Below are 141,389 nucleotides of genomic sequence, written 5' to 3'. Positions count from 1 at the left end.
TCCCTGATTCTCCCACTAGAGAAATCAGTCCTTCTTGCAACTCTAATGGTCACAGACTCTTCCCTGATTCCCCCACTAGAGAAATCAGTCTTCCCTGTAGCTCACCGGCTTACAGACTGCCTATTTCAAACAGCTGCCGCGTGAAGTGACAGTTGGCTCCGCCCCCGTTGCTATGGCAACTCAGCTCAAGCCAAACCAGCCACCATCTCTAACAAAATATAATCCTACATACTTACCATTTATTAACTACTGTTTAAACAGCACATAACCATAAGAATAAAAGTTACACATCGTCACACCCTCCCTTTTGTGCACCAGGCAGAGGAGTTCCACAGACTGGTGCACTCCTTCCTGGGCCGCCTCTCGGAGCTTGAGAACTCCATCAAGTACGGGGCCCTTCCGGAGGACGTGGCAGCCATCCAGCAGAGCCAGGAGCACATGAAGGTGAGGCGCCCACCCCAGGGCTGCGCCATCGCCCCCCCCTTTCCGTGCCTGGACTTTCCCTGCCCTGACTGACCGCCCACTAACTGACCTTCCTCCCCACGCCCCCCCCCTCTGTCTCCAGGAGCTGCGCCAGGGACTGCAGTGCCAGCAGCTGGAGCTGGAGTGCATCGCTTCCCTGGGAGAGGAGATCCTGAGTGCCTGCCACCCGGATGCCGCCATCGCCATCAAGTCCTGGCTCACCATCACCAAGACCCGCTTCCAGGAGGTGGGTCCACAGAGCAGCGGCCACCCTCCCTTGCTGCCCCTTCCAGACATCTCCCTGCCCCTCAACTCACCCTGGTGCCCTGCCTTCCTGACAGGTGCTCAGCTGGTCCCAGCAGCAGGAGGAGCGCCTCCAGGCCCATGGGGCCTCCTTGGTGGCAGAGCAGGAGGAGGTGGCACGCCTCACGGACTGGATCAGAGCTGCGGAGGAAGCCCTGGGCCTGAGGGATGAGGAGCCCCTCCCGGAGGACACTCTGCAGCTGGAGGAGCTCAGCCGGCAGCATGCAGTGGGTGGCTCTTGCGGCAGAACAGAACCCCCCCCCCCCAAGAAGGCAGCCATGTTACCCGTGGCCTCGGCATGGACACCCATGGGGGCTAAGAGGAGCAGGGCAAGGGTTGCTCATGCCCAGCCCTTCTGCTCACCATCCCTACACAGGAGCCAGAAGGGTCCTTCTAAGGCTCCCTTTGCTCTTCTGGGCTGGAGATGGAGGAAGAGGATGGGGGCGGCCAGTTTTCCTGATGCGGAGCTGCCTTTCCTTCCAGGTCTTCATGGAGGAGCTGAACCGCAAGCAGCCAGAGGTGGAGAAGGTCACCAAGAGCTGCAAGCCCCCAGCGCCCTCCGAATTGGGAGCACTACCCGCCCCCCGCAGGCTGGCTTCCCGTGAGTGCCACAGATGGGGTATCCAGCTTGGCCTCCCACAGACCCGTCTTCTTGGGGTGGGAAGCCCTTCACTGGCCACAGCTTTGCTGCTTCTTGGACAAACACAGGGCTGAGCAGAGAAGGGGTTCACTGCTAAGTCTCCCCTTTTCCAAATGGACACCACACAGGGCTGCTTCACATCTTGCTCTGACCCCTTTCAGATGTCTTGAGGGAGCTGGGGGGCTTCCTGGGTGCACAGAGTGCATCTGAGGCTGCTAGGGTTCCTAAAGGCCCCATATCAGGTTCTTCCTCTGCCTTTCCAGAGGGCCACAAGCAGGATGGGGAGGGCACCCGGGATCCATCCCTCCTATTTTTGAGGCTGAGCTCTGCCTCCTTTTTCTCAGGGCGACGCAGCATCGGGAGACTTTGCCCCAGAGGTCCTGTTGCCCGGCTCCAGGAGGAGGAGCACCCGGGGCCCCAGAAGCCCCTCCTGACCCTCCTGGCCCACCGCTGGCAGCAGCTCTGGCTCCTGGCCCTCGACCGGCAATACCGCCTCCAGAATGCCCAGCAGCGCCAGAGAGAGGTACTGGGGGGGGGGGGCAAGGTGGATGCGGGGTCCCCATCTTTGTGGGGTTTAGGAGGTTGGTGGTTGCATTCCAAGGCTGGGAACACACACTCCAGTCCAAGGTAAAATAGCAAAGCGGTTTATTGAGGAATATATATGAGTCGCCTTCGGGCTGAGAAACGCGGTATATAAATATGGTAAATAAATAAATAAATAAATATGAAAAGCAATTCAGCAAAAGTATAAAAAACCAAAGTCCAAATATGAGGAATAATCCATAGAAATCATAGTATAGGAGTAGCATCAAAAACCAGGAATACAAAAGAAGAATAAATCCAAAACAGGAGATTCAGGAACAATCCTCAAAAACTTGGAAGCATGAGACACAAACAAAAGGAAACATGAAGCATGGAACTAGAAATCCTTTGACTTGACAGAAGTTTTATATGGACTGGTAAACCCATTTGCTGGTCTAGCAAATATATAGAGAAAAACATGCCTTCTCCCCTAGAAAACTGATAAGAACTTCTTGGCTAATAGGTGTCTTGGCCTTTGTAAACTCTCCCGAGAAGCTCTATGTTGACGGAATGTTAATCTCCTATCTAACCGCTCATTAGTCTCTTCACTTGGACTTTCCTTTTCATCCTCTGAGCTCAGATCTGTTTCTGACCTGGCTTCCCTAGTAAAATGCCTTTCTGGAATGTGGCCTACAGACACAGACCACTCCTTTCCAAGTCTCTTGGTGGCTTCTGCTCCTGGTGACTTGCAGACCCAGAATCCCCAGTGTCATCAGAATGACTAACAAGCCCAGAATCTCCAGAGAGATCAGGTGCAGGCACAATCAAAGGCTGAACTACAAAAGTGGCTCTGTGTGCACCTGCACTCTCTTTAGGACAAAACTCTGGGAAAGAGGTCACATCCTGGTCAGTCATCCTCACCACCAGGGCAGGACCTACTGTGTCACCCCCTTTGTCCACCTGCAGACGACCCTAGGTCCAGGCAGGGGCCGGACTGACCAACCCCTCTTTCTCCCCTGGTGAGGAGAAAGGGTGGCACCCCTTCTGCTCTCCATTTGCCAGAGAAAGAGAGGGAGGGAGGTTTGGATTGGGGTCCCCCTCTTCTTCTAAGGGCCACCCAAAAAGTCTGGTGGAAGGAGGGCCCACGAAGGTAAGGTAAGGCAGCTGGCTCCACTCGCATGACCGAGTGCCCAGCATCCTGGGCTGAGGAGGGACTGGCACAAGGACTCTCCCCAATGCCCTCCTGATTGGCCAAGGGGCTGGGCTTTGTTTTGCCCCTCCTCACCCTAAGCCCACCCTGTTGCCCTCTCCCCTCCTCTCTTACCCCTCCCCCCCCCCAAGCTGGAGGCATTCTCCCATTTTGACTTTGCCGTCTGGCGGAAGCGCTACCTGCAGTGGATCAGCCGCCTGAAGTCACGGGTCCTGGACGTCTTCCGGGGCATCGACCGGGACCAGGACGGGCGCGTCTCCCTGCAGGAGTTCATCCAGAGCGTCCTTTCCTCCAGTGAGTCTGCGCGGTGGCAGGGATGGGGACATCTGTGTTGGGGAGGAGGGGGACACATGTATCCTGGGCCCCTTCACAGCCTGCCCCAGTGCCCATCCTTTGTGGCTGCGAGAAGGAAGCGTGGAGCACCTGCTTACCCTCGTGTGTCCCCTTCCCCAGAGTTCCCCACCAATGCGCTGGAGATGAACGCTGTGGCCAACATCTTCGACATGAACAGGGACGGCTTCATTGACTACTACGAGTTCGTCAGCACGCTGCACCCCACCCGGGATCCAATGCACAGGGCGGCTGACGCGGACCAGATCCAGGATGAGGTACAATCGTAATAGTGCTTTATTCTTATCCCACCTTGAGTCCCTGGTGCAGGAGGGGCTCAAGGCGGCAGGCAGGAAGGGCACTACCCAGAGGAGGCCGGGAAAATGGGGGCACCAGATCCCCTCTCCATGGAACAAGGCTATAGTTTTGCTCCTAAAGCCACAAAAGTGCATTCAGATCCAAAGAAACCGGCTCTGAAGAGGGTGGCTGAGGGTCAGTCAATCTCTGGAAATCAGCCCTCCCCAGAGTAGTGCCCCCCCCCACCCCGCAGAAGGATAAGCACTCCAGTTAGCCACCTGAAGTCAGCTTGGCACCATTTGCACTGACCCTGGCAGCCCTGGGAGTTGTAGTTTTGACAAAGGTCTCTCACCAAACTACAACTCTCAATATTCCATAGTAGAAAGAGGAGCTCTTCTCGGTTTGGTTTTTTTTTTTTTCAGTGATTGGTTTGGGGGTGCGGGGGCAAAATACTGTTTGTTTACATTTGAAAATTACCTAGGGCCGGCCCTGGTGGGGGGGGGGGAGGAATCCCTCAGCCTAATCCTATCTCTAGTCTCGCTGCTCATTGAGGTCTGGAAACTTGATGACACAAGAGACTTGCGCATTCCAGGGATGAAGCCCAACATCTCCCATTCAGGCAAAGCGAAAGACACTCCAGATTTTACAGGAAACATGTTACCGTAAATGCCGTGAGAAATGCCAAGTGCAAAGGAAGGGGCCCTAAAGATCTTGTTGCAAACACATGTGGGCTAATGGAACACACTGAAGAATGGGATTCATCGATCACCCCGCCCCTTCCTATGTCGCCAAGTGCAGTTCCAGAGCGGGCCTCCCCCCAAGTGAGCCCTCCTCCACCCCGGTCTTCCTGTGTTGCAGGTGAACCGGCAGGTGGCCCAATGCAGCTGCGCCAAGCGCTTCCAGGTGGAGCAGATCAGTGCCAACCGGTACAGAGTGAGTGCCTTTCGGCATCCCTCCATCCCCTCTTCCTGCCTCAGGCCCCTGCTCCAGGGTGAAGGAGATTTCCCTTTCCGTGGGGCATCCATGGCTGTTTGTCCTCTGGTATTGCCCTCTGTAAACAGGATTAAGGAACGAGGGGTCCCTTAACGCATGTGTGACGGGGGGAAACCTTTCTATCCCACCGCTGCCACCAATGTAAGGGAGAACACGAGGCGAGGAGTCTCTAATCACACCTGTGTGACAGGAATTTGCGTGAGGGAATAACAAATGATGCGAGAGACCGATGATACTGGTAGATTTTTGCCGCCACCACCTCAATTTTATTGTTTGAGGAAACAAAGGTGTGAATGTATTTGAGGTAAAATCCACTTAAGCTTCCGGTTCTTCTTTCTGGGCTCCTTTGCTTGCTGACTGGACTATAAAGGGATTTAGATTGATTTGGTTTCACTAAGTATGACAGACCGAGGCAGACACCAGTTAACGATGAACTAATAACAGGTTTATTGGACTTTAAGAAGATGACAACTCATAAAATGAGAGGTACACACGCGTATTTCTGTTACTGAGGCTTAGGCTTACTCGACATAAAGTTTCTACAAAAGGTGTAGCTTTTACTTGAAGTGAGTTCCCTTCTTCACACTATTCAACTCTTTGAAACAGTGTGTTTCTAAGATCAGTCCCCCTGACTGTCTTACAGAGTAACCAGACTTTCTCCAGTCTACTCTCCACTATAGGGCAATAAGCCTTCTTGTATTATCTCCTAAATACAAGCTGACAAGTCTTCTCACTGACTATCCTGGTCCAGCTTGGCTGAAGCCCTTGTCCCCTTCTTATTCCCTAACAGCTTGACTCACTCTAAAGCTTCCTTCTCCCTGTCTAAATCCTCCTTCTCTCTTAGAATCCTTCTCTCTCTCTGTTCGTTAGAACCCTTCTCCTCTGTCTCTGTTAGAACCCTTCTCTCCCTCCTGTCAGAAGTGACAGCCTTTTCCCCTCTCACCCAACTCCTCCCCTTGGTGCTTAAACCAATCAGGAGTTGGCTGACCCCTCCCCTGCCTCCTTGCCTCTCCCAAGATGTCAGCTATTTCTAAGCTTCCCCACCAAGATGGAGACCCAGCCCACTGACTCTCAGGCTTCAGCCTAGCCGGCAAAGGTTAGAATCTATTACACCCTCCAATACCAGAGGACAAGCCCTGCCTTGCCCAAAGCCCTTCCTATCCTTTGGGGATCCACCTGGGGTTTTGGGGGGCGACCGGTCACTCAGTCCCTGCCCCCACCGACTGTCCTCTCCCTTCCCCCCATTCTAGTTTGGGGAATCCCAGCAGCTGCGCATGGTCCGCATCTTGCGCAGCACCCTGATGGTGCGGGTGGGAGGAGGCTGGATCGCGCTGGACGAGTTCCTGGTGAAGAACGACCCCTGCAGAGGTGAGTGCCCAGGAAGCGGGTGTGGGTCTGCAAGGCTGCTGGACGGTCAACAGAGAGGCCCTCAAAGAAGGCTCAAGGGACTCGGGTCCAAGCACGACATTGATACGGCAAACATTCAATGCCGGGACATGAAATATACACAAACATTAAAATCACTTATATCCACTTTAAGATCATCTCAGACCGCTGTGACCTTCAAGACCACCTGCTCCCTCCCTTGAGGAGCCCCTCTCCTCCTCACCTCACAGGTGGGGGCCACCAGACCACCCCCACCCCCAGAATCCTGAGGGAAATGCCTGCACTCAGGTCTCCTTTGTTGCCCACTCTCCCAGTCTTCTGGGTGCCTGCACAGTCCTTGCCTCAGATCAGACAATAGCACCCAGAGGTCAGCAGACAAGGGTCATCACTTGGATTTTCCTCCCTTACCCTTGGCCCTTGCCCGCTGGAGAGCTCCCATGGAGGGAGTTAGTCTCCTATCTGGACACCCAGGGCCCTGCCTCCTGAGCCCTTGCCTCAGAGCAGACAGTAATGCCTGGAGGTCAGCAGGCAAGGGTCATCACTTGGACTTTCCTCCCTGACCCTTGGCCCTTGACCCCTGGAGAGCTCCCGTGGAGGGAGTTATTCTCCTATCTGGACACACAAGGCCCTGCCTCCTGAGCCCTTGCCTCAGAGCAGACAGTAATGCCTGGAGGTCAGCAAGCAAGGGGCATCACTTGGACTTTCCTCCCTGACCCTTGGCCCCTGACCGCTGGAGAGCTCCCGTGGAGGGAGTTATTCTCCTATCTGGACACACAAGGCCCTGCCTCCTGAGCCCTTGCCTCAGAGCAGACAGTAATGCCTGGAGGTCAGCAGGCAAGGGTCATCACTTGGACTTTCCTCCCTGACCCTTGGCCCTTGACCCCTGGAGAGCTCCCATCGAGGGAGTTAGTCTCCTATCTGGACACACAGGGCCCTACCTCCTGAGCCCCTGCCTCAGAGCAGACAATAACACTCAGAGGTCAGCAGGCAAGGGTCATCACTTGGACTTTCCTCCCTGACCCTTGGCCCCTGACCACTGGAGAGCTCCCGTGTTAGGACATGCATGGCCCGGCCTCCTGAGCCCTTTCCACCAATGAAGCCCCAGGCTCAGGATGCTCTGGCTTTGGACCCAATGCTTCTCATCCGAGATTGACGTCCACTGCCCCCTTTCCCCCCTTTCCCCCCAAATGTGTGCACAGTGAAGGGGAGGACGAATGTCAAGATCAACGAGAAATACCTCTCCGCGGACCCTCCGGGGGCCAAAGGGGGCAGCAGCCAGTCGGCCCCCGCCTCCAAGGCGCTCTCGCCCAGCAGCTCCAGCCTCAGCCTCTACAGCAGCGCCTCCGCCCCCAGCAGCCCCCTCGGCAAGAAGGTCAGGAAAGGGCTCTCTGGGCAAAGCGGGGTGGGGAAGTCCGGTCCCAATGAGCCCCCCAGCCAGATGCAGCCCCTCTCTGCTTTTCTTTCAGGCAGTCCTGCGCAGGACGCGCTCCGGGGACCGGTGCCCCCGCTCTTCCTGTGCTCCTCGCGAGGAAGACGGGGCCGAGGCAGCCTTTGCTGGCCTGGCGCCGGACGGAGAGGACCCTCAGGCTGAGGCCGGGCCCCCAGGTGAGGGGCCCTTAGGGGAGGGCGGCCGGGCTGGGGAACTTAAAAGTATGCAACCAGGAAATTATGAGACTGCCTCATTGATGAGATGAGAGGAAGGAATAGAGCAGGCATGGGGCAACTTCAACCTTTCCTCCAGGTGTTTTGGACTCCAACTTCCACCATTCCTAATGTCTGTTTCCAGTCAGCACTCTCTTCACTCTCCGAGGTGAAAGTGGCAGTTAAAACCGTTTGTCTCAGCAGCAAGCAAGAGACAGTAAACAATCAGGAAGGGGCCTGAGGCTATCAAGAATGGTGGGACTTGGAATCCAAAACACCTGGCCTGGATTAGAGAGTGATGAAGGACAGGCAGGTATTTGGGGAGGAATGAGGAAAAGGATTCCCTAACTGTTTCCTCTTTGAGGACCGTAGCCTTGAGCGGGGTGTTGTTGAGCTGCAATAGCCGTGACCGCTGCAAAGCTGCACAGACCGGGAAACAGAGGCAGTGCGGGGTCACCCCCAGCTTCCCCTTATACATAAGTGTGGGTGCGCTTTCCCGTCCAACCATTGTGTTCTTCCCTTTCAGACCCGCCTGGAGAGCCCCCGCCCTGAAGGAGGATGGAGCCACAAAGCTGCCTGCCTGTGGGGCTCCTGTGGGGTGGCCCTTCCTCCCGTGGGGCCCCTGGAAGGAGGGAGAGGGGCGGGAGAGCAGGCGGGCCACTTCTCGGAGAGCTCAGAGGGGGCCGGGACCCGTGCCTGTGGGCCTGCCCCACACAGTCCCTTGCACACGCTTGCCTTTGGCCTCCCTCGCCCTCCTCCTTGCCATCTGGGGAGATGACTCCATGGGGTGCTCTCCTGCTGGTTTGGGGTCACTGGCCCTCTCCAACCTCTGCTTCTCTCTGTGGAGGAAAGGCACCCTTCACCCGGGAGGTCCATGGGAGGGAAGGAAGGAAGGAGGGGGCCTGGTGAGCCCAGGGGTCACACTTGCCTGGCCCCTGCCCCCTCTGCTCCTGGGGGACACCCCTCTCCTCTAAGGGTCAAGCAGGGCCAGGATGTCTCTCTGGTTGGGGCAGTGCTACCTCCCCGGGAACAATAAAGACTTGGAGATTTCTGTATCCTGCCTTTCTCCCTCTCTCTTTCTGCAAGGGTGGGGGGGGGGCTTCAAAGGGGGTCTCAATGTCAGGTGGGAGGGGGTGGCGGGATGGCATGGCTTTGCTCCTGGGCATCTGCACCTGTTGGGCCAGAGGTCTCCTCGAGAACCTTGGCCGGAGCTCCTTGATGCCAGGCCAGGTGGACAGCCAGTTCTGCCTTGGCACCCCTCTCTTTCCTCACACAAACCCTGGACAGAATGGCCTGCGCTGAGTAAGGTCCAGGGCGGGTGGGGTGGGTGGTCTTTGTCTTGTAGGGGAGAATCAACATGATTGAAATCCAACCTCCCATGAGAGAACCCAAGCCACTGCACCCCACACTCCACAGACCTTCTCTGAATCAGTAAAGCTGAACAGCTATTATTATTACTACTACTACTACTCAGAAGCAGCCCTAGGTAATTTTCAATGGTAAGCAAACAGTATTTTGCCCCCCCCCCCAACCAATCATTGATATATATTTTCTGTTTGTCGTGGGAGTTCTGTGTGCCATATTTGGTTCAATTCCATCATTAGTGGAGTTCAGAATGCTCTTTGATTGTAGGTGAACTATACATCCCAGTAACTACACTTACCGCACTTGCTCCCTTGCCTGGCCCGCTTTGGGTCCAGAGGCGTGCCTGAAGACCCCGGCGTGTGCACCAAAGTCACCTCTTCTCCTGACTTTCTCCTCAGCCATTGGGACCAAGAGAGAGAGAGAGAGAGAGAGAGAGAGAGAGAGAGAGAGGTGGAGATGCCCACCTTTCCTGAAGGTAGGTGCAAAAACAAAGGAGGGAGCGGAGGTGGGAGATAACTCCAGCTGGAGGGGCTCTCTCTCTCTCTCTCTCTCTCTCTCTCTCTCTCTTGGTCCCAATGGCTGAAGAGAAAGTCAGGAGAAGAGGCGACTTTTGGTGCGCACGCTGGGGTCTTCAGACACGCCTCCAGACCCGAAGCGGGCCAGGCGTGGTGGCTCCGTTCCTTGGCCCACCCGCGGATTGGGGAGAGGAGGCAGGTGGAGCGCCGGGGGATTGGGAAAGGGAGCCGGTCATGGGGAAGGGATCGAACGCAGAGAATGATTAAGCGCCGGCTCTGCTCGCGAACCCGGTGGCCGGTGGAGCAGGAACGAGAGGGGCTAGGCGAGGCTCAAGGGCCCGGCCCCTTTGGGAAGAGGATCGCCCAACAGCGAGGCAACAAAGCCGAGGCTCCCCCCGGACTGCCAGGGCTGTTGTGAGGTGAGGGGGCGCTCCTCAAGTGGCGGTCGAGGGGCATTTACAGAGGCGCCTCTGCACCCCCGGCAAAAAGAAGTGTTCTGCAACCGCTTACTTCGCGTAATAGACGAGCCGCCCCTGCTGCTACTACTACTACTACTACTACTTTATTTATATATATATACCGCTTTATCTCTCCTGCAGGAGACGCAAAGCATCTTAACATAAGAGCATCAGCACACAATTTCCAATTCACAAATTCGCAAACATTATTTGTTTGTTTGTTTGTTTATACCCCACTCTTCTCACCCTGGAGGGGTCTCGGAGCAGCTTTACAGAATACACATACAGCAAACATTCAGTGCCGCTCAATTATACAATAAAGGCAGTTTTTCCCATCTTATTTCCGGCATCTTGGAGGCTGTGTTCAACTCTGGCCACAGGGGGTGCTCTCGCGCCATCTTCCATGACAAGGAGCTTTCCTCCTATTGATATCATAGAATCAAAGAGTTGGAAGAGACCTCCTGGGCCATCCAGTCCAACCCCATTCTGCCAAGAAGCAGGAATATTGCATTCAAATCACCCCTGACAGATGGCCACCCAGCCTCTGTTTAAAAGCTTCCAAAGAAGGAGCCTCCACCACACTCCCTCCGGGGCAGAGAGTTCCACTGCTGAACGGCTCTCACAGTCAGAAGGAAGCGGATACTAATTTGGTGCCTACGATACCTTTGTATGTACTATTCAGATAGAAAACTGTGATCCTTTAAAGAAAATATATTATCTGAGAAATGTTGATGGAACACAAATAGCTGGAAAATACTGCACTTTATGCAACAAGCACAAATTGATGCGCCCACTTGCTCAGCTGGTTCGAGGTTTTGGGCTTGTGACTGGATGGCTGTGTGCCAGCAGGTTGAGGGTGAATCCAGCAAATACGGAGATCCTATGGGTGGGTCGACCGGGCAGTGGGGACATCCAGCTGCCTACCCTGGATGGCGAGGCGCTACGCCCGTCATCGTTGGTCAAGAGTCTGGGAGTCCTTTTGGATCCTCTGCTGAGGATGGAGGCCCAGGTCTCCGCCGTGAGCAGAACCGCCTTCTTTCACCTGCGGCAGGCTAGACGGCTGGCCCCCTCCCTGTCCAGGGACGACCTCGCTACGGTGATCCAGGCCATGGTCATCTCAGGACTGGACTACTGTAACGCCTTTTATCAAACAGTTTAATTAAAACAGCACTTACTTGCTGGCTGTATTTATAGTCCAAAATATAAAACATAAAGATAGCACTCAGCCACAGAATAAACAAAAACGATAGCAAAAGCTACACCGTAGTCAAAGGGTCCAGTCCAGTGGTCAAGCGCCGAGAGTTCGATAAACAAAGTCCAGGGATCAAGAGTCTATACCGTAGTCAAAAGCCAGTCCAAAGGTTCAAGGTCCCAGGGTTCCAAGATTACAGGAGACAGGTCAAGATACCGAAAATCCAACAGACCTGGGGGGGGGGGGGGAACCAGTAGCATCCACCACCAAAATATGACAATACTTTTCTCCCGAAGATCAGTGCCAAGGCTCGCTCCTTATACTTTTTGAGAGAAATCGGGGCTTCAAGGGTTGCCGCTGTTGTTTATTTGTTCAGCTGCTTCTGACCCTTGGTGACCTCATGGACCGGCCCAGGCCAGAGCTCTCCGTAGCCACCCCAGGGGCTCCTTCAAGGTCAGTCCAGTCCCTTCAAGGATGCCATCCACCCACCTTGCCCTTGGTCGGCCCCTCTTCCTTTTGCCTTCCACCTTCCCCAGCATCGTTGTCTTCTCTAAACTTTCCTGTCTTCTCATGATGTGGCCAAAGTGCTTCATCTTTGTCTCTAGTCTCCTTCCCTCCAGTGAGCTTTAGTCGGGCTTTCTTTCCTGGAGGATGGACTGGTTGGATCTTCTCGCAGTCCAAGGCACTCTCAGAACTTTCCTCCAGCACCACAGCTCAAAAGCATCTCTCTTCCTTCGCTCAGTCTTTCTTTCTGGTCCAGCTCTCACATCCATAGGTGACTACGGGGAATACATTGCTTTGGCTATGCGGATCTTCCTTGCCAGTGTGATATCTCTACTCTTCACCCTTTTGTTGAGATTGATCCTTGCTCTCCTCCCAAGAAGGAAACGTCTTCTGATTTCCTGGCTGCTCCACTGCCTTGGACCTTGATTTAGAATGAATGCCAATGTGCTGGGGCCATTTTAGTTTGTCTTGTGCGTGAATTGGTTATAAGTGTGGAGATCAGTGCACAGAAACCAACAGACAATATTCCCAGAGAGTGTTGTGGAGTGCTCTTTTGATTCTGAAGGAGAAGGAGAACAGGAGGTTTAAGAAGCCATCTTCATTGCGCCTAGAAATACAAACCCTGTCTGTGCAGGTCCAGCTGTACCAGGAGCTCCAATTTTGTTTGCTTTGCATTGAATGTTTGTTGTAGTCCTAAGTTTCAGGGACTCTGCAGATAGGTGGCCTCTTTTGGCTGCAATCATAGGGCAAGCCACCTGTCAATTATAGTTAGGTTCCCTGGTCCCGCCCCCTTTTTGGGTTTTGGAGGGAATAGGAGCCAGTTTGGATTCAGTCCACACAGAGAAGCCTTTCACGCAGGACATAATACCAAGAGCTCCTGTAGAAAGCTTTGTCTTCTACGGCTTGGCCGGGGAGATATACAGCCCACAGCTTGGCCAGGGTTATAGAGCCCTACAGTTCCTTTGCTGAAGGACTTCAGTCAGCCATTACAGAAACCTGAATTCTTTTCCCCCTGGAAGCCTACAAAGTTCTGCTTGGTAAGGGTCACTCGCGGAAGCCAGACGCAGTTGGTACCGGGTGCAGGGGCTCCACGCCATCAGAGGCAAAGACAGACTGCCCAGATTAGAAGTTAAGGATTTCCCTATTAGTTACAGTTATGAAGATAGTGCCTGTTCCCTGTGGACAAGACTGAGAGAGAGCCAATCGACTGTTAAGAAAGCCTTAAAGTACCTGTTTGTTTTCATTAATAAAGAACTTTGCGGAACCTTTAAGCAATCTAGAGACTCTGTTTTAAGGAAATCCAAGGGCCTTTAATCTGAGGCAGCCCCAGCGTCCCGTTGGGCACACGGAATTTATGTCCTGTCTACAGTCTGATGCACAGGCCCAGCATGCGACAGCACACTGTCCCTGCCTCTAGGCAAATCCAAAGTGGTGACAGTGGACTCAGATGCCTCTTGCCTGCCTGAGTGGTATGCCGGATTTCAGGGCATGTGCTGAATATCCTGTGGAAAGAAGGGGCTGAAGGAGAGCCTCTCGGCTGCCTGCGGCGTGGTTGGCAGGGCTCAGGCTGCTTAGATTCGGGACCGAAAAGGGCTGAGCCTGTTGCAGAGTCGAGCAAAGTTTCCTCCCCTTAGAAAGGCCCCCAGGATCCCTCTGGCTTGGCCCCTTCTAGGGCTGGGAAGTGTCAGGCCCAAAGGAAGAGATGCAAATGGAGAAGAGAAGCCCCATGCCCATCACATTTTACTACGCAAAGGCGTATGGGCAGATGCAAAGTGAGGAACCGCCATGATGATTGCAAGGGCAACGGGGCAGAGTCCAGCTTGCCATGCGCTAGGGAGCTCAGCCTGGTCCTGGCCCGATCCCCAGCTCCGGTTGAGTGACCAAACCCACAGGGTGCTTCTCTCCCAGGGCTCCTCTTCCTTCTCAGGGTGTGCAAATGCATTCTGCTTTCAGGAACATTCGGGGAGATTTGGGGGGGGGGGGCATTCAGATTCGTAATTTGGAATCCTGAGTTTCTTTCCATTTCAGGAAGAAAATGGGTGGGCGACCATTTGAGAATCAAAACAAAAACTGAACAAAAACGGAACAGATTCCGTGCTGTTTCGGACACCCCTACGTTCTTCCTCCTGGAAAGAAGTGACTACTTGGGGTGCCACAAAGAGGGCGGTGTCCTGAGTCTTTCAGAGCTCACCAATATTTTTTTTATCCAGATTGCCCAAAACTTAACTATTTTTATATCATTCCAGCCTGGTGTTCTTGGCAAAACTATGAATTCCCTGATTAAGAACTATCTTTTATCTGGGGGTGGGTTCTCTGCTGGTTATGAAGTGTACTTCTGATACTCTGCTAAATTTGTGGTGGAATCACCCCAACGGAGGGTTCTTTTGAGCCTAACAGCATCACTTATTGATCTAGAGCTAAAATTTAGGGGTCTTTGCCAAGAGGCAGAGACCAATTAGACTCATCAAAGAGTTCTTTTTCCCTGGCGAGACAGAGAAGCATCCCATTTATTCCCTGATTTCCCAATGAAAAGTCTCACCAGTTGAAGAAAAGCCATCGAGGTTTAATGCGATTCAGCTGAAACGAATGCAAAGCTGCAATAATTCGCCAAGCTAAGCATGAGGGGAGTACACCAGTACAGTCATATTTATAGCAAATTCAAAGTTGCAGAGTTCAAACTCCCCGTCCCGGCTTCCCTGTTGTTCCCTGCCATGATTGGACGATGGGCTCCAGTGGTCCGTAGGAACCAATGGGGAGACCTCTGCCGCCTGGTGGCGACAGCCAATCAGGAGAGATGGAGGTGGGATGAGGGAGCACAAAGGAATCTGGGAAAAGAGTAAACAAAGGAAATGCCATGCCATGCGGCCGGCGAGACAAAGGGGAAATCTCAAGCCAGCCTGATCTATTGTGCTTTGAGTGGAATGAATAATCAGAGCGAAGGCAAAAGACTTTTTCGAGGACCTTTTGTCCTTCAGGAGGAAACATGCTTAAGATTTTGGCCAAAGGGTCAAGCTGAGGGCTGGGCAATTCCTCCGAGGGCCACCCGCTACCCAGGCTATTGTTCATGCAAAGGGAAGTGGCGGATAAAAAAAATCCTGGAATGCTTGGGGCTTTGTAGTCCCTTTGGTGGAGTTTCTTCATGTATATAGGGGAAACAAAGGTCAGAAGAAAAAGGGAAAGGCTTCTGCCACAGAAAGAAATCAGAAAACACATTTCATATATCTAAAGTTCATAAAAGGCAAGATTTCATAAGGTTTGTCCATGTGGGGGGAAAGAGTGTCCATAGGGGATGGCTAAAACGCAAGGGTCCTGGCAGGAGTTCTTGAGTGGCCCAAATGGACCTAGTCTCTGGAAACTAGCTTTGCTCCCCGTCCTTGGAGAACTACAGCTCCCGAGAGAGGCAGAGACCCCAAGGTCTAGCTATTCCTAAAGTTTCATGGGGTCCTCGTTGTTAAGGCCTTGGCAAATTGACCAAGACTTAACCCCTATTGTGCAGTCTGGTACCTTTGTCCTTTGCAGAACTATAAGTCACCATCCCTTGTTTGGGGGGGGGGGGGCATGTTCGACGTAACCTGGCACTGCTGCACAGGCCTCTGCCTGGCTTCCCTTCCGAAACCTGAAGAGCCACTCCGCCTCATGTCTCCCATCATGGCACTGACTTGCCCGTCTTGTTTGGCAGCCTTTGAGGGGGGAGAGGAGAGGGATTTGGTGTGCCCCCCCCATACAATTAACCCCCAGAGAGGTGAGAAGAAGAGCAGTAAGAGCCAAGCTGAGCGGGGGGAACGGGATATCTGGGCTCACTCCTGCTGCCATCTGATTGAGGAGAATTTGGGCCAAAGCAGAGTGGCAGCTTTGGAAGCAGTGGATCGGAAACGGCTGCAGGCGGGTGTCTTTCTGTGGGAATCAGATCGACAGGAAATGGCAGGAAGAGGAGGCGCCCCAACATGTCTCTCAACCTGGTCCATGACAAAATCCCTGATTTGGGTGTGTGCGTGTGGGGCGGGGGAGGTGGTATATTAGGAAGATCTTCCTGGCTGTGTGAGCTGTTCAGCAGTGGAACTCTCTGCCTTGAACTGTGGTGGAGGCTCTTTCTTAGAATCATAGAATCATATAATCAAAGAGTTGGAAGAGATCTCCTGGGTCATGCAGTCCAGCCCCATTCTGCCAAGAAGCAGGAATATTGCATTCAAATCACCCCTGACAGATGGCCATCCAGCCTCTGTTTCAAAGCTTACAAAGAAGGAGCCTCCACCACACTCCGGGGCAGAGAGTTCCACTGCTGAACGACTCTCAGTCAGGAAGTTCATCTTAAGAGTTGGAAGAGACCTCCTGGGCCATCATCCTCCAGTCCAACCCCATTCTGCCAAGAAGCAGGAATATTGCATTCAAATCACCCCTGACAGATGGCCATCCAGCCTCTGCTTCAAAGCTTCCAAAGAAGGAGCCTCCACCACACTCCGGAGCAGAGAGTTCCACTGCTGAACATAGAATCATAGAATCAAAGGAGTTGGAAGAGACCTCCTGGGCCATCATCCAGTCCAACCCCATTCTGCCAAGAAGCAGGAATATTGCATTCAAAGCACCCCTGACAGATGGCCATCCTGCCTCTGTTTAAAAGCCTCCGGCGCAGAGAGTTCCACTGCTGAACATAGAATCATAGAATCAAAAGAGTTGGAAGAGACCTCCTGGGCCATCCAGTCCAACCCCATTGTGCCAAGAAGCAGGAATATTGCATTCAAAGCACCCCTGACAGATGGCCATCCTGCCTCTGTTTAAAAGCCTCCGGCGCAGAGAGTTCCACTGCTGAACATAGAATCATAGAATCAAAAGAGTTGGAAGAGACCTCCTGGGGCATCATCCAGTCCAACCCCATTCTGCCAAGAAGCAGGAATATTGCATTCAAAGCACCCCTGACAGATGGCCATCCAGTTTCTGGTTCCAAATCTGCAGAGGACTCCATTGGACTCCCAGGCAGCAGCATGTTCCACTGCTGAACAGCTCTGTGTGCGGAAAGGCACATCTCCCTTTGCATAGCTTTGCAACCATTTGCATGGGAAAACATGTGGCTATCGGTGCGCCCCATTTGAGGAAGTGGGTCCGTTACTCGGGCAAATGAGCTGACCACAGAGTCCTGGCCTTGACCTCTCTGGCCGAATGCCCAGATGCCTTTGAGACCCACAGGTCTGTGGATCCTGCCTTCCTGGTGTTGTGTTGCTAAACAGGGGCGTTGTTGCTCTTTTGCGCACGGCCCAACCACGCACATGGTGGCACCACACCTGCCTCCCCACTTCCACACCCAGGAACCAACTGGAGGCAGAGCTTCCACCCAGAGTGGAGTTTCCAGCTCCTTCTGTGGGGAATGCGGGTGTGTATGTGCACCAGGCGTTGACAGGCATGTGGGTCTGTGCGGGGTGTGCATAACACACCTGTCCCTCCAGCCCTAGAGCGCAGCTTGCACAACCGCTGCGGCGACACACCGGAAAGGAAGGAGGCGTTGCGGATTCTTCTCTCCTGGCTTCTGTCTCAGAATCCCATTCTGCCCCGTCCCTTTGTGCCAGGCAGGAAGGCACCATCCCGGCTCTGATTGGGAGTTGTAGTTGCTGGGATTTATAGTTCACCTACAATCAAAGAACATTCTGAAGTCCACCAATGATGGAATTGAACCAAACTTGGCACAAATATTCAACATGCCCAAATGTGAACACTGGTGGAGCTTGGGGAAAATAGATCTTGACAGTTGGGAGTTGTAGTTGCTGGGATTTATAGTTCAGCTACAATCAAGAGCATTCTGAACTTCACCAACTATTGAATTGAACCGCACTTGGCACACAGAACTCCCATGACAAACAGAAAATACTAGAAGGGTTTGATGGGCATTGACCTTGAGTGTGGGAGTTGTAGTTCACCTACATCCAGAGAGCACTGTGGACTCAAACAATGGTGTATCCGGAAAAACTTAGCACAAATATTCAACATGCCCAAATGTGAACACTGGTGGAGCTTGGGGAAAATAGATCCTGACATTTGGGAGTTGTAGTTGCTGGGATTTATAGTTCAGCTACAATCAAGAGCATTCTGAACTTCACCAACTATTGAATTGAACCGCACTTGGCACACAGAACTCCCATTACCAACAGAAAATACCGGAAGGGTTTGATGGGCATTGACCTTGAGTTTGGGAGTTGTAGTTCACCTACATCCAGAAATCACTGTGGACTCCAACAATGATGGATCCGGACCAAACTTGGCACGGATATTCAATCTGCCCAAATGTGAACACTGTTGGAGTTTGGGGAAAATACAATCTTGACATTTGGGAGTTGTACTTGCTGGGATTTATAGTTCACCTATAATCAAAGTGCATTCTGAACCCCACCAACGATAGAATTGGGGCAAACTTCCCACACAGAACCCGCATGACCAACAGAAAATACTAGGAGGGTTTGGTGGCCATTGACCTTGAGTTTCGGAGTTGTAGTTCACCTGCATCAAGAGAGCACTGTGGACTCAAGGAATGGTGTATCTGGACCAAACTTGGCACAAATATTCAATATGCCCAAATGTGAATATTGGTGGAGCTTGAGGAAAATAGACTTTGACATTTGGGAGTTGTAGTTGCTGGAATTTATAGTTCATCTACAGTCCAAGTGCATTCTGAACCCAACCGACAAGAGAATTGGGCCAAACTTCCCACACAGAATCCCCATGAATAACATTTTTCTGATGGTCTTTGTCAACCCCTCTGACCAGGGCAACACTGGTGATGATTGTTTTTATATGGTTTTTAATAATATTAGTGAGGTCAAACACGGAAGGCCTTGCCTTCAAGTTGATCTGACCCACAGCAGGGAGTTCCTCAGTTCTCCATTGCCCCGCTTGGGCCAACCGCATGAACGTGGGCACAGCAGTAGCTGCAACTCAGAATCCTTCTCATTTCTTTGCCTTTTCCCCTTCCTAACATTGTAATGAATCCCCCAATTAAAAAGTATCAATTAATTGTAACCTTTCCCCTCTCCATAGTGTTACTTTGTGTCTCTTTACTGCCTCAAACTTCTCTTTCAATAAACCTTTCTTCTCCCGGGCTGCAGATGGCAATTTTCGCGTCCCAGGGAGGCTGAAACTGCGTTCCCTTAAACCGCGGATACGGAAACCTCTCGGGCTCCCGTATCCGCGAGTCAATGGATCGCTTCAAAAATGGTGTCAATCTTCTCCTGGGAGAATTCTAATGTCTATCTCGGTTTCGCTCCGCTGTCCCTTCTGCCCTGGGAATAACCTTTTTTGCCTCTGAAACCCCAACCTGGAGTCAAGCTGTTTTTCCAAAGACGTTGCCTCACTGCCACCATTTGTGGATGTCCAAGGAGTCTGCTGATCCTGGGAAACTGTCACGGTCAACTCATGGGATCCCTAAGATGTCGCTGGGCCACCTTGGTCCTTGGTGTGGAGGGATCTGTAGTTCTCTCCACGGATCTCAGTCTTCAGCGTTGGTGGACGACCATAAGGACTCTGTCGATACTGGGACACCTTTTCTCACGTGCCTTTTCTGGATTTTTGCAAGTTTGAGCGACTTTCCCAAACTTTCAAGAACTTATGAGAACTTTATGGAACTTTTCCCCAAGCCCTATGAACTCCCTTTTCCATGATTAAGGGATGATATGGTTTCGTGCTTATGAACATATTCTTCTGGACTCTGGTGGGTGGGATGCTTTGGTTAGACCACATCTGGAATATTGTGTCCAATTCTGGGCACCACAATTCAAGAGAGAGATTGACAAGCTGGAATGTGTCCAGAGGAGGGCGACTCAAATGATCAAGGGTCTGGAGAACAAGCCCTATGAGGAGCGGCTTAGGGAACTGGGCATGTTTAGCCTGAAGAAGAGAAGGCTGAGAGGAGATATGATAGCCATGGATAAATATGTGAGAGGAAGCCACAGGGAGGAGGAGGGAGCAAGCTTGTTATCTGCCTCCCTGGAGACTAGGACACAATGGAACAATGGCTTCAAACTACAAGAGAGGAGATTCCATCTGAACATTAGGAAGAACCTCCTGACTGTGAGAGCCGTTCAGCAGTGGAACTCTCTGCCCCGGAGTGTGGTGGAGGCTCCTTCTTTGGAAGCTTTTAAGCAGAGGCTGGATGGCCATCTGTCAGGGGTGATTTGAATGCAATATTCCTGCTTCTTGGCAGAATGGGGTTGGACTGGATGGCCCATGAGGTCTCTTCCAACTCTTTGATTCTATGATTCTATGATTCTATGGATGGGTGTATATGAAATTCCCTTACGCTTCATTATTCCTTATGTCTCTCCCCTGACCCCTGTGTGTATGTCTGTATATGAAATATGGAAAGCCACCTTTTCGTGACCTCAGCCTTGGGTAGCCCATTTCCCAAGGCATATCCCTATTGATTCAAGATTTTAACCAAAGACTGATTGCATGACAATAATCCGGCCCCCTTGAGTCTCGGAGCAGGACCACTTGGGGGGAGCCCCCTGGTGAACTAGTCATCTATCAACAAAGAGACATCCTGCTTTCAAGGGAAGCCAGGATGTCCCAGCTTTCCTCCCTTTTGTCATTTCCCCATGGACTGAGAAAAACATAAGATAACACAATGAACCCATATCTGTGACAAGGAAATACCGGGGCTGGGCGATCGTGCCAGCCATATCTGCATATCTCAGCCTTTCAGGAGACCCGACCAGCTTGAGGAATCTATTCTTTGATTTATCGGCGGCCATCAGGACACATCAAGTCATTTTATTTATTTATTATTTATTTACAGCATTTATATTCCGCCCTTGTCACCCCGCAGGGGACTCAGGGCGGATTACAGTGTACACATATATGGCAAACATTCCATGCCAATTTTGACATACAACATATACAGACATAGACAGAGGCTATTTCGCTTTTTCTGGCCGCCAGGGGAGCTGTCGCTTTCATCGTCCATCTGCAATGCTGATGAAGCACTTCCGCATTCCCCGCATGTTTCCCCGCTGAATGCTTTGCTGGAGTCTTCTTTATGGCCTCATAAATCAGTTAATTTAGCCTCCCCACACTTTAAGGTGGTACCTTATTTTCCTACTTGACAGATGCAACTGTCTTTCGGGTTGCAAAGTTCGACAACGGGCTATACAATTGGTTGGAAACCCACTCCAACCCGGGCTGGCTTCGAACTCATTACCTTTTTGGTCACAGTGATCTTAATGCAGCTGACACTCAGCCAGCTGCGCCACAATCCCAGTTTTAATTATTTTAATTCAATCATCTGGACATTCACTTCATTGTTCTTCCCAAGGACCACCTCCTTCGCTCCCATTGGTTGAGAGCCCGAAGCGGCGCTGGTTTTCTGATTGGCTGAGGCGCAGCTAAGCCGGCCGCGCCTCCCCTCCAGCTGATGACAACAGCCAATCAGAGAGATGCCGGCTAAGGGGCGGAGGTGGGAAATTTGAACTTTGACAGTTCTGTTTTTCTATAAAAATGTACTAAAATGCATTGCACGTATGTCTCCCTTGACGAACTATCGCGGTTTGACATCGGTACCAGCTGGACGAAATAAATTACAACTCGGTGGCTTTTCTTCAACTTTGGTGAGATTTATTTGGGGAAAATGAGGGAAGATTCTTTGGCTCTCTCACTCGTCGCTCACCAGAGTACCGGATCCTCCTTGGTGGATTGAAGGGCTCCTCTCTCCTGGGTGGGAGCCTCTCAATTCTAGCTCAATATAATTAGGTTTAACTGTATTTTTATGAATGTATGACATCAAATTCTGGCAATTCTGTAAGCCACCTTGAGTTGCCGTAAGGCTGAGAAAGGCGGGCTACCAATGCTGTAAATAAATAAACAAACAAATCAATGAGTGCCTCCCATCCTGTGGGGTGATGATGCTGCTGCTGCTGCTGCTCTGGGTGCGCCACCCTGCCTTCTCTCAGGGGAGAAACATGGGAGCAGGTGATGAGACTGGAAGGACCTGCCAGGAGAGATTCAGCAGCGAAACGAGATGCCAGAGATTAAAACACAGCAATCATTGTCAAGCCAGGAATTTTAACTCGACATTGGATCAGTGTGGGGGCGGATTAATTGTGGTTGTTTTTTGTTAATATATGCGTTGTGTGGTGCTTTGTTTCATCTACGTGTTTCAGCTGTGTTGTGCTCTGCCTCAAATCCTATGAAGAGGCAGGTAGCAAATCAAATGTATTATTATTGTTGTTGTTATTATTATTATTAGTAGTAGTAGCAGTAGTAGAAGAGGCAGGCAGCAAATAAAATGTATTATTATTGTTGTTATTATTATTAGTAGTAGTACTAGTAGTAGCAGTAGTAGTAATAGAAGAGTCAGGCAGAAAATAAAATGTATGATTATTGTTGTTATTAGTAGTAGCAGTAGTAGTAGCAGAAGAGGCAGGCAGCAAATAAAATGTATTATGATTGTTGTTGTTATTAGTAGTAGTAGCAGTAGCAGTAGTAGTAGAAGAAGCAGGCATCAAATAAAATGTATTATTGTTGTTGTTGTTACTATTATTATTAGTAGTAGTAGTAGTAGCAGTAGTAGTAGAAGAGGCAGGCAGCAAATAAAATGTATTATTGTTGTTGTTGTTATTATTAGTAGTAGAAGAGGCAGGCAGCAAACAAAATGTATTGTTATTATTGTTGTTGTTATTACTATTATTATTATTATTATTATTATTATTAGTAGTAGTAGTAGTAGAAGAGGCAGGCAGCAAATAAAATGTATTATTACTGTTGTTATTATTATTATTAGTAGTAGTAGTAGTAGTAGAAGAGACAGGAAGCAAATAAAATGTATTATTGTTGTTGTTGTTATTAATATTTTTATTAGTAGTAGTAGTAGTAGAAGAGGCAGGCAGCAAACAAAATGTATTATTATTGTTGTTATTATTATTATTAGTAGTAGTAGTAGTAGTAGCAGCAGCAGCAGTAGTAGAAGAGGCAGGCAGCAAATAAAATGTATTATTATTATTGTTGTTGTTGTTGTTGTTAGTAGTAGTACTAGTAGCAGTAGTAGTAGTAGAAGAGGCATGCAGCAAATAAAATGCATTATTGTTGTTGTTATTATTATTAGTAGTAGTAGTAGCTGTAGTAGCAGAATCATAGAATCATGGAATCCTAGAGTGGGAAGAGACCTCCTGGGCCATCATCCAGTCCAACCCCATTCTGCCAAGAAGCAGGAAAATTACATTCAAAGCACCCCCGACAGATGGCCATCCAGCCCCTGTTTAAAAGCTTCCAAAGAAGGAGCCTCCACCACACTCTGGGGCAGAGAGTTCCACTGCTGAACGGTTCTCACAGTCAGAAAGTTCTTCCTCATGTTCAGGTGGAATCTTGTAGTTTGAAGCCATTGTTCTGTGTCCTAGTCTCCAGGGCAGTAGTAAACTATGACTTCCTTTCACATAGTGACAGTAGTAGTAGTAATTAAGTAAGCAAGTAAAGGGTTGTCCAGGAGGAAGGCCACCTTGTGCTCTGTGCCTGTCCACTCCAAGCACTCCAAGCTCTCTCCTTTTTCCTTTCCTCTCCCCTTTCCAGAATCTGGCTGTGTCCCCTCATTATGAGCAGACCACCCACCCCTAAAGGCTAGGGGACCCCCCTCCCCCCCCCCTGGCATTCCCTCAACGGAGCCAGGGTCTGCTCCTCAGGCCATGGCCACTCCTTGGTTGGGATCCCTGGAGGCTGCGGCATTGTCCTCGCTTTCAGAGTCCCACAGCCCGAGCCCCACAGCCTGCCCTCCGGCCCCTGCTCGCCTTCCTTTCACTTTCGAGGTTCCTGCTATGTCAGGGCATCTTTCCCCTCTCCTTCCGTTTCCTCATTCCAAAACAGGGAACCTTGCCAAGGTGAGTTTAGGACTCCAAGGCCAAAGAGACACCTGGACTCCTCCTCCTCCTCCTCCTCCAATGAGATGGTGCCTTTGAGAGGAGGGCAGGGCACTGGTCCTCCCCGAGGTCCTGAAACCATGGTCTGCCTCGGTTGTGGCCTCCTTGCAAGGCCTCCATTGGGACAGCGCACCCATCTCCTCCTGGATAAGAAGGATTATTGACTATTCAAAACGATCTTGACAGATTAGAGAGATGATGGGCCAAAACGAACAAAATGAAGTTCAACAGTGACAGATGCAAGATACTCCACTTAGGCAGAAAAAACGAAATGCAAAGAGACAGAATGGGGGACGATGAGGCCTGGCTCGAGAGAAGGACGTGTGAAAAAGATCTTGGAGTGCTCATAGAATCATAGAATCAAAGAGTTGGAAGAGATCTCATGGGCCATCCAGTCCAACCCCCTGCCAAGAAGCAGGAATATCGCATTCAAATCACCCCTGACAGATGGCCACCCAGCCTCTGCTTAAAAGCTTCCAAAGAAGGAGCCTCCAAGAAGTTAAACATGAGCCAACAATGTGATGTGGTGGCAAAAAAAGCCAATGGGATTTTGGCCTGCATCAATAGGAGCATAGTGTCTAGATCTAGGGAAGTAATGTTACCCCTCTATTCTGCTTTGGTTAGACCACTTTACCTGGAATATTGTGTCCAATTCTGGGCACCACAATTCAAGAGAGATATTGACAAGCTGGAATGTGTCCAGAGGAGAGCAACTAAATTGATAAAAGGTCTGGAGAACAAGCCCTATGAGGAGCGGCTTAGGGAACTGGGCATGTTTAGCCTGAAGAAGAGAAGGCTGAGAGGAGATATGAGAGCCATGTATAAATATGTGAGAGGAAGCCACAGGGAGGAGGGAGCAAGCTTGTTTTCTGCTTCCCTGGAGAGATACTAGGATGCAATGGAACAATGGCTTCAAACTACAAGAAAGGAGATTCCATGTGAACATGAGGAGGAACTTCCTGACTGTGAGAGCCGTTCAGCAGTGGAACTCTCTGCCCCGGAGGGAGTGTGGTGGAGGCTCCTTCTTTGGAAGCTTTTAAACAGAGGCTGGATGGCCATCTCTCAAGGGTGATTTGAATGCAATATTCCTGCTTCTTGGCAGAATGGGGTTGGACTGGATGGCCCATGAGGTCTCTTCCAACTCTAGGATTCTATGATTCTCAAACCTTTGACTGTGTGGATCATCATAAATTGTGGCAAGTTCTTGGTGGTCTGTATGGAGAGACCAAGCCCCCTTCCCTCTCTCCTGAGGAATCTGTCCAAGGACCAAGGAGCAACAGTCAGAACTGACCTTGGAACAACAAGCTGGTTCAAGATTGGGAAAGGCGTACGGCTGGGTTGTCTACTCTCACCCCAACCTATTCAACTTGTATGCAGAAGACGTCATGCAACATGTGCAGGGTTTGACAAACCGAAGACTGGAGTTAAAATGGCTGGAATTTTATTTATTTATTTATTTATTTATTTATTTGTCGTGTCAGGAGCTACCTGAGAAACTGCAGGTCACTTCTGGTGTGAGAGAATTGGCCGTCTGCAAGGACGTTGCCCAGGGGACATTGCCCAGATGAATGGATGTTTTCATCATCCTTGTGGGAGGCTTCTCTCATGTCCCCGTATAAGGAGCTGGAGCTGATAGAGGGAGCTCATCCGCCTCTCCCCAGATTCGAACCTGTGACCTGTCAGTCTTCAGTCCTGCCTGCACAAGGGTTTAACCCACTGCGCCACTGGTTGGCTGGAAGGAACATTAACAACCTTAGATATGCAGATGATCCCACTTTGATGGCCGAAAGCGAAGAGAAGCTGAGGAGCCTTCTAACTAAGGGGAAAGAAGAAAGCGCAAAAGCTGGGTTGCAGTGAAATATCAGATGATGGCAACCAGACTGATTGACAACAGGGAAATAGAGGGAGAAAATGTGGAGGTTGTGACAGGGTTTGTATTTCTAGGCGCAAAGATTACTGCAGACGCAGACGGTGGCCAGGAAATCAGGAAACGCTTCCTTCTTGGGAGGAGAGCAATGTCCAGTCTCGACAAAATAGTGAAGAGTAGAGACATCAGACTGGCAACCAAGATCCATTGCCTAGTCCAAGCCATGGTCTTCCCTGAAGTCACCTACGGATGTGAGAGCTGGACCTTCGGGAAGGCTGAGCGAAGGAAGAGAGATGCTTTTGAGCTGTGGTGTTGGAGGAAAGTGCTGAGAGTGCCTTGGACTGCGAGAAGATCCAACCAGTCCATCCTCCAGGAAAGAAAGCCTGACTAAAGCTCACTGGAGGGAAGGAGACTAGAGACAAAGCGGAAGTCCTTTGAATGCCACATCATGAGGAGACAGCAAAGCCTAGAGAAGGGAATGATGCTGGGGAAAGTGGAAGGAAAAAGGAAGAGGGGCCGACCAAGGGCAAGATGGATGGATGGTAACCTTGAAGGGACTGGATTGACTTTGAAGGACCTGGGGGTCTTTCAAAGAAGAGGCAGAGGAGAGGCTGGGCCAGGTACCTGGGCCCTAGGAGCGGGCTCCCTTTACAGGTAAGCCCCGCCAGGTGTCAGAGCGCAGTCAGGTGCCGGGCCTCACCTGTCAGCCCCCCCCCCCTGCTCTGCTCTGCCCCTTAACCTGAGAGTTTGGAGCTGGGTGGCCTCCCTCATCACTCTTCTTGCCCAGCTCTAGGAGGGTGAGGAGAAGGTGGACCACTTGAGAGGGGGGCAGGAAAGCCCCTGAGAATGCAACCCAAGGCATTCCTGACTCCTCGTCCGAATGGAGGAGGAGGGCACAGGGGGGCTCCCTGGTTGGCCAAGGGGTGCTGCCCTCCCCCTCCTTTGGGGAGCATGGGGAGGGGGGGTTCGTGGTGGGGCGGGGCTGGGGCCAGTAGGGAGCTCTGCTCTGGGATGGTCCAGGAGGGCAACAAGAGCTGTAAGTGATAAAAGGTCTGGAGAACAAGCCCTATGAGGAGCGGCTTAAGGAGCTGGGCATGTTTAGCCTGAAGAAGAGAAGGCTGAGAGGAGATATGATAGCCATGTATAAATATGTGAGAGGAAGCCACAGGGAGGAGGGTGCAGATCAAGGGTCTGGAGAACAAGCCCTATGAGGAGCGGCTTAAGGAGCTGGGCATGCTTAGCCTGAAGAAGAGAAGGCTGAGAGGAGATATGACAGCCATGTATAAATGTGTGAGAGGAAGCCACAGGGAGGAGGAGGGAGCAAGCTTGTTTTCTGCTTCCTTGGAGACTAGGACGCAATGGAGCAATGGCTTCAAACTACAAGAGAGGAGATTCCATCTGAACATGAGGAAGAACTTCCTGACTGTGAGAGCCGTTCAGCAGTGGAACTCTCTGCCCCAGAGTGTGGTGGAGGCTCCTTCTTTGGAGGCTTTGAAACAGAGGCTGGATGGCCATCTGTCAGGGGTGATTTGAATGCAATATTCCTGCTTCTTGGCAGAATGGGGTTGGACTGGATGGCCCATGAGGTCTCTTCCAACTCTTTGATTCTATGATATATGATTATATGATTATATGATTATATATATAAGTGACTGAATGAATAAACAACCAAAGCAGCCAAGGACCTTCTTCTGCACTGGCAAGGCACGTCTGGCATTGTGGCCAAAGCAAGGGTCTCCAACTGCCCCTCCCTCCCTCCCTCCCCACCAGAACTCCCACGACCAAGAGAAAATACTGGAAGAGTTTGGTGGGCATTGAGCTTGAGTTTGGGAGTTGTAGTTCACCTACATCCAGAGAGCACTTTGGACTCAAACAATGATGGATCTGGACCAAACTCTACATGGATACTCAATCTGCCCAAATGTGAACACTGGTGGAGTTTGGGGAAAATAGAATCTTGACATTTGGGAGTTGTAGTTGCTGGGATTTATAGTTCACCTACAATCAGAGAGCATTCTGAATCCCACCAACGATAGAAATGGGCCAAACCTCCCACACAGAACCTCCCATGTGGGACACAGCAATGTGTGGCAGGGGACGAATAGTAAATAAATAGGTACTGCTCCAGCGGGAAGGTATGCAGTCATGCTGCCTACATGACCTTGGAGGTGTCTATGGACAACGCCGGCTCTTTGGCTTAGAAATGGAGATGGGCACCACAGTCCCAGAGTCAGACACGACTGGACTTGATGCCAGGAGAACACCTTGACCTTACCTATCCTGTAGGCCTGGGCAATCCATGGTTCTAAATGGTTCTAAAGTACTTACAAAACTAAAGTTCTGGTGATGAAAATTTCAGAACTCTAACAAAACTTTCAAAATTTAATTTTTATTTCATTATTGGTGATTTTAATGACAGAACCAATTAGGAACTGCCATGTATAATGAAATTTTGAGAGTTTTGTTAGAGTTCTGAAATTTTCACCACCAGAACTTTAGTTTTGTAAGTACTTTAGAACCATTTAGAACCATGCATTGAACAGGCCTAATAGTATTATGAAGACAGAACCAATTAGGAACAGCCATGTATAATGAAATTTTGAGAGTTTTGTTAGAGTTCTGAAATTTTCACCACCAGAACTTTAGTTTTGTAAGTACTTTAGAACCATTTAGAACCATGGATTGCCCAGGCCTACTATCCTGTGATGAACAGTGTGGGGTCAGTTGTGGTGCAAGCGTCAGGTGATGAGATGGATGAAAAAGGTAAATAGGGCCAAAATTAGGAGAGAGGGGGAATGGGAGAAGAAGGGTTCTGAAGGAGGAGAGGGTCTGCCAGCCAATGGAAGGGTGCCCCCCCCCCCGGTCTCTCTCAGCAAGGAGTGGCGGCCATCCCTTCCCAGGAAAAGGCAGCACCTGCTTGTTGACAGGTGAATGCATGGGTGGCATGTCGCCAAGTGCCACAGCCATGTGTGCGCATGCCCTGCTTCCCCTGGGTCCTTGGGGGGGGGGGGCTGTGAGGGGTGGGCAGGAGGGAAGTGGGGGGTGGGGGGGGAGAAGGGGAGTGCCCTCGGAAGTGCCCTTTGGCCCTTTCAGCAGAAGAGATGACTCAGGAGGAGAGGCAGAGGAGAGGCTGGGCCAGGCACCTGGGCCCTTGACAGGTGAGTCCTGCCAGGTGTCAGAGCGTAGCTGGGTGACAGGCCTCACCTGTCAGGGCCCCCCCCCCCCCCGGCTCTGCTCTCTGCCCCTTGACCTGTGAGTTTGGAGATGGGTGGCCTCCCTCATCACTCTCCTTGCCCACCTCTAGGAGGGTGGGGAGAAGGTGGACCACTCAAGATGGGGACAGGAAAGCCCCCCAGAATCCAACCCAAGGCATTTCCAACTCAACCCAGGCCTCCTTATCCGAAATGAGGAGGAGGGCACAGGGGGTGCTGCCCTCCCCCTCTTTTGGGGAGCATGGGGAGAGGGGGGGTGTTCGTGGGGGGCGGGGCTGGGGCCAGCCTCCCTCCCTCTCTCTCTCCTCCTCCTCCTCCTCTTGAGTCTTGAAAGTCGCCCTGCCCTGCCTCCCGCCCGCATTCGCGCCTCCAGCGCCCCAGCCAAGCAGACAAGGAAGGAAGGAAGGAGCCAGGCAGGTAAGAACACCTGCCCGGACAGGTAGGGCGCCCAGGGAACAGCAGGAGGAGGAGGAGGGGGCGCCGGGAGGGGGCGGGTGGGGAGCAGGGGTCTCCCTCCCTTCCTCCCTCCCTCCTTTCCTTCTGTCTTTCCCTTTCTTTCTTTCCCTTTCTTTTTCTTCCTTCCTTCCTTCCTTCCTTCTTTCCTTCCTTCTTTCTCTTCCTCCCTCCCTCCTTTCTTTCTGTCTTTCCCTTTCTTTCTTTCCCTTTCTTTTTCTTCCTTCCTTCCCTTCTTCCTTCCTTCCTTTCTTCTTTTCTATTCCTTTCTTTTATTTTTTCTCTTTATTTTTTTATTTCTTTCCTTCCTTGCTTCCTTCCTTCTTTCTTCTTTTCTTTTCCTTTCTTTTATTCTTTCTCTTTCTTTCCTTCCTTCCTTCTTTCTCTTCCTCCCTCCCTCCTTTCCTTCTGTCTTTCCCTTTCTTTTTCTTCCTTTCTTGTTTTCTTTTCCTTTCTTTTATTCTTTTTCTTTCCTTCCTTCCTTCCTTTTTCTCTTCCTCCCTCCCTCCTTTCCTTCTGCCTTTCCCTTTTTTCCTTTCCCTTTCTTTTTTTTCCTTCCCTTATTTCTTCCTTCTTTTCTTTTCCTCTTTTATTCTTTTTCTTTCTTTCTTTCTTTCCTTCCTTCCTTCCTTTTTCTCTTCCTCCCTCCCTCCTTTCCTTCTGCCTTTCCCTTTCTTTCTTTCCCTTTCTTTTTCTTCCTTCCTTCCCTTCTTCCTTCCTTTCTTCTTTTCTTTTCCTTTCTTTTATTCTTTCTCTTTCTTTCTTTCTTTCTTTCTTTCCTTCTTTCTCTTCCTCCCTCCCTCCTTCCCTCCTCAAAGTCCCTCAAGAGGGGTTTTCTTCGGGGCTGCCTTCCGACTCGCGTGGGCTCACCTCCATGCCCCACGTTGGCGCCCCTTCCTTATTTTCTTTTCCTTTCTTTTATTCTTTCTCTTTCTTTCTTTCTTTCCTTCTTTCTTTCTCTTCCTCCTTCCTTCCTTCCCTCCTCAAAGTCCCTCGAAGAGGGGTCTTCTTCAGGGCTGCCTTCCGACTCGCGTGGGCTCTCCTCCACGCTCCGCGTTGGCGCCCCTTCCTTCCTTCCTTCCTTCCCTTCTTTCTTATTTTCTTTTCCTTTCTTTTACTCTTTCTCTTTCTTTCCTTCCTTCCTTCTTTCTCTTCCTCCTTCCTTCCTTCCCTCCTCAAAGTCCCTCGAAGAGGGGTCTTCTTCAGGGCTGCCTTCCGACTCGCGTGGGCTCACCTCCACACCCCGTGTTGGCGCCCCTCCCTCCCTCCCTCCCTCCCTCCCTCCTTCCTTCCTTCCTTCCTTCCTTCCTTCCTTCCTTCCTTCCTTCCTTCCTTCCTTCCTTCCTTCCTTCCTTCCTTCCTTCCTTCCCTTCTTTCTTTCTTTCTTTCTTTCTTTCTTTCTTTCTTTCTTTCTTCCTTCCTTCCTTCCTTCCTTCCTTCCTTCCTTCCTTCCTTCTTTCTCTTCCTTCCTATCTCCTTCCCTCCTCAAAGTACCTTAAGAGGGGTTTACTTCGGGGTTGCCTTCCGACTCGCGTGGGCTCACCTCCACGCCCCACGTTGGCTTCCTTCCTTCCTTCCTTCCTTCCTTCCTTCCTTCCTTCCTTCCTTCCTTCCTTCCTTCCTTCCTTCCTTCCTTCCTTCCTTCCTTCCTTCTTTCTCTTCCTTCCTCTCTCCTTCCCTCCTCAAAGTACCTTAAGAGGGGTCTTCTTCATGGCTGCCTTCTGACTCGCGTGGGCTCACCTCCACGCCCCACGTTGGCTTCCTTCCTTCCTTCCTTCCTTCCTTCCTTCCTTCCTTCCTTCCTTCCTTCCTTCCTTCCTTCCTTCCTTCCTTCCTTCCTTCCTTCCTTCCTTCCTTCCTTCCTTCTCAGGCTCTGGCCTCGGGTGACTTGCTCCCCACTGGCTGGGATGACCCTCCACGGCCAGATCCTCTGGGATCAAGAGATCCCCTGGGATCTAAGGCGGCGTGGAAGGGGCCGGAGGTTCCTAAGCGGAGGCTGCCTGGCTGGCTGGCCCTCTGCCGGGAGGGTTTGGAGGGTTTGGCCTCCTTCCCGGCAAACAAGCAAGCAAGGGGGGCTTTGAAGGCGACTTCCCTGCTTTTTGGCAGAAGGGGGTTGGACTGGAGGGGGGGGGGGGCACAGGGTCTCTCACACTCTAGGGTCAAGGGAGGGAGGGAGGGAGGGGGCGCGTCAGTCAGTCTGTCTGTCTCCCTGTGTGTGTGTGTGTGTGTGCCTGTCTGTCTGTCTGTCTGCCCGGCCTTTGGGTGCCTTCCAGCCGGGGGATTAGAGGATTCCTCTGCAAGACGAGACGCACCTGCTGGAACGCCCAGGGAAGGAGGGAGGGAGGGGGGAGGAAGAGGAGGAGGAGGAGGGAGAGGGACAGCCCCCCCCCGCCTCCCCACCCCTTCCCTGTTAGGGCTCCCCCCCCTCTTCATCTGTCAGGGGTCCTCAAACTTTGTATAAATTTATATAACAAATATCAACAAGCCCTATGAGGAGCGGCTTAAGGAGGTGGGCATGTTTCCATGTTGAGCCTGAAGAAGAGAAGGCTGAGAGGAGACATGATGAGGGCCATGTGTAAATATGTGAGAGGAAGCCACAGGGAGGAGGAGGGAGCAGATCAAGGGTCTGTAGAACAAGCCCCATGAGGAGCGGCTTAAGGAGCTGGGCATGTTTAGCCTGCAGAAGAGAAGGCTGAGAGGACACATGATAACAGCCATGTGTAAATATGTGAGAGGAAGCCACAGGGAGGAGGGAGCAGATCAAGGTTCTGGAGAACAAGCCCTATGAGGAGCGGCTTAAGGAGCTGGGCAGGTTTAGCCTGAAGAAGAAAAGGCTGAGAGGAGACATGATGAGGGCCATGTGTAAATATGTGATAGGAAGCCACAGGGAGGAGGGAGCAGATCAAGGGTCTGGAGAACAAGCCCTATGAGGAGTGGCTTAAGCAGCTGGGCATGTTTAGCCTGAAGAAGAAAAGGCTGAGAGGAGACATGATAGCCATGTGTAAATATATGAGTGGAAGTCCATTGGAGGAGGGAGCAAGCTTGTTTTCTGCTTCCTTGGAGACTAGGACGCAATGGAACAATGGCTTCAAACTACAAGAGAAGAGATTCCATCTGAACATGAGGAAGGACTTCCTGACTGTGAGAGCTGTTCAGCAGTGGAACTCTCTGCCCCGGAGTGTGGTGGAGGCTCCCACTTTGGAAGCTTTGAAACAGGGGCTAGATGACCATCTGTCAGGGGTGATTTGGATGCAATATTCCTGCTTCTTGGCAGAATAGGGTTGGACTGGATGATGGCCCAGGAGGTCTCTTCCAACTCAAGGATTCTATGATGCTATTAGTATTTCAATGGGAAGTGTGGGCCAGCTTTTGGATGATGAGATAGGGTTGTTGTTGTTGTTGTTGTTGTTGTTGTTGTGTGCTTTCAAGTCGTTTCAGACTTAGGTTGACCCTGAGTGAGAGCTGGGTAAATGACCTCGGAGGGCCGTATCTGGCCCTCAGACCTTAGTTTGAGGACACCTGGTCAGGAGGGCTAAGGCCAGTCTTGGGCAAACGTGGGCCTTCCCTCCCTCCCTCCTTCCAGGTGTTTGGGACTTCAACTCCCACCATTCCTCACAGCATCAGGACCCTTCCTTGGCTTTGGCCTTGTCCTCGTGAGAGGAAGGGGAACATGAGCCAGGAAAGCCATGCAGCAGCTACAAAGCCAATGAGATGTTGACCTGCATCAAGAGGAGCCTACTATCCAAGGTCCAGGGAAGTCCTCCTCCCCTTGCTCTCTTCTCTTCTGCCTTGGTTACCTGGAACCGCCCTGTGTCCCATCCTGGGCTCCACCACTGAAGGGAGAGCTTGACTCCAACTCAGCTGGAACCCTGGGTCCAGAGGAAGAGGGCCATTCCAAGGATCCAGGGCGGTCTGGGGAACAAGCCCTATGAGGAGCGGCTTAAGGAGCTGGGCATGTTTAGCCTGAAGAAGAGAAGGCTGAGAGGAGGCATGATAGCCACGAATAAATATGAGAAGGGAATATGTCATAGGGAGGGCGACTAAAATGATCAAGGGTCTGGAGAACAAGCCCTATGAGGAGTGGCTTAAGGAGCTGGGCGTGTTTAGCCTGCAGAAGAGAAGGCTGAGAGGAGGCATGATAGCCACGAATAAATATGAGAAGGGAATATGTCATAGGGAGGGCGACTAAAATGATCAAGGGTCTGGAGAACAAGCCCTATGAGGAGTGGCTTAAGGAGCTGGGCATGTTTAACCTGAAGAAGAGAAGGCTGAGAGGATGCATGATAGCCATGAATAAATATGAGAAGGAAATGTCATAGGGAGGGCGACTAAAATAATCAAGGGTCTGGGGAACAAGCCCTATGAGGAGTGGCTTAAGGAGCTGGGCGTGTTTAGCCTGCAGAAGAGAAGGCTGAGAGGAGACATGATGAGGGCCATGTGTAAATATGTGAGAGGAAGCCACAGGGAGGAGGAGGGAGCAAGCTTGTTTTCTGCTTCCTTGGAGACTAGGACGCAATGGAACAATGGCTTCGAACTCAAGAGAGGAGATTCCATCTGAACATGAGGAAGAACTTCCTGACTGTGAGAGCCGTTCAGCAGTGGAACTCTCTGCCCCGGAGGGAGTGTGGTGGAGGCTCCTTCTTTGGAAGCTTTTAAACAGAGGCTGGATGGCCATCTGTCAGGGGTGATTTGAATGCAATATTCCTGCTTCTTGGTAGAATGGGGTTGGACTGGATGATGGCCCAGGAGGTCTCTTCCAACTCTTAAGATGAACTTCCTGACTGTGAGAGCCGTTCAGCAGTGGAACTCTCTGCCCCGGAGGGAGTGTGGTGGAGGCTCCTTCTTTGGAAGCTCTTAAACAGAGGCTGGATGGCCATCTGTCAGGGGTGATTTGAATGCAATATTCCTGCTTCTTGGCAGAATGAGGTTGGACTGGATGATGGCCCAGGAGGTGCTGTTCAACTCTTTGATTCTATAAGCCCAATGAGGAGTGGCTTCAAGAGCTGCTGGGCCTGTTATAGCCTGCCAAAGAGAAGGCGGAGAGGAGACAAGAGGAGGGCCAGGGATCAAGAAGTTAGGCTGGGGAAGTCCTAGGGAAGAGGAGGAGATGGAGGGGACTTCCTGTCTGCTGCCCTAGAGACCTCATCACACTAGAGAATGAATGAATCCATTTGAAATCCAGTTTCTGCCTCCTGCAGAATTCTGGGGTTTGTAGTTTAGGAAGAAGCCTTTACCAATGCCTTATCAAAGGCTTTCGTAGCTGGAATCACTGGGTTGTTGTAGGTTTTTTCGGGCTATATGGCCATGTTCTAGAAGCATTCTCTCCTGATGTTTCTCACGTATCTATGGCCTCACAACCTCTGAGGATGCTTACCAGAGATACAGGCAAAACGTTAGGAGAGAATGCCTCTAGAACATGGCCATACAGCCTGAGAAAACCTACAACAACCCAGTGATTCCAGCCATGGAAGCCTTCGACAATACATTGTCCGCTAAACTACAAATCCCAGAATTCAGCAGGAGGCAGAAACCAGATTGAAAGTGGATTCATTCTCTAGTGTGGTAGAACACAATAGATCCATGGCTTCAAACGACAGGAAAGGAAGGAGATTCCACCTGAACATGAGGAAGAACTTCCTGACTGGGAGAAAGAGAGAGCTGTTCAGCAGTGGAACTCTCTGCGCAGAGTCTGGTGGAGGCTCTTTCTATGGAGGTTTTGAAATTGAGGCTGGGTGGCCATCTGTCTGGGGTGCTTTGAAGGAGATTGTCCTGCTTCTTGGAAGAATGGGGTTGTGGTGGAGGCTCCTTCTTAGGAGGCTTTGGAACCAAGGCTGGATGGCCATCTGTTGGGGTTGCTTTGAATGTGATTGTCTTGCTTTTTGGTAGGATGGGGTTGGACTGGATGGTGGCCCACCAGGTGTCTTCCAATTCTAGGATTCTATCTTGTGGTGAAGGCTCCTTCTTTGGAGGCTTTGAAACCAAGGCTGGGTGGCCATCTCTCGGGGGTGCTTTGAATGTGATTGTCCTGCTTCTTGGCAGAATAGGGTTAGACTGGGTGATGGCCCACCAGGTCTCTTCCAACTCTAGGATTCTAGGATTCTATCATGTGGTGGAGGCTCCTTCTTTGGAGGCTTTGAAACCAAGGCTGGCTGGCCATCTGCCAGGAGTGCTTTGAAGGTGATTGTCCAGCTACTTGGCAGAATGGGGTTGGATTGGGTGATGGCCCACCAGGTGTCTTCCAACGCTAGGATTCTAGGATTCTATCATGTGGTGGAGGCTCCTTCTTTGGAGGCTTTGAGACCAAGGCTGGGTGGCCATCTCTTGGGGGTGCTTTGAATGTGATTGTCCTGTTTCTTGGCAGGATGGGGTCGGACTGGATGGTGGCCCACCAGGTCTCTTCCATCTCTAGGATTCTAGGATTCTATCATGTGGTGGAGGCTCCTACTTTGGAGGCTTTGGAACCAAGGCTGGATGGCCATCTGTTGGGGTTGCTTTGAATGTGATGGTCTTGCTTCTTGGCAGGATGGGGTTGGACTGGATGGTGGCCCACCAGGTGTCTTCCAATTCTAGGATTCTATCTTGTGGTGAAGGCTCCTTCTTTGGAGGTTTTGAAACTGAGGCTGGGTGGCCATCTGTCTGGGGTGCTTTGAAGGAGATTGTCCTGCTTCTTAGCAGAATGGGGTGGACTGGATGGTGGCCCACCAGGTCTCTTTCATCTCTATTATTCTAGGGTTCTATCATGTGGTAGAGGCTCCTTCTTTGGAGGCTTTGGAACCAAGGCTGGATGGCCATCTGTTGGGGTTGCTTTGGATGTCATTGTCTTGCTTCTTGGCAGGATGGGGTTGGACTGGGTGATGGCCCACCAGGTCTCTTCCAACTCTAGGATTCTAGGGTTCTATCATGTGGTGGAGGCTCCTTCTTTGGAGGTTTTGAAACTGAGGCTGGGTGGCCATCTGCCGGGAGTGCTTTGAAGGAGATTGTCCTGCTTCTTGGCAGAATGGGGTGGACTGGATGGTGGCTGACCAGGTCTCTTCCATCTCTAGGATTCTAGGGTTCTATCATGTGGTGGAGGCTCCTTCTTTGGAGACTTTGAGACCAAGGCTGGGTGGCCATCTGTCGAGGACGCTTTGAAGGTGATTGTCCTGCTTCTTGGCAGGATGGGGTTGGGCTGGGTGATGGCCCACCAGGTCTCTTCCATCTCTAGGATTCTAGGATTCTATCATGTGGTGGAGGCTCCTTCTTTGAAGGCTTTGAGACCAAGGCTGTGTGACCATCTGCCGGGAGTGCTTTGAAGGAAAATCACCTCAAAGCATTCCCAACAGATGGCCATCCAGCTTCTGTTTAGAAGCCTCCAAAGAAGGAGCCTCCACCACATGCAGAATATTAATTGCAAGGTAGATATTTGTCTAACAGACCATGCCATGTTTTGACATAAATTGAATGCAAAAGTCCCTTCGGTGCTGAAACTGCCTTGTATGCAATGGTTTGCACCAGCCTCCCCCCACTTTTGGGAGCCATGATGGGGGGGGGGTCTTCTGAGGGGCTGTGCTTGTGATGTCAGACACGAATTTAGGGGGCCCTGCCAAGGCAGAGGCTGGCCAGAGCCGTAAAAGAGGATCCGAACACCTGGTGAGACGGAAAGCACCCAGAAAGGTTTTCCCTAAATTTCCCAATAAATCTCCCCAAGTTGAAGAAGAAGCCACCGAGTTGCGTTATTTCATTCCATCTGGAACCGATGATGACCGCAATCATTTGCTCAGGAGCCGACAAAACTCCCAAGGGGAAATATTACAGTTTTTATAGGAAATACAGAGCTGTCAAATTCAAATTTCCCGCTCCCGCCCCCCTTGCCGGCTTCACGCTAATTGGTTGTGACGTCAGCAAGCCAGCAGGAGAGCCAATGGCAGCCCGAGCCCTGCTTCGGCCGCTCAGCCAATGAGGGGGAAGGGAGGGGGGCAACAGGGAAACAATGAAATGACAAATGCAAGATACTCCACTTTGGCAGAAAAAATGAAATGCAAAGATACAGAATGGGGGAAGATGCCTGGCTCGAGAGCAGTACGTGTGAAAAAGATCTTGGAGTCTCGTGGACAACAAGTTAAACATGAGCCAACAATGTGATGTGGAGGCAAAAAAAGCCAATGGGATTTTGGCCTGCATCAATAGGAGCAGAGTGTCTGGATCTAAGGAAGTCCTGCTCCCCATGCTCTATTCCGCCTTGGTTAGACCACTTTACCTGGAATATTGTGTCCAATTCTGGGCACCACAATTCAAGAGAGATATTGACAAGCTGGAATGTGTCCATAGGAGGGCAACTAAAATGATCAAGGGTCTGGAGAACAAGCCCTATGAGGAGCGGCTTAGGGAACTGGACATGTTTAGCCTGAAGAAGAGAAGGCTGAGAGGAGATATGATGAGAGCCATGTATAAATATGTGAGAGGAAGCCACAGGGAGGAGGAGGGAGCAAGCTTGTTTTCTGCTTCCTTGGAGACTAGGACGCATTGGAGCAATGGCTTCAAACTACAAGAGAGGAGATTCCATCTGAACATGAGGAGGAACTTCCTGACTGTGAGAGCCGTTCAGCAGTGGAACTCTCTGCCCCGGAGTGTGGTGGAGGCTCCTTCTTTGGAAGCTTTTAAGCAGAGGCTGGATGGCCATCTGTCAGGGGTGCTTTGAATGCAATATTCCTGATTCTTGGCAGAATGGGGTTGGACTGGATGGCCCAGGAGGTCTCTTCCAACTCTTGGATTCTATGATTCTATGATTATATGAATGGCAAGGGATCGGATTAAAGTGACTAATGTTTGTCCAATCGGTCAGCGATAGCTTAAGCCCTCAAGCTGGGCCAGAGTTATTGTTGTAACCTTTTGAAAATAACTTTTCAGTCTAGCTCAGGGGCTAGACTCCTTGTTTCTTTACGTCCTGAGTATGGGATCCATTTATTTATTTATCACGTCAGGGGCAAATGTTCTGTTACATTCCTAACAGAACAAAACAAACAAACAGATTAAAAAAACACAAAGTTTGCAAGCTTGGTAGTTGATTAAATGTCCTTTGACCAGTATCTGGCCCCTTGGAGTTCCTCTGATGTTCCTGCAAGGAGGTCCTCCCTTGAGCATGTGGCAGGGCTCAGGGTGCATTGATGCAGGTGGTCAGTGGTTGGCTCTTCTCCCCACTCGCATGTCATGGACTTCACTTTGTGGCCCCATTTCTGAAGGTTGGCTCTGCATCTTGTGGGGCCAGAGCGCAGTCTGTTCAGCGCCTTCCAAGTCGCCCAGTCCTCTGTGTGCCCAGGGGGGAAGTCTCTCATTGGATATCAGCCATGGATTGAGGTGCTGGGTTTGAGCCTGCCACTTTTGTACTCTCGCTTGCTGAGGTGTTCCAGCGAGTGTCTCTGTAGATCTTAGAAAACTATTTCTTGATTTAAGTCGTTGACGTGCTGGCTGATACCCAAACAAGGGATGAGCTGGAGATGTCTCCACCTTGGTCCTTTCACTATTGGCTGCTCCTTCCAGCGGATGTCAGGTGATGGGATCCATTGATGAAGATGGAGGCTGGTTTCAGCCAGTTGGGTTGGCACAATGAAAAAGGCTGTGGTGAAATCCTAATTCCTCGCAGACAGGAAGACACCCTTTGTGTTGAGTGATCCAGATGTGTATAGGTATTATTTTTCCAGATGGACTAGTCTTTGCTCTCCGAGATCTAGTCAGACAAGAACTATTCATTTATTGTCCATGCAATGAGCTGGTTGAGTCCTTTGTTTAGGATTAGGGTTAGGGCGAGGGCAGCGGCAGCGCAGCAGCAGCAAGGCCGGTCTTTTGACCATCAGCTGTTTCCTTGAAAAGCTATTGTCCTCCCAACCCTGCTATATGCATGTGAGACGTGGACTGTCTACAGACATCACATGCAACTCCTGGAACGATTCATCAGCGCTGCCTCCGGAAAATCCTGCAAGTCTCCTGGGAAGACAAGCGGACAAACGTCAGCGTGCTGGAAGAAGCAAAGACCACCAGCATTGAAGCAATGGTCCTCTGCCATCAACTCTGCTGGACCGGCCACGTTGTCTGGATGCCTGACCACCGTCTCCCAAAGCAGTTGCTCTACTCTGAACTTAAGTACGGAAAATGGAATGTTGGTGGACAGGAAAAGAGAAGAGATTTTTCCTTGAAAATATATTCTTAAAACTTAAAAGGTTATTCCCCAAGTGTAAAAGCCTGAAATGCAAAAAGCGAGATAGCAGATAGTATTAGAATTTAGCCAAGAAAAATATGCCATCAAAATGGAGTCGATCCGCCATCTCGCGGATACGGGGGCTCCAGGGGGTTTCCGTATCCGCGGTTTGGGGGAGCGCAGATTCGGCCTCCCCGGAACACCAGGAAGGCATTCCAGGCAGGCCAGCAGTCTCCCGCGGCCTGGGAAAGGTTAGTTTCATGCATTTGGATAGTTTCAGGCAAGAAAGAGACACAAAGTATCAGGCCAGAGAGTTTAAAAGTTGCAATTTGATTCATCTTTATTTGGGGATTTGTTACATAGTTGGGGCTAGCAAGGAAGTGAAAGGAGAGAGCACACATCTGGGAAGAGTCCCTGGTTGAGGCTGCTGCTGGGGCACATTCATAACAAAATGAAGTTCAACGGTGACAAATGCAAGATACTCCACTTTGGCAGGAAAAATGAAATGCAAAGATACAGAATGGGGGACAATGCCTGGCTCGAGAGCAGTACGTGTGAAAAAGATCTTGGAGTCCTCGTGGACAACAAGTTAAACATGAGCCAACAATGTGATGTGGCGGCAAAAAAAGCCAATGGGGTTTTGGTCTGCATCAATAGGAGCCTAGTGTCCAGATCTAAGGAAGTCAGGCTCCCCATGCTCTATTCCACCTTGGTTAGACCAAATCTGGAATCACATTGTGTCCAATTCTGGGCACCACAATTCAAGAGAGATATTGACAAGCTGGAATGGGTCCAGAGGAGGGCGACTCAAATGATCAAGGGTCTGGAGAACAAGCCCTATGAGGAGCGGCTTAAGGAACTGGGCGTGTTTAGCCTGAAGAACAGAAGGCTGAGAGGAGACATGATGAGGGCCATGTATACATATGTGAGAGGAAGCCACAGGGAGGAGGAGGGAGCAAGCTTCCTTTCTGCTTCCCTGGAGACTAGGATGCAATGGAACAATGGCTTCAAACTACAAGAAGAGATGGAGATTCCATCTGAACATGAGGAAGAACTTCCTGTGTGAGCCGTTCAGCAGTGGAACTCTCTGCCCCGGAGTGTGGTGGAGGCTCCTTCTTTGGAGGCTTTTAAACATAGGCTGGATGGCCATCTGTCAGGGGTGCTTTGAATGCAATATTCCTGCTTCTTGGCAGAATGGGGTTGGACTAGATGGCCCAGGAGGTCTCTTCCAACATTATTATTATTATTATTATTATTATTATTATTATTATTAAGTAGAGGCTGGATGGCCATCTGTGGGGGGTGATTTGAATGCAATATTCCTGCTTCTTGGCAGAAATGGGTTGGACTGGATGATGGCCCAGGAGGTCTCTTCCAACTCTAGGATTCTATGATTCTATGATTTCATCAGTTTGGCCCAACTTGGCAATCAGGAACTGTGGAACTCCCTGCTGCTGGTCAAACCAGCTTGAAGGCAGGGGTCTGGGATGCCCTCGATGACACCATGAGGCTCTGGATTCGTGAAGAAAGCGGCTTTGCCTTCGTTTTTTCAAAACATAGACACACTCACATATAACGATATGGGGAAGGGGAACATACAAGGGATTCATAAGGGATCGATCATGCAACGTGAAAGGGGAACAGAGTCAGCCTTCCCTTCCCATAAAGACTGGTGAAAATCATAAAAATCCTAAGTAGGTTCCCAAGAGTTTCAAAGTCCTTAAAAAGTTGATTAAAGTTCCATAAAGTTTATGAAAGTGGGGGAAAGTTCATAAGAGTTGGGCACACGACCATGGATTTGGTCTTCACCCAGGGATGGGATGAGGGTGACGGAATGGAGGAGCCGACCATCGCCCCTTTGCCATGGTCCGATCACCACCTGATCAGTTTTAGACTAACTGTGCCTTCTAACCTTCGCAGGGGTGGCGGACCCATTAGAATGGTCCGCCCCAGGAGACTGATGGATCCAAATGGTCTCCTGATGGCTCTTGGGGATTTTTCCACCTCCTTGGCTAGCGATACTGTCGATGCTCTGGTCTCTGGCTGGAATAGTGAGTTGACCAGGGCAATTGACACTATCGCTCCGGAACGCCCCCTCTCGAGTAACCGAGCTAAACCAGCTTCTTGGTTTACTGAGGAGCTGGCAGCGATGAAGCGAAAGAAGAGGAGGTTAGAGTGCGTGTGGCGCCAGAATCCCACCAATCCAGCCCAAACACACCTGAATGCCTTTTTAAGGTCCTACGGTGTGGCAATAGAGGCAGCTCAGAAAACATTCATCACAGCCAATATTGCATCAGCGAAGAATCGTCCAGCTGAGCTTTTTCGAGTTGTCAGGGGCCTGTTAAATCCGCCAAAAAGCGAGGCCCCGGATAACTCGGTGGCTCGCTGTGAAGCATTTGCTCGATCCTTCGCGGATAAAATTGAGCGGATTCGGTCTGGCTTCGACGTCATGTTAACGGCAGTCTCTGGGGATGTAACGAGAGCATCTGCTTGTCCAGTTTTATTGGATTCGTTTCAATTGGTTCAGCTTGAGGATGTGGACAGGATCCTTGGAGAGGTGCGACCCACCACATGCATCCTAGACCCCTGCCCTTCCTGGCTGATCAAGGAAGCCAGAGGGGGTTTGGCAGGGTGGGTGAAGGTGATGGTTAATACCTCCTTACAGAAAGGAGAGTTTCCAGCGAGCTTAAAGCAAGCTATTATAAAACCGCTGTTGAAGAAACCATCACTGGATCCCACCCAATTCGACAACTATCGGCCAGTTTCCAATCTCCCCTATTTGGGCAAAGTCATGGAACGTGTGGTGGCAACACAACTCCAGGGGTTTCTGGTAGACACTGATTATCTTGATCCGGCACAGTCTGGCTTTAGGCCGGGACATGGAACTGAGACAGCCTTGGTCGCCTTGGTAGATGATCTTCGCAGGGAGCTGGACAGGGGGAGTGTGTCCCTGTTAGTTCTGCTGGACCTCTCAGCGGCCTTCGATACCGTCAATCACGGTATCCTTCTGGGGCGCCTCATGGAGATGGGGCTCGGAGGCACTGCCTTGCGGTGGCTCCGATCCTTCCTTGAGGGACGGACCCAGAAGGTGTTATTGGGTGACACCTGTTCGGCCCCACAACCGTTGTTGTGTGGAGTCCCACAGGGTTCAATCTTGTCCCCGATGTTATTTAACATCTACATGAAGCCGCTGGGAGAGATCATTCGGAGTTTCGGACTAAGATGCTATCTCTATGCAGATGACGTCCAAATCTGTCACTCCTTCTCACCTGTCACCAAGGAGGCTGTCCAGACCTTGAACCGGTGTTTAGCCGCTGTGTCGGACTGGATGAGAGCTAACAAATTGAAACTGAATCCAGACAAGACAGAGGTCCTACTGGTCAGTCGGAAGGCCGAACAGGGTATAGGGTTACAGCCTGTGTTAGACGGGGTTACACTCCCCCTGAAGACGCAGGTTCGCAGCTTGGGAGTGATCCTGGACTCATCGCTGAGCCTGGAACCTCAGGTCTCAGCGGTGGCCGGGAGAGCTTTCGCGCAATTAAAACTTGTGCGCCAGCTGCGCCCGTACCTTGGGAAGTCGGATCTGGCCACGGTGGTCCACGCTCTTGTCACATCCCGGCTGGATTACTGCAACGCACTCTACGTGGGGTTGCCTTTAAAGACTGCTCGGAAACTACAACTAGTTCAGCGAGAAGCAGCCAGATTGCTCACCGGAGCGATGTACAGGGAGCACACCACCCCCCTGTTGCGTCAGCTCCACTGGCTGCCGATCCAATTCCGAGCACAATTTAAAGTGCTGGTTTTGACCTATAAAACCCTATACGGTTCCGGCCCAGTGTATTTGTCCGAACGGATCTCCCTCTACGTCCCACCTCGAAGTTTAAGATCTTCTGGGGAGGCCCTGCTCTCGACCCCGCCACTCTCACAAGTGAGGCTGGTGGGGACAAGGAGCAGGGCCTTCTCAGTGGCGGCCCCCCGCCTGTGGAACTCACTCCCCGGGGAGATTAGATCGACCACTTCCCTCCTAGCATTTAGGAAAAAACTAAAGACCTGGATGTGGGACCAAGCTTTTGGTCACTCTGACAACTAACTCAAGGACCTGGCGATAGACAAGGACAAACGGAGTAGAACGGATGTATGGACTCTGATATATGGACTCTGACATGAGATTGTTTTAGGTTTTATGATTTTATTATGTATTGATGTTTTAATCTAACTGCTGAATTGTTATACTTTTTGGATTACTTGTTGTGTTTTGGGCATCTAATTGTGCCCTCCCTGTAAGCCGCCCTGAGTCCCCCTCGGGGTGAGAAGGGCGGGGTATAAGTGAATGAAATAAATAAATAATAAAATGGAAAAAGCCTTAGGTTCCCACATGGGGAGAGATAGGGGATTATGGGATCGTTCCAGCCTGGTGTCCTTGGTAAAACTATGAATTTCCTGATTTTGAACCGTCCGGGGGGGGGGGGGGAGGTCACCTCCGATCTCACCTGTGTAGACTCTCCCTTAACCAGCGCGCATGGGTTGCTTCAAGTGAGCATGACAAACAGGCCTACTAACCACCAACTCTCTCTCGATTGGCTATGGACATATGCTCAGGCAATTAAAGTGATATGAATATTGATCTATAGCAATTAAGAGCAAATCAAGGCCAATAAAGACCAACTTAAAATGTAAAACAGCTTCGTAACTGCCGTGTGTCGGTTGCTTTGGAGTTCTGGTTGATCAAGTTCAGGTGAGCTGAGAGTTTACTCTATACAGATCTCTGTATGCGTGTGCATCTGTGTGTATATATTTTACATCAGGCATGGGCCAACTTGGGCCCTCCCTCCAGGTGTTTTGGACTCCAACTCCCACAATTCCTAACAATTCCTTCTCTACCTCTTTCCTTCCTTCCTTTGCTCTTCAGTTCCATCCTTCCTTCTCTCTTTCCTTCCCTCCGTCTTTCTCTCCTTATTTCCTTCTCTTCTTCCTTCCCTCTCTCTTTCTCTCCTTCTCTTTTTTCTTCCTTCTCTCCATCCTTCTCTACTTTTCTTTCCTTCCTTCTCTGTTCCCTTTCTTCCTTCCCTCTTTCCTTCCTTCCCTCCCTCTTTCTCTCCTTCTTTCCATTTCTCCTTCCTTCTTTCCCCCTCTCTTTCTCTCCTTTTCTTTTTTCTTTCCTTCTCTCTTTCCTTCTCTACCTTTCTTTCCTTCCTTCTCTGTTCCCTTTCTTCCTTCGCTCTATCCTTCCCTCTTTCCCTCCCTTTCTCTCCTTTCCTTCTCTCCTTCCTACCCTCTCTCTTTCCTTCTCTTTTTCCCTTCTCTCCTTCCTTCTCTACCTTTCTTTCCTTCCTTCTCTGTTCCCTTTCTTCCTTCGCTCTTTCCTTCCTTCCCTCCCTCTTTCTCTCCTTCTTTCCTTTTCTCCTTCCTTCTTTCCCCCTCTCTTTCTCTCCTTCTCTTTTCTTTCCTTCTCTCCTTCCTTCTCTACTTTTCTTTCCTTCCTTCTCTGTTCCCTTTCTTCCTTCCCTCTTTCCTTCCTTCCCTCCCTCTTTCTCTCCTTCTTTCCTTTTCTCCTTCCTTCTTTCCCTCTCTCTTTCTCTCCTTCTCTTTTTTCTTTCCTTCTCTCCTTCCTTCTCTACCTTTCTTTCCTTCCTTCTCTGTTCCCTTTCTTCCCTCTTTCCTTCCTTCCCTCCCTCTTTCTCTCCTTCTTTCCTTTTCTCCTTCCTTCCCTCTCTCTTTCTCTCCTTCTCTTTTTTCTTTCCTTGTCTCCTTCCTTCTCTACTTTTCTTTCCTTCCTTCTCTGTTCCCTTTCTTCCTTCCCTCTTTCCTTCCCTCCCTCTTTCTCTCCTTCTTTCCTTCTCTCCTTCCTTCTTTCCCCCTCTATTTCTCTCCTTCTCTTTTTCTTTCCTTCTCTACCTTTCTTTCCTTCCTTCTCTGTTCCCTTTCTTCCTTCCCTCTTTCCTTCCTTCCTTCCCTCCCTTTCTCTCCTTTCCTTTTCTCCTTCCTTACCTCTCTCTTTCTCTTCTTTTCTTACCTTCTCTCCTTCCTTCTCTACTTTTCCTTCCTTCCTGAGGGCTGGCCTGGATGTTGGTTTTCTTTTCCCTTGCGTGGGGTGGTGGTGGTCATTTTCGCACATGCACTGTATTGTCATTTACTTTTTAGGGGTTTTAAGTCATTTCCACTGTTTTTTATGAGTGGTGGTCACTCGTTGGCCTGAGAGGTGTCTTGTGTCCAAATTTGGTGTCAATTCATCCAGTTGTTTTTGAGTTATGTTAATCCCACAAACGAGCACTACATTTTTAGTTATATAGACTAGCCGTCCCCTGCCAGGCGTTGCTGTGGCCCAATCTGGTGATCAGGAAAGTAAAGTAATGAGAAAGTGTTGGTTTGTAATATATGTAATGTCTTTCTGCTTGTGGGTAAACAATATTTCTTTGTCAGTGTTGATGTGGAGAGTGTCTGGTTTGCCTATTCTGGAACATGCAACATATCATTGTCCTTCTTTAGGGGTCCCTTCCAAATCTATGATACTATATCTCTCTCTGTATGAATCATATCTATCTCTCTATATCTATGTCTGGATGGCTCTCTGTCAGGAGGGCTTTGATTACGTTTCCTTGCCCCGGTGAAGGGAGATGGACTGGATGGCCTTAAGTATTTTCTGTTGGTCATAATGGTTCGGTGTGCCAAGTTTGGCCCAATTCTGTCGTTTGTGGGGTTCAGAATGCTCTTTGATTGTAGGTGAACTGTGAATCCCAGTGACTACAACTCCCAAATGAGTGATGGTCACTTTTTGAGTGATGGTCACTCCTTGGGTTAGTAGGTGTCCAAATTTGGTGTCCATTCGTCCAGTGGTTTTTGAGTTATGTTAATCCCACAAACAAACATGACACTTTTATTTATATAGATAAACTAGCTGTACCCAGCATGCATTTCTGTGGCCAACCTTCCCTCCTTCTTTCTTTCTCTCCTTTCTTCCCTTTTTTCCTTTCCTTCTCTCCTTCCTTCCTTCTCTACCTCTTTCCTTCCTTCCCTTCCCTTTTTCTTTCTCTCCTTTCTCCCTTCACTACCTATTCTTGGACTGCAACTCCTGAGATGCCTGCCATAGATGCAGGCGAAACGTCAGGAGAGAATGCTTCTAGAACATGGCCATATAGCCCACAAAACCTACAACAATGGCAAGATGTCTCCTCACTCTAGAAAAGACAGAAGAGGGGCCAATATGGTGAACTCTGGCCACATGGCTTTGCCAGGGCAATAAACATACCCTTAAAGAGGAATGTATGTTTTCCCTGAAGAGATCACACTGCTAAGAATGCAAAAGGGAGGAGACAGTGGCATGCAAAGATGAGTAAGACAACCCCCCTCCTAAGCCCCTTCTTAAGATAAGCTTGCAAGAGGAAATTGGGGAGGAATCCCTCACTCTAATCTATCTAGGCTAACTACTCATTGAGAGCTGGAGACTTGTGCAGTTGGGGATGAAACCCAACAAAAAGGCCTGACGTGGGTGTCTCTCCCTGGAACATGGGGTGGGCAAATGGGGCCACGCTGGGGCAGGCCCGTAGCCAGGATTTTGATTCGGGGGGGGGGGGAGGGGGGGCTGAGTTTGATTCCAGGGGGCTGAGTTTGATTCGGGGGGGGGGCGAGTTTGATTGGGGGGGGGCTGAGTTTGATTTGGGGAGGCTGAGTTTGATTCGGGGGGGGGGCGAATTTGCTTCAGGGAGATGAGTTTGATTGGGGGGGGGCTGAGTTTGATTTGGGGAGGCTGAGTTTGATTCGGGGGGGGGGGCGAATTTGCTTCAGGGAGATGAGTTTGATTTGGGGGGGGGCTGAGTTTGATTGGGGGTTCTGAGTTTGATTCCAGGGGGCTGAGTTTGATTCGGGGGGGCTGAGTTTGATTTGGGGAGGCTGAGTTTGATTCGGGGGGGGGGGCGAATTTGCTTCAGGGAGATGAGTTTGATTTGGGGGGGCTGAGTTTGATTGTGGGGGCTGAGTTTGATTCAGGGGGGATTGACTTTGATTCGGAGGGGCTGAGTTTGATCCAGGGATCTGAGTTTGATTCAGGGGGGCTGAGTTTGATTTGGGAGGGGGTTGAGTTTGATTGGGGGGTCTGAGTTTGACTCAGGGGTGAATTTGATTTGGGGGGCTGAGTTTGATTCGGGGGGCTGAGTTTGATTTGAGGAGGCTGAGTTTGATTCGGGGGGGGCTGAGTTTGATTCGGGGGGCTGAGTTTTGGGGGGGTTGAGTTTGATTTGTGGGGGGCTGTTTGATTCGGGGGGGCTGAGTTTGATTCGGAGGGTTGAGTTTGATTCGGGGGGGCTCAGTTTGCTTCGGGGGGGCTCAGGATCTACCCTAGCAAACCTTTTGTATCGTTACCCCAATACCCCCATACATATGGGATATATTGAGCATGGTGATCAGATGATGATATGAATAAACATAACAGTTTAAATAATGCACCAGTAAGTGCTTCTTGCAGACCACCATGAGAATTTGGGGGGGAGTTAAGCCCCTCAAGCCCCCCCCCCCCCCAGGTACGGGCCTGCGCTGGGGCATCTCCCACTCCTGTTGGTGCCTGTGGACCAGGAAGTGCGTACTAGTGCATTGCTCTTTGCAGGACCCCTCCCTCCCTCCTCCTCCTCCTCCTCCTGGGCCCCTCCTGCATTCCAGGTGTAGCGAAAGATCTTTCTGTGGATTACCTGTCACCAAGGGGAACAGGGTGAGGCAGGGAGGGGAGGGGGGAGGGCGCAGGGTGGCAGGTAGGCAAGGAAGGGATGCCTGGGCTTGCCTCCTGTCCTTTGTTGCTCCTCTGCTTAAGCAAATGCCCAGGAGGAAAACACGCTGTGTGTGCTTTGGCGGCGTCCAAACACTTTCTCCTTCTTCTTCTGGTGCAAGGACTCCACTTGCTTGGCTGATGGCCAGTGCATAGAGCAGAAGGAAGCACCTTACCTGGTCCCAGGTGCTCTTACTGTTTACCCAACAGAATTAATAGGCCTCTGGGGCCTTCTGCCCCCGTCACCTTGCTCCGTAGCACGAACACAGAGGTCAGCCTAGGGACCATGTTTGGGGTGTGTCCTCCATGGCATCCTCACCTGAGTTTCCTTTGACGCTTCCCACAAATGTTCACCAAGCCGTGTATTGCAACACCTCTCGTTGACACTCCTTTTTATTCTCTTTGCAGAAAGACGCCTCCGGTCCCTGAACCAAAGACCCACCTTTTCAGGTGGAAGAAGGAAGCGCTTGCACCCCAAAATGACGTCAAGGCAGGCGTTGCCTAAGGGGCAAGTGGGGCTGGCAACCATGCCAGGGGCAGGAATGTGCTCCCGGAGCATCGCTGGGGCATTCCTGGAGGTCTCCGGCAAGGCGGTGAGCCTCTCAGATGCCGTCCGGGAGCACCTGCTTCATCCTGACCTTGCGCTCTCCCTCTTGGAAGCCCAAGCAGCCACGGGTGGGATTGTTGACCTCGAGAGGAAGGAGCTGCTTCCTGTGGCGGAGGCCGTGGCACGGGGACTCGTGGGGCTGGAGCAGAAGGAGAAGCTGCTGTGTGCAGAGCGTGCCGTGACAGGCTTCCCAGACCCTTACACGGAGGAGAAGATCTCCCTCTACCAAGCCATCCAGAAAGAGCTGTTGGGGAAGGAGCACGGCCTTCGCCTTCTGGAAGCCCAAATAGCCACAGGAGGCATCATTGACCCCGTCACGCACCAACGCGTCTCTCTTCAGGAGGCCTACGCCCATGGCTACCTCGAGGAGGATCTGCACACCTTCCTCTCCGATCCGGGGAATGAGGAGGCCAAGGCCTACCTGGACCCCAACAGTAACCAGAACGTCACCTATGCAGAGCTGATGCAGAGGTGCGTTGCGGATCCAGGCACAGGCCTGCTCCTGCTGCCCCTGAAGATCTCCTTCCCTGGACTGCGAGGGGCTGTCTGCAGCCATGAGCTCCTGGACTCTGGGGTCATTGACTCGGCTACATTCAGAGCCCTCCATCACGGAGAGCTCACCGCCCAGGAAGTGGCAGAGATGGATGCGGTGCAGCAGTACCTCTCGGGGACAAACAGCATCGCTGGCGTTGCCGTCCTGCAAACGGGCGAGTGCAAGAGCCTGTACCAGGCTTTGTCAGAGCACCTCCTCATGCCAGGGACAGCCGAGATCCTCCTTCAGGCTCAGGCCGCGACAGGAGGCCTGATCGACCCGGCGAGGAACAAGAGGCTTGACCTTGACGAAGCCGTCCGATCAGAAGTGGTGGGGCCAGAACTCTACGAGAAGCTGTCTTCAGCCGAGAGAGCCGTGACTGGGTACCGAGATCCCTGCACTGGGGAGACGCTCTCGCTGTTTCAAGCCCTGAAGAAGGGACTGGTGCCCAAGGATCCGGGGCTGTTCCTGCTGGAGGCCCAGCTTGCCACCGGTGGCATTGTTGACCCACACACGCACCACCGTCTCCCTGTGGAGGTGGCCTGCCAGAGAGGTCATCTGGACAAGGACACCCTCAGCCGCCTCTCCCAGCCCAACGACGACCTCCGTGGCTTCTTTGACCCCAACCTGAAGAAGAACTTGTCCTATGCAGAACTGCTCTTGAGATGCGTCACGGATCCAGACACAGGGCTCTGCCTCTTCCCCCTTTATGGTGACCCCAGGAGGGAGCACCCCTTCATTGAGCACAGGACACAGAGCCTGTTGAGGAACACCATTGTACCTGTGCCCTCGGGCAAGTTCAGGGGCCAGCCTACTTCTCTCTGGAAGCTCCTGTTCTCCGACTACTTTACAAAGGAGCAGAGGAGAGCTCTCCTCCAACAGTTCCACTCTGGAGGGCTTTCCACCCACAGATTCGCTGACATGGTCTGTGACACGGTCCGACAGGTTTCGGCCAACCCCAGGATCACTTTTGAAGGCCTGAGGAGCAAGGTGACGCCCGCTCAGCTCTTGAGCTCCGAAATCATCAACAAGGATCTGTTTGAGAAATTAACCCAAGGAGAGACGTTGGCCAAAGACGTGGGGAACATGAGCACCGTGAAGAAGTACTTGGAAGGGACGGGAAGCATCAGCGGGTTGCTCCTGCCGGACTCCCAGGAGCGGATTGGCATCTACCAGGCCAAGAGGAAAGGCCTTCTGCGGCCAGGGACATCCCTCGTCCTCCTGGAAGCCCAGGCTGCCACGGGACACATCATTGATCCAGCCGCCAACAAGAAATACTCCGTGAATGAGGCTCTGCAGGCCAACGTCATTGGGCCAGACGTTTACGACAAGCTCCTGGCAGCCGAGAAAGCCGTTACTGGCTACCGGGACCCTTACACCGGGTCCAAGATCTCTCTCTTCCAAGCCATGGGGAAGGATCTGATTGTCAAGGAACACGCGATCCGCCTGCTTGAGGCCCAGATTGCCACTGGAGGCATCATTGACCCCGTCAACAGCCACCGCCTGCCTGTGGAGGCCGCCTACAAGCGGGGATACTTTGACAAGAAGATGAACCTGATCCTCTCCGACCCCAGTGACGACACAAAGGGCTTCTTTGACCCAAACACTCACGAGAACCTGACCTACTTGCAGCTGAAGGAGAAGTGCATTATGGAACCCACCACCGGCCTCTGCCTCCTGCCGCTAAACAGCAAGAAGCGCCAGTTCATTGATGAGGCCACCAAGCAAGGGTTTAGGACCTCCTGGCTCATTGTCAAGCACGGCCGCTTCCAGGGACAAAGAGTCTCGCTGTGGGATCTGCTCAACTCAGAGTACTTCTCTGAGGGAAAGAGGAGGGAGATATTCAACCACTACCGCCTGCAGAAGCTCAGCCTCAAGCAAATCCACCGCCTCCTCGAGGAGGAGATGAAGAAATGGGCCCGCATCAAGTTCCCAGCCATAAGGGGCCAGGTCACGGCCTACCATCTGGTGGAAACGGGCATCATTGACAAGGCGCTCTTCGAACGACTGCTGGACGGGGCCGTGAGCCCTGAGGAGGTGCTGCGCATGGAGTCCGTCAAGAAGTACCTCTACGGCACCGGCAGCATCGGAGGAATTGTGCTGCAGCCTTCCAACGAAAGGTTGAGCCTCTATGAAGCTATCCAGAGGAACATTGTCTTGCCGGGGGTGGCGCTGCCCTTGCTCGAGGCGCAGGCGGCCACTGGCTTCATCATTGACCCCGTGAGCAATCAGAAACTCCGTCTGGACGACGCCGTGAAGGCAGGTCTTGTTGGCCCTGAGCTTTATGAGAAGCTGCAGCGCGCAGAAGAAGCGGTCACCGGCTACAAGGACCCTTTCACCGGCCAAAGGATTTCCCTCTTCCAAGCCATGCAGAAGGGTCTTGTAGCCGACAAACAGGCCATTCAACTGATGGACGCCCAGATGTCTACAGGCGGTGTCATTGACCCCCACAGTGGCCACTATGTCCCAGTAGAGTTTGCCCAGAAGAAAGGTTACGTGGATGAGGGCCTCTGCAAAGCACTGTCTGACCCAGGCAGTGACACCAAATTGTTCAGCTCTCTTGACAAGAAAGAAAGTGTCTCCTACGGCCAACTGATGGACCAGTGCCAGAAGGATGACGTCTCGGGCATTCACCTGTTGCCTCTGTCGCAGGAAGCTTCTCGCGTCTACTCCGAGGAGCAGATCGAGCGGCTCTTCAGGGCCACCCTCGTGGAAGGCAGGGGCCTCTCCCTCTGGGAGCTCCTTCACTCCGGCTATTTCACCGAGGAGCAGAGAAGAGAACTATTTGAGAAGTACACATCTGAGGAGGTTTCTCTCCAGCAGCTCGTCTCTCTCGTCCGGGAACACATCCGGGAAATGGAAATGAAGGCTCGCACGCAGGTCACTTTCCAAGGTCTGAGGGGTGCCGTGCCTGCGGTCTGGCTGCTCGACACTGGCATCATTTCAGAGAAGACCTTTGCCGAGCTGGCTCAAGGGAGGACCACGGCCAGAGAGGTCTCCGAGATGGAGAGCGTGAGGAAGTACCTGCGAGGGACGGGGGCCATCGCTGGGGTTCTTCTTCAGTCCTCCGGAGAGAAGATGGGCATCTACCAAGCCATGCAGAAGAGCCTCCTCCTGCCAGGCACGGGGACCAGGCTCCTGGAGGCGCAGGCAGCCTCAGGCTCCATCACAGACCCAGCCGGGAACCGGAGGCTGGACGTTGCGGAGGCCGTCCGGGCTGGCCTTGTGGGCCAAGAACTGGTGGAGCGGCTGTCGCAGGCTGAGAGAGCGCTGGTGGGCTACCCCGACCCCTACTCGAGAAAGCCAATCTCCGTGTGCCAAGCCATCAGGAAGGAGCTGATTGCTGCCACCGCTGGCATCCCCTTGCTTGAGGCTCAGCTGGCGGCCGGAGGAGTGATCGATCCCATTCACGGCCTTCACCTTCCCCTCCCCGCTGCCTACAAACATGGCTTCTATGACGAAGACATGCACAAGGTCCTTTCTCAGCACGGCGACGACACGTGTGTCTTCTTTGACCCAAACACGCAGGAGAGCCTGACCTATCAGCAGCTGAAGGACCGGTGCACCCGGGATGCTGAGACGGGGCTCTTGCTGCTCCCCCTCTCTGACGAGGCCGCTTTCTATGGGGACAGGCATGCCATGGAGGTCCTGAAATCTCTCAGGGTCGGGGTCAACATTGGGCGGTACAAAGGTCAAGAGGTTTCTCTGTGGGACTTGCTCAACTCTGAGTACATCGACGACGCCAAGCGGAGAGAGCTGGTGCTGACCTTCAAGGAGGAGAACGCTGAGGCGCTTCAGGAGATAGCAACGGCCATTACCAAGATCATTGCAGAGACGGAGCATCAGGGCAAGCGGTTCGCCTTCCAGGGTTTGCGCAAGAAGGTCTCCGCCAGCGACCTCTTCCAGTCGCAGCTCATAGACAAGGGGACTCTGGACGAACTGAGCCAGGGGAAGAAAACGATCCAGGAAGTCACCGAGATGGACTCTGTCCGGCAGTACCTGGAGGGGGGGAACTTCATCGCCGGAGTCCTTCTTCAGCCCAGCCAGGAAAGGATGAGCATCTGCCGTGCCATGAGGCAGGGTCTGCTCCGGCCAGGAGCCGCTCTGGTGTTACTGGAAGCCCAGGCGGCTACGGGGTTCCTCCTTGACCCTGTGAAGAACAAGAAGCTGTCGGTCGACGAGGCTCTGTCTTCAGGGCTGATTGGAAGAGAGGTCTATGAAAAGCTGTTGAGTGCAGAGAAGGCGGTGACGGGGTACACAGACCCCTACACCAAGGACAGGATTTCCCTCTTTGAAGCCATGAACCAGGAGCTGATTGTGAGAAGCCACGGTATCCGCCTGCTCGAGGCCCAGATTGCCACTGGGGGCATCATTGACCCCGTCCACAGCCACCGCATCCCCGTGGAAGTGGCCTACAGGCGAGGCTACTTTGACGAAGAACTCAACCGAATCCTCTTAGATCCCACAGACGACACAAAGGGCTTTTTTGACCCCAACACACACGAGAACCTCACTTACCTGCAGCTGCTGGAACGATGCGTCAAAGACCCAGAGACAGGGCTATATATGCTGCAAGTAGTCCGAAGAGGCGGAAGATACTTCTACATTGACGAGGCCACCAAACAGTTTCTGAAATCACAGCCTATGGAGATGCACCTAGGCAGGTACAAAGGCCAGGCTGTCTCCATGTGGGACCTCCTGTGCTCTCCATACATCCACGAGGAGAAAAGGAAAGAGTTGGTGAGTCAGTATAAGGACAAGAGACTGACCCTAGAACAGCTTGGGAATGCAATTACTGCTGTTGTTGAGGAAACAGAGAGGAAAGCTCAGGCTTTTCGCCTGAAAGGACTCAGGGAGGAGGAGGTGTCGGCTGCAGAGCTGTTCAATGCCGAGATCATTGACAAGAAAACTCTGGACGGTCTTAATCGGAGCAGCTTCCATCAACTCGCCCAGAAGGACTACGTGAAACGTTTCCTGGAGGGAACCGGCTGCATTGCTGGCGTCTTAGTGGGAACCAGCAGGCAGAAGATGAGCATCTATGAAGCCATGAAGAGAGGGCTTCTCTCGCCAGAAAATGCTCTGATGTTCTTGGAAGCCCAGGCTGCTACTGGATTCATTGTTGACCCGGTGAAGAAGAAATCCTTGTCTGTGGAGCAGGCCATCTCTGCAGGGCTGGTGGGCAAGGAGGTCCACCAGCAGCTTCTTCTGGCAGAGAGGGCTGTCACTGGCTATCCGGACCCTTCCACGGGGGAGAAAGCGTCTCTCTACCAGGCCATGAAGAGAAACCTTGTAGACAGAGGCCTTGCTCTCAGGCTCCTGGAGGCCCAGATGGCCACGGGTGGCATCGTTGACCCCTTCCACAGCCACCGCATCCCAGTGGAGGTGGCCTACAAGCGGGGCCATTTGGATGACAACACCTTCCTCTTGCTTTCTGACGCAGAACATGCTGCCAAAGGCTTTGTGGACCCCAATACTCAGGAGAAGATCTCCTACACACAACTGCTTCCCAGGTGTGTCCGAGACCCAGAGACGGGCATGTACCTCCTCCAGCTGCTGGACAAGAAGGAATATTTCTACGTGGATGAGGTTACGAAAAACATTCTCTCATCCACCAAAGTCAACGTAACCCTTGGGAAATACAAAGGGCAGAGCGTCTCTCTGTGGGAGCTTCTTTCCTCAGACTACGTTAACGAAGAGAAGAGGAAGGAGCTGATCAAAAAGTACAAGTCCGAGTCCTCGGCCATTCTGCAACACATCGTGAATGAGATCATGAACATAATAAAAGAAAAAGAAGCAAACAGAAGAGACATCTGGTTCCAAGGGCTACGGAAACAAGTCACGGCTTCAGAATTATTGAAGGCCGACATCATTGGGGTGGACACCATGAAGAACCTGGAAGAAGGGAAGCAGTCGGCGCAAGATGTGGCCAAGATAGAGTCCGTGAAGCAATACTTGGAAGGCACAGGTTGCATTGCCGGCGTGCTGGTCCCGTCCAGGGCTGACCCCTCCAAGATGGAGAAGATGGCCATTTATCAGGCCATGTGGAAAGGTCTCCTAAGGCCAGGCACGGCGCTGGTCCTGCTGGAGGCCCAGGCCGCCACCGGGTTCATCACAGACCCGCTGACGAACAGGAAGCTCTCTGTGGAGGAAGCTGATGCTGCAGGGCTGGTGGGGCCAGAGATCCTCCACAAGCTCCTGGCTGCAGAGAAAGCCGTCACGGGCTACACAGATCCAAACACTGGGAAGAAGATCTCCCTCTTTCAGGCCTTGAAAAAAGAGCTCATCCTCAAAGAGCACGGCATCCGCTTACTGGAAGCCCAGATCGCTACCGGGGGCATCATTGACCCAGTCAACAGCCACCGTGTCCCTGTCGAGGTGGCCTACAAACGGGGCTACTTTGATGAGGAAATGAACCAGATCCTCTTGGACCCCACCGAGGATACCAAGGGCTTCTTTGATCCCAACACGCATGAGAACCTGACATACAAGCAGCTACTCAAGAGATGTATTCTTGACCCGGACACTGGACTGAGGATGCTTCAAGTCCAACCCGATGGTTCCAGCGCCTTCTATTTGGATGAACATGTAAAGAAGACTTTGAAGTCCACAACCACCAGAGTTAGTGAGGGCTGCTTCCAAGGACAGGAGACTTCTGTTTGGGACCTTCTCTTCTCCGGATACTTCACTGACAGGAAAAGGGAAGAAATACTCACAGAGTTCAGAGCTGGAAAACTCACTATTCACGAAATTATAACTATTCTCGTATCCACCATCAACGAGAAGGAAAATAAGGAAAACGTATTGAAAACTACAAAAATGGCTAGTAACCTAGAAAGTGCTGACAGAAAACAGCCAACGTTGTGGGAGGTTCTCTTTTCTGGGAATATCTCAGAATTCAGACGGGAGGAGCTTCTGAACCAGTTCCGAAATGGCAGCCTGACCCTGGAGGAGCTGATCAATGTCCTTCATGCACTCCTGACCAAGGCCAAGGCTGGAAAAACGAAGGACCCCACAGCATCGGAAACATCCAGGCATACGGCTCACCATGATGATGATGATGATGATGATGATGATGATGACCTTGACCAAAAAGAGGGAGAGGATGATGATGAAGAGAGTGTTGTGCTTGGAGAAAAAGAGAAGGCTCTGAAGTCTCAGCTGGTTGAAGTAGCCGCTGGGGAGTTCCATGGTCAGAAGGTTTCCATTTGGCAGATTCTCCACTCCAAGTACATCCCTGAAGAGAAGCGGAAAGAGCTCTTGAGATACTATAAATTCGGCGTCCTCACCATTGAGCAAATGGAAACTATAGTCACTGCCATTGTGAACCGAACAGAAGAAGAGAAGAAAAAGAAAGAATCGGGTGCAGGACACGGTCATGAGGACCACTGGGAAGACGCTTTGAGGAATCACACAGTTGTCCTGCATGTTGGAGAGTTCCAGGGCCAGGAGGTCTCCCTCTGGGATCTCTTGTTTTCCCAATATGTTCCTGAAAACCAAAGGGAGGAGCTCTTAATGAAGTACCAGTATGGACTCTTGAGTCTTGAAGAGATGATTGTTCTTTTGGCCCCGCTACTCACACAGAAGGAGTCGTGTGATGTTAAAGAAGCTGATTACAGCGGCGGTCCAGCAAGAGGGAGGTCTCATCCTCAGGAAGGCAGAGCTCCACGTTCCCCACAAAATGGTGACCTCAAAAACGCCTTGTGTCTGGTGAGCATAGAAGTGCCGGTGGGTGAGTTCCAAGGGAGCAGGCGCTCCATGTGGGAGCTCCTTTTCTCCAAATATGTGACCGAGAAGAAACGACAAATGCTCCTGGAGAACTATGAAGCAGGATTGATGAGTTCTGAGGAACTTGTGAGAATCATCAAAAGCCTGATTGAGGAGATGGAGAAGAAGAGCAACCAGCTGAAGTTCTCCGGGCTGCGGAGGCAAGTGTCGGCCTCAGAACTCTTCGACTCCCAGATCATTGACCAGGATACCCTGTCTGAGCTCTCCCAGGGCACCAAGACCGTGGAAGACATCACCAACATGGATTCAGTCAAACGATACCTGGAAGGCAGAAGCTGCATCGCTGGGGTGCTCGTCCCATCCAGGTCTGACCCCTCCAAGATGGAGAAGGTGACCATCTACCAGGCCATGTGGAAGAACATTCTGAGGCCGGGCACTGCCCTGGTGCTGCTGGAGGCCCAGGCTGCCACCGGGTTCATCACGGACCCTCTACAGAACAGAAAACTCTCCGTTGAAGAAGCTGTCTCTGCCAAGCTGGTGGGCGCAGAGTTGCGGGAGAAGCTCCTCTCCGCAGAGAGGGCCGTGACCGGCTACAAAGACCCCTACACAGGCAACAAGATCTCCCTTTTCCAAGCCATGAAGAAGGGCCTCATTATCAAAGACCACGGCATCCGCCTTCTGGAGGCCCAGATTGCCACCGGAGGCATCATTGACCCTGTGCAAAGCCACCGCCTCCCCGTGGAGGTGGCCTACCAGCGGGGCTACTTTGACGAGGAGATGAACCGGATCCTCTCGGACCCTACCGATGACACCAAGGGCTTCTTTGACCCCAACACTCAGGAAAACTTGACGTACATGCAGCTCCTGCAGCGCTGTCTCCCCGATCCTGAGACGGGCTTGCTGATGCTTCACGTGATGGACAAGGCCTCCTCCTCCTTCCACCTCACAGACAAAACGAGGAGGTCCTTGCAGACTGCCAAGACCAGAGTGGATGTGGAGCTCTTCCAGGGGCAGGAGGTCTCTGTCTGGGATCTCCTCTTCTCCAGATACATTCCTCCCCAGAAGAGGCAGGAGTTGCTCAGCCAGTACAAGCAAGGAACCATAGCCTTGGGAGACCTGACCCAGATCCTCACTACCATTGTCACCGAGACGGAGGAGAAGCGCATCAAGTTAGCCAGGCAGCAGCAAGCTCCCAGCACGCCAGAGATAACATCCCTGAAAGATAGTAGACAGGTTGAAGGGAACTGGCAGAAGACCTTACGATCCACCACTATCGAAATGCCTGCTGGAGAGAACCAGGGTCAGGTGGTCACTGTGTGGGACCTACTCTTCTCCAACTACCTATCAGAAGAAAAGAGGAAAGAGTTACTGGATTTGTCCCAAAGGGGGTTGATACCTGTAGACCAGCTGGTGAACATCCTCATTGCCCTGGTCAAGAAGGGAGAAGCCACAAGAAGGAAATTTGATATAAAAGTCCTGGGTCCAGGCAGAGGTGCAGATCATGATGATGGTGATGAGGGTGGCGACGACGACCTTGACAAAGAGGAGGGAGAAGATGAGGATGAGGATACTGTGATGCTGAGAGAGAAGGAGAAGATCCTGAAGTCTCGGCTGGTTGAAGTAAAGGCTGGGGAATTCCACGGACGGAAGGTTTCCGTTTGGGAGATTCTCCACTCCAAGTACATCCCTGAAGAGAAGCGGAAAGAGCTCTTGAGATACTATAAATCCGGCATCCTCACCATTGAGCAAATGGAAACTATAGTCACTGCCATTGTGAACCGAACAGAAGAAGAGAAGAAAAAGAAAGAATCGGGTGCAGGACACGGTCATGAGGACCACTGGGAAGACACTTTGAGGAATCACACAGTTGTCCTGCATGTTGGAGAGCTCCAGGGACAGGAGGTCTCCCTCTGGGACCTCTTGTTTTCACAGTATGTTCCAGAACCTCAAAGGGAGGAACTCTTAATGAAGTACCATTATGGACTCCTGAGCATTGAAGAGATTATTGTTCTTTTGGCCCCGCTGCTCACACAGAAGAAGTCAGGTGATATTAATGAAGCTGAAGACGGCGGCAGTCCAACAAGAGGGAGGTCTCATCCTCAGGAAGACAGAGCTCCACGTTACACACAAGATGTTGACCTCGAAAGCGCCTTGTGTCTGGTGAGCATGGAAGTGCCGGTGGGTGAGTTCCAAGGGAGCAGGCGCTCCATGTGGGAGCTCCTTTTCTCCAAATATGTGACCGAGAAGAAACGACAAACGCTCCTGGAGAACTATGAAGCAGGATTGATGAGTTCTGAGGAACTTGTGAGAATCATCAAAAGCCTGATTGAGGAGATGGAGAAGAAGAGCAACCAGCTGAAGTTCTCCGGGCTGCGGAGGCAAGTGTCGGCCTCAGAACTCTTCGACTCCCAGATCATTGACCAGGATACCCTGTCTGAGCTCTCCCAGGGCACCAAGACCGTGGAAGACATCACCAACATGGATTCGGTCAAACGATACCTGGAAGGCAGAAGCTGTATCGCTGGGGTGCTGGTCCCATCCAGGTCTGACCCCTCCAAGATGGAGAAGGTGACCATCTACCAGGCCATGTGGAAGAACATTCTGAGGCCAGGCACTGCCCTGGTGCTGCTGGAGGCCCAGGCTGCCACCGGGTTCATCACGGACCCTCTACAGAACAGAAAACTCTCCGTTGAAGAAGCTGTCTCTGCCGAGCTGGTGGGCGCAGAGTTGCGGGAGAAGCTCCTCTCCGCAGAGAGGGCCGTGACCGGCTACAAGGACCCCTACACAGGCAACAAGATCTCCCTTTTCCAAGCCATGAAGAAGGGCCTTATTGTCAAAGACCACGGCATCCGCCTTCTGGAGGCCCAGATTGCCACCGGAGGCATCATTGACCCTGTGCAAAGCCACCGCCTCCCCGTGGAGGTGGCCTACCAGCGGGGCTACTTTGACGAGGAGATGAACCGGATCCTCTCGGACCCTACCGATGACACCAAGGGCTTCTTTGACCCCAACACTCAGGAAAACCTGACGTACATGCAGCTCCTGCAGCGCTGTCTCCCCGATCCCGAGACGGGCTTGCTGATGCTTCACGTGATGGACAAGGCCACCTTCTCCTTCCATCTCACAGAGAAAACGAGGAGGTCCTTGCAGACTGCCAAGACCAGAGTAGATGTGGAGCTCTTCCAGGGGCAGGAGGTCTCTGTCTGGGATCTCCTCTTCTCCAGATACATTCCTCCCCAGAAGAGGCAGGAGTTGCTCAGCCAGTACAAGCAAGGAACCATAGCCTTGGGAGACCTGACCCAGATCCTCACTACCATTGTCACCGAGACGGAGGAGAAGCGCATCAAGTTAGCCAGGCAGCAGCAAGTTCCAAGCACGCTGGATGTAACATCCCCGAAAGACAGTACACAGGTCGAGGAGAACTGGCAGAAGACTTTGCAGTCCACCACTATCGAAATGCCTGCTGGAGAGAACCAGGGTCAGGTGGTTACTGTCTGGGACCTGCTCTTCTCCAAGTACCTATCAGAAGAAAAGAGGACAGAGTTACTGGATTTGTTCCAAAGAGGGTTGATACCTGTAGACCAGCTGGTGAACATCCTCATTGCCCTGGTCAAGAAGGGAGAAGCCACAAGAAGGAAATTTGATATAAAAGTCTTGGGTCCAGGCAGAGGTGCAGATCATGATGATGGTGATGAGGATGACGACGATGACCTTGACAAAGAGGAGGGAGAAGATGAAGATGAGGATACTGTGATGCTGAGGGAGAAAGAGAAGATCCTGAAGTCTCGGCTGGTTGAAGTAGCGGCTGGGGAATTCCACGGACGGAAGGTTTCCGTTTGGGAGATTCTCCACTCCAAGTACATCCCTGAAGAGAAGCGGAAAGAGCTCTTGAGATACTATAAATTCGGCATCCTCACCATTGAGCAAATGGAAACTGTAGTCACTACCATTGTGAACCGAACAGAAGAAGAGAAGAGAAAGAAAGAATCGGGTGCAGGACACGGTCAGGAGGGCCACTGGGAAGACGCTTTGAGGAATCACACAGTTGTCCTGCATGTTGGAGAGTTCCAAGGCCAGGAGGTCTCCCTCTGGGATCTCTTGTTTTCCCAATATGTTCCTGAAACCCAACGGGAGGAGCTCTTAATGAAGTACCATTATGGACTCCTGAGTCTTGAAGAGATGATTGTCCTTTTGGCCCCGCTGCTCACACAGAAGGAGTCGGGTGATGTTACAGAAGCCGATTACGGCAGCAGTCCAGCAAGAGGGAGGTCTCATCCCCAAGAAAGCAGAGCTCCACGTTCCCCACAAGATGGTGACCTCGAAAGAGCCTTGCGTCTGGTGAGCATAGAAGTGCCGGTGGGTGAGTTCCAAGGGAGCAGGCGCTCCATGTGGGAGCTCCTTTTCTCCAAATATGTGACCGAGAAGAAACGACAAACGCTCCTGGAGAACTATGAAGCAGGATTCGTGAGCTCTGAGGAACTTGTCAGAATCATCAAAAGCCTGATTGAGGAGATGGAGAAGAAGAGCAACCAGCTGAAGTTCTCCGGGCTGCGGAGGCAAGTGTCGGCCTCAGAACTCTTCGACTCCCAGATCATTGACCAGGATACCCTGTCTGAGCTCTCCCAGGGCACCAAGACCGTGGAAGACATCACCAACATGGATTCGGTCAAACGATACCTGGAAGGCAGAAGCTGCATCGCTGGGGTGCTCATCCCATCCAGGTCTGACCCCTCCAAGATGGAGAAGGTGACCATCTACCAGGCCATGTGGAAGAACATTCTGAGGCCGGGCACTGCCCTGGTGCTGCTGGAGGCCCAGGCCGCCACCGGGTTCATCACGGACCCTCTACAGAACAGAAAACTCTCCGTTGAAGAAGCTGTCTCTGCCGAGCTGGTGGGCGCAGAGTTGCGGGAGAAGCTCCTCTCCGCAGAGAGGGCCGTGACTGGCTACAAGGATCCCTACACAGGCAACAAGATCTCCCTTTTCCAAGCCATGAAGAAGGGCCTCATTATCAAAGACCACGGCATCCGCCTTCTGGAGGCCCAGATTGCCACTGGGGGCATCATTGACCCTGTGCAAAGCCACCGCCTCCCCGTGGAGGTGGCCTACCAGCGGGGCTACTTTGACGAGGAGATGAACCGGATCCTCTCGGACCCTACCGATGACACCAAGGGCTTCTTTGACCCCAACACTCAGGAAAACTTGACATACATGCAGCTCCTGCAGCGCTGTCTCCCCGATCCCGAGACGGGCCTGCTGATGCTTCACGTGATGGACAAGGCCACCTCCTCCTTCCATCTCACAGACAAAACGAGGAGGTCCTTGCAGACTGCCAAGACCAGAGTAGATGTGGAGCTCTTCCAGGGGCAGGAGGTCTCTGTGTGGGATCTCCTCTTCTCCAGATACATTCCTCCCCAGAAGAGGCAGGAGTTGCTCAGCCAGTACAAGCAAGGAACCATTGCCTTGGAAGACCTGACCCAGATCCTCACTACCATTGTCACCGAGACGGAGGAGAAGCGCATCAAGTTAGCCAGGCAGCAGCAAGCTCCTGGCACGTCAGATGTAACATCCCCGAAAGACGGTACACCGGTCGAAGAGAACTGGCAGAAGACCTTGCAGTCCGCCACTCTCGAAATGCCTGCTGGAGAGAACCAGGGTCAGGTGGTTGCTGTGTGGGACCTGCTCTTCTCCAAGTATCTATCAGAAGAAAAGAGGAAAGAGTTACTGGATTTGTTCCAAAGGGGGTTGATACCTGTAGACCAGCTGGTGAACATCCTCATTGCCCTGGTCAAGAAGGGAGAAGCCACAAGAAGGAAATTTGATATAAAAGTCTTGGGTCCAGGCAGAGGTGTGGAACACGGTGATGATGACGATGATGACGACCTTGACAAAGAGGAGGGAGAAGATGACCTTGAGGATACTGTGGTGCTGGGAGACAAAGATAAGGCCCTGAAGTCCCGGCTGGTTGAAGTAGCGGCTGGGGAATTCCACGGACGGAAGGTTTCCGTTTGGGAGATTCTCCACTCCAAGTACATCCCCGAAGAGAAGCGGAAAGAGCTGTTGAGATACTATAAATCCGGGATTATCACCATTGACCAAATGGAAACTATAGTCACTGCCATTGTTAACCGAACGGAGAAAGAGGCGAAGAGAAAGGAAGAATCGGGTGCTGATCACGGTGGTGAGGATGATGATGACCTTGACAAAGAGGAGGGAGAAGATGACGATGAGGACACTGTGATGCTGGGAGAGAAAGAGAAACTCCTGAAGTCTCGTCTGGTTGAAGTAGCGGCTGGGGAATTCCATGGACGGAAGGTTTCCGTTTGGGAGATTCTCCACTCCAAGTACATTCCTGAAGAGAAACGGAAAGAGCTCTTGAGATACTATAAATCCGGGATTATCACCATTGACCAAATGGAAACTATAGTCACTGCTATTGTTAACCGAACGGAGAAAGAGGGGAAGAGAAAGGAAGAATCAGGTGCTGATCACGGTGGTGAAGATGATGATGACCTTGACAAAGAGGAGGGAGAAGATGACGATGAGGACACTGTGATGCTGGGAGAGAAAGAGAAACTCCTGAAGTCTCATCTGGTTGAAGTAGCGGCTGGGGAATTCCACGGACGGAAGGTATCCATTTGGGAGATTCTCCACTCCAAGTACATTCCTGAAGAGAAGCGGAAAGAGCTCTTGAGATACTATAAATCCGGCATTATCACCATTGACCAAATGGAAACTATAGTCACTGCTATTGTTAACCGAACTGAGAAAGAGGGGAAGAGAAAGGAAGTATCGGGTCCTAATCACGGTGGTGAGGATGATGATGACGAAGAGGAGGGAGAAGATGACGATGAGGACACTGTGATGCTGGGAGAGAAAGAGAAACTCCTGAAGTCTCGTCTGGTTGAAGTAGCGGCTGGGGAATTCCACGGACGGAAGGTTTCCGTTTGGGAGATTCTCCACTCCAAGTACATCCCCGAAGAGAAGCGGAAAGAGCTCTTGAGATACTATAAATCCGGCATTATCACCATTGACCAAATGGAAACTATCGTCACTGCTATTGTTAACCGAACTGAGAAAGAGGGGAAGAGAAAGGAAGTATCGGGTCCTGATCACGGTGGTGAGGATGATGATGACGAAGAGGAGGGAGAAGATGACGATGAGGACACTGTGATGCTGGGAGAGAAAGAGAAACTCCTGAAGTCTCGGCTGGTTGAAGTAGCGGCTGGGGAATTCCACGGACGGAAGGTTTCCATTTGGGAGATTCTCCATTCCAAGTACATTCCTGAAGAGAAACGGAAAGAGCTCTTGAGATACTATAAATCCGGGATTATCACCATTGACCAAATGGAAACGATAGTCACTGCTATTGTTAACCGAACGGAGAAAGAGGGGAAGAGAAAGGAAGTATCGGGTGCTGATCACGGTGGTGAGGATGATGATGACAAAGAGGACGGAGAAGATGACGATGAGGACACTGTGATGCTGGGAGAGAAAGAGAAACTCCTGAAGTCTCGTCTGGTTGAAGTAGCGGCTGGGGAATTCCACGGACGGAAGGTTTCCATTTGGGAGATTCTCCACTCTAAGTACATTCCTGAAGAGAAGCGGAAAGAGCTCTTGAGATACTATAAATCTGGGATTATCACCATTGACCAAATGGAAACTATAGTCACTTCTATTGTTAACCGAACAGAGAAAGAGGGGAAGAGAAAGGAAGAATCGGGTGTTGATCACAGTCATGAGGATGATAACGATGACCTTGACAAAGAGGAAGGAGAAGATGACGATGAGGATCCTGTGGAGCTGGGAGAGAAAGAGAAGACCCTGAAGTCCCGTCTGGTTACAGTAGCAGCCGGGGAGTTCCATGGACAGAAGGTTTCCATCTGGGAGGTCCTCCACTCCAAGTACATCCCTGAGGAGAAGCGCAAGGAGCTCTTGAAACTCTACAAATCTGGCATCCTCAGCACTGACCAAATGGAAACCGTAGTCACCTCCATCGTCAACAGAACAGAGGAGGAGAAGAGAAAAGAAGAGTCAGGTACAACCCAGAGTCATGAGCGCCAATGGGAAGATACTTTGCAGAACCACACCGTTATCCTCCACGTTGGAGAGTTCCAGGGCCAGGAGGTCTCCCTCAGGGATCTCCTCTTCTCCCAGTACATTTCTGATGGAAAAAGAGAGGAACTTCTAGGCATATATAGAGCTTGCCAGTTAACTCCAGAGGAACTCACTGCAGTCCTATCTGCCCTAATTACTCAAGTGGTAGGTGAAAGGAAAGAATGTTCAGCACCAAGCTCAGTGCCTTCTGGTATCATGTCATCTGGAAAGAATGAGGATGGCAACAGTACTGAATTTGGAGGAAAAGAGCAAGCATTGAAGTCTCGGATGGTAGACGTAACAACTGGGGAACTCCAAGGACAGAAGGTCTCAATCTGGGAGATTCTCCACTCTCAGTACATCCCTGAGGAGAAGCAGAAGGAGCTCTTACAACTCTATAAATCTGGCATCCTCACCATTGACCAGGTGGAAAGTGTAGTCACTGCGGTTGTCAACAGAACAGAAGAGAAGGAACACATTTCTCATACTAGAGATCACTCAGCTAGTCCAGGAGAAGCTCCTATCCCAGAGTCTACATACTATGACTTTGTCCATCACACTTTGAGACAGGAAAATGTCGATGTAACCATCCGTGAAATCCAAGACGAGAGGTCTTCTCTCTGGGATCCTTACTTTTCACAGTGTGTCTCTAATTTCAAGAAGGAGGAAGTTTTGCACCGACACGGATCACCAACAGTGAGTGTGAAGGAATGCGTTAAAAGCATTACAACTCTTATGACAGACACTGAAGACCAAGCCACCAGGCCAGAAAGAAATGAATTTACTGTTATGGAAACCCAAATGGCACCACAAACAGCCAGAGCGTCTGAGACAGAACACCAAGATGGAACAGAGCTTGCCCTGAAATCGAGGCTGATCCACCTGCCTACAGACAGCTTCTGCAAGGAAGGCGTTTCATTGTGGGATGGACTCCATTCTGATCATATTCCAGAGGAGAAGAAAAAGAAGCTCTTGCAGCTCTACAACTTAGGAATTCTCACCATCGACCAAATGGAAACTGCAGTCACTGCCCTTGTCAACCGAACAGAAGGGGAGGAGGCAGAAGAAGAATCCCATGCACTTGAGGACCACTGGAGAGATACTTTGCAGAATCACACTGTGGTCCTGAATGTTGGTAGATTCCAGAACCATGAAGTCTCTCTCTGGGATCTCCTTCACTCCCAGGACATTCCTCAGGAGAAGCGGGAAGGGCTCCTGAACCAATTCCGAAAGGGCAGCCTGACGCCGGAGGAGCTCAGCAACATCCTCAGTAGCCTCCTTGCAGAAGCCAAAGCTGGAAAGGTGGAGCAACCTTCAGCATCTGAAGTGTCCGGACTTTTGGAGGAGGATGATGATGATGATGATGCCATTGACAAAGAGGAGGGAGAGGAGGACAACAAGGATACTGTTGTGCTTGGAGAGAAAAGGAAGGCCCTGAAATCCTGTCTGGTGACAGTAGCAGCTGGAGAGTTCTACGGAAAGAAGGTTTCCATCTGGGAGGTTCTCCACTCCAAGTACATCCCTAAAGAGAAGCGGAAGGAGCTCTTGACACTCTACAAATTTGGCATCCTCAGCACTGACCAAATGAAAACCGTAGTCACTGCCATAGTTAACCGGACGGAGGCGGAGAAGAGAAAGGAAGAGTCGGGTGCTGGGCATGGTCATGAGAGCCACTGGGAAGACACTTTGCGGAATCACACTGTTGTCCTGCATGTCGGTGACTTCCAGGGTCAGGAGATGCCCCTCTGGAATCTCCTCTTCTCTCATTACATCCCAGAGAAGAAGCGAGAAGAGCTTCTGAGACAACACCAAAACGGCAACCTGAGTCTCGAGGAACTCGCCAATATCCTCAGTAGATTCCTTGCAGAGACAAAAGTTGAAGAGAGGAAGCACCATACAACACCAGAGACAACCAGAGATACTGATGATGGGGATGATGATGATGATGATGATGCACTTGGCAAAGAGGAGGGAGAGGAAGAGGAGGATCCCGTGGAGCTGGGAGAGAAAGAGAAGGCCCTGAAGTCCCGTCTGGTTACAGTAGCAGCTGGGGAGTTCCACGGACAGAAGGTTTCCATCTGGGAGGTTCTACACTCCAAGTACATCCCCGAAGAGAAGCAGAAGGAGCTCTTGAAACTCTACAAATCTGGCATCCTCAGCACTGACCAAATGGAAACCGTGGTCACCTCCATCGTCAACAGAACAGAGGAGGAGGAGAGAAAAGAAGAACCAGGAGCTGCCCACAGTCATGAGGACCAATGGGAAGACGCTTTGCGGAATCACACTGTTATCCTGAATGTCGGTGAGTTCCAGGGTCAGGAAATGCCCCTCCGGAATCTCCTCTTCTCCCAATACATCCCAGAGGAGAAGCGAGAAGAGCTTCTGAGACAACACCAAAACGGCAACCTGAGTCTCGAGGAACTCGCCAATATCCTCAGTAGCTTCCTTGCAGAGACAAAAGTTGAAGAGAGGAAGCACCATACAACACCAGAGACAAGCATTGATACTCATGATGGGGATAATGATGATGATGATGCATTTGGCAAAGAGGAGGGAGAAGATGAGGAGGATCCTGTGGAGCTGGGAGAGAAAGAGAAGGCCCTGAAGTCCCGTCTGGTTACAGTAGCAGCTGGGAAGTTCCACGGACAGAAGGTTTCCCTCTGGGAGGTTCTCCACTCCAAGTACATCCCTGAAGAGAAGCAGAAGGAGCTCTTGAAACTCTACAAATCTGGCATCCTCAGCACTGACCAAATGGAAACTGTGGTCACCTCCATCGTCAACAGAACAGAGGAGGAGGAGAGAAAAGAAGAGTTGGGTGCCACCCACAGTCATGAGAACCAATGGGAAGACACTTTGCGGAATCACACAGTTATCCTGAATGTTGGTGAGTTCCAGGGCCAGGAGATGCCCCTCTGGAATCTCCTCTTCTCCCAGTACATCCCAGAGGAGAAGCGAGAAGAGCTTCTGAGACAACACCGAAACGGCAGCTTGAATCCTGAGGAATTCGCCAATATCCTCAGTGGCCTCCTTGTAGAGGCAAAAGTTGAAGAGGGGAAGCACCATACAACACCAGAGACAAGCATTGATACTCATGATGGGGATAATGATGATGATGATGCACTTGGCAAAGAGGAGGGAGAGGAAGATGAGGATCCTGTGGAGCTGGGAGAGAAAGAGAAGGCCCTGAAGTCCCGTCTGGTTACAGTAGCAGCTGGGAAGTTCCATGGACAGAAGGTTTCCATCTGGGAGGTTCTCCACTCCACATACATCCCTGAAGAGAAGCGGAAGGAACTCTTGAAACTCTACAAATCTGGCATCCTCAGCACTGACCAAATGGAAACCGTAGTCACCTCCATCGTCAACAGAACAGAGGAGGAGAAGAGAAAAGAAGACTCGGGTGCCCCCCACAGTCATGAGGACCAATGGGAAGACGCTTTGCGGAATCACACTGTAATCCTGAATGTCGGTGAGTTCCAGGGTCAGGAGATGCCCCTCTGGAATCTCCTCTTCTCCCAGTACATCCCAGAGGAGAAGCGAGAAGAGCTTTTGAGACAACACCGAAACGGCAACCTGAATCCAGAGGAACTCACCAATATTGTCAGTGGCCTCCTTGCAGAGTCTAAAGTCAGAGAGAAGAAGCACCACATGACACCTGACACAACCAGAGACACTGATGAAGTGGATAATGACAATGAGGCACTTGACAAAGAGGAGGGAGAGGATGAGGAGGATCCTGTGGATCTGGGAGAGAAAGAGCAGGCCCTGAAGTCCCGTCTGGTTACAGTGGCGGCTGGAGAGTTCCACGGACAGAAGGTTTCCATCTGGGAGGTTCTCCACTCCAAGTACATCCCTGAGGAGAAGCGGAAGGAGCTCTTGAAACTCTACAAATCTGGCATCCTCAGTATTGACCAAATGGAAACCGTAGTCACCTCCATCGTCAACAGAACAGAGGAGGAGAGTTCCAGCAAAGCTATTTGTTGTAGCAGCCCCAGAGAGGAGGCAAGATCATTGGACACAATTCAGAATATTTCCTCACCTGAATCTTCCTCTTTGGAAGATGCACTGCGGTCAGAGAGCTTCGTGGTGCCCATTGGTGAGTTTGAGGGGCAACAGATGTCTTGCTGGGACGTCCTCTCTTCCAAATACGTCTCAGAAGAAAAGAAGCAGGAACTTCTCGGCAGACTCAGAGGAGAAGACCTCCATGTTCCAGATCTGGTCAACCTCCTCACCAACGTCATCATAGAAACTGAAAGGACAAAGGCAGAGGAGCCTGGCAGTGCTGCCGAGGGGGGCTTGGTGGAGGAAAGTGGAGACCGGGAGGCCCAGGAGGAGTTGAGGGCCCGGCAGCAGCAGCTGAAGAGGTCCTTGCGGACCACCTTGGTCCCCATGTCGGTGGGTGAGTTCAAGGGCCAGAAGGTGTGTGTGCTGGACCTCCTGTTCTCCAAATATGTCCCGCAGGACAAGCGACAGGAGCTACTCGAGGAGTACAGAGCGGGGACGCTGCCCCTCCACGAGATGGTCTCCACGATCACCACCATGATCGAAGAGGCCGAGAGCAAGCGGGGAAAGCGGGGCATGAGGAAGAAGATGTCCTGCATGAAAGGGAAGCTCTGCTGGTCAGACCGGGGCACCTACCCATGATCCCTTGGACATTGTCGCTGGGGCTTCCTTTTCCCACCTGCTGAGATGCTGCCTGTCTCCCGTTGTGAATGTGAACCAAGGACACAAGCTATGATGCTGCTTCCGCTGGAAATCTGCTTCCTTCTGTGCTCTTGCTTTCTCTCGGGTTCTGGTGTGCCCTCAGCCCTGGTCTCCTGCCCACTTGTGTTGGGCATCCATCTCTCAGCCCAGATTACCAACTGCAGAGGTCTGAAGGAGGTTCAGTCCCCATGCCACACACTCAGACTTGGCACATTTCTCAGTGGCTTCCTAGGAAATTCCACCTGGGCTTCACCTGGAAGCAAGGCGAAGGAAGTCCCACGCCCTGAGAGCCCTTCCCTCATCCATCTGTCCATTCATCCATCCCTTCTGGTCAACACCGCCTTTGCCCGAGTGCACAGAGCGAGCAGTGCCCAGGACTGGTGGAAAGTGTTGTGGGTGGCCCAGGACCTTCCACTCTAGAATGGGTCATTCACCTGGCAGGGGTTCCAAATCCCACCCAAATCTCTCAGGTTTCTGGAAATGACCACGGCCTCCCTGTCCTGGGGGCAAAGCAACGCAGCGCGACCCCTTCGGCTGTCCACAAACGACCACTTTCCACCTCTTCCGGTTTGCACTGAAGTTTGTCCTGAGCCACGGCAGAGCCCTCACTCGCTCCCTCGGCCTTCGAAGAGGTCGGGTTCCTCTAGGGCTCCTCTCAGGCCTAAGCCTTCTTCAGAGAGCTTAAATAAAAAGGTTTCCAAAATAAAGCCAGTCTCAAAATACAGTGTGCATCAAAGCAAAATCACACCTCACAACTCAAAACAGCAGCAATTGCTTCACAAGGGAGGTGGACGGGGCTGTGGTCCTTTGAGGTGGCCTTCAGGCATGGATGCCACCTCAAAGGATCACAACGTTGGGAGGGACTCAAAAGGGCATCTGGTCCAACCTCACTCTGCCATCAGGGGAGACTCGGCTAAAGCACTCCTGCAAGATGGCCACCCAGTTCCTGCCTGAAGCCCACGCTGTTAGCGTTAGCGGAAGTTTTGCACAAGCTTAGAAGAAAACATGGAATCTGGAGACGTCTGGTTACAAAGTAGGTTCAATTTACTTAGAGTAGTTCCGAAACACATCCATTACAGTAAGCGACCAGACATAGAATCATAGAATCATAGAAACAAAGAGTTGGAAGAGACCTCATGGGCCATCCAGTCCAACCCCATTCTGCCAAGAAGCAGGAATATTGCATTCAAATCACCCCTGACAGATGGCCATCCAGCCTCTGTTTCAAAGCTTCCAAAGAAGGAGCCTCCACCACACTCCGGAGCAGAGAGTTCCACTGCTGAACGACTCTCACAGTCAGGAAGTTCTTCCTCATGTTCAGATGGAATCTCCTCTCTTGTAGTTTGAAGCCATTGTTCCGCGTCCTAGTCTCCAAGGAAGCAGAAAACAAGCTTGCTCCCTCCTCCTCCCTGTGGCTTCCTCTCACATATTTATACATGGCTATCATATCCCCTCTCAGCCTTCTCTTCTTCAGGCTGAACATGCCCAGCTCCTTAAGCCGCTCTTCATAGGGCTTGTTCTCCAGACCCTTGATCATTTGAGTCGCCCTCCTCTGGACACATTCCAGCTTGTCAATATCTCTCTTGAATTGTGGTGCCCAGAATTGGACACAATATTCCAGGTAAAGTGGTCTAACCAAAGCAGAATAGAGGGGTAGCATTACTTCCTTAGATCTAGACACTAGGCTCCTATTGATGCATGAAGTACACATGAAGTACACAGTACGCAGGACAAAGGAAGTAGAAGTGTAAACAATTGTGCAGCTGCTTGGCAGATACCAGACACTCCCTAATTTTCTCACAACTCCACACAGAGGGTGTCTCAGGGTTACTTTCTCACAGCCTCAAACAGAAACATACATCATAGCAATACAATCTTGTGGCAACTATATTTCTACTGCATGAAATTACATTTGAAACACATTACATACAACAACATACACTGGCACACCACTCCCCAGGGATCAAACAGCTTCCAAGGGTTTAGGAAGAGCCCCCTTTTCCTGAAATGTGAAGTCTTGGCTCATGTTCTGGTTTCTTGTGTGGCAGAGAACAAGCTCCGTCCCAACTCCATCACATCTCCTCTCAGGCCCCTTCTACACCGCTCTAAATCCCAGGATCTAATCCCAGATTATCTGGTAGTGTAGACTCATATAATACACTTCAAAGCAGATAATCTGGAATCAAATCCTGGGATAGAGGGCAGTGTAGATCCGGCCTCAGTCTTCTCCAAAGGGAGCAACCAGCTAACAAAGCTGTTCCTCATAAGCCTTGCTTTCCAGACCTTTCACCATTTGGGTTGCTCTTCTCTGGGCACATTCTTGCTTGTTAACATCCATATCTTCCGTTATGGTGCTCAGAACTGGACACAGGGTTCTTCCAGGTGAGCCTTGACCAGAGCAGAATGGAGGGCGGCCAGGACTATGACACAGCCTAGAATGGCATTGGGTTTCTAAGCTACTGAAAAACACTTGTTCAGTTTGTGGTCTATTAAGGCACCTTCCACACGCAGTGTTTCCAAGCCAGGTGTCTGTGCATTTCATTTTTTCTCCCTAAGTGTAGAACAATACATTTCTCCCTGTGGCAATCCATGTTGATAGTTTTGGCCAATCCGCTCTCTAATCTGTTAAGGTTCCTTTGGCTCCTGACCCTATCCCCTCTGCGGCACCAGCTGTCTTTCCCAATTTGGTCCCACCTGCAAACTTGATCTCGGTGCTGTCGAGCATTTTAGAATGGCTGTGGATAGGCCCAAGCCATTGTGGGTTGCCTGGTGAGAAAGAGAAGCCAATATTACAGAATAAATCTCACCAAGTTGAAGAGATAGCCACCGAGGCTTTTATTTCATTCCAGTTGGAAAGGATGATGATTGCAGTAATCTGCCAACAAAATCAACATGCCCACTGGGCAACAAGCTACAATATTTATAGCCTTCAGATTCAAAAGTTCCCATGCCCCCCCTCTCCCCCCTCCTTCCGAGCTGGCTTTGTTATGATTGGCTGTGACGTCAGCAAGCCAGCAGGAGAGCCAATGGTGGCCTGAGCCCTGCTTTGGCCTCTCAGCCAATGAGGTGGAAGGGAGGCGGGCAACAGGGAGACAAAGAAATGTCTAGTTGACTGGATTAAGATGGCCAATGTTTGCCAAATGGCTGGGTGATAACCTTTAGGCTCTCAAGCCTAGCCAAGGTGATTGTTTGGTTCTTTGGATTAATGTCTTGGTCTAGCCCCTAGAGGCCACGCCCTTTGTTTTTACAGTCCTGGGATATGGAGTCCATTGAAGTTTGGGGTTGGTTTCAGCTGGTTAGGATTACTTACTTACTTACTTACTTAGGTGATCCCTCATTGGACGAGTAGGATAGTCTTCCAGGATCAGTATTTTTGTGGATCCGTAGGTGGCTGTGGAGCCCTATTCTTGATCTGCATCTTCTCCCACAGTGAGGGCATTGGTTTCCAGGTGGAAGGCGCTCTCGGTCGGGGTTGGTTTGACGCACCTTCCTCTTGGCATGTTTCTCTCTTTCACCCTCCATTCGTGCCTCTTCAAATTCTGCAGCACTGCTGGTCACAGCTGACCTCCAGCTGGAGCGCTCAAGAGCCAGGGCTTCCCAGTTCTCAGTGTCTATGCCAAAGTTTTTAAGGTTGGCTTTGAGCCCATCTTTCAATCTCTTTCCCTGTCCACCAACATTCCATTTTCCGTTCTTGAGTTCGGAGTAGAGCAACTGCTTTGGCAGACGGTGGTCAGGCATCTGGACAACGTGGCCGGTCCAGCAGAGTTGATGGCAGAGGACCATCGCTTCAATGCTGGTGGTGCTTCTTAAGAGGCTATAGCAAACTTCCTGGTTCCTCGCAGACAGGAATATGTCTTTTGTGTTGGGTGATTAAATGTCCATAGATCCTATCCCTCCAGGTGGTCTGGCCTTACCCTCCGAGGTCTGGTTTTGATAAGAGCTATTTATTTATTGTCCATGCAAGTGGGCTTTGCGAAACCTTTTGTGAAGGGATTACCAGCTCAGGGGTCGTGGAAGGACTTCCTGAGCCATGAGAGTTGCTGGTCTTATGAAACAATGGTTTTTCCTTTATTTTTCAAAATATAAACACACTGACATACAATGACATGGGGAAGGGGAATATACAAGGAATTCATAAGGGATAGATCATGCAAAGTCAAAGGGGAACCATGTCAGCCTTCCTTCCCTCCAAAGTTCATCAAAACTCCATAAAGATTGGAGAAAATCATATGAATTCATAGGGATTTGGCAAGAGGGTGTCGCACCTCAGAGTAATAATAAAATAATAATAATACTTTATTTATATTCCACTCTATCTCCCCAAAGGGACTCAGGGCGGATTCTAAACATAAAAGGCAAACATTCAAAAAACATCTTCAATTACAGTGAGATAGTGCCAAGCAGAGGCAATTAAGGTTTTCCCAGTGTTTGAAAGATAAACAGAGGGATTCCAGGCGTTAGATAGATAGTGTTTCCCTGGGAGCCAATTTGGTTTCTTAAGCTGATCCCTTGGATTGCTCTGTGTGAGAACAACTTTTCACTTTCAGAAGAAAGTCATATTTTCCTTCCATGAACAGAAATTCTGGCCTTGATTTCATGTCACATTTTCCTGTTTGGGATTGGGGAATCTCATTTGGATACAGTTCTTGGTCTATGTGTTGTGGATTCTGGCTTTACTTTCAGTGCGAGTAGAACCACCTTGCTTAAGACACCAAAGAACACACCAGCAGTTGTCTTTGTAGTTTTATTAAAATAAAAGATAAAAAGTTTGAAAGCAAAAGTATATTTCAAAAGATCAATCCAAGGTAACATAGGCAAACAAGATCTATGAAGTCACAGGCAAGGCAAAGTCCCATAAGTATGAGGCAAAGTCCTAAAACATGAACATGGAAAGCTACAAGAAAAATCCCAAAGGCTCTTGGTTAAAGCGGGAAGTTGCTATGACACTGAGGCACATTCAAACAGTCTGTTTAATACCCTTGGACCAGCATGAAGGCGTTCCTATGGTCTCGGGCTTCTCTCTCTCACCTCCTGGCGATCCTGAACACTCCTTAGCACTTTCAATTCCAAGCAATCAGCCCTATCTAACTCACCGGCCCCATCGAGGTCAAATCCCTCATTAGCTGGCTGAGAACGATCCTCCTGTTGTGTCTCAGAATAAGATTCACCTTGCTCTCCACAACAAACCAGCCACAGTTGTGAGGTATATAGTTTATTGTGAGGTATTTAAACAAAAAGGCAGTTCATAAGCAGTGAAAAGTACAGGTTATAATCCAATATAATCTATATTGCCAAAGCAGGAGACTTGAAGCACAGGTTCAGTGTAAAGTCCATGAAATAGCATGAAGCAGCCTTCCCCAAGGCCAGGAGCCGGAGCTAGCCATAAAGCAACGTTGGAACTGACACCGAGAAATCCCCAGAGCAGAGTATATATTCACTAAACATCAAAACAAGCAGCTTTCCCACCAAACTGATGATCTCAACACTTGGCCGCAATCCGTGGGCTCCGTCTCAATACCTGGGCACCTTGACCCTGGTTCTCAGCGTCTGTCTTATCATCTGCATTCCTTTCCTGTGAGAACTGCGGCCTCTCTACAGATACAGGCTGTGACTGAGAAAACTGAAAGCCAACATCATCAACTGCACTCTCACTCTCATCCCCATCATGCTGTTGTTGTTGAACCACAACACCTCCCCAGTTCCTTCATCAGGCACCTGGCATTCAGTCTCAGTAGTTTCACTTTCCCCGTCGTCAACCCTTGCTGTGGGAAACAACTGAACTCCTGCCTGCTGATCCTGGTCTTCCTCGTCTAACACAGGTACATCCTTGCTTTGCATCTGACTCTGACTCTGAATCTCATCATCCCCATCAGAATCATTGGCAGCATCACTCTGATTCCAGCTGAGTCACAACAGAGGGTTCCCAAGTTCCAAAGTCCTTTTGTTAGAGACCCTAAATTGGGTCTTCTTAGGTCCACATCATGGAAGCACGTAAGGAAGGAGACAGTCCCAAAAAAAGATTTAAAAACAAAGTTTATTTGAGTTTCTTCATGAAGAAGACGGGCAGCCTGGCAGCATACACAGATGCTACCCTTCAAGTGACTGCCACGCCCCTCCTCTATTTCTGCTGACTTTTATACTCAAGTAATAGGTCATGGAAAGTACTCTCTTTCCAGCCCCTCTCCCTTGACCTTTTGATGGAAAGTACCTTCTTGTACCTGCAGACTCTGCACTTAACCACAACCTTTGGCTTAACCACAACACAACTACTTCCTATGTAGGCTTGAACTTTGTATGACCTCTACACGTCACATCTTGTTTATTAAAAACATTTTCTTCCGTGTTGCTCCTTTTCTACAGAGAAAGGGTATATTTCTCTTTTGCTGTTAATTTCATCAAAGCCCCTTGCTTAGCATTTGCAAATTTCACTCAAAGACCCTTTCACTTTAAAATTGATTAAAGTTCTATAAAGTTTATGAAAGTTGGGGAAAGTTCATAAGAGTTGGGCCATCAGGCCATGGGAAAAGCCTCAGGTTCCCACATGGGGAGAGATGGGGGGTTATGGGATCACTCCAGCCTGGTGTCCTGGGCAAAACTATGAATTCCCTGATTTTGAACCATCTATTACAGATTCCTGGGGGGGGGGGGGGGGCTTCGATCTCATCAGGACCTGCCTCCAAGTCATTAAGAAAGAGGTTGAGGAGCAGTCCTGAAATGCCCGGGGTGGACACAAGCAGGAGCCTTTGGACAGAAGAGAGGCACCCTTTGGTTTCCTCGGCTCACCAGAAGGTGGCACTGCAGAGCCTCAGGCCCAAGGTGTGGCTATTGGCCGGACTCTCCTGCTCCTGGACACCTGCATGAAAGCCGTGGGCCAAAATAGGTTTGGCCAATTCACGTTGGCATCCCTGAGCATTTCATGTTTCCTCCTTCCCTCCCTCCTTAGGTGTCATGCCCAACATTTAACCCTGTTTGAGAAAAGGTAGGATAGAAAAGGTAAATACTAGGCATGTGCAATCCATGGTTCTAAAATGGTTCTAAAGTTGCATTTCCCCCAAACTCCTAAAGTAATCACATTTCGGCATTTCAGGTCTGTGTGCCAAATTTGATCCAGGTCCATCAGTGTATGCATTCACAGTGCTCTCTGGGTGTAGATGAACTACAACTCCCCCAAATCAAGGTGAATTCTCCCTAAAGAACTCCAGTATTTTTTGCTGGTCATGGGGGCTCTGTGTGCCAGGTTGGTCCAATTCCATCTTTGCTGGAGTTCAGAGGGCTCATTGACTGAAGGTGAACTATACATCCCAGTACCTACAACTCCAAAATGTCCATGCCAATTCTACTCAAAACCCACCAGTATTCAAATGTGGGCGTATCGGACGTGCATGCCAAGTTTGGTCCAGATGGCCATCTGTCAGGGGTGCTTTGAAGGCGGTTTTCCTGCTTCTTCGCAGAATGGGGTTGGACTGGATGGTGGCCCACCAGGTCTCTTCCAACTTGAGGATTCGGATCCTAGGGCCCCCGGGTGCGGATGAAGGGGGCTCCAAGGGCGCAGCCTGAGGGCCCCCCCCCCCCATCCCTTTGCACCAGGGAGTTGAACTGGGTGGCCCTTGGGATTTGCAGTCCACCCCCCTCCAGTGCCAGGGTTCTGGGGTGCTCGGCTGCCTTGCTCTTCCTTTCTCTCTCTTGGCAAGTTTGCTCTGGGTGCATCATGCATACATCATCAGTGGGGTTCAGTGTGCTCTCTGGCTATAGCAGCCTTTCTCAACCTGGGGGTCGGGACCCCTGGGGGGGTCGTGAGGGGGTGTCAGAGGGGTCACCAAAGACCATTAGAAAACACCGTATTTTCTTTTGGTCATGGGGGTTCTGTGTGGGAAGTTTGGCCCAATTCCATCGTTGGTGGGGTTCAGAATGCTCTGTGATTGTAGGTGAACTAGAAATCCCAGCAACTACAGCTCCCAAATGTCAGGGTCTAATTTCCACAAACTCCATCGGTGTTCAGATTTGGGCATATTGAGTATTCACGCCAAGTGTGGTCTAGATCCACAGTGCTCTCTGGATGGAGGTGAACTACAACTCCTAAACCCAAGGTCAGTGCCCACCAAACCCTCCCAGTATTTTCTGTTGGTCATTTTTGTTGGAGTTCTGTGTGCCAAGTTTGGTTCAGTTCCATCGTTGGTGGAGTTCAAAATGCTCTTTGATTGTAGGTGAACTATAAATCCCAGCAACTACAACTCCCGAAGGACAAAATCAATAACCCTCCCAACCCCATCAGTATTCAGATTTGGGCTTATCGGGTATTTGTGCCAAATTTGGTCCAGTGAATGAAAATACATCCTGAATATCAGATATTTACATGACGATTCATAACAGTTGCAAAATGGCAGTTATGAAGTAGCAACGGAAATAATTTTATGGTTGGGGGTCACCACAACACGAGGATCTGTATTAAGGGGTTGCGGCATTAGGAAGGTTGAGAAACACTGGGCTATAGAGTAAACTACAACTCCCACAATGGAGAGTCAGTCCCCTCAAACTCCTCCAGTCAGTTGACTTAGTTACGGGGGTCCTGTGCGCCAAGTTGGGTCCAGGTCCATCACTGGTGGAGGTCTCCGTTCCCCTGGTTGTGGATCTCAAGCATTGCTGTGCCTGAGCTAGTTTCTGACGATGAGGATGATGGGATTCAGATTCCTGTTGAGTTTCAGCTTCCTGGCTCTTTGTCTGTGCCTCAAATCTCTGAGCCTGCTTCCGAGGCTCTCACAGACAGTGCAGTGTCAACACAGCTGTTTTCATCAGAAAGGAATTTTAACGAAGGAAATAGTGAGCAGGTGCCTTCCCACGATGATATATGGAAAGTATAGATAAGGATTTGACCCGAGAAGCTCGCCTTGATCTCCGGGTCAGGCGCAGTTTGCGTCTGGCAAGCAGACAGGAGGCTAGCTCGGTGAAAGGTCATCGCAATGCTTTTATGATGCTGAGAGCCTAATGTTTTGATGTTGGGAAGGTATTTAGGCCTCCTGGAAACTCTGTGAAAGCGTCAGTTCAACGTAGCTTACTAGCCTGAAAGCTTCATGGAATAACCTTAGCCTGGAAAGCAGTACGCTTGGGATTTCTTGCATGGTGATTCATGGGGCAATTGTTTCATTGCTTGTATCTGGGACTCTGGTAGACTCCGGGTCGGGCGGAGTTTGCGTCTGGCAAGCAGACGGGAGGCTAGCTCGGTGAAAGGTCATCGCAATGCTTTTATGATGCTGAGAGCCTAATGTTTTGATGTTGGGAAGGTTTTTAGGCCTCCTGGAAACTCTGTGAAAGCGTCAGTTCAACGTAGCTTACTAGCCTGAAAGCTTCATGGAATAACCTTAGCCTGGAAAGCAGTACGCTTGGGATTTCTTGCATTGTGATTCATGGGGCAATTGTTTCATTGCTTGTATCTGGGACTCTGGTAGACTCCGGGTCGGGCGGAGTTTGCGTCTGGCAAGCAGACGGGAGGCTAGCTCGGTGAAAGGTCGTCGCAATGCTTTTATGATGCTGAGAGCCTAATGTTTTGATGTTGGGAAGGTTTTTAGGCCTCCTGGAAACTCTGTGAAAGCGTCAGTTCAACGTAGCTTACTAGCCTGAAAGCTTCATGGAATAACCTTAGCCTGGAAAGCAGTACGCTTGGGATTTCTTGCATTGTGATTCATGGGGCAATTGTTTCATTGCTTGTATCTGGGACTCTGGTAGACTCCGGGTCGGGCGGAGTTTGCGTCTGGCAAGCAGACGGGAGGCTAGCTCGGTGAAAGGTCGTCGCAATGCTTTTATGATGCTGAGAGCCTAATGTTTTGATGTTGGGAAGGTATTTAGGCCTCCTGGAAACTCTGTGAAAGCGTCAGTTCAACGTAGCTTACTAGCCTGAAAGCTTCATGGAATAACCTTAGCCTGGAAAGCAGTACGCTTGGGATTTCTTGCATTGTGATTCATGGGGCAATTGTTTCATTGCTTGTATCTGGGACTCTGGTAGACTCCGGGTCGGGCGGAGTTTGCGTCTGGCAAGCAGACGGGAGGCTAGCTCGGTGAAAGGTCATCGCAATGCTTTTATGATGCTGAGAGCCTAATGTTTTGATGTTGGGAAGGTTTTTAGGCCTCCTGGAAACTCTGTGAAAGCGTCAGTTCAACGTAGCTTACTAGCCTGAAAGCTTCATGGAATAACCTTAGCCTGGAAAGCAGTACACTTGGGATTTCTTGCATTGTGATTCATGGGGCAAATGTTTCCTTGCTTGTACCTGGGACTCTGGTTTGAACTTTGCCAATAGGATTATGTCTCCTGCTTTTCCCTGAAGATCTTTGGAACTATATCCTGCATTTAACCTTAATCTTTGGAAGTTTGCAATGCTTGCTCTTTATTTTGACTTGGATTCTTTCCTCAATAAACTGTAAAACTACAGCTCTTGTGTGGTGGTGTTTGGAAGCAAGGTGAGTTGCAACAAGCATCTCTGAAGGACTTGTTTGTCCCTGATGGAGTTGTTGTGACTCAAACGGGGCCAATTTCCTTCTTCCCAAAGGATAACTGCATTCTTTGCAGATGGCGGAGCAATTTGGGCGGGTTCGCCACCCTTCTAATGGTTTCCTGCTCCTGAGGCAAGGATCCCGCCGCTCCCGTGGGGAGGGAGCGCACGGCCACACACCTGGGCGGCCCTCATCATTCCCTCAAACAGTGGTTCTCAACCTTTCTAATGCCGTGACTCCTAAATACAGTTCCTCGCGTTGTGGTGACCCCCAACCATATTTTTGTTGCTACGTCATAACTACTACTGTTATGAACTGTAATGTAAATATCTGATATGCAGGATGTATTTTACTAAGTTCTTGTGGGTTTTTTCGGGCTATATGGCCATGTTCTAGAGGCATGTCTCCTGACGTTTCGCCTGCATCTATGGCAAGCATCCTCAGAGGTGAGGATGTATTTTCATTGTTACAAATTGAACACAATTAAAGCAGAGTGATTAATGATAAAAACAATATGTTTGGGGGAGTATGGACAAGGAGGAAGGGATTTGAAGTTCCCTCAACCGATTCAGCTCTGACTTCCACAGCCCAATGAGACCCCCACAAATTACAGACCTGGGCCAAACTTGGCACATAGAACCCCCCCATGGCAAAGAGAAAATACTGGAGGGGTTTGGGGGAAATGGATCTTGACCTTTCGGAATTGCAGTTGTGTGGATTTATAGTTCACCGGGCACCAAAGAGCATTCTGAGCTCCACCAACAATAGAATTGAACCAAACTTAGAATCCTAGAATCAAAGGGTTGGAAGAGACCTCCTGGGCCATACAGTCCAACCCCCTTCTGCCAAGAAGCAGGAATGTTGCATTCAAATCACCCCTGACAGATGGCCATCCAGCCTCTGCTTAAAAGCTTCCAAAGAAGGAGCCTCCACCACACTCCGGGGCAGAGAGTTCCACTGCTGAACGGCTCTCACAGTCAGGAAGTTCTTCCTCGTGTTCAGATGGAATCTCCTCTCTTGTAGTTTGAAGCCATTGTTCCATTGCGTCCTAGTCTCCAAGGAAGCAGAAAACAAGCTTGCTCCCTCCTCCCTGTGGCTTCCTCTCACATATTTATACATGGCTATCATGTCTCCTCTCAGCCTTCTCTTCTCCAGGCTAAATATGTCCAGCTCCTTAAGCCGCTCCTCATAGGGCTTGTTCTCCAGACCCTTGATCATTTCAGTCGCCCTCCTCTGGACACATTCCAGCTTGTCAATATCTCTCTTGAGTTGTGGTGCCCAGAATTGGACACAATATTCCAGATGTGGTCTAACCAAAGCAGAATAGAGCATGGGGAGCATGACTTCCTTAGATCTAGACACTATGCTCCTATTGATGCAGGCCAAAATCCCATTGGCTTTTTTGCCGCCACATCACATTGTTGGCTCATGTTTAACTTGTTGTCCACAAGGACTCCAAGATCTACAGGACTTCCATGACCAACAGAAAATACTGGAGGGGTTTGGGGAAAATGGATCTTGACCTTTGGGAATTGCAGTTGTGTGGATTTATAGTCCACCAGGCACCAAAGAACATTCTGAACTCCACCAACCATAGAATTGAAACAAACTTGGCCTACAGGACTTCCGTGTCCAACAGAAAACACTGGAAGGGTTTGGGGGAAAATGGATCTTGGCCTTTGGGAATTGCAGTTGTGTGGATTTATAGTTCACCAGGCACCAAAGAACATTCTGAGCTCCACCAACAATAGAATTGAACCAAACTTGGCCTACAGGACTTCTGTGACCAACAGAAAATACTGGAGGGGTTTGGGGAAAATGGATCTTGACCTTTGGGAATTGCAGTTGTGTAGATTTATAGTTCACCAGGCACCAAAGAGCATTCTGAGCTCCACCAATAATAGAATTGAACCAAACTTGGCATACAGAACTTCCATAGGCCACATGCGCCTTTGACACCCTGCAGCCCTGCAGGAAAAGGAGGAGGAGCCAACCAGGAACACCTGGTTGTTTGGCTCGCACAGGAGCTGGCAGCCATTTTGAAGGGGGGCGGAGCCAACCAAGGCGGCTTCGCGACCCCCGGAAAATGGTCTACTGACCCCCTTGGGGTCGCAACCCCCAGGTTGAGAGCCGTTGCCCTAAAAGAATCCCACACCTTGTGTGACTGTGGAGCAGAACAGACAACTCCGCATCTGTACGCTTGTCCACTATGCCCTGCCTAATGTACAGAGGAGGAATTGTTGGAGGCTACAGACAATGCAGTCGCTGTTGCCCGTTGTTGGTCAAAAGATATTTAGCCGCCTGCGGGCCTTCTATTTTTATCAGTTTTATACTAATTTATGCTTTTGATACGAAATCTATAGAAATAAAAAATTAATGTTGGTTTGTGGGATTAACAGAACTCAAAAACCACTGGACGAATTGACACCAAATTTGGACACAAGACACCTAACAACTCAAGGTATGTCCTTCACTCAAAAAAAAAATGATTTTGTCATTTGGGAGTTGTAGTTGCTGGGATTTATAGTTCACCTACAATCAAAGAGCATTCTGAACCCCACTAACGATGGAATTGGGCCAGACTTCCCACACAGGACCAACAGAAAATACTGGAAGAGTTTGGTAGGCATTGACCTTGAGTTTTGGAGTTGTAGTTCACCTACATCCAGAGAGCACTGTGGACTCAAACAATGATGGTTCTGGACCAAACTCTACACGAAGACTCAATATACCCAAATGTGAACACTGGTAGAGTTTGGGGAAAATCTTGACATTTGGGAGTTGTAGTTGCTGGGATTTATAGTTCACCTACAATCACAGAGCATTCTGAACCCCACCAACGATGAAATTGGGCCAAACCTCCCACACAGAACGGCCATGTGGGCCACAGCAATGCATGGCAGGGGACGGCTAGTCAAGAAATAATTGACTAAGTGGCTGAGAGGGAAAAGGAAAGGGCCCGAGGCTGTTAAGAATGATGGGAGTTGGAGTCCAAAACAACTGGAGTGCCAAAGTTTACCCTTGCTTGCTATAGCTTCTCACTGATGTGGCATGAGGGGCTGTGCAATAGCTATTAGCATGTGGAAGGATGGGTGTTTTGTTTTGCAATTCCAGATGTGTTGGGAATGGCACTGAATACCATTCTATGATATGCAATGAAAATAAAACTATTCTATTGAGGCTGGACGCTGAAGAGATGCTGGGGTGTGTGCACCTGTGTATGTGCATATGTGTATGTGCGCGCACGCATGCATGTGGGGCAGCCGTGGTATGTTTATGCACCTGACTGCCCCGGGGCCAGGAGGGCGGGGAGCCTTAAATTTGGCAGCGGCGGCGTCCGGCTGGACAGTCGGAGGAGAGGCACCAGAGGCACATCAAGGACAACCGGGAGAGCATCACCGGCATCAGCCACAGGTAGGAAGGGGAGGAGGGAGGGGAACAGGGGAGTGGGCTCCTGCAGGAGGGGGTGAGTGGGTGGGAGCAATCAAGAGAAGCCTGGGAGATCTTTGAGCCCCTTGAGCTGTTGAAAGGAAGGCAGGGCATGCTCGTACTTGGAGGGCGCATGAAATGGTGCATGCATTCCAAGGGGAGCAGAGGGAGGGTGTTTGGGGCTCTGGTCTGGTTCAGGTCAGGCCTACCTATTCCGTTGTCCTTGTGGTCAAGGGAGCGGCAATTCTACACCCCCTGCACCCTGCCCCCTCCACCCTCAGAGGCCCCCAGTCCTGTGGTCAAGAGGTCACCAGGTTAACATAGCAGAGATGGGATTGGCCACTCCAGAGCAAGGCATGTGCCACGTCTCCTTGTGGAGAGACAATGTGGTATAAATAAACATAATAAACATAATAATAATAATAATAATAATAATAATAATAATGATAATAATGATAATAATAATAATAATAGGATCTGCACACATCATTCGAAAATACATCACACAGTCCTAGACTTAAGCGGCTAAGGGGGAAAAGGAAAGGGCCTGAGGCAGTTAGGAATGATGGGTGTTGAAGTCCAAAACATCTGGAGGGCCAAAGTTGCCCATGCCTGAGCTCAATCTAGTCACGTCTCTAGGATGAAAGCTCTCTCTCGGCCTTGTTTTGATCATCCTCAGCAACTGACCACAAGGCCTCTGGTCCAGCAGCCTGGCCAGAGAGAGAGACCCCAGACCCAGTTGGGAAGTGTTCAACTTGTGATTTTGTGATACGAAATCCAGCATAGAGATCTTGTTTGCTGTGACATACTGTGGTTTTGGGTCTGTAAAATAATAATAATAATAATAATAATAATAATAATAATAATACGCCAGTCAAGGGGGTCCCAGTGGTGATCGGCACACTGGGTGCAGTGCCTCAAGACCTTGGCCTGCACTTAAAAACAATTGGCACTGACAAAATTACCAAAAGGCCACCCTAGTGGGATCTACATGCATTATTCACCAATGCATCAAACAGTCCTAGACATTTGGGAAGGGTCTGACGTGTGATTTATTTATTTAAAACATTTATATTCCCCCCTTATCACTCCGAAGGGGACTCAGGGAGGAGCACAACATATAAAGGGCAAACATTCAATGCCGAAACATACTACACCATAGACATACTATTGCTGTAATTTGTTGTTTGGGCTTGGCCCCATGTAAGCCACCCCGAGTCCCCTTGGGAAGATGACAACGAGGTATAAATAAAGATTATTATTATTATTATTATTATTATTATTATTATTATTATACAAAAACATTAAAATCACTTATCTTGATGTTAAAATCCTCAAGTTAAACAGCACTGTGATCCTCACTAGCTCTGGGGATGCTTGCCATAGATGCAGGCAAAACTTCAGGAGAGAATGCCTCTAGACCATGGCCATATAGCCCGAAAAAACCTACAACAACCCATTGTGATCTTGTTTACTGTGGACTCATCTTGTTGTGTTTCTAATAATAATAATAATAATAATAATAATAATAATAATAATAATAATAAATAGAGGATTTAAAGATTGAACTGCAAAGACTCTGATACAGGCCAATCAAGGGAGTCCCAGTGGTGATCGGCACGCTGGGTGCAGTGCCTAAAGACCTTGGTCTGCACTTAAACACAATCAGCGCTGACAAGATTACCACCTGTCAGCTGCAAAAGGTCACCCTATTTGGACCTGCACTTATTATTTGCCAATACATCACACAGTCTTAGACACCTAGCAAACGGCAGCGGAGTGATCTTGTTTGCTGTGTACCAATCATGTTGTGTATCAAATAATAATAATAATAATAATAATCCTTACTGGGATCTGCACGCATTATTCGCCGATACATCACACAGTCTTAGACACTTGGGAAGTGTCTGACGTGTGATCCAATACAACAGCCTTGTTGTGTTTCAGATAATAATAATAATAATAATAATAATAATAATAATAATAATAGTAAGTGGGGAGAATTGGGCCCACATTGCCTGCCTTGCCCCATAGGAAGGTGACTGTGCCCAGGAGGGACCACAAGGACCCTCCCAAGGCATGGAAGATGGGGGTGGCACTGCCCAGCCCTTGGGTCCCACGGTAGGGCCACTGCAACAGCCTCTGCTTGGCATAGGGCCCCCCCAGGAGGAGTGTGCACACCCCAGAGCCACGCACATTCTCCATGTCCCCTGAAGAGACCGTGTCTTCACCGAGTGGTGGAGGCTTCTTCTTTGGAAGCTTTTAAACAGAGGCTGGATGGCCATCTGTCAGGGGTGCTTTGAATGCAATTTCCCTGCTTCTTGGCAGCCAGGAGGAGAGGGCAGACCCCAGAGTCACACACATTCTCCACGTCCCCCGAAGAGACCGTGCCTTCCCCGAGTGGTGGAGGCTCCTTCTTTGGAAGCTTTTAAACAGAGGCTGGATGGCCATCTGTCGGGGTTGCTTTGAATGCAATTTCCCTGCTTCTTGGCAGAATGGGGTTGGATTGGATGACCATGAGGTCTCTTCCAACTCTAGGATTCTCAGTGAGTCACAGCGGGCACCTCAGAGGCAACGGTGTGGCACGTCTTCCCGTCATAGGGCTCGTGTCATCTGCTCTAATCACCCCAAACAAGCAGAAGGAAAGGAAGGAAGTTTGGCTGCTAATGGGGCAAATTGGGCCCCTGGAGGCGAGTGGTGATTGGGGCTCCCAAGCGGAAGGGCCCCATTGGGCTCCTGGTGGCGTGTGTCACCTCTGGTGGTGAAGCCGCATCCGGCAGAGGCCTCTTCTGGCCTTCCCTCCCTCCTTCCTTGCCTGGGGGGCCCTGGCACCGGATGGACAAATGGGTGGCCGGCTGGGCAGGCAGCCATGGGGCTGGCTCACTGCCTTCCGGCTGGCCGCTGCGCCTCTTTTTCCCCAAACAAGATAATTATGGCCCAGAGAGTCAACCGCCGCGGCTGAGCCAAGCGGGAGGGCAAGCCGAGCTGGTTTGGTGGCTGGGTGGCCCCAGGAAGGGGGGGGGGGAAGGAGGGCAGGAAGGGGCCAAGCAGGGAGCCCAGAACTCTGCCTGCCTATCTGTCTGCCTGCCTGGGGATGATGGGAGAGTGGACTCTGCCTGCAGCAAAGCCCCTCTGTGAGAGGAAGGGGATCCGCCTGCCCCACTTGGCTCCCTTGCAGCTCAAAGCCCCCCAGCTCTGAAGGGGATCTACATGGGCCCCTTCCTTTAGGCCTTGCCTCAATGGCTACCTGGAATGTCCCCTTAGAATCATAGAATCAAAGAGTTGGAAGAGACCTCCTGGGCCATCATCCAGTCCAACCCCATTCTGCCAAGAAGCAGGAATATTGCATTCAAATCACCCCTGACAGATGGCCATCCAGCCTCTGCTTAAAAGCTTCCAAAGAAGGAGCCTCCACCACACTCCAGGGCAGAGAGTTCCAATGCTGAACGGTTCTCACAGTCAGGAAGTTCTTCCTCATGTTCAGATGGAATCTCCTCTCTTGTAGTTGGAAGCCATTGTTCCATTGCGTCCTAGTCTCCAAGGAAGCAGAAAACAAGCTTGCTCCCTCCTCCTCCTCCCTGTGGCTTCCTCTCACATATTTATACATGGCTATCATATCTCCTCTCAGCCTTCTCTTCTTCAGGCTAAACATGCCCAGCTCCTTAAGCCGCTCCTCATAGGGCTTGTTCTCCAGACCCTTGATCCTTTGAGTCACCCTCTTCCTCTGGACACATTCCAGCTTGTCAATATCTCTCTTGAATTGTGGTGCCCAGAATTGGACACAATATTCCAGGTGTGGTCTAACCAAAGCAGAATAGAAGGGTAGCATTACTTCCTTAGATCTAGACACTATGCTCCTCTTGATGCATGCCAAAATCCCATTGGCTTTTTTTGCCGCCACATCACATTGTTGGCTCATGTTCAACTTGTTGTCCACGAGGACTCCAAGATCTTTTTCACACGTCCTGCTCTCGAGCCAGGCATCATCGTCCCCCATTCTGTCTCTTTGCATTTCATTTTTTCTGCCAAAGTGGAGTATCTTGCATTTGTCCCTGTTGAACTTCATTTTGTTAGTTTTGGCCATTCATCTCTCTAATCTGTCAAGATCGTTTTGAATTCTGCTCCTGTCCTCTGGACTATTGGCTCTCCCTCCCAATTTGATGTCGTCTGCAAACTTGATGATCCTGCCTTCTAGCCCTTCATCTAAGTCGTTAATAAAGATGTTGAACAGGACCGGGCCCAGGAGGGAACCCTGCGGCACTCCACTCGTCACTTCTTTCCAAGATGAAGAGGAAGCATTAGTGAGCACTCTCTGTGTTCTTCCTGGTGGGTGGCCGGCTCAGGCACGCTGGTGGCCCTTGGCCCCTGGGGGCCCCCTGACAAGGATGTGACTCCCAACACATGGCTGACCCACCAACGTTTGAAGTGTCACCACATCCGACCAGGAGCCCATTCCTCTTTCCAGACTCATCCAGCCTAGCCACACACACACACAGCCAGCCACACGCTTGCACACGCACATGCTTACACCTCCCCCCCCCCCCCCAGGGTAGCAATTAAAGCAGACAGAGTAATGGGTGAGCCGGTGAGGTGCAGGGCAGCGTCTTCTAGGAGCCTCCTCCATGCACACTGCAGGTTTCCCGGTGAGGGCTGGAAGAGCAGAGGCAGGGCCATGGATACGGGTGGCAAGAGGACTCCTCCAATGCCAGTGAACAGCTCTCACTGTCAGAAAGGTCTTCCTAAGGAGATTCCACCTGAACATTAGGAAGCACTTCCTGACTGTGAGAAGAGCTGTTCAGCAGTGGAACTCTCTGCCTTGAAGTGTGGTGGAGGTTCCTTCTATGGAGGCTTTGAAGCAGAGGCTGGGTGGCCATCTGTTGGGGGTGCTCTGAATGTGATTTTCCTGCTTCTTGGCAGAATGAGGTTGGACTGGATGGCCTACCAGGTCTCTTCCAACTCTAGGATTCTATGATTCCATGTTCAGCAGTGGAACTCTCTGCCCTGGAGTGTGGTGGAGGCTCCTTCTATGGAGGCTTTGAAGCAGAGGCTGGGTGGCCATCTGTTGGGGGTGCTCTGAATGTGATTTTCCTGCTTCTTGGCAGAATGGGGTTGGACTGGATGACCCACCAGCCCTCTTCCAACTCTAGGATTCTAGGATTCTACATACAGCAGTGGAACTCTCTGCCCCGAAGTGTGGTGGAGGCTCCTTCTTTGGAGGCTTTGAAGCAGAGGCTGGATGGCCATCTGTTGGGTGTGCTTTGGATGTGATTTTCCTGCTTCTTGGCAGAATGGGGTTGGCCTGGATGGCCCACCAGGTTTCTTCCAACTCTAGGATTCTACATTCAGCAGTGGAACTCTCTGCCCTGAAGTGTGGTGGAGGCTCCTTCTTTGGAGGTTTTGAAGCAGAGGCTGGGTGGCCATCTGTCAAGGGTGCTTTGAACGTGATTTCCCTGCTTCTTGGCAGAATGGGGTTGGAGTGGATGGCCTACTAGGTCTCTTCCAACTCTAGGATTCTATGATTCCATGTTCAGCAGTGGAACTCTCTGCCCTGAAGTGTGGTGGAGGCTCTTTCTATGGAGTCTTTGAAGCAGAGGCTGGGTGGCCATCTGTTGGGTGTGCTTTGAATGAGATTTTCCTGCTTCTTGGCAGAATAGGGTTGGACTGGATGGCCCACCAGGTCTCTTCCAACTCTAGGATTCTACGTTCAGCAGTGGAACTCTCTGCCCCGGAGTGTGGTGGAGGTTCCTTCTTTGGAGGCTTTGAAGCAGAGCCTGGGTGGCCATCTGTTGGGGAGGTTTTGAACACAATTTTCCTGCTTCTTGGCAGAATGAGGTTGGACTGGATGGCCCACCAGGTCTCTTCCAACTCTAGGATTCTAGGATTTTTTGTCGACTGAGGGAGAGCCCCCCCCCCCCCCACCGAAGGAGGGAGAACCCCCCAGGGCAGCCCTGGACACCAGCTCAGACCAAGTCTGCCCAGATCTGGGGAGGAGGACTGCTGCTGCTGGACATTTGTGCAGGGGCCAGGCAAAGAGTGATGGGTGGGTCGTGGTGGGTCTGAGGGAGGCACCTGAGGGGGTCTCAGGATTCAAGGCTACCTGCAAGGAGGGAGGGAGGGAGAAGCCTCCAGGAAAGGCCTTCTGCCACCACTCTCTTCAAGGTCTTCATTTTTTGCCTTTTATGCATTTTTGGCATCTCCCCCAGGATGGGTCCCAAGGCAGGTCTTGGGGTCCTCAGTGTTGCCCATCACCCAGGACTTCTTTCAAAAAGAGGGGAGGGGGCTCTGCTGGGAGTGCCCGTGCCTTCTGGCCCACTTGTTATGAATAACTTTCCCACACTGGAAAAGAATATCCCACTTCTGGCACCAATTATGTCATGAATGACTTTTCAATCACTCCGAAGTATAGGTTCTTTTCTATTGCAACTAGCTGTACCCGCCATGCGTTGCTGTGGCCAACCTTCCCTCCCTCTTTCTCTCCTTCTTTCTTTCGCTCCTTCCTTCCCTCCCTCTTTTTCTTTCCCTTCTTCTTTCTTCCTTCTCTACCTGTTTCTTTTCTCGCTTCCTTTGCTCTTCGGTTCCACCCTTCCTTGTCTCTTTCCTTCCCTCCCTCCCTCTTTCTCTCTTTCGTTTCTTCTCTCCTTCCTTCCTTTCCTTCCTTCCCTCCTTCTTTCCCACTTTCCCTCCCTCCTTCTCTCCATCCTTCCTTCTCTACCTTTCTTTCTTTCTTTCTTTCTTTCTTTCTTTCTTTCTTTCTTTCCTTCCTTCTTTCTTTCTTTCCTTCCTTCCTTCCTTCCTTCCTTCCTTCCTTCCTTCCTTCCTTCCTTCCTTCCTTCTTTCCCCCTTAGAATCATAGAATCAAAGAGTTGGAAGAGACCTCATGGGCCATCCAGTCCAACCCCGTTCTGCCAAGAAGCAGGAATATTGCATTCAAATCACCCCTGACAGATGGCCATCCAGCCTCTGCTTAAAAGCTTCCAAAGAAGGAGCCTCCACCACACTCCGGGGCAGAGAGTTCCACTGCTGAACGGCTCTCACAGTCAGGAAGTTCTTCCTCATGTTCAGATGGAATCTCCTCTCTTGTAGTTTGAAGCCATTGCTCCGCGTCCTAGTCTCCTAGTGTATGTTTTGTGTGTGCATATGCATATATGTATGTATATATGTGTGTTTGTGTATATATATATGGTGTTGTGCATGCGTTGTAATATATTTTTGGTTTTCTGGCTTATTAAGTCCCTTTCACTGTGTTTTTCAGTGTATTTATGAGTGATGGTCACTCGTTGGCCTGAGAGGTGTCATGTGTCCAAATTTGGTGTCAATTCGTCCAGTGATTTTTGAGTTATGTTCATCCCACAAACGAACATTACATTTTTAATTATATAGATTTCCAGTGTGAGAGGGTTGATCAGATTGCGGAAAAAAACATTTAGACAAAGAATGGCACTGGACATATAGACATACAGACTACAATGGTTTCACAATTTCATGGCTAACAAACAAACAAAGAGGAATTACATTTTCACTCAACATTCACACCACATGTACACGCATTCATCCTCATTCACCCCAATATTTCCCTGCTTTCCTGCAGCCCTCCCAACACACAGTTCCAAAATTTCCAAACTTCCAAACTCCAAAATGCATCCTTTCCCTAAGCGCAATGCCAAGGACCAGGCCTCTGTTTTCCATACAGCAGAACCTGACTCCCTGCACAAAACCTAACACTCCAAAAGTACACTTCTTCCTCTTCCCTTGAGAAAGAAGCCCCAAAATGACCAGACTGCTCCCATGCAGATCTGCCACTCTCCATAGGTAGACTCTCTCTCTCCTTCCCATGGAGCAGAGCATGGCAGGTGGAACAGACTCCTCAGGTCTGCCACACTTTGAGCATTATTAGATTGAGTCTTTTATAGGAATATTCTGCTGATGTCATCCCAAAGTTGTAAATTAATGATAGACGTTTTCCATCCTGGCTCCATCTCAGTTTCCTGGCCAATGTTGATCTTGATCGGTGTTGATCTTATGTTGACTTCCTTCTTAACTTTGTAAACATTTCTGTTATCACTTTCTCAGTTCTTATCAGAGTTTACTTTTCAGTTCTTGTTAGCAACCTTTTAATTACAGTCCAGCAAGAAGGTAGTTAGTCATTGCAGGCCTTAATATTATACTGGTGTCTCCAAAATTACACTGTTCAATGGAGAAAAAGTTGTGGGCCTGAAAATAGCTGTTCTTTTATGATTTTGGGGTGCGGAAAACGAAAATGACATTTAAAAATGTATATTGGCTCTAGTTTTTATGATATAAGCAATCACGTGATCACGTATGGTTGAAAAAATGCATGTTGCGACTTACACTTTGGAAGATTCTAGAATACTCTAGAAAGTTTGATGACGCAGTATGAGTGCCGTGTGCAAAAGCCAGAAAGCCCTATATAAGGCCAGACTTTTGAACGGTGAGGGTCAGTCAGTTGAAGACTGAGACAGTCTCGTTAAACATCGTTTTCCATTGTTCTTTTTACTGTAGTTCTGCCTCCTTGCACGTGTGTAAATAAAGCCCTATGGGAAAAAGATATCAAGGCCAATGGACTCCGTCAATGCTGTCAGACTACTGCTGGAGCATTGTAAGAGACAATTCAAATATTTCCTTGAATACAAAAGAAAAGTCAAGATAAGCAAACAGGATAGAAACTAAAGTCACGATTAAAGCGACATTGAAACTTTCAGACTTTTCAACTGCATTAGGCCTACTCATATAGTTTCTAGACTAATTAAATAAATATTTCTCATGTATAAACTATTGCCAATATAATTTGACTAAAATTTAGTAAATATTCACGGTTTATATACATGCAGTAAGGTTAGGCGCATTATCATAATATTAACGAATTACCTATTGTGGAGAATTGAAATAGCTGTTGCATAACACATTTAATTATTATATTTGAATTCAGCATGTTAAATTTATTAAGAAACGGCACATTTCGTTTCCGTAACTGAGAAAAACTGAAAATTTGTAGAGCATTGTTATTAGCTCCATCCATACGTTCATCTTCCATTCATTCCCACGCATCATATTAAATCCACATTTCTTAAATCTGCACATTAAATTTTTGTGACACACTGGGGGGCTCCCAGAAGAACCCATCACCTGTTCTCTAAGTGGTCTTGCGTCCACCCAGCATGGTGCACGGGCAGCCCTTCCATGCTGAAGGATGTTGGACGCTGCTGCTGCCCTCCTAGTGTGATGGTGCCTAACAACTAGGGCTGGGCGGATTCGTTTCGTAATTTCGTAATTCGTTAAAAATTCGTTAATTTTTTTTGGTTATGAAGCGATAACGAACCATTCAGGAGCATCTAAAAAAGAAACGAATTTTTCAATTCGTTTCGTAATTGCTTCGTATTCGTTTCGAAATCATTTCGAAATCGTTTCGTTATTATTTCTGCATGTCTGGGGCAAGTTTTATAGCTGTTGTTTGTTTAATCAGTGAAAAAAAATTATAAATATCACACCAACAGTCAACAACAGAGGGAGAAGGAAGCTTCAGAAGTTCCCCCTGTCCCATTTGGAGGGTTTTTAGCGTATTGCGCGGTCGCGTCCGCCATTAACGAATCGATTCGTATTCGTTTTGTATTCATTTTGTATTGTTTCGTAATTTTATGAAATTTCGTAAATATCAAACTTTTTTAAAGAAAAATTTCGGAATTCTTTTAAAAATCGAAATGCAAAAAAACCCAAAAAACGAATCGAGTTTAGAAACAAATTTTTCCGTGGTTGCCCAGCCCTACTAACAACCTCTCTTTCTCTCCTCCTCAGGAAACCCCCCGCTGGCCGAGGAGAGCACCCCCCCCCAAAGACCCTCAAGAAGACAACTACCGCCTCCGCACCATGCCTCAGGATAAGCGCGCATCCGCGCGGGACCCCACGGAGGCCGGGCCCCCCATCATGCAGGTGCGGGAGGAGCCCCGCTGGCCACTACCCCCACTGGCGGACCCCGAGAAGGAGCAGGTGATTGCGGGGGTGCTGAAGGAGCCCGGCCGGGAGCGACTGAGCATCCACCAGGCCACTCAGAGGGGCCTCCTGACCCACGGGACGGGCCTGGCCCTGCTGGAGCATCAGGCGGCCTCCGGGTACATCGTGGACATGGCCAAAGGTCGTCTGCTTTCCGTCCGGGACGCGGCCAACGCCGGCCTCCTGGACCGGGAGCTCTACAACACGCTGCTGGTGGCCGAGAAGGCCGTGACGGGCTACACCGACCCCTACACGGGCTGCAAGCTCTCCCTCTTCCAGGCCATGCGCAAGGGTCTACTGGTCAAGGAGCACGCCCTCCGGCTGCTGGAGGCCCAGGCGGCCACGGGGGGGCTCATCCACCCACTGCACAGCCACCGCCTGCCCCCCGAGGTGGCCTATCGTTGGGGCTACCTGGACGCCGAGACCTTCCGGCTGCTCTCCGACCCGGCCGGCCACACCAAGCGCTGCTTCGACCCCAACGCCCGGGAGAACCTCTCCTACCGGCAGCTGCTCCCGCGGTGCCTTCCGGATCCCAAGTCAGGCCTCCTGATACTCCCGGTGGCCGACAAGGGGACCGTCCACCTGGACGAGGGCCAGCGCCGGTGCCTGAAGGCGGCAATCACGCGGGTCCCTGGGGGGCTCTTCGGGAGCTGCGAGGTTGCCCTGTGGGACGTGCTCTTCTCACGCTACGTCCAGCGCCACAAGCGTCAAGAGCTCTTGCGCCAGTACAAGGCTGGGACGTTGACCCTGCCGGACCTGGCCCAGATCCTGGCTGCCATGGTGGCCGAGGCCGAGGCTGGGAACAGGGAGGGTGGGCCACCTGCGCCGGAGCGGGAGAAGAGCAAGCCAAGACGAAAGGGGACGGAGAAAGCCCTGAAGGCCCGGGCAACCACTGTCCCGGCGGGTGAGTTCCACGGACGGAAGGTCTCCGTGTGGGACCTCCTCCACTCCAAGTATGTCCCCAAGAGGAAGCGGAAGGAGCTCTTGCAGCTCTACAAATCCGGCGTCCTCACCGTGGACCAGATGGAGACCGTGGTCACGGCCATTGTGGCCAAAATAGAGGAGGAGAAGGCTGAGGCGGTGATGGCCGCTGTGGCAGCAAGCACTAGCCGGGAGGCGGGGGTCAGCATCCTCCCCGGGGAAGACCAGCTGCGGCGGTCCTTGCGGATGCTGCAGGTCCCGGTGGCCTTTGGGGAGTTCGGCGAGGAGAGCGTTCCGGCCCTTGACCTGCTCTACTCCAAGCATTTCCCACAGGAGAAGCGGGAAGAGCTGGTGGAGCTGTACAGGACAGGGGTCTTGAGCCACGGTCAGATGGCGGACGCCATTCGCACCACATTAGAGAGGGAGGCCGGGCACAGGAAGTCTTTCCTGAGGAGAATCAAGAACCGTGGCCAAGCGGCTTCCCGGTCCAGGGAGTCCCCCCTTGAGGCCAGCCCTCCTCCTGGTCATCCTTCAGATGCACTGCTGAAGGCCAAGATCATCACTCTTCAAGCTGGAGAGCTGCAAGGGCAGCAGATGTCCCTCTGGGACCTCCTCTTCTCTCAGTATCTGACCAGGGAGAAGGCGGAAGAGCTGCTCCAGAAGCACCGTGATGGGAAGTTCAGCGCCTCGGAGCTGGCCTCCATGCTGACCATCCTGGTGGCACTCCACAACCTCTTCCACTCCCTGGAGCAGACGCCCACCGGCCGCAGTGAAGGGCGTCCCACAGCCCATGAGGCGTCCCACCTGAATCCCTCCGTCGAGGAGAAGAAGGATGATGACGACGATGATGATGATGACGATGACGACGAGGATGACGACGACAAGGAGGAGCAAGAGGAGGAGGACAAGAAAAAGGACGCCGTCTTGAAGTCCAGAATGGTGCAAATGACTGTGGGCGATTTCCGCGGGCGGAAGGTCTCCGTCTGGGACTTGCTCTACTCCAGGTACTTCCCAGAGAAGAAGAGGAAGGAGGTCTTGAAGCTCTACAGGATTGGGATCCTCACGGCCGACCAGGTGGAGACGGTGGCTACTGCGGTTGTGACCAGGGTGGCCGAAGAGGAGGCCAAGGCCGGCCGGAGCCCATCCGCGGGGAGCCCGGAGGGAGGGGAGGTCCCTGAGGGCACGAGGTGTGGCTCTGTCTGGGAGCTGCTCTTCTCTCCTGAGGTCCCTGAGGCCAAACGCCAAGACCTCCTGGCCAGGTACGTCACGGGAGCCCTCAGCGGGCCGGAGACCGCCTCCATCCTGGGCGCTCTCGTCCTGGAGTCCCGCAAACAGCGCAGCTGCCCCTGCCTCCCGCACCTCTTGACCCCTTGGCACCTGGAGGGACCTTCTGGTCTGACCTCTGGGCCCCGGGGGGCCTCCGTGCACGACCTCCTCCTGGCTGCCGAGCAGGAGGCACACAACGCCGCCGCCGGACGGGTGACCCTCAGCGAGATCACCGTAACCACCACTACCGTGGTCCAGGGGCCGGAGCAGAAGGCGGGCTAGACTCGTAGTTGTGGTCCCAGCCCCCATTGAAGCCCCCTTCGGAGACGGGGGCAAAGGGGGCCAGGAAGGCTGGAATGGGGCAGCCTGACCCCCTCCCTTCCTCAACTGGACAGGCTGGTGCCCATCTTCCCTTCTGGCAGGGAATGCCAGGTCACCCCTTCCGCTTGCAGAACGAGGAGGAGGAGGACCCCCATGAACCCTCTCTCGCAAAGCCTGGGTCTGTCCCTCGTGGACGTCCACAACCAGCACCTGCCAAATGAAGGGGTCCTCGGACTGCTCTGAAAGGGTGCCCCCTCCCCCTCCTGATGCGGTGACTTGTGAGGAGCTGGGGGAGCCACCTTGCCAGGCCCCAAGGTGGCCCCAGACTCATGGAGGGGTCCCCAACCCACAATCCCCCTCCCTCACCTGTTGCAAGCCTTCTGAGGATGGCCCTGACCACTGTGAAAAGCCTGAGAGCCTTGACAAAGGCCAGACTGAGTGGGGCCGCTCTCGGATCTTTGGGGTGGGGGTGGCCTTCACGGGTGGGTTTGCTCCTCTGTAATCCATGGCAATAAAGGGATTTCTGGAGAGCCTGCCTGTTGAACTGTTCCTTCCGCAGCTGCCTGGGGGGGGGGGGGGGGCATTATATCATAGAATCATAGAATCATAGAATCAAAGAGTTGGAAGAGACCTCATGGGCCATCCAGTCCAACCCCATTCTGCCAAGAAGCAGGAATATTGCATTCAAATCACCCCTGACAGATGGCCATCCAGCCTCTGTTTAAAAGCCTCCAAAGAAGGAGCCTCCACCACACTCCGGGGCAGAGAGTTCCACTGCTGAACGGCTCTCACAGTCAGGAAGTTCTTCCTCATGTTCAGATGGAATCTCCTCTCTTGTAGTTTGAAGCCATTGTTCCGCGTCCTAGTCTCCAAGGAAGCAGAAAACAAGCTTGCTCCCTCCTCCCCCCTGTGGCTTCCTCTCACATATTTATACATGGCTATCATATCCCCTCTCAGCCTTCTCTTCTTCAGGCTAAACATGGACCAGCAGCCAGTGGAGTTGACATAACGGGGGGGGGGGGGGGGTGGTATTCTCCCTGTATGATGCTCCAGTGAGCACTCTGGCTGCTGCCCGTTGGACTAGTTGAAGTTTCCAAACAGTCTTCAAAGGCAACCCCACGTAGAGCTTCCAGGTCAGAAGCGTTGCACATGAAATGGAGGCACGAACATCATTGTTGTGTGGAACCATGGAAAGAAGTCTGCTGGTCCCAACAGGAGTTTTTTTTCCACAAAAGGTGGGTTCCCAGGGCGCAGGGATCAGTTCAGCAGAAAGCAAGATAGCAGTTAGAATTAGAATCATAGAATCAAAGAGTTGGAAGAGACCTCCTGGGCCATCATCCAGTCCAACCCCATTCTGCCAAGAAGCAGGAATATTGCATTCAAAGCACCCCTGACAGATGGCCATCCAGCCTCTGCTTCAAAGCTTCCAAAGAAGGAGCCTCCACCACACTCTGGGGCAGAGAGTTCCACTGCTGAATGGCTCTCACAGTCAGGAAGTTCTTCCTAATGTTCAGGTGGAATCTCCTCTCTTGTAGTTTGAAGCCATTGTTCCATTGCGTCCTAGTCTCCAAGGAAGCAGAAAGGAAGCTCCCTCCCTCCTCCTCCCTGTGGCTTCCTCTCACCTATTTATACATGGCTATGTCTCCTCTCAGCCTTCTCTTCTTCAGGCTAAACATGCCCAGTTCCCTAAGCCGCTCCTCATAGGGCTTGTTCTCCAGACCCTTGATCATTTTAGTCGCCCTCCTCTGGACACATTCCAGCTTGTCAATATCTCTCTTGAATTGTGGTGCCCAGAATTGGACACAATATTCCAGATGTGGTCTAACCAAAGCAGAATAGAGGGGTAGCATGACTTCCTTAGATCTAGACACTATGCTCCTATTGATGCAGGACAACATCCCATTGGCTTTTTTTGCCGCCACATCACATTGTTGGCTCATGTTTAACTTGTTGTCCACGAGGACTCCAAGATCTTTTCCACACGTACTGCTCTCGAGCCAGGCATTGTCCCCCATTCTGTATCTTTGCATTTCATTTTTTCTGCCAGAGTGGAGTATCTTGCATTTGTCACTGTTGAACTTCATTTTGTTAGTTTTGGCCCATCTCTCTAATCTGTGGAGATCGTTTTGAATCCTGCTCCTGTCCTCTGGACTATTGGCTATCCCTCCCAATTTGGTCCTGTCTGCAAACTTGATGATCCTGCCTTCTAGCCCTTCATCTAAGTCATTAATGAGGATCCTGAGCAGGACCAGGCCCAGGACGGAACCCTGAGGCACTCCACTTGTCACTTCTTTCCAAGATGAAGAGGAAGCATTAGTGAGCACTCTCTGTGTTCGTCCACTTAACCAATTACAGATCCACCTCACCGTAGTTTTGCCTAGCCCACATTGGACTAGTTTCCTATGTGTGTATGTGTGTTCTGCCTGGGGAGTGGTTCCTCCAAGAGCCCCCCTTCCTCTTTTCCCCCCTGGGGGGTCCCTGCTCCACGGAGTGTGGCGTTGCCCTTGTCCCATTCAGTCCCTGTGGGGCTCTTGCCCACCTTTTATTTACAGCACTTCTACCCCGCTCTTCTCACCCGCGCAGGGGGACTCAGAGCAGCTAACAATGGCAACGATTCGATGCCGCAATAATTACAATAATAACAAGAGAAAAACATACAATAAATTAAAACAACATTGGTTAAACAATCATAAAGCCTTTTCCATTACAACAATCATATGGTCTGATTCAATGTTCACGAGCCGTTATATCCATTAGCCAAAAGCCTGCTTCCACAACCACGTCTTCAGTTTTCTTCTGAAAGAAAGGAGGGAGGGTGCCGATCTGATTTCACTGGGGAGTGAATTACACAGGCAGGAGGCCACCATCGAGAAGGCTCTGTCCCTTGTCCTCACCAGCCGTGTTTGCGAAGCTGGTGGGACTGAGAGCAGGGCCTCCGGGCAGATCTTAGACTACGAGGTGGAACGTTGAAGGAGATACGTTTGGACAAGCAAGCTGGGCCAGAGTCGTATAGGGCTTTATAGGCCAAGACCAGCACTTTGAATTGTGTTCGGAATCATAGAATCATAGAATCAAAGAGTTGGAAGAGACCTCCTGGGCCATCCTCCAGTCCAACCCCATTCTGCCAAGAAGCAGGAATATTGCATTCAAATCACCCCTGACAGATGGCCATCCAGCCTCTGTTTCAAAGCTTCCAAAGAAGGAGCCTCCACCACACTCCGGGGCAGAGAGTTCCACTGCTGAATGGCTCTCACAGTCAGGAAGTTCTTCCTAATGTTCAGGTGGAATCTCCTCTCTTGTAGTTTGAAGCCATTGCTCCATTGCGTCCTAGTCTCCAAGGAAGCAGAAAACAAGCTTGCTCCCTCCTCCTCTCTGTGGCTTCCTCTCACCTATTTATACATGGCTATCATGTCTCCTCTCAGCCTTCTCTTCTTCAGGCTAAACATGGCCAGTTCCCTAAGCCGCTCCTCATAGGGCTTGTTCTCCAGACCCTTGATCCTTTGTGTCGCCCTCCTCTGGACACATTCCAGCTTGTCAATATCTCTCTGGAATTGTGGTGCCCAGAACTGGACACAATATTCCAGGTAAAGTGGTCTAACCAAAGCGGAATAGAGCATGGGGAGCAGGACTTCCCTAGATCTAGACACTAGGCTCCTATTGATGCAGGCCAACATCCCATTGGCTTTTTTTTGCCGCCACATCACATTGTTGGCTCATGTTTAACTTGTTGTCCACGAGGACTCCAAGATCTTTTTCACACGTCCTGCTCTTGAGCCAGGCCTCATCGTCCCCCATTCTGTCTCTTTGCATTTCATTGTTTTCTGTCTAAGTGGAGTATCTTACATTTGCCACTGTTCAACTTCATTTTGTTAGTTTTGGCCCATCTCTCTAATATTAGCCCAGGAAAAGGACGGAACCAGTTTCGAGTTGATCGGTTGACCCACGGATACGGGGGCCTGATGGGTCTCCATATCCGCGGTTCAAAGGAATGCGGTTTCAGCCTCCCCGGGATGCTGTGGGGGCATCCCAGGTGAACCAGCAGGGATCTGCGGCTCAGAAAAGGAAAGGTTCGTGCTAGTTAATGTTTGAGTCAGTAAAAGGACACAAGGTATCACTATGAAGAGGAAAAGTTAGAAGAAAAGATACTTTTTTATTAAGGGATGGTTACATTGAAACAGGGAGTTCTTGCAGAGAAAGAAGAAAGGTTTCTATACTGGAGCCACAGTCCCTTCGTGCTCTTGAAGAGCCATGCTCTCAGGAACTGCGGAACTCCCTCCTGCATGGTCAGATCAGCTTGAAGGTGTGAGCCTGTGAGTTCACCCTCATATCTCATCATAGAGTCTGAACCCATACAATCTCATTTGTGGCAGCCACGAAAACAAGGAAGTTTCTGGGATAGAACAACTCCTTGCAAAGTGAGGACCAAACAATTAAACAGGAATAACACTGGGTTGCTGTGAGTTTTCCTTACGGCTGCCTGGCCATGTTCCAGAAGCATTTTCTCCTGACATTTCACCCGCATCTATGGCAGGCATCCTCAGAGGTTGTGAGGCCTGTGGGAAACTAGACAAGTGGGGTTTATATCCCTGTGGAATGATGTCCAGGGTGGGAGAAAGAAAGAACTCTTGTGTGCTGGAGGCAGCTGTGAATGTTGTTCTTGGCCACCTTGACTAGCATTTAACAGCCTTGCAGCTTCAAAGCCTGGCTGCTTCTTGCCTGGGGGAATCCTCTGTTTGGAGGTGTTAGCTGGCCCTGATTGATTCTTCGGGACAGTAAATAAAGAGCGACATTCAAAAAGCAGGGGAATTCCAGACAAGAATAAATTCAAGAGAGATATTGACAAGCTGGAATGTGTCCAGAGGAGGGCGACTCAAATGATCAAGGGTCTGGAGAACAAGCCCTATGAGGAGCGGCTTAGGGAACTGGGCATGTTTAGCCTGAAGAAGAGAAGGATGAGAGGAGATATGATAGCCATGTATAAATATGTGAGAGGAAGCCACAGGGAGGAGGAGGGAGCAAGCTTGTTTTCTGCTTCCTTGGAGACTAGGACGCAATGGAGCAATGGCTTCAAACTACAAGAGAGGAGATTCCACCTGAACATGAGGAAGAACTTCCTGACTGTGAGAGCTGTTCAGCAGTGGAACTCTCTGCCCCGGAGTGTGGTGGAGGCTCCTTCTTTGGAAGCTTTTAAGCAGAGGCTGGATGGCCCAGGAAGTCTCTTCCAACTCTTTGATTCTATGATTCTATTATTCTAGGGTCAGCTAACACCTCCCAGCAAAGGATCCTCCAGGCAGCAACAAGCCAGGCTTTGCAGCTGCAAGGCCATTCGATGCTAATCAAGGTGGCCCATGGCAACATTCACACTTGCCTCAAGTGGACAGGAGTTCTTTCTCCCACCATGGACATTATTCCACAGATAGAGATTCAGAGAACCCTAGAATCCTTGAGTTGGAAGAGACCTGGTGGGCCATCATCCAGTCCAACCCCATTCTGCCAAGAAGCAGGAATATTGCGTCTAAAGCACCCCAGACAGATGGTCATCCAGCCTCTGTTTAAAAGCCTCCACCACACCCCGGGGCAGAGAGTTCCACTGATGAACAGCTCTCTCTCTCACAATCAAGAAGTTCTTTCTCATATTTCAGGTGGAATCTCCTTTTTTTTTGCAGTTTCAAGCCATTGTCCCATTGCGTCCTCGTCTCCAGGGCAGCTGAAAGGAAGCCCCCTCGGTCCTTTAGATGTATATTAATAATAATAATAATAATAATAATAATAAACTTTATTTATACCCTGCCTCCATCTCGGAGTGGCTTTCATGGGGCCAAGCCTGAACAACATATTACATCAAAACAAGAACCAAAACATAAACAACAAGCAACATCATCAAAATTACATGGGAGAAAAACAATACAGTTTTATTTTGTCGTGTCAGAACAACCAGTCAAATTATATTACATTTCTAACAGAACAAAGCAAACAAGCAGATTACAGAATTTGTGAGTATGAGAGTTGATTAAATGTCCTTTGGCCAGTATCTGTCCCCTTGGAGTGCCTCTGGTGTTGCTGCAAGAAGGTCCTCCATCGTGCATCATGTGTCAGGGCTCAGGTTGCATTGCAGCAGGTGGTCAGTGGTTTGCTCCTCTCCACACTCACATGTCGAGGATTCCACTTTGTGGCCCCATTTCTGAAGGTTGGCTCTGCATCTCGTGGTGCCAGAGCGCAGTCTGTTCAGCGCCTTCCAGGTCGCCCAGTCCTCTGTGTGCCCAGGGGGGAGTCTCTCATTGGGTATCAGCCATGGGTTGAGGTTCTGGGTTTGAGCCTGCCACTTTTGGACTCTCGCTTGCTGAGGTGTTCCAGTGAGTGTCTCTGTAGATCTTAGAAAACTATTTCTTGATTTAAGTCGTTGACGTGCTGGCTGATACCCAAACAGGGGATAAGCTGGAGATGTCTCTGCCTTGGTCCTTTCACTATTGGCTGCTCCTTCCCGGCGGATGTCAGGTGGTGCAATATCGACTAAGCAGTGTAGTTTCTCCAGTGGTGTAGGGCGCAGACACCCTGTGATAATGCGGCAAACATTGTTTACTGCGACCGTGTTTTTGTTTATTGTAATGCTATTTTGTTACTGTATTGTTTCCAGAAGAAACCAGAAACAATACAGTAACAAAATAGCATTACAATAAACAAAAACACGGTCGCAGTAAACAGTGGGCGGGCCACGTGTCCAGGATAAAATGTTAAAAACTCCAATGAGATAAAAGTAGGAGTAGGTTATTTGCGGGGAGCTCATAAAGATAGACCCCACTTGCCTCGTTTCCAACAGACCTCTCACCCTCTCAGGGTCAGGGCCTTAGCCAGAAAAAATATTCGGGGAGGGTTGAGAATTTCGGGGGGGGGGGGGAGTTTTGAAAATTTGGGGGGGGGGTTGAAAATTTGGGGGGGGGGGGTTTGAAACCTGCCTCCTAGCTCACACTGAAGTCAAGAGCACATCAACAGGGGTCAGAGCAGCCTTCCATAGCCTGCAGTTCCTCCCCTGTCAACCACCTCCACCAAGTCTGGTCTCCTCAATGAGAGCATTCAACACCCTCCCCCCAACTTGGCTAATTCGGGGAGGGTTGAGAATTTTTTGGGGGGGGGGAGTTTTGAAAATTTGGGGGGGGGGGTTGAAACCTGCCTCCTAGCTCACACTGAAGTCAAGAGCACATCTGCAGGGGTCAGAGCAGCCTTCCATAGCCTGCAGTTCCTCCCCTGTCAACCACCTCCACCAAGTCTGGTCTCCTCAATGAGAGCATTCAACACCCTCCCCCCAACTTGGCTAATTCGGGGAGGGTTGAGATTTTTTTTTTGGGGGGGGGGAGTTTTGAAAATTTGGGGGGGGGGTTGAAACCTGCCTCCTAGCTCACACTGAAGTCAAGAGCACATCTGCAGGGGTCAGAGCAGCCTTCCATAGCCTGCAGTTCCTCCCCTGTCAACTACCTCCACCAAGTCTGGTCTCCTTAATGAGAGCATTCAACACCCTCCCCCCAACTTGGCTAATTTGGGGAGGGTTGAGAATTTTGGGGGGGGGGGAGTTTTGAAAATTTGGGGGGGGGTTGAAACCTGCCTCCTAGCTCACACTGAAGTCAAGAGCACATCTGCAGGGGTCAGAGCAGCCTTCCATAGCCTGCAGTTCCTCCCCTGTCAACCACCTCCACCAAGTCTGGTCTCCTTAATGAGAACATTCAACACCCTCCCCCCAACTTGGCTAATTCGGGGAGGGTTGAGAATTTTTTTTGGGGGGGGGGAGTTTTGAAAATTTGGGGGGGGGGTTTGAAACCTGCCTCCTAGCTCACACTGAAGTCAAGAGCACATCTGCAGGGGTCAGAGCAGCCTTCCATAGCCTGCAGTTCCTCCCCTGTCAACCACCTCCACCAAGTCTGGTCTCCTTAATGAGAGCATTCAACACACACACACCCAACTTGGTTGCTTCGCTACTTCCACTATTGCTGCAAGTAATGACAGTGTCAATAAATTGTCGATATTTGCTTGAGATAATAGTGCTGGCAGTTCTGGAGGGACTCTTGATTTTTTGCGTCTCATAGACTTAGCAGGAGGGGGATTCGGTTCACCAGTTAAAATTCATGAGTAAACCAGGTGTTTTTTTAACCTGAAAATTGGGGGGGGGGGGGTGTTGAACCCCTATACACCCCCCCCCCCCTCTCGCTACAGGCCTGCTCAGGGTACCTGCATATTTATTTATTTATTAATTTATTACTGCATTTGTAGACCGCCGTTCTCAGCCCTAGGGCGACTCACGGCGGTGTACAACATATAAAAACAAATTACAATATAGGCAATAACACAAACAACAATAACAACATCACTATCAATAATACAATTACACTAAATCATTCGCGACGTCTCATCATAGAATCACAACCCAATCTCGTTATCCATGTTCCGTTCCAATCGTCAGTGCCAATTGTTGCAGCACTTACTCAAACGCCTTCTCAAACAACCCCGTCTTTAGTCTCTTGCGGAATGTCATGAGGGAGGGCGCCTGTCTGATGTCTACAGGGAGGGTGTTCCACAGCCGGGGGGCCACCACTGAGAAGGCCCTATCCCTCGTCCCCGCCAGGCGTGCCTGTGAGGCAGGCGGGATCGAGAGATGCGGGTGAAATGTCAGGAGAGAATGCTTCTAGAACAGAGCCAGGCAGCCATATGGAAAACTCAGAGCAACCCAGTGATTCTGGCCATGGAAGGCTTCCACAACCCAAAGAATGCCACTTTCTGAACACGAAGAGGGTGTTCCATAGAGTTCCCGCTGCCTCTCCCCCAGGCAGGGAACCTTGAAGCCCACGCATGGGCAGCCTTGGGGTCACCCTCCCTCCCTCCAGGTGTTTTGGGGTGCAACTCCCTGACAACAAGAGTTCATTTTGCCCAGAGGCACTCTTGGGGGAAAACAGACCTTGACATATGCGAGTTGTAGTTACTGGGATGTAGAGTTCACCTACAATCCAAGAGCATTCTGAACTCCACCAAGGATGGAATTGAACCCAATATGGCACACAGAACTCCCACGACGAACAGAAAATATGCACTGAATCATAGAATCAAAGAGTTGGAAGAGACCTCCTGGGCCATCATCCAGTCCAACCCCATTCTGCCAAGAAGCAGGAATATTGCATTCAAAGCACCCCCGACAGATGGCCATCCAGCCTCTGTTTAAAAGCTTCCAAAGAAGGAGCCTCCACCACACTCCCTCCGGGGCAGAGAGTTCCACTGCTGAACGGCTCTCACAGTCAGGAAGTTCTTCCTCATGTTCAGGTGGAATCTCCTCTCTTGGAGTTTGAAGCCATTGTTCCCTTGCGTCCTAGTCTCCAGGGAAGCATTGGTTGGAGAGGGGGTGGGGGGCGCCAAAATACTGTTTGCTTACCATTGAAAATTACCTAGGGCCGCCTCTGCTCCCAGTATTCCTCACAGCCTACAGGTGTTTCTCAACCTGTGGGTCTCTCCCCAGATGTTTTTGGCCTACAACTCCCAGAAATCCCAGCCAGTTTACCAGCTGTTAGGATTTCTGGGAATTGAAGGCCAAAAACATCTGGGGACCCACAGGTTGAGAAACACTAGGCTCAGGCCTGTAGCCAGAATTTCGTTTCGGGGGGGGGGGGGGCTAAAAAAATTTCAGGGGGGGTTCGGGGGGGGTTGAGTTTCGGGGGGGGGGGGCTGAGCCTGAGTGAAAGAGGGTCTAGCCTAGCAAACCTTTTGTATCATTACCCCAATAATACCCCCCCCCCCATGCATATGGGATCTATTGAGTATGGTGATCAGATCATGATAGGAATAAACATAACAGTTTACATAATGCACCAGGAAGAAGGCCTTTTCGCGGACCACCATGAGAATTTCGGGGGGGGGGGCGGCCTGAAGCCCCCCGAGCCCCCCCCCCCCGCTATATGCCTGACTAGGCTGTTAGGAATTGTGGGACTTGGAGTCCAAAACACCTGGAGGCAGGGAGGGAGGGCCCAAGGCTGCTGCCCCTCCCTCCCACCCTCCTTGAGGAAGCTCCCAGCGTGGAAACCTCCCCCCCCCCCCGCCCCGCGCTCCGTTCCACAGCCTCCCAGGCCAAAGCTTTAGTGTCGGGATCCTTCTCTTCTTCCGGGCGGGGAGGAATTGGGAGGGGGGGGTCTCGGGTGGCCGTGGGGGAGTCCCTAAGCCTGGCTCCTCCCCCTCTTGAGCCCCGGGGAACCAGTCCTGCGGGTGCTTTGCCGGAAGCGGCGAGCAACGCCCCCCGTGGCGCTCCCACGCGTGAGCCTGCCTCCCTCCCTCTTGCCCTTCCCCTGGAAGCCCCTCCCCTTGGGCCGCCACCGCCAGGGATGCTGGGAGGCGGAGTCCTCCGGAGCCACTGACAGACGGACTGACAGACTGACCCAGAGAGAGAGAGAGAGAGAGAGAGGCTCTCCAAGGCGGGAGGGACTCTTATCTGCGGGGGCCAGACCTAAGGAGCGGCGGCTCAGTGGAACTGGAGCAGGAGGAGGAGGAGGAGGAGGAGCGGAGGCCTCTTCTTCCCTTGGGGTGGTCTTGGTGGTGGTGGCGCCATGTCGTCGGCGGGATCAGGGTCGGGGCCGGGCTGTGGGGCGGGCGGGGCGCCGGCCTCGTCTGCGGCCGAGAGCGAGGACGAGAGCGAGGTGCTGGAGGAGAGCCCCTGCGGGAGGTGGCAGAAGCGCAAGGAACAGGTGGGCACACGCACGGGAAAAACGGGGGGGGGGGGGCGGCACAGCGGGGGGGTGGCACAACGGGGGAGGGGGGCAGCTCTCCCTTCCCACCTTCCCACCTTCTTTCCTTCCCTCCTTCCTTCCTTTCTCCCTTGAGGGGGGGGGGGGTACCACGGGGGGGGCACAGCGGGGTGGGCACAGGGCGGGGGGGGGCACAACGGGGGAGGGGGGCGGCTCCCCCTTCCCACCTTCCTTTCCACCTTCCTTCCTTTCCTCCTTCCTTCCTTTCTCCCTTGGGGAAGGGGGTCCCTCCTGCAGCCCCCCCCCCAAAAAAAGCAGGCTCCTCCCCGACCGTCCCCCCTCCTTCCCTGCCCTCCACCCCCGCTGGGCAAGGGAGACAGTCCCTCTCCTTCTTAGAAAGGCGGGGACCCCCTCTCCCCTGCGCCCCCTTCCCAAGGAAACCTCAGTGCCCTCCCCAATCCGATCTGCCCCCTGTCAACCTCCCCCCCCCCACCTCCCTTTCCCCCTCCAATGCTCTGCTAGGGAATATCAGCAATAGCAGCGGGTGGGGGGCTTCTTCAAAGGGCGGGGACCCCCTCTCCCCCGCGCCCCCTTCCCAAGGAAACCTCGGTGCCCCCCCCCCATCTGATCTGCCCCCTGTCAACCCCCCCTCCCCTTCCCCTCCCCCTCCAATGCTCTGCCAGGGCACATCAGCAATAGCGGGGGGGCTTCTTAAAAAAGGCGGGGACCCCCTCTCCCCCCGTCCGATCTGCCCCCTGTCACACATACCCCCACCCCGCGTTCTCCCAAGAGGGGCAAGGGGTCAGGGGGTCACGGGGTCAGGGGGCGTGGCCGGGGAGCAGCTGTTTACCTTTGCTGGGCGGCTGGGCTCGCTCTGCGCATGTCTCGCTGGGAAAGGCGGGGGGGGGCGCTCTCCCGCCCCATTTCTCCACCTCCCAGCTTCCCCTCCTCCTCCTCCAGGAGCCATTAGTGACAGTCAGGGGGTCTCCCTCCCTCCCTACTTGTAGGGCGCCCCTTGATCCCCCCCAACCCCCCCCCCCCAATCCTGGGCTCCGGTGATTGCCATGGCTCCCCTCGGGCTGCCCCCTCCCCCTTTTCACTTCTCCCCAAATGATCTGCAGAGCCCACTTTGGGGGGGGGGTCTGCCTCTTCATTAGTTCTGCGCCCCCTCCCCTCTCTCTCTCTCTCTCTCTCTCTGGGCTCTCTCTCTCTGGGGGGCGGGTCTGCTTTGCCCGCCTGGGTGCCCTCTTTTGGGCATGGGCTCCCTCCTTGGCCCCGCCCCCTTCTGGCCCCCTCCCCCTGCCCCTCAATTCCAAGGCATCGCCACTGTTTTTCCACCCATTTTCCCTCCCTCCCTCCTTCCCTCCCTTCCTTCCTAGGATTCTTGGCTTCCGAAATTCTGTGACAGCTGGCTGTTCAACTTTGGGACTTCTGCAGTTGGAAGGAAAGGGGGGGAGGCTGCCCTAAGAAGGGGGGGGGGAGCTGGGGTCCTTTCCAGAGTGGTGGGCCACATGGAGCAGGCAGGCAGGCTCCTTCTTTGGAGGCTTTGAAGCAGAGGCTGGATGGCCATCTGTCAGGGGTGATTTGAATGCAATATTCCTGCTTCTTGGCAGAATGGGGTTGGACTGGATGATGGCCCAGGAGGTCTCTTCCAACTCTAGGATTCTATGATTCTATAACTTCCTGACTGTGAGAGCCGTTCAGCAGTGGAACTCTCTGCCCCGGAGTGTGGTGAAGGCTCCTTCTTTGGAAGCTTTGAAGCAGAGGCTGGATGGCCATCTGTCAGGGGTGCTTTGAATGCAAAATTCCTGCTTCTTGGCAGAATGGGGTTGGACTGGATGATGGCCCACCAGGTCTCTTCCAACTCTATGATTCTAGGATTCTATGATTCTATAACTTCCTGACTGTGAGAGCCGTTTAGCAGTGGAACTCTCTGCCCCAGAGTTTGGTGGAGGCTCCTTCTTTGGAGGCTTTGAAACAGAGGCTGGATGGCCATCTGTCGGGGGTGCTTTGAATGCAACGTTCCTGCTTCTTGGCAGGATGGGGGTGGACTGGATGATGGCCCACCAGGTCTCTTCCAACTCTAGGATTCTACGTTCAGCAGTGGAACTCTCTGCCCCGGAGGGAGTGTGGTGGAGGCTCCTTCTTTGGAGGCTTTTAAGCAGAGGCTGGGTGGCCATCTGTCAGGGGTGCTTTGAATGCAATATTCCTGCTTTTTGGCAGGATGGGGTTGGACTGGATGATGGCCCAGGAGGTCTCTTCCAACTCCATACAACTTCCCCAGTCTCACCTCTTGATCCCTGGCCCTCCAGAAGTCTCCTCTCAGCCATCTCTGTCTGCAGGCTAAACATGCCCAGCTCTTGAGGCCGCTCCTCACAGGGATTGTTTGCCAGACCCTTGATCATTGCAGATGGTTGGCTGGAGTCAAAGCCTGCCAGGAGTTCACTGGGAGGCCCAAGAGAATGGCAATAGCGGTGGTGGGGGGTCTGCCCAAGTGCTGCTCCCCTCCTCTTCCCTCCATCCCTCCTCCCCATTTCTAATGGGGGCCATTGTGATGAGGCCCTGCACCTCCTTCTTCCTCCACCCCCCTCCAATTCTCTTCCCCCCCCCCCCCATGCAGGTGAACCAGGGCAACATGCCAGGGCTGCAGAGCACCTTCCTGGCCATGGACACGGAGGAGGGGGTGGAGGTGGTCTGGAACGAGCTGCTCTTCACTGACAAGAAGGCCTTCAAGGCCCACGAGGTGAGACACCCCAGGAAACAAGGGGTCCCCCTGCTCCCCCCTGGGCGTGAGGGTGCACTACTTGCTCCTGCCTACGTCATCTACATGCATTGAAGCCCCCCTCCCCCTCCCAAATGCCCCCCCTCTGGCCCTCTTTTGACTCTGCAGGAGAAGATCAAGACCACCTTTGAGCAGCTGGTGGTGGTGGACCACCCCAACATCGTCAAGGTGCACAAGTACTGGCTGGACGTCCAGGAGACCAAAGCCCAGGTGAGGCAGCCACTTATTGATTGATTTATTGATTGATTTATTTATTTATTATTGACTTTATTTGTATACCGCTCTTCTCAAACTACAAGAGAGGAGATTCCATCTGAACATGAGGAAGAACTTCCTGACTGTGAGAGCCGTTCAGCAGTGGAACTCTCTGCCCCGGAGTGTGGTGGAGGCTCCTTCTTTGGAAGCTTTTAAACAGAGTTTGGATGGCCATCTGTCGGGGGTGATTTGAATGCAATATTCCTTCTTCTTGGCAGAATGGGGTTGGACTGGATGGCCCAGGAGGTCTCTTCCAACTCTATGATTCTATGACTGTGAGAGCCGTTCAGCAGTGGAACTCTCTGCCCCGGAGTGTGGTGGAGGCTCCTTCTTTGGAAGCTTCTAAACAGAGGCTGGGTGGCCATCTGTCAGGGGTGATTTGAATGCAATATTCCTGCTTCTTGGCAGAATGGGGTTGGACTGGATGGCCCAGGAGGTCTCTTCCCACTCTAGGATTCTATGATTCTATGATTCAGCCCTTAGGCAACTCAGAGCGGTTAACAACACAGTTTCGATATACATAGTACGAAATCATTGGACGTTTAAAGCAATCGTAAACAATTAATTAAACAACAAACATCAATATAACAAATCCATCGCGTCTCATCAATAGACTCAGAATCCAGTCTTATTATCCTTATTCCGTGTCCCAATAATGATTACGCTGCCTAGTCGAATGCCTGTTCGAAAAGCCAGGTCTTCACTTTCCTCCGGAATGCCAACAGGGAGGGGGCCGATCTGATCTCTGTAGGGTGTTCCACAACCGAGGGGCCACCACTGAGAAGGCCCTGTCCCTCGTCCCCGCCAGGCGCGCTTGTGAAGCTGGCGGGATCGAGAGAAGGGCCTCCCTTGATTGGCCAGAGAAGTGGGGTGAAGGGGCCCTACCTCATGCACAACCCCCCCCCCCCCCATGCAATCATGCATGTGGAAGGGCTTTGGAAAGGCAGGACCTCTTAGAGATCACAACCTTTTGGAAAACCAGTCCATAAAAACAGCCGAGTTTCAGGAGATATATCCAAAAATATGTCTACTCTCCGATAAAAATAACTAGTTTTATATCATCCTCTCAAGAGACAAAAATGAAGTAGACTTCGTTAAAAGTAACATATTTGGTTTACTCACAACTGTTATGTATTCAGCATACAGGTACGTCACTTGTCAGTCCTGTTATAGATAGGTTTGAAGTGGGGTCTCTGTGCAGGTCACCCAGGTTACCTTTCTTACAATCAATAGCAACATGAGTTCACTCTCATGGTGTCTCTGTGTTCTAAAATGGAGTCTGAGCTCTGAGCAGTCCCAGATCTGACCATATGGTCTGCAGCCCCTCCCACAACCCACAAGAAACATAGAGTAAAGGGAAAGCTGCATACCAAAACACGCATATACAATACAGTAAGCAAACATTATTATTTAGTTACAGTATTTATATACCACCTTTCTCACACCTGGTGGGGGGGGGGGAATCAAACCACCTTTCTCACCCCTGGGGGGGCACATATACGAAGAAATTACTAGTGGAGGTTTGAGGAAAGTTGCTATTTCCAACAAAGAGAGGGGAGTCCAGCCAATAGGAACCTAGGGCTACCACCCCCATTGGGCCTCAACCCTGGTCTGTCTAATGCTCTCTGCTTTGGGGTGGGGGTCCCTGCTGGTGAAGGGGGCAAAGGTGGGGGAGGGCGGAGGAAGAGACCCTTCCCAATCTTCAGGTCTGCTTTCCTTCAGGTGATCTTCATCACGGAGTACGTCTCCTCCGGGAGCCTCAAGCAGTTCCTGAAGAAGACCAAGAAGAACCACAAGGCCATGAATGCCCGGGTAAGAGGGGGGGCAGGTCGGGAGAAGGGCCCCCACCTGGGGGAAGGAGGAAGGGGAGAGGGGCTGGGGGGGGGGGCTATGAGTACATCCAGTGGATGTTTTGTATTAGGCACCAATTCCAAGGGGCATGGGGAGCACATCTATTTTTCAGAGGTAGAATTTGGGACTCCCAGCTCAAGAAGGGGAGGCATTGCACCCCAAAGGTGGGTGAGGGGCTCAGGGGCAGGTGCTTTGGGAGCCCTGGAAGAGATGGGGCAAGTGGGTGAGTGGGGGTCCCTTTGGCCCCCTCCCACTTTCCCAAGAGAGCCCCCAGATGGACCAAGCAAAGGAACCTTTGGGATCTCCAGCAGAGCAGAGTGCAGAGTGGCCAGGGCAACGTAGGAGCTTATGCAAGGAAAGGGGAGAAAACATGCAAGGTTTTCAAAACAGAGGTAAAACTTATTGTTGCAGGTAATACATCTTGGATAAAAGAGTAGTTGTTGTTGTTCATTCGTTCAGTCGTCTCCGACTCTTCATGACCTCATGGACCAGCCCACGCCAGAGCTCCCTGTTGGCCGTTACCACCCCCAGCTCCCTCAAGGTCAGTCCAGTCCCTTCAAGGATGCCATCCATCCACCTTGCCCTTGGTCGGCCCCTCTTCCTTTTGCCTTCCACTTTCCCCAGCATCATTGTCTTCTCTAGGCTTTCCTGTCTCCTCATGATGTGGCATTCAAAGGACTTCCACTTTGTCTCTAGTCTCCTTCCCTCCAATGAGCAGCCAGGCTTTCTTTCCTGGAGGATGGACTGGTTGGATCTTCTCTCAGTCCAAGGCACTCTCAGCACTTTCCTCCAGCACCACAGCTCAAAAGCGCCTCTCTTCCTTTGCTCAGCCTTCCCTCAGGTCCAGCTCTCATCCGTAGGTGACTCCAGGGAAGACCATGGCTCTGACTAGGCAATGGATCTTGGTTGCCAGTCTGATGTCTCTACTCTTCACTCTTTGATCGAGACTGGACATTGCTCTCCTCCCAAGAAGGAAGCGTCTCCTGATTTCCTGGCTACAGTCTGCATCTGCAGTTAGACAAAAGAAAAATGGCCCAACTTTGGTGGAAGAGAGTCCAGTGCTGACTCTCGTGTCTCTGTGTGTTTACCATATTGAGGTAGCACGCTTCAGGACTTCCGGGAAGAAGGGGTGCCAGGAAGCAACAAGACCTTGATTTACATCAGCCAAGGAAACTGAGGTGGAAACAAATCGGCAGCAGGCATCCCATGGTCCTTTGGACTCACAATGGTTCCATATACCCGTGGTTCTTAACCTGTGGGCCGCGGTCTGTGAGTGGGCTGCAAAGACGAAAATCTGGTCCATGAGTTTCCTTCCTCTTTGTTTATTTATTCATTCATTCATTCATTCATTTATTTTCTGCTCCTTTTGCGCCACTTGCCACTTCTTCCCTGTCTCTGACCAGCCCCACCCCTTTGGGTAGACCTCATCAGCTATAGATTATTAAATGTTATTTATTTATTTATTTATTTATTTATTTACTTACTTACTTACTTCATTTATATACTGCTTTTCTCAGCCCTCAGGTGACTCAAAGCGGTAAACAACAGCAAAATTCAATGTGAAACATCACAAAACGATTATGGGACAGTTAAAACAATAGCATCATCAACAATTAAACATCAATATAACAATAATTAGCGTCTCATTTATTTATTTATGTATTTATTTATGTATTTATTTACGTCATTTCTGTCCCACCCATATCAGCCCAAAGGCAACTTATGGTTTTCTGTGGGTGAGCAGATGGCAACTACTGGGTGGCATATGTTCTGTATCATAAGCTAGAGCTGATGTGGTCTACCCAATGCAATTTCCTGAATCAGCACCCCAAATAACCAAACCGAATCTAAAGTTGACCGAAAATTGATTCGTAACCCCTTTGGTACTCATATTGGAGAGTAGTCCCTGGTCAAGTGGTCACTGGTCAAAAAAAGGTTGAGAACAACTGACCACTGCTCTATACTGTACAAGAGTGGATGCTCCTCCACTTCCAACATCACGGAGGCTGTATAAACCAAGAAGGGGAGCATCTAGACATTTCTGGATTTTTTTCTGCTTGGGAGGGGTCTGGACTCTGTGTCCCGAATTACCATAACTCTGCCCCCCTCTCCCCCCCTCAAATGCAGGCTTGGAAGCGCTGGTGCACCCAGATCCTCTCTGCTCTCAGGTGGGTCCCAGCACAGCACATTTGCTGTGGTTGGGGGGGGGGGAGGTGCAATGGCCCAACAGCCCCCTGACCCTGCTTTCCTTGCAGCTACCTGCACTCCTGCGACCCACCCATCATCCACGGCAACCTCACCAGCGACACCATCTTCATCCAGCACAACGGGCTCATCAAAATTGGGTCAGGTAGGGAGCAGGAGGGAAGGCTCTCCTGAGGAGCAGGTTGTGCTCCCCTCAAGGCCAGGAGGGCTTCTGTCTCCCAAGGGGCTCCTTCTTGCAGAGCTTTGAAGGGGTGGCAGGGGGGTGGGCTTCTCATGCAAGCTCTCCATTAATGCCTGCCCTCTTCTCCCCCCTGCAGTGTGGCACCGGGTCTTTGCAAAGGGTAAGTGTTGCTCCCAAGGTCCCTGCCTTCCTCTTCCCCTCCCAAGACACGAAGGCCCAGCCATGGCAGAAGGGGGCCTCAGTTGGTGGACTGGCTCTCCATGGGGCACCCTTCTTTCCCCTCCCTGGCCCCTGTGGCTTTCCTAGCCCGGCTCCTGCAATGTGTCCCGCTCTCCACTTTGCCTCCTGCAGCCATCCCCCCGGAGCTCCGGAGCCCCGTCCGCACAGAGCGAGAAGAGCAGCGCAACCTGCACTTCTTCCCCCCGGAGTACGGACGTGAGTGCCTTTGGGGACATTGGCTCTTTTCTTACAATCAGCAGCAACATGAGTTTGCTCTGAAAGGAGATTCCATCTGAACGTGAGGAAGAACTTCCTGACTGTGAGAGCCGTTCAGCAGTGGAACTCTCTGCCCCAGAGGGAGTGTGGTGGAGGCTCCTTCTTTGGAAGCTTTTAAACAGAGGCTGGATGGCCATCTGTCAGGGGTGCTTTGAATGCAATATGGCCCATGAGGTATCTTCCAACTCTAGGATTCTATGATTCTATGAACAGTCTCTGAGTTCTAAAATGGAGTCTGAGCTCTGAGCAGTCCCAGATCTCATCTTGTGGTCTGCAGCCCCTCCCACAACCCACAAGAAACATAGAGTAAAGGGAAAGCTGCATACCAAAACATGCATACACAATACAGGAAGCAAACGGAATCATACACAAACACCTTACTAGTAGAGATTTGAGGAAAGTTGCTATTTCCAAAAATGGGAGTGAAATCCTGCCAATAGTAACGGAACTGTAAAGCCAGGGGGGTCAGAAAGGGGGGTAATACTGTCCTTAATTGTTGCATCACAAATAAAAGGGTAGATAGGCAAAAGAAAGTGGTAGAAGAGTGTTTAATACTGTGACTCATGATACTTCCTTCTCAAAGCACTAAAGCAGGCATGGGCCAACTTTGGCCCTCCCTCCAGATGTTTTGGACTCCAACTCCCACCATTCCCAACAGCTGTTTCCAGTCAGCACTCTCTTCACTCTCCAAGGTGAAAGTGGCAGTCAGCTTAAGCGGCTGAGGGGGAAAAGGAAGGGGCCTGAGGCTGTTAGGAATGGGAGTTGGAGTCTAAAACACCTGGACAGAGGGCCAAAGTTGGCCCAGGTCTGCACTAACATAATAAGGGATGCTAAAGACTTTTGGGAAGGAGGCTTCTTCACTCCCAACAGGCCATCATCACGCTTTGGTGGGGAGGGAAGGGGCCGGATAAATGGCTGGAGGGCAGCCAGCGACAGCCTTGGGCTCTTTGTGCTTGACCCTCAGGTGCAGCGGACGGGACGGCTGTAGACATCTTCTCCTTTGGGATGTGTGCCTTGGAGGTAGGAAGAGCTGTGGTATGACTGGGGCGGGGGGCTCCACCGTCCTTCCTCAGCCCGTTTTAGAAAAGCATGACCTTTTAGAGATCATAACCTTTTAGAGAAGAGCCTAAAACCCCTTTCAGTAGAATTCTTCTCAAGTAATATACAACCAAATGCAATTGGTTTCAGTTGTTAGACTGAATAACCATTTGTTAGGAAACAGAATATGCCGGTGCATAAAAAATATAAAGCCCCGGCGGTGCAGCGGGTTAAGCCGCTGAGCTGCTGAACTTGCTAACCGAAAGGTCGCAGGTTTGAATATGGGGAGCGGGGTGAGCTCCTGCTGTTAGGCCCAGCTTCTGCCAACCTAACAGTTCGAAAAGAGCAAACTACAGACCACCTGCTGCAATGCAACCTGAGCCCTGCCCCATGCACAATGGAGGACCTTCTTATAGTAACACCAGAGGCACTCCAAGTGGCCAGATACTGGTCAAAGGATCAGCTTCCAAGCTTGCAAACTTTGTGTCTTGTTTGTTTGTTTGTTTGTTTGTTTGTTAAAAAACACAACACAACTGTTTGGTTTGCTCCTGACACGATAAATAAATAAGTTTGAAAACATACAAATGTGAGTAGATCAATAGGCACCGCTCCAGCGGGAAGGTGACGGCACCCCATGCTGTCATGCTGGCCACATGACTTTGGAAGTGTCTAAGGACAACGCCGGCTCTTTGGCTTAGTCATGGAGATGAGCACCAGAGTCCCAGAGTTGGATACAGTTGGACTTAATGTCAGGGGAAAACCTAAAAAAATAGCAGTTCTTCAGAAGTGTTTTTCAGTGCCCAAAAATACATCTACTCTCCCATAAAAACAACTTGTTTTATATTATGCACTCATGAAACAAAATAAAGTATAATTTGGTACAAATAACATATTTGGTTTACTCACGACCTTCATGTGTTCAGCATACAAAGGTACACAACTTATCAGTCAGTTCCAGATATGTTTGAAGGCGTTTCTGTGCCATCTGGTCAGAACATATATCTCTCTCACACACAATAAACAGCAGGCAAGCGCTTTGAAGTCTGCAAACTGAGCAGTCCCAAAGTCTAAAGAAGTCTGGGTTGTTGTGAGTTTCCTGGGCTGCCTGACCATGTTCCAGAAGCATTCTCTCCTGACATTTCATCTGCATCTATGGCAGACATCCTCACAGGTTGTGAGGTCTGTTGGAAACTAGGAAACAGTTTGTGTAAAGTCCAGGGTAGGAGAAAGAACTCTTGTCTGCTTGAGGCAAGTGTGAATGTTGCAGTTGGCCACCTGGATTAGCATTTAATGGCTTAGCAGTTTCAAGGTCTGGCTTCTTACATAAAGTCTGGCTTCTACCTCAAGCAGGCAAGAGTTCTTTCTCCCACCCTGGACATTTCACAGATATATATAAATCTCACTTGCCTCGTTTCCAACACACCTCACAGCCTCCGAGGATGCCTGCCATAGATGTGGGCAAAATGTTAGGAGAGAATGCTTCTGGAACATGGCCAGACAGCCTGGAAAACACACAACAACCCAGTGATTCCAGGCATGAAAGCCTTCGACAATACTCTAAATAAGTCTGTGCTCGTCCCAGAGCGGATCACGTTGTCTGCAGCCCCTTCCCACAACTTCTCAGGAAAACATAGAGCAAGGGAAGAGAAGCTGCATTCCAGAACATACATACAATAAGTCAGCAACAGGATTATATGCAAACTAATTACTAGAGGAGGCTTGAAGATAATAATAATAATAATAATAATAATAATAATAATAATAATAATCGTTATTTATACCCCGCCACCATCCCCCCAATGGGGACTCAGAGCGGCTTACATGGGACCAAGCCCGGACAACATATTACGGCAAAAATAAAACCAAAACATACACAACAAGCAACAGGTTGCATTCTCCAACATCCTTCCTGTGTCCTTCCTCCTGCCAGCTGGCCAAAGGGCAACCTGTGGTCCTGGGGAGGGCTCCCCCACTGCTCCCCCCCCCCAATTCCCTTGCATTGCTTCTTCCCCAGATGGCGGTCCTGGAGATTCAGTCCAATGGAGACGCCTGCGTGACCAAGGAGGCCATTGAGCAAGCCAGCTACTCCCTGGACGACCCCAACATGCAGGTGAGGGGCTCTGTGGGCCGTGCGTTGGGGCAGGGGGGCTATGTGTCACACACTTCCTCTGAGGAAGGTCCCACGTTCCTTTGCCCTGGAAAGAAGAGACTTGTGGGGTGCCTTTCAGGGCTTCGATGAAGATTTAGAGGGTGTGCCGATCACGGTTGCAGACGGGGCCAAATTGGGAGGGAGAACAAATACTCCAGAGGACAGGATCAGACTTTAGAACGACCTTCACAGATTAGAGAGCAGATTGGACAAAACAAACAAAATGAATTTCGACAAGGACGAATGTAAGATACTGGTACTTAGGCCGAGGAAATGAAATGCGTGTGATGCCTGGCTCAACAACGTTCCCTTTGTGAAAGGGATCTCAGAGCCTTGGAAACAGACTTCTGTACATGGGGAGGAGACCTTGCAGTCTCAGTAGACCCAAAGTTGAACATGAGCCAAGAGAGTGAGGCAGCAGCTCAAGAAACAATGGGATGTTGGGCTGCATCAAAGGGAGTTGAGTGTCCAGGTCTAGGGCAGACCTCACCCACCCACCTGGAATAACCCTGTGTCTACTTCTGGGTGGGTGGGTGAGGGATGTTGACTCTAAACTGGAATGCGTCCCGAGGAAGAGGGAAACTAAAAGGATCAAAGGAAGGGGGAGCAGATCTGTTTTCTGCTGCCCTGGAGACTGAGTTCAGATTGCAGGGAAGGAGATGCAACCTGAACGTCAGGAAGAACTTCCTGACTGTCTGAAGAGCTCTTCCGCAGGGGAATCCCGTGATGGAGGTGTTGGGTTCCCGCCCATGGTTCCCGGTACCTGGAAGCCCCACTTGCCCCCAGAGGTTAGGGGAGAACAGTTCCTCCCACTGCATCCCTACTCAGCCCTCTTTTGCAAGCCTCTCATTACCTGAAACATGTGGGAACATTGGTAGCTATGGCAGAGTAGAGTGCAGTATAGGCCAACTTTGGCCGTCCAAGTGTTTTGGATTGCAACTCCCACCATTCCTAACAGCTTCAGGCCCTTTCCTTTTCCCCTCAGCCACTCCCTTGCAAATTTGCCACTCTCCATAGGTACACTCACACTGTCTCTCTCCTTCCCATGGAACAGAGCATGGCAGGTGGACCAGACTCCTCAGGTCTGCCACACTTTGAGCATTATTAGACTGAGTCTTTTATAGGAATATTCTGCTGATGTCGTCTCAAAGTTGTAAATTAATTATAGACGTCTTCCATCCTGTCTCCATCTCAGTTTCCTGGCCAGATGTTGATTCTTCTTGATTGGTGTTGATCTTATGTTGACTTCCTTCTTAACTTTGCAAACATTTCTGTTATCACTGTCCCAGTTCTTATCATAGTTTTCTTTTCCGTTCTTATTAGCAACTTTTAATTACAGTCCAGTAAGCACCGTGTCCAGTTAGTCATTGCAGGCTTTAATATTTTACTGGCGTCTCCAAAATTATTAATTCCATGCATACATCTTTCCATTCATTCCCACACATATATTAAATCCACATTTATCAAATCTGCACATTACATTTTTGTGACACCTGTAAGAGAGAACCTGTCGCAACTCAAGACAGCTTGCTCAAGACACCACCACATACCAAGGCTGTAGGTTTTGTAGTTTATTGAAGAAAAAGCAAAATCAAAAACATAGAAATGTAGTTGCCAAAGTTCAATAGCCAAAACAGAGTTTTAAATGCAAAGGTAACGTTTCCAAGATCCAAAAGGAAATAACATGAAGTATAATCCTTTAGCATTGGTTAAACAAGAGTCCATGGCAGCATGACAAAGTCTCCAAAAACCAAGATCAAAACCAAAGTCCCAAAGAGCTAAAAGCTTTCCCCAAAAGCCAAGGTAATTCCAAAGAAGTTAACAGGGTGTAAGCAACATTGCACTGACAAAGGATTGACTTCAATCAGATCGTTAAATATGTTTCCCTAGCATGAAAGCATTACGTTGACCTAGAACTTCCCGTTTATTGGCAAGCCGAGCACTTCGGCGTACTTTTAATTGCAAACGGTCCTTCCTAATCAAATCTCCACCATCTTCAAGGCCGGATAACTCATTATCCTGGGAGTGGTCACGCTGGGAACCGAGAGGCACTGAACTCCCAGAAGGAGCCGACTCCTCCACCTGCAGCTGTGAAGTTTCACTATCTTCATCTAAAACAACATTCCTTTCTCTGAGAAACAGAAATGCCGTCTCTGCTTCAGAATCAACACTGTCTGCCGCAATAACAGGGACGTGTTCAGAAATCTGTAACCCATCATCCTCCTCGTCCTGAGGAAACTCAGGCTCAGAAAGCTCAGGCTCAAGGTGAGCCACAACAGAACCCTCGTGGTGCCCCCCACCCCCCATATCAAACAAAAAGGACCAATAAACACATACAAGTCTCTTGGGAAGGACAGGGGAGAGAGCGCTCCATGAAGGCAATAAGCCAAACACACCTTGAGTTACATAGATCTAGGACACTGAGGTGGAGAATGGGCTTGCAGCACAGTTACCCAGACAACCCAAATCTTGGCTGGGGCTTCCTTCTTGGGGGGTGGCTGTTGCTCTCCGTGGGCCTCTACTGCCTTCCCTTTGGCTCAGAGGCCTTTCTCTCTCTCCCCCCCCCCCCCGGCCCAATGCACCTGAGCCAAAAGGTGGGGAGGGTGTTCTCTTGCAATTCAGGACAGGTGACGTGAGGTGCAGGTGTGTGGAGGCTTCTCTCACGGTGCTCTGTCACGCTCCCTTGCTCATCTCTCCTCGTCAAACCAAACCAACCGGCTTCCTTGTGGGGTTGCGGGGTGTGTGTGTTGTGGGTCACTGCATACCTCCCCCTCATCCGGGTCCTCCCGTGGCCTGGGCAAACCAGGACAGCCCCAGCCTTTCCCAGGCTTCACAATAATGAGAAAAAGAACCAGAGAGACAGGAAAGGCTTTTACAAACAGGACTGGCTTTCATGGAAGAGGCGTGTCACTAATTAGCAGAGTCAAGTCAAGGAGGAACAATGGGCCAAACATCCCTTTGGGCGTAAATGAGGTCATGCACAAAAGAGGAGAAGCTGAGAGAGTGTGACCCACCCAAGGAGAACAAGCCCTGTGAGGAGCGGCTTAAAGAGCCGGGCGTGTTTAGCCTGCAGAAGAGAAGGCAGAGAGGAGACAGGATGAGGGCCAGGGATCAAGAGGTGAGGGATCAAGTCATAGGGAGGAGGGAGGGGCTTCCTTTCTGCTGCCCTGGAGACTCAGACGCAATGGAGCCAGGAGTTCAAACTATTGGAAAGGAAGGAGATTCCACCTGAACATGATGAAGAACTTCCTGACTGGAAGAATCATAGAGTCAAAGAGTTGGAAGAGACCTCCTGGGCCATCCAGTCCAACCCCATTCTGCCAAGAAGCAGGAATATTGCATTCAAAGCACCCCTGACAGATGGCCATCCAGCCTCTGTTTCCAAGCTTCCAAAGAGGGAGCCTCCACCGTACTCCGGGGCAGAGAGTTGCACTGCTGAACGGGTCTCACAGTCAGGAAGTTCTTCCTCATGTTCAGATGGAATCTCCTCTCTTGTAGTTTGAAGCCATTGTTCCGTGTCCTAGTCTCCAGGGAAGCAGAAAACAAGCTTGCTCCCTCCTCCCACATATTTAGGGCTGTCCAACCACGGAAAAATTTGTTTCTAAACTCGATTCGTTTTTTAGGGGGTTTTTGCGTTTCGTTATTTAAAAGAATTCCGAAATTTTTCTTTTAAAAAGTTCGATATTTACGAAATTTCGGAAATTACGAAACAATTTCTAAACAATAACGAATCGATTTGTTAATGGCGGGCGCAATTGCGCAATACGCTAAAAAACCCTCCAAATGGGAGAGGGGGAACTTCTGAAGCTTCCCTCTCCCTCTGTTGCTGACTGTTGGTGTGATAATTTATTTTTTATCACTGATAAAACAAACAACGACTATAAAACTTGCACCAGACATACGGAAATAATAACGAAATAATAACGAAACAATTTCGAAACAATTACGAAACAATTACGAAACGAATTGGAAAAATTCATTTCGTTTTTTAGTTTCTCCTGAATGGTTCAATATCGCTTCGTTATAAAAAAAAATAACGAATTAATAACGAATTACGAAATTAACGAACGAAACCGCCCAGCCCTAATTTATACATGGCTCTCATCATGTCTCCTCTCAGCCTTCTCTTCTTCAGGCTAAACATGCCCAGATCCTTAAGCCTCTCCTCATAGGGCTTGTTCTCCAGACCCTTGATCATTTTAGTCGCTCTCCTCTGGACACATTCCAGCTTGTCAATATCTCTCTTTGATTCCGGTGCCCAGAATTGGACACTATATTCCAAGTGTGGTCTAACCAAGGCGGAATAGAGCATGGGGAGCATGACTTCCCTGGACCTAGACACTAGGCTCCTCTTGATGCAGGAGAGCTGTTTATTTATTTTTATTTATTTATGCGCTTGTATACCGCTAATATCTCAGCCTAAGTCGGTGACTCATTGCGGTTTACAACACTTAAAAAAAAACAGTATTCAGTTTAAAAGCATAAAATACATATACAATACAAATTATTGGGCCACCAATAATAATCCCATGCATCTTGTAACTGGAATCGCAATCCAAAATTCATCGTCCATGATTACCAATCCTTTAGTCATCAAAATTCGTTGCAACGGATTAACCGAATGCTTGTTTAAACATCCATGTCTTCAGTCGCTTCCGAAACACCATCAGCGAGGAGGCTGATCGTACCTCTATGGGGAGGGTGTTCCAAAGCCGAGGGGCCACCACAGAAAAGGCCCTGTCTCTCGTTCCCGCCAGCCGCACTTGTGAAGCCGGCGGGATAGAGAGCAGGGTCTCCCCAGAAGATCTTAGGGTCCTGGTGGGCTGATAGGCTGAGATACGTTCGGATAGATAAGTTGGGCCAGAACCGTTTAGGGCTTTATAGGCCAACGCCAGCACTTTGAATTGAGCCCGATTGGAACTCTCTGCCCTGGAGTGTGGTGGAGGCTCCTTCTTTGGAGGCTTTTAAACAGAGGCTGGATGATCATCTGTCGGTGGTGCTTTGAATGCAATTTTCCTGCTTCTTGGCAGAATGGGGTTGGATTGGATGGCCCACCAGGTCTCTTCCAAATCTAGGATCATCCTCTGGGTCACTGAGAAGGAGCTGCCCCCTGACCCTCTTCCTTTCCTCTCTGCAGGAGTTTGTCCTGGGCTGCCTCCTGCTGAACCCGGAAAAGCGGCCGACGGCTCACAACCTGCTCTTCCACCGTGTCCTCTTTGAGGTCCACTCCCTGAAGCTCCTGGCCGCCCACTGTTTCATCAGCAACCAGTGTGAGTGGACGGAGGGGGGCGGCAGTGAAGGGGAGGAGTCCTGCTTCTGGGGAGGGGTCTATGGAGGAGGGGGTGTCCCAGCTTCAAGCCCCACTGCTGTCCTGCCTCCCTCACAGACCTCTGGCCCGAGAACGTAGTGGAGGAGAAGACCAAGGAGCTGGACCTGAGCATCGTGATGGCTGAGATACAGCGCCGGCATCGGCCCCCGGTCCAGTGGAGGTGGGTCCCGGGGGGCATTTATGGGGAGGGAGGGGGCACAGGTGGAGGGCCCTGTGGGTAACCCAGGGACCTCTCACTCCTCTTCCTCCTCCTCCAGGTACTCTGAGGTCTCCTTCCTGGAGCTGGACAAATTCCTGGAGGACGTGAGGTGAGTGTTCTGTGTCTGCCTGGTGGGACTGTCCTCAACTGGGAGACATGGGGCAGCTGCTGCCCCCTTATCTGGGGCTGGGGGGACAGGGGGCATAGGCAGCCCACACAGGGGCCCACGGCTTCCTCTCTTCCCTGGCAGGAACGGCATCTACCCGCTGATGAACTTTGCCACCAGCCGGCCCCACTCTCTGCCCCGCTCCACCTCCCAGCCCTATGAGGACCCCCAGAAGGCCAAGACCCCCACGCCAGAGCCCTTTGACGTGGAGACAAGGAAGGTCAGTGCGGGCCCAGCTCTCGGAGGGCATGACGGGGTCACACAGTGCCAGAAAATAGCTGTGGGGTTGAAGAAGGCGTTGCCATGTGTACAATATTGGCAGGAGCCATTGGGAGGAATGCCAGGGAGAGGCTGCTTGGCAATGGTTGGGTACGCGGTGGGTGCGTGGGCAGCACTGGCCCCAGGAGGAACCTGGCTCTTGCCATAGAATCCTAGAGTTGGAAGAGACCTCCTGGGCCATCCAGTCCAACCCCATTCTGCCAAGAAGCAGGACACTCGCATTCAAAGCACCCCCGACAGATGACCATCCAGCCTCTGTTTAAAAGCTTCCAAAGAAGGAGCCTCCACTATATTCTGGGGCAGAGAGTTCCACTGCTGAACAGCTCTCACAGTCAGCGAGTTCTTCCTAATGTTCAGATGGAATCTCCATTCCTGTAGTTTGAAGCCATTGCTTCATTGCGTCCTAGTCTCCAGGACAACAGAAAGGAAGCTTGCTCCCTCCTCCCTATGACTCTCGCACCTCAGAGTAGAGTCACTTTGCTTAAGACACCAAAGAGCACACCAGCAGTAGTCTTTATGGTTTATTAAAGTAAAAGATAAAAAGTTCACAAAGGCAAAAGTATATTTCAAAAGATCAGTCCAAGGTAACTTAGGCAAACAAGATCCATGAAGACACAGGCAAGGCAAAGTCCCATGAGAACATGACAAAATCCTGAAACATGAACATGAAAGCTGCAAGATAAACCCAGAGTCTCTTGATTGAAGCGGGACCCTCCTTTGAACCTTAAATTCCAAGCGATCAGCTCGATCTAAACCTCCAGCTTCATCAAGGTCAATTCCCTCGTTAGTGCCTTTTCCCTCATTATCTGCCTGAGAACTATCAGGCTGAGAACCACCCTCCCTTCCTGAATCATGCACTTGGCTCTCAGTAGTTTCACTCTCAACAGCATCATCCCTTGCTGTGGGAAACAACTGAACTTCTGCCCGCTGTTCCTGGCCTTCTTCATCTAACACAGGGACATCATTGCTTTGCACCTGACTGTGAATCTGAATCCCATCATCCCCATCAGATTCATTGACACTATCACTCTGAGATTCCTGCTTCTTGGCAGGGGGTTGGACTGGATGGCCCTTGAGGTCTCTTCCAACTCTTTGATTCTATTCCAACTGAGTCACAACACTGACATCCTCTATCGTATTTATACATGGCTATCATGTCTCCTCTCAGCCTTCTCTTCTTCAGGCTAAACATGCCCAGTTCTTTAAGCCACTCCTCATAGGGCTTGTTCTCCAGACCCTTGATCATTTTAGTCTCCCTCCTCTGGACACATTCCAGCTTGGAGTCAACATCTCCCTTCAGTTGTGGTGACCAGAATTGGAGACCGTATTCCAGGTGTGGTCTGACCAAGGCGGAATAGAGCATGGGAAGCAGGACTTCCCTGGATCTAGGCAGAAGGCTCTTTAAGCCACTCCTCATAGGGCTTGTTCTCCAGACCCTTGATCATTTTAGTCTCCCTCCTCTGGACACATTCCAGCTTGGAGTCAACATCTCCCTTCAGTTGTGGTGACCAGAATTGGACACTGTATTCCAGGTGTGGTCTGACCAAGGCGGAATAGAGCATGGGAAGCAGGACTTCCCTGGATCTAGGCACAAGGCTCTTTAAGCCACTCCTCATAGGGCTTGTTCTCCAGACCCTTGATCATTTTAGTCTCCCTCCTCTGGACACATTCCAGCTTGGAGTCAACATCTCCCTTCAGTTGTGGTGACCAGAATTGGACACCGTATTCCAGGTGTGGTCTGACCAAGGCGGAATAGAGCATGGGAAGCAGGACTTCCCTGGATCTAGGCACAAGGCTCCTATTGAGGCAGCCCAAAATTCCATTGGCATTTTTTGCTGCTGCATCACATTCCTGGCTCATGCTTAACTTGTCTGTGAGGACTCCAAGTTCTTTTTTGTCCTGAGGTGTTTTCCTTCCTTCCTTCCTTCCTTCCTTCCTTCCTTCCTTCCTTCCTTCCTTCCTTCCTTCCTTCCTTCCTTCCTTCCTTCCTTCCTTCCCTCCCTCCCTCCCTCCCTCCCTCCCTCCCTCCCTCCCTCCCTCCTTCCTTCCTTCCTTCCTTCCTTCCTTCCTTCCTTCCTTCCTCAGGTGGTGCAGATGCAGTGCAGCATGGAATGGAGTGAGGAGAAGAGGCAGTGGCACGTAAGTATGCAAACCCCTCCCCCTCATCTCAAGGGACCCCTTTAGCATCCACCTCTGGGGTTCTTCTGGGAGGGGGTTGTGTACAGACCCATCCTTGCTTCCTCAGCCTTGCCCACTTGATCCATTGCCCTTTGCTTAGATTCTGGAACTAGTGCTGTCCCTGGGGGAGCCTGCTCTTGGGGGTCCCCCAGGGGAGGGTCTCTCCTGACCCCCTGCCTGACTTTTGCCCCCCCCCCCCTCTCTCTCTGCCACAGCTCACACTCCTCCTGGTCCTGGAGGACAAGCTCCACCGCCAGCTCAGCTACGACCTGCTGCCCAGTGAGTCGCCTGTGCCCAGCCCTCCCTTGCTCTGTTCCTTGGGTGGGGGGACACCCTTGGGATACAGTTGTTGGGGAGGGGGAGAGGCAGCCCCCTCCCACTCCACTTTGCTCATTGGCTCCTCCTTCCCTTCCCTCTCCTCCCTGCAGACGACAGCCCCAGGGACCTGGCCGCGGATCTGGTGCACTACGGCTTCATCAGCCAGGTGAGCTGCCTCTGCACAGGTGCAGTTGGGGGGCAACTGGGGGGAGAATGGGGTCCGCTCTTGGGTATTCTCCCTGCCTGCCTCCCGCTCACCCTTTTGCCCCTCCCAGGAGGACTGCGAGAAGCTGGCCTTGTTCCTGGAGAACTCCTTCCACAAGCACCAGTCTCCCCCCTCCTGAAGGAACCCTGGGGGCAGGCCGTGGGGAGGGGCTCTGAACTGCTGGCCCTCGAGGAGACCCCAGCCACCCCTGCCGGCCCCCGGCCCCCTCCCTCCACACTGCCCGGAAGGTGAAGATGCCCTGAGACGGCTCTCCTGTGCTGGGACCCATTGAAGAAGACCGGTGCTGGCCGGAGGGGGGAGCCGTGGACACAAGGCGGCAGGAGAGGGGCTTCTATGGGGACATCCCCCCCCCCCAGAAGGACAGAAAGGAGGAAGGGGCCGTCGTCCACGGAGAGGAAAGGAAGAGCTCCAGGAGCATCACGAGGAGCCAGGCAGGGGAAGAAGAGGCTCAGAGGTGCGGCCCAGAAGGAACGGGGCCAAGAGGAAGAAGGCCCTGCCCTTTGCCCTTGCTGGAGGAAGGGGGCAGGAAGTGGCCGAGGGGCTGGCCACGATGGGCTGAGTGCCCCCTCGATGGAACAGGAGTCGCTTCCGAAGCTGTGATGTGCTGCCACTGCCTTGGTTGTGCTGCTTGTGTGTGGCATGGGTGCCTGTGCGTGTACGTTTGCTGCTTGGAGGGGGGCTTGCTGCCCCTTTGAAGCCTGCAGAGATTGCTGCTTGTCCCCGCTGAGCTGCAGACCTATTTGGCCTGATGCTGCTGCTTGTGCCAAAGTCCTGCTACTGCTGCCGTGCTGTGTGTCTGTGCCTCAGTTGGCCGCTGGCGAAGAGCGACCCATCCAACAAATATATTAAAACGTTGGGACTTGCTGTTGTTTGTCCCTCTCTGGTGTGCACAACCCCACAAACATCTAGGAGAGGAGGAGCGAGGAGAGTGCCCAAGTCAGTTTCAACTGGTGCCTCCTTATCAGCCATTGAAAACAACAGGATTGTTGCGTGGTTTCTGGGCTGTGTGGCCAATGTCTCCTAGCAGCGTTTTCTCCTGACGTTTCTCCTGCATCTTCCCATGAAGTTCCTCTGGAGAGGGCCTTAACAGTCCTTGCCCTAGCCAGCATTCCCCTTTCATCCATGGACTGTGCATCCCATGAGAGCCATTCTTTGGTTGCAAAGTGTGGTTCCCATAATGCGTCTATTTATATTTCCCAGTGTAAACGTATACTTCCCAGAGGGAGGGAGACCAACACGAAGATACACCCAAATGTATTTATTTATTTAAAAGTTTTGTATACCGGCCTTCTCACCTTCTTGTCAGGATAGACGGGGCAGTTCTGATCTCCAGTGGGAGAGAGTTCCAGTTGAGGAGCCACCACCAAGAAGGCCCTGTCCCTCGTCCCCACCAGACGCGCTTGCGAGGCCGGTGGGACCGAGAGCAGGGCCTCTCCAGACGATCTTAATCATAGAATCATAGAATCATAGAATCAAAGAGTTGGAAGAGACCTCATGGGCCATCCAGTCCAACCCCATTCTGCCAAGAAGCAGGAATATTGCATTCAAATCACCCCCGACAGATGGCCATCCAGCCTCTGCTTAAAAGCTTCCAAAGAAGGAGCCTCCACCACACTCCGGGGCAGAGAGTTCCACTGCTGAACGGCTCTCACAGTCAGGAAGTTCTTCCTCATGTTCAGATGGAATCTCCTCTCTTGTAGTTTGAAGCCATTGTTCCATTGCGTCCTAGTCTCCAAGGAAGCAGAAAACAAGCTTGCTCCCTCCCCCCTGTGGCTTCCTCTCACATATTTATAAATGGCTATCATATCTCCTCTCAGCCTTCTCTTCTTCAGGCTAAACATGCCCAGTTCCCTAAGCCGCTCCTCATAGGGCTTGTTCTCCAGACCCTTGATCATTTTAGTCGCCCTCCTCTGGACACTTGTTGATCAGCAGGCCAGTGCCTCTCCCCACCCCCCCCCCCCCCTCGTCCTTTTGAACTTCCCCTGGTTTGAGCTCTCGGCTTTCAGCTGGTGCCTCCGTATCAGCCATTGAAAACAACAGGGTTAGGTTCTTGTGGGTTTTTCCGGGCTATAGAGCCATGTTCTAGAGGCATTTCTCCTGACGTTTCGCCTGCATCTATGGCAAGCATCCTCAGAGGTAGTGAGGTCTGTTGGAATTAGGACAATGGGTTTATATATCTGTGGAATGGCTGGGGTGGGGCAAGGAGCTCTTCCCTGCTGCAGTTAGCCCCAAAAAACCCACAAGAACCTAGTGATTCCAGCCATGAAAGCCTTCGACAATACAACAACAGGGTTGTTGTGTGGTTTCTGGGCTGTGTGGCCAATGTCTCCTAGCAGCGTTTTCTCCTGACGTTTCTCCTGCACAGGGCCGGAGTCGTTTAGGGCTTTATAGGTTAACGCCAGCACTTTGAATTGTGCTCGGAAGCTAATTGGCAGCCAGTGGAGCTGGTGTAACAGCGGAGTGGTGAGGTGGGGAGAAGATGTGTTGTTGAAGGCTTTTGCAGCTAGAATCACTGGGGTGTCGTGTGGTTTCCAGGATGTATGGCCAATGTGTTTTAGCAGCATTTTCTCCTGACATTTCATAGAATTATAGAATCATAAAATCCTAGAGTTGGAAGAAGGTGTTTAGAGTGGCTTGTAGGTCTTCTTCTGAATGCGCACAGACGACATTGTCATCAGCATACTGGAGTTCTATAAGAGATGTTGTTGTAACCTTGGTTTTGGCTTTCAGTCTGCTGAGGTTAAATAGTTTTCCATCTGTAAGTAACTAAGTAAGAGTTGGAAAAGACCTGATGGACCATCTAGTCCAACCCCATTCTGCCAAGAAGCAGGAATATCGCATTCAAAGCACTCCCAACAGATGGCCATACAGCCTCTGTTTAAAAGCCTCCACCACACTCCGGTGCAGAGAGTTCCCCTGCTGAACAGTTTTCACATCACACTCCAGGGCAGAGAGTTCCCCTGCTGAACAGCTCTCACATTTCTCCTGCATCTTGCCATGAAGATTCTCTGGAGAGGTCCTGAACAGTTCTTGCGCTAGCCAGCATTTCCCTTTCATCCATGGATTGTGCATCCCACATGAGCCATTCTTTTGTTGGAAAGTCAGCAATTCAGCAGTGCGGTTTCCTTGATGAATCTATTTATATTTCCCAGTGTAAACATATACTTCCCAGAGGGAGTGAGAGCAACAGGAAGATATACCCAAAGGTGGAGAAAGGAATGCAAGAGAATGGGATGTGTTGCTATGGCACAACAAGCCAGAGATCTCAGGAACCCTGGCTTATCCTCAACTGGAAGTGAAGGATGCTTGCTGTAGGAATCCATAGGGCTCTGGCCCAATGTTGATTTGTTCCGTCATCTGTTCTTACTCCGGTTTCTTCCCTTCTAACAAAATCAAGACAGAATGCAGGGTTTGTTCTCCGGTGCATTAGGTCTAATTGAAGTCATTACACTTCCTTTCTGTGAGGCTGGGAATTTGGATCATATTCTGCTCAGAAACAAAGAATTGTTGGTTCTCTTGCGCTAGTGCATCATATCTGAAGATGACCAGCCACAGATGCAGGCGAAACGTCAGGAGAAAATGTATTCTCGAATATTTCACAGCTGGAATCACCAGGGTGTTGTGTGGTTTCTGGGCTGTGTGGTCAATGTGTTCTAGCAACATTTTCTCCTGAGATTTCGCCTATGAATTCAGGCAGCCTGGAAACCACACAACACCCCAATATCATGGGGACCTTGTCAGATTATTATTATTATTATTATTATTATTATTAAGCTTTATTTGTACCCCGCTAGCATCTCCCAGAGGATTCGATGCGGCTTACAACAGGCCACAACAATACAACATAACAATACAATCAAGCAAATCAAACAATTAAAACAAATTAAAGCAAAATAAACAACAAGCACAGTACATTAAAACACAATAAAACTGGGCCGGGCCAAAAGGTGGGTACAAGGATTAAAAGTGCTGATTTGACAGGAGGTGTATAGAGGGTTACTATACAGATCAGCTGCATCCACAAGTTCCCCCCGTTGCTCAACTCAAACACATTGGCCAAACAGCCCTCCGGTCCTGAAACCCTCCGACAATACAATTTACAACAGGCGTGGGATTGACAACTATCTCCCCTCTTCCTGGCCTGCAAGTCATCAAGCTCTGTTCGTTGAACTTTCTCCTTAAATAAATAAATAAATATAATAATAACCTTTATTTCTATCCTGCCCTATCTATCTCCCTCCCCAAGGGGATTCAGGGCAGTTTGCAACAGATATCGGCAAGTGTCTAATGTCATGAAAAATTGAACAAAGACAAAAAATATTTATTTACTTATTTATTTACGACATTTATATGCCGCCCTTCTCACCCCAAAGGGGACTCAAAGTGACTTACAAATTATATGTACATGCAACATATAATTAGCATAGCGCAATATTGGTATTGTATATTACCAATTGTAATAACCGCATTGAGTCACCTGTTAAGGGCTGAAAAATGCGGTATAGAAATAAAGCAAAATAAATAAAATATTACTATATTGTACTATATCACTATACTGCAATATTATTAATAATATTACGTGTAACATAAAATATATAATTATTATATTCTATTGTATTATTGGTATTATATTGTATTACATTATAATATTATAATGTGTATTTTAATATGATGTGTATATTTTAATATTATATGTGTATACAATGTGTTATATTATATTATTAGCATTGCACAATATTAGTATTATATATTACTATATTGTACTATACCAGTATACTGCAATGTTATTAGTAGTATTATAAGTAGTATAAAATATATAATTGATATATTGCAATATTAATATTATATTGTATTACAGTATAACATTATTTTCAATATTTTATGTGTATGCAATATATTATATTATTAGCATAGCGTAATACTAGTATTATATATTATTATACTGTATGATACCCCTGTATTGTAATATTATTAGTAATATTGCATGTAATATAAAATATATTATTATATTATATTGTATTACACCATAACATTATTATCAATATATGTGTATACAATACATTATATTATTAGTATAGCACAACACTAGTATTATATATTACTATATTGTACTATACCACTATACTGCAATATTATTAGTAATATTACATGTAATATACAATTATTATATTGTATTATTATTAGTATTATATTGTATTACGATATATACAATATATTATATTATTAGCACAGCACAATATTCGTATATATATTACGATATTGTTGCTGGGGGGAGGGGCTCCCAAGTGATGACCCATGAGACACGGTGGAACTCTTGTCTTCCTGGCTCCCCTTCTTTACTCTGACCCCAAAATAACCCCCGAAATTCCCAAAACAAATCCACACCTCTATCAAAAGTAATAACACATTATACTGCAATATTAGTAGTAATATAATGTGTGATATATAATACACAATTACCATATTATATATTATTAAGGTAGAGGTTTCCCCTGACATTAAGTCTAGTGGCGTCCGACTCAGGGACTCTGGCGCTCATCTCCATTGCTAAGCCAAAGAGCCGGCGTTGTCCGTAGATGCCTCCAAGGTCATGTAGCCATGGGCATGACTGCATGGAGTGCCCTTACCTTCCCGCCAGAGCGGTACCGATTGATCTACTGGCATTTGCATGTTTTTGAACTGCTAGGTTGGCAGGAGCTGGGGCTAACAGCGGGAGCTCACCCCACTCACTGGATTTGAACTGCCAACCTTTTGGTTAGCAATTTCTGCAGCTCAGCAGTTTAACCCGCTGCGCCACTGGGAACTATATCGTACTATATTATTGTACTATATAATATAATATGTTCATTTGTGGGATTAACATAACTTAAAAATCACTGGATGAATTGATACCAAATTTGGACACAATACACCTCTCCAGCCAGTGAGTGACCATCATTCATAAAACACTGAAATATACAACAGAATGAACCTAAAAGGCTAAAAAAAATACATTTCAACGCATGTAGAAAACCACATATATACACATATACACATACATACACACAAACTGGGCCACAGCAACGTGTGGTAGGGGATGGCTAGTATCTATATAAATAAAAATGTAATGTTTGTTTGTGGGATTAACATAACGCAAAAATCACTGGGTGAACTGACACCATTTTTGGAAACAATACACGTATCAGGCCAGTGAGTGACCATCATACAAAAAACACTGAAAAACAAAGCAGAAGAGACTTAAAAAGCAAAAAAAAAAAAAGCCCCCACCAAAAATACATTACAACGCATGCACAAAACCACATATATATATATATATATATATGCAAACACACATATATACAAATATATGCACACATATATACACACACAAAACACATATACACAGACTGGGCCACAGCAACGTGTGGCAGGGGACAGCTAGTATCTATATAAATAAAAATGTAATGTTAGTTTGTGGGATGAACATAACTCATAAACCACGGGACGAATTGACACCAAATTTGGACACAAGACACCTCTCAGGCCAGTGAGTGACCATCACTCATAAAAATACTGAAAAACACAGCAGAAGGGACTTAAAAAGCCAAAAAATAAAAAATGCATTACAATGCATGCGCAAAACCACATAAATAAATGCAAACACACATATATACACATATACACAAATATTGTTGTTGTTCATTCGTTCAGTCATGTGATGTCTCTACTCTTCACTATTTGATTGAGATGGGTCATTGCTCTCCTCCCAAGAAGGAAGTGTCTCCTGGACTCAGTCTGCGTCTGCAGTCATCTTCCCACCTAGAAATACAAACCCTGTCTATCTAAGGTTGTCAATGTTTCTTCCAGCCATTTTCACCCCAGCCTTGCCCTGCATATCGCATGATGTGTTCTGCATAAAAGTTGAATAGGTTGGGGGAGAGGAGACAGCCCTGCCGTACGCCTTTCCCAATCTTGAACCCGTCTCTTGTCCCAGGGTCAGTTCTGTCTGTTGCTGCTTGGTACTTGTACAGATTCCTCAGGAGAGAGACAAGGGAGCTTGGGATGCCCATACCATCAAGAACTTGCCACCATTTATGATGATCCACACAGTCAAAGGCTTTAGAATAGCCAATAAAACAGAAATAGATGTTTTCCTGACACTCCCGGCCTCCCTCCATTATCCGGCAGATATTGGCCATTGGGTTTCTGGTTCCTCTGCCTTTTCTAAACCCAGCTTGTCCACCTGGCCACTCTCTGTCCATGTCTGGCTGGAGTCCTCTTCCTTGCAGGATCTTGAGCATTACCTTACTGGCATGAGAAATAAGGGTCACTGTACGAAAGTTTGAGCAGTCTTTCGCATTTCCCTTTTTGGGTATGGGGATATAAGTTGATTTTTTCCAGTCTGATGGCCATTCTTGTGTTTTCCATATTTGCTGGCATATGACATGCATCACCTTGACAGCATCATCTTTCAAGGTTTTAAACAGTCCGGCTGGGATCCCGTCGTCTCCTGCTGCCTTGTTGTTAGCAATGCTTCTTAAGGCCCATTCAACCTCACTCCTCAGGAGGTCTGGCTCTAATTCACTCACCACACCGTCAAAATGATCCTCAGTACTATTATCCTTTCTATACAGATCTTCTGTATAGTCCCGCCACCTTCTCTTGATCTCTTCAGCTTCTGTTAGGTCCTTGCCAACAGTTCAGCTGGGATCCCGTCATCTCCTGCTGCCTTGTTGTTAGCAATGCTTCTTAAGGCCCATTCAACCTCACTCCTCAGGAGGTCTGGCTCTAATTCACTCACCACACCGTCAAAACTATCCTCAGTACTATTATCCTTTCTATACAGATCTTCTGTATAGTCCTGCCACCTTCTCTTGATCTCTTCAGCTTCTGTTAGGTCCTTGCCAACAGTTCAGCTGGGATCCCGTCATCTCCTGCTGCCTTGTTGTTAGCAATGCTTCTTAAGGCCCATTCCACCTCACTCCTCAGGAGGTCTGGCTCTAATTCACTCACCACACCGTCAAAACTATCCTCAGTACTATTATCCTTTCTATACAGATCTTCTGTATAGTCCTGTCACCTTCTCTTAATCTCTTCAGCTTCTGTTAGGTCCTTGCCAACAGTTCAGCTGGGATCCCGTCATCTCCTGCTGCCTTGTTGTTAGCAATGCTTCTTAAGGCCCATTCCACCTCACTCCTCAGGAGGTCTGGCTCTAATTCACTCACCACACCGTCAAAACTATCCTCAGTACTATTATCCTTTCTATACAGATCTTCTGTATAGTCCTGCCACCTTCTCTTGATCTCTTCAGCTTCTGTTAGGTCCTTGCCAACAGTTCAGCTGGGATCCCGTCGTCTCCTGCTGCCTTGTTGTTAGCAATGCTTCTTAAGGCCCATTCCACCTCACTCCTCAGGAGGTCTGGCTCTAATTCACTCACCACACCGTCAAAACTATCCTCAGTACTATTATCCTTTCTATACAGATCTTCTGTATAGTCCTGCCACCTTCTCTTAATCTCTTCAGCTTCTGTTAGGTCCTTGCCAACAGTTCAGCTGGGATCCCGTCATCTCCTGCTGCCTTGTTGTTAGCAATGCTTCTTAAGGCCCATTCAACCTCACTCCTCAGGATGTCTGGTTCTAATTCACTCACCACGCCATCAAAGCTATCCTTAATATTATTTTCCTTCCTATATACTGATATTCTGTATAGTCTCGCCACCTTCTCTTGATGTCTTCAGCTTCTGTTAGGTCCTTGTCAACAGTTCAGCTGGGATCCCATCGTCTCCTGCTGCCTTGTTGTTAGCAATGCTTCTTAAGGCCCATTCAACCTCACTCCTCAGGATGTCTGGTTCTAATTCATTCACCACACCGTCAAAACTATCCTCGATATTATTATCCTTCCTATACAGATCTTCTGTATAGTCTCGCCACCTTCTCTTGATCTCTTCAGCTTCTGTTAGGTCCCTGCCATCTTTGTTTCTTATCATACCAATTTTTGCCTGAAATTTACCTCCAATGTTTCTAATTTTCTGGAAGAGGTCTCTTGTCCTTCCTATTCTGTTCTCTTCTTCCGCTTCCATGCATTGCTTATTTAAAAATCGTTCCTTCTCTCTTCTGGCTAACCTCTGGAATTGCGCATTTAACTGGGCATATCTCCCCTTGTCACTGTTTCCTTTTGCTTTCCTCCTTTCTTGGGCCACTTCCAGTGTCTCAGCAGACAACCATTTTGCCTTCTTGTTTTTCTTTTACATAATAGTTGTAGTATATACAATATACTGTATTACAACATTATTGACCTGACATAATATGATAGGCCTGGGGAATCCATGGTTCTAAATGTACTTCCAAAACTAAAGTTCCGGTGGTGAAAATGTCAGAACTCTAACAAAACTCTCAAAATTTCATTATAAATTGCAGTTCCTAATTGAGTTGTTGTAGGTTCCTAATTGGTCCTGTCATAAAAACCAGTAATAATGAAAGAATAATAAAAATTTTGAGAGTTTAGTTAGAGTTCTGAAATTTTCACCACCAGAACTTTAGTTTTGTAAGTCCTTTAGAACTATTTAGATTGCCCAGGGCTATAATATTATGTCAGGTCATACAATATATTGTGTATACTACAGCTATTATGTCATACTAATAGTATATAATGTACTGGGAGTGTACTGGTTGACTAGGCCTAACTACTACTACTAATAAACCACACTAAACTTTATTTATAGGCCTCCCTCTATCTCTCTCAAAAAAATACAATATACCAGCAGTATCAAATTGAAATCTTATTATTTCTATATATTATAGATTGAGTATTTAGATTGAGTATTTAGTATCTAGAATATTTACCTTGAGGGAAGATCTCTGAGGGGATTGGCGTCTCCATGGCAACGCGGAGGGGCGGGCCTTACGCCTGACTGACAGATTGAGAGGCACGCATGCGCCTTGCCCCGGAGTCCTGCGGGAGGAAGCGGATGTGGGCGTGGCTCCCGCGCTGAGCTCTCGCGAGACCCTGCGGGCGCGGGCCGAGAGCAGGAGGGGGAGGCAGCGGCGAAGATGGCGGCGGTGGCGACGACGACGACGGTGGTGGCGGCCACCCCGGCGATCCCCCTGGTGAGCCCAAGGGACGGGTGGGACGGCGGCGGCATCGGGATTCCAGGGTCCCGAGAAGGAAGGGAGGAAGGCCGCATTTCCCAGGGATTCCCTGAGCGCCCTTTGTGGGCCTGCAGCAGGCTTGGGCCTACTTGGGGCCTACAGCCAGGTGTTTTGGACTCCCATTCCCATAATTCCTCACAGCCTAACAGCCTTAGCCGCTGTGGGAGAAAAGAAAGGGACTGAGGCCCTCAATCCAGGTGTTTTGGACTCCAACTCCCACAATTCCTCACAGCCTAACAGCCTCAGGACCCTTATGCGGCTGAGGGGGAAAAGGAAACGGCCTGAGGCTGTTAGGCTGTGAGGAATTGTGGGAGTTGGAGTCCAAAACACCTGGATTGAGGCCCCCAAGTAGGCCCAGGCCTGTTACAAACCTTTGTTGTTCAGAAGCCTTTTCCAGGAGAAGCCCTTCCTTCCTTCCTTTTGGGAGGCAAATGCCACTCCACTTTGCAACTCCCTCTTCTTCCCAATTAAGCCAGATTAATTAATTAATTTAGGGCTTTTAATTTAGGGAGGCCTTGCTCTCGGTCCCGCCTGCGTCAAAGGCACGGCTGGCGGGGACGAGGGACAGGGCCTTCTCGGTGGTGGCCCCTCGGCTATGGAATGCCCTACCTGTAGACATCAGACAGGCCCCTTCGCTGCTGGCGTTTCGGAAAAAGGTTAACACCTGGCTCTATGAGCAAGCGTTTGGCTAAACAGTGCAACTGAATATAGGAGGACGGTAAAATCTGATCTCAGGAATGGCACAAGGATTACGAGAACGGATTCTGATTTCATATTGAGGCGTTATGAATTGTTAATGATTGTTTGATTTTGTTGTTCCATATGATGTGTTTTTAATTGTTTAGGATATTGTTGTGATAATACTGATGTTATTGTGATAATTTTCATTGTGTAAACCGCATTGAGTCGCCTTATCAGGCTGAAAAATGCGGTATAGAAATAAAGCAAATAAATAAATAAATAAATTTTATATCCCGCCCTTTCTCAACTTCTGCAGAGGGACTCAGGACAGCTAACAAAGTGGCACCCCATGACGCCCACATCAAAACATATATATATATATATATATATATATATATATGCAATTAATAGCAATGTAATAATAACAACAATATAATAATAATAATAATAATAATATTTATTTATTTGTCGTGTCAGGGCAACCAGTCAAATTATATTACATTTCTAACAGAACAAAGCAAACAAACAGAGAAAATATAAAATTTGTGAGTTTGGTAGTTGATTAGATGTCCTTTGACCAGTCTCTGGCCACTTGGAGTGTTTCTGGTGTTGCCGCAAGAAGGTCCTCCATGGTGCATCATGTGGCGGGGCTCAGGTTGCATTGCAGCAGGTGGTCAGCGGTTGGCTCCTCTCTGCACTTGCATGTCGTGGACTCCACTTTGTGGCCCCATTTCATGAGGTTGGCTCTGCATCTTGTGGTGCCAGAGCGCAGTCTGTTCAGCGCCTTCCAAGTCGCCCAGTCCTCTGTCTGCCCGGGGGGGGGGGGGGGGGAGTCTCTCATCTGGTATCAGCCATGGATTGAGGCTCTGCGTTTGGGCCTGCCACTTTTGGACTCTCACTTGCTGAGGTGTTCCAGCGAGTGTCTCTGTAGATCTTAGAAAACTATTCCTTGATTTAAATCATTGATGTGCTGGCTGATACCCAAACGGGATGAGCTAGAGATGTCTCTGCCTTGGTCCTTTCACTATTGGCTGCTACTTCCCGGCGGATGTCAGGTGGTGCAATGTAGCAGTCTAATTTCTCCAGTGGTGTAGGGCGCAGACACCCTGTGATAATGAGGCACGTCTCATTAAGAGCCACATCTACTGTTTGAGCGTGGTGAGATGTGTTCCACACTGGGCATGCATACTCAGCAGCAGAGTAGCACAACGCAAGGGCAAATTTCTTCACTGTGTCTGGTTGTGATCCCCAGGTTGTGCCAGTCAGCTTTCGTATGATATTGTTTCTAGTGCCCACTTTTTGCTTGATGTTCAGGCAGTGCTTCTTGTAGGTCAGAGCACAGTCCAGAGTGACTCCCAGGTATTTGGATGTGCTGCAATGCTCCAGGGGGATTTCTTCCCAGGTGATCATCCTCAGAGCTCGGGATGCTTGTCTGTTCTTTAGGTGAACAGGCATGCTTGGCGGAGACTAGAGACAGGGCCTTCTCAGCGGTGGCCCCTCGACTGTGGAACATCCTGCCTAAAGATATAAGATCAGCTCCCTCCCTCTTGACTTTTCAAAGATAGGTAAAAACTCCCCTTTTTGAGCAGACCTTCCCAAATAATGATGATACAATTGAACAATGACTTGACATGAGATGTGCACGACAATGTTTTAAGGCTTGTACTTTTTTATATTGTATGTTGATGTTGATGTTATACTTTTTACTTGTTATGACAGTTGAGGCATCAAATTGTTGCCATTTGTAAACCGCTCCAAGTCACCTTTCGGGCTGAGAGGGGCGGTATATAAATATAGTAAATAAATAATAAGTGTCCGACGTGTGAGCCAATACAACAGCCAGCAGAGTGATCTTGTCTGTTGTGGACTCCTCTTGTTGTGTTTCAAATAATAATAATAACAGCAATAACAATAACATTAATAATAATAATAATTTTATTTATACCCCACCACCATGTCCTGAAGGGGGACTCGGGGCAGCTAACATGAGGCCAAGCCCAACAATTACAATACAGCGAAGTAAAATATATACAACAGATAATAACATCAGTCAAAATGCAAATAATAACAAAATAATACAGTAGGGTAAACACAGGATATAAGATAAAATAGTAAAAGAATTAAACACAGTGGGCAGAGCAAAATGCAAGGGATAAAATTATAATTTTACAGGCTCCTAAAACTAGAAGAGTCCTGGTGGGCCATCCAGACTGACCTCATTCTGCCAAGAAGCAGGAAAGTCGCATGCAAAGCACCCCCAACAGATGGCCATCCAGCCTCTGCTTCAAAGCCTCCAAAGAAGGAGCCTCCACTGGACTCTGAGGCAGGCAGTTCCACTGCCAAACAGCTCTCTCCCAATCAGGAAGTTCTTCCTCAGGTTCAAGTGGAATTTCCTTCCTTTCCTGTAGTTTGAAGCCATGGCTCCATTGCATCCTAGTCTCCCTAGGTTTTCCCCTCCCATCTTGATCCCTGGCCCTCCTCATGTCTCCTCTCAGCCTTCTCTTCTGCAAGCTCAACACTCTGGGGCAGAGAGAGAGAGAGAGAGAGAGAGAGTGTTCCAGTTCATGTTTGTATTTGTTGTATTGAGGCATTGAATGTTTGCTGAAATCCATCCCTCTTCAAAGCTGAAGAGCTGGCGTTGTCTGTAGACACCTCCAAGGTCTGTGGCCAGCATGACTACATGGAGCGCCGTTATTTATTTATACCCCACTTTATCTGTTTTGCAGGAGACTCAAAGCACCTTGACATTAAAGCATCAGCATACCATTTAAAATATAAATATGCAAATATAAGCCAGGCACTTATTGGATACAAAAGAATGGGAATTTTAGACTGGTTTTATCTTTGAATATCTAATAATATGTAATGGTTTTTCATTATTGGTATGTTTATTTTTTACATGTGTGCCGCCTTGGATCCGTCCTGGAGAAAGGTGGCATAGAAATCTCCATAATAAATCAATAAAACAATCAATAAACATTAAGCAGGATTTATAAAAATATAAACAGTATTTTTAAAAATTCCCAGTTAAAAACCATTAAAACATATTCAAAGTTTAAAAACATAGATTATGGTTTTAAGATTATGCTCAAAGCTCACCATCCCCGCACATCCCAGCCACTATTTTCCTCAGCAACGTGCCCACCCCCACCCTCCCCAAATGCCTGCTGGCAAAGCAACGTCTTTAGCTTCCTGATCTCTTTATTTGGGGAGGGAGCTGCAGAACATGGGAGGAGCAGCCACCGAAAAGGCCCTGCCTCCCCCATTCTCATTAAATGCCTTTGAGAGGGACAGAGTGGGGCAGGGGGGAAAAGACCCTCCCCATGCGATCGTAGGTCCCTGAAAGGAAACAAAACTTTATTTATAGCCCACCCTATCTCCCCAAAGGGACTCAGGGCGGCTCACAAGAAAATACAAAATGGCAAACATTCAGTGCCGACAGTAATATATAAGCAAATCAAGAACTACTCAATAAATTATAAAGAAATTGCAAGTCTATATGTATTAAGTTAAGTAACTGATAATAATTTGTACTCAATGTCAAAATTAACTGGTTGATTGACTAAGGTATATAGGCATGTACACATCAAAAATATTGTTACCTGATTATATCTGCCATGATTTGCTTTTCAGTTGTGTACCATAACCAAAATAAACAGTTTTATTTAAAAAATAAATTATAAACCAACATAAATGAACAAGGCTCAAATAGGGAGATGTGATCCTTCAAATAATAACCTGAACATAAGCTGCCTTTCTCTCCCTTCAGAGCACAGAGACGGTTAAGGTGGAAAATGGACAGAGCACGGCGGCCAAGCTGGGCCTCCCTCCCCTCACCCCGGAGCAGCAAGAGGCGCTCCAGAAGGTGAGTTCAGTCTTCCTCAACCCACAGGTGGGGGTTCTGTTTGTGGGGGATGCAGGGGGAAAGGGACTCTCATCCCTTGACAGTGTGAAGCCTGTTTACTCGAGGTCTGTGACAT

At 50.2% G+C, this 141,389-nt stretch overlaps 5 protein-coding genes across 6 annotated transcripts in view; all 5 read left to right on the top strand.

Annotated features, from left to right (window-relative positions):
* PLEC (plectin) overlaps window positions 1-8,839 on the top strand; it is a 301,817-nt gene extending 292,978 nt beyond the window's left edge. Inside the window, exons 66-77 of the mRNA XM_067466996.1 lie at window positions 323-444; window positions 566-709; window positions 804-992; window positions 1,249-1,366; window positions 1,750-1,928; window positions 3,269-3,431; window positions 3,591-3,745; window positions 4,623-4,697; window positions 6,008-6,125; window positions 7,343-7,515; window positions 7,610-7,748; window positions 8,311-8,839. Of these exons, the coding sequence (XP_067323097.1) occupies window positions 323-444; window positions 566-709; window positions 804-992; window positions 1,249-1,366; window positions 1,750-1,928; window positions 3,269-3,431; window positions 3,591-3,745; window positions 4,623-4,697; window positions 6,008-6,125; window positions 7,343-7,515; window positions 7,610-7,748; window positions 8,311-8,336 (1,601 nt within the window). The 3' untranslated portion in view covers window positions 8,337-8,839. The remainder of the gene's footprint in view (window positions 1-322; window positions 445-565; window positions 710-803; window positions 993-1,248; window positions 1,367-1,749; window positions 1,929-3,268; window positions 3,432-3,590; window positions 3,746-4,622; window positions 4,698-6,007; window positions 6,126-7,342; window positions 7,516-7,609; window positions 7,749-8,310) is intronic.
* Window positions 8,840-29,156: 20,317 nt separating this feature from the next.
* EPPK1 (epiplakin 1) lies at window positions 29,157-70,638 on the top strand. Its single transcript, XM_067467197.1, has 2 exons — window positions 29,157-29,196; window positions 48,564-70,638. The coding sequence occupies exon 2, from the start codon at window positions 48,635-48,637 to the stop codon at window positions 69,755-69,757; it is 21,123 nt and encodes a 7,040-aa protein (XP_067323298.1). The 5' UTR covers window positions 29,157-29,196; window positions 48,564-48,634; the 3' UTR covers window positions 69,758-70,638.
* A 12,913-nt stretch (window positions 70,639-83,551) lies between these two features.
* LOC137096777 (epiplakin-like) lies at window positions 83,552-96,202 on the top strand. Its single transcript, XM_067466995.1, has 2 exons — window positions 83,552-83,713; window positions 93,539-96,202. Exons 1-2 carry the CDS (start codon window positions 83,552-83,554, stop codon window positions 96,200-96,202), a joined length of 2,826 nt encoding a protein of 941 aa, XP_067323096.1.
* Window positions 96,203-106,554: 10,352 nt separating this feature from the next.
* Window positions 106,555-127,465, top strand: NRBP2 (nuclear receptor binding protein 2). The gene is made up of 18 exons (XM_060776046.2): window positions 106,555-106,950; window positions 109,571-109,693; window positions 109,841-109,942; window positions 111,710-111,799; window positions 113,966-114,006; window positions 114,094-114,188; window positions 114,361-114,384; window positions 114,576-114,659; window positions 115,684-115,739; window positions 117,772-117,867; window positions 123,044-123,176; window positions 123,293-123,395; window positions 123,493-123,543; window positions 123,685-123,820; window positions 125,965-126,018; window positions 126,273-126,336; window positions 126,486-126,541; window positions 126,651-127,465. The coding sequence occupies exons 1-18, from the start codon at window positions 106,813-106,815 to the stop codon at window positions 126,717-126,719; spliced, it is 1,515 nt and encodes a 504-aa protein (XP_060632029.2). The 5' UTR covers window positions 106,555-106,812; the 3' UTR covers window positions 126,720-127,465.
* A 9,105-nt stretch (window positions 127,466-136,570) lies between these two features.
* Window positions 136,571-141,389, top strand: part of PUF60 (poly(U) binding splicing factor 60) — a 15,384-nt gene continuing 10,565 nt past the window's right edge. For both annotated transcript variants that reach the window (XM_060776048.2, XM_060776047.2), the window contains exons 1-2: window positions 136,571-136,686; window positions 141,179-141,274. In XM_060776048.2, the coding sequence (XP_060632031.2) occupies window positions 136,630-136,686; window positions 141,179-141,274 (153 nt within the window). In that variant the 5' untranslated portion in view covers window positions 136,571-136,629. The remainder of the gene's footprint in view (window positions 136,687-141,178; window positions 141,275-141,389) is intronic.

The sequence above is a fragment of the Anolis sagrei genome, chromosome 4 (assembly GCF_037176765.1).
Source record: "Anolis sagrei isolate rAnoSag1 chromosome 4, rAnoSag1.mat, whole genome shotgun sequence".
Taxonomy (NCBI): Eukaryota; Metazoa; Chordata; class Lepidosauria; order Squamata; family Dactyloidae; genus Anolis; species Anolis sagrei.
Note: the sequence above shows the minus strand (reverse complement) of the source record. Positions and strands in the feature narration are given on the sequence as shown.

Coding starts and splice junctions, on each gene's coding strand:
- EPPK1 (XM_067467197.1), top strand. CDS start 48,635: ATGACGTCAAGGCAGGCGTTGCCTAAGGGGCAAGTGGGGCTGGCAACC.
- LOC137096777 (XM_067466995.1), top strand. CDS start 83,552: ATGTGGGGCAGCCGTGGTATGTTTATGCACCTGACTGCCCCGGGGCCA. Junction 83,714..93,538: donor ATCACCGGCATCAGCCACAG/GTAGGAAGGGGA, acceptor TCTCCTCCTCAG/GAAACCCCCCGCTGGCCGAG.
- NRBP2 (XM_060776046.2), top strand. CDS start 106,813: ATGTCGTCGGCGGGATCAGGGTCGGGGCCGGGCTGTGGGGCGGGCGGG. Junction 109,943..111,709: donor TCCAGGAGACCAAAGCCCAG/GTGAGGCAGCCA, acceptor GCTTTCCTTCAG/GTGATCTTCATCACGGAGTA. Junction 114,189..114,360: donor GCTCATCAAAATTGGGTCAG/GTAGGGAGCAGG, acceptor TCCCCCCTGCAG/TGTGGCACCGGGTCTTTGCA.